The sequence below is a fragment of the Hetaerina americana genome, unplaced genomic scaffold, assembly GCF_022747635.1.
Source record: "Hetaerina americana unplaced genomic scaffold, ioHetAmer1.1.p SCAF_2, whole genome shotgun sequence".
Taxonomy (NCBI): domain Eukaryota; kingdom Metazoa; phylum Arthropoda; class Insecta; order Odonata; family Calopterygidae; genus Hetaerina; species Hetaerina americana.
In genome coordinates this window covers 54,136,699-54,258,594 of record NW_027286763.1, presented here as the reverse complement: position 1 = coordinate 54,258,594, position 121,896 = coordinate 54,136,699, and the positions used below count along the sequence as shown (strand labels likewise).

Below are 121,896 nucleotides of genomic sequence, written 5' to 3'. Positions count from 1 at the left end.
TCTTCTTTATTTATATTCGATAACTATTTCTAAAAAAATGTATGCACATGCATATTTGGGTAGTCATTAGTCGTGGACCATAGGGACCAAGGCTTCCGCGATCGTCATCCTACGAAACCCTTGCAGGGTAAAACCGACAGCGGCAGGACAGAAGACGCAGGAGAAAAAGGCCAAATTAGTTAGAATAGGAACTTGGAATGTTAGGAAAATGTTGAGGACAGGAAAATTAGAGAATATTAAGCGAGAGATGGAAAGAGGAAACATAGATATTTTAGGTTTATACGAGGTGAGATGGAAGGATGGCGGGGATTACTGGAGTGATAGTTGTAGAATAATATAGAGCGGCGGGAACGAGAGTCAACGAGGGGTTGCCATAATATTGAATAAAAAGGAAGAAAGAAATGTAGTCAACATAGAACGAGCAACGGATGGAATATTATTGGTAGAGATAAAAGTAGAACCGACGAACTTGGTCATTGTTCAGGTATGCATATCACGGAGTAACCATAAGTAGGAAGAAGTCGATAGGATATACGATCAGGTGGAGGACATAATCGCGTGTGTTCCTGAAGGGAAACATTTGATAGTGATGGGGGATTGGAATGCGACGGTGGGCGAAGGAATATATGGTGATGAGGTAGGGGACTACAGTTTAGGCTGGAGGAATAACCGCGGGGAGAAAGCAAACGAGTTCTGTAGGAGAGAGGGTTTAGTCATCACTAACCCTTGGTTTACACACCACAAAAGGTGTAGGTATACATGGAAAATGCCAGGTGACGCTGGAAGGTATCAGTTAGATTATATTCTGGTTAGGCACAGGTTTAGGAACAGTGTGATCAATTCGCACAACTTTCCGGGAGCGGATGCGGACTCTGACCACAAATTTGTTGGAATGAAGTGTAGCATCCGTTTCACAAAGATAAGACAGGGGCGGCGGGTTAGGAAATGATATGTAGAAGTATTAAATAGATTGGAAAAGAAGGAGTATCAGCAGGCTGTAGAGAATATCATGGATGAAGGTAAAGAGCTGAGTACAATCGGGAAAAAATTGGAAAACATATAAAAAGTGATACCGAAAGCCGCAAATGATACTATAGGAATCTTTAATGGGAAAAGAACAAGGAATGGATCACGGATGGGATGACTAGAAAGATGGATGAGAGAAGAAAATGGATGAATGTAAGCAAGGAGCTAGACACAAGGAAGTACAAAGAGTTGAATAATAAATTGAGACGTGCACCAAATAAAGCAAATCAAGAATGGTGAAAGACGCAGTGCGAGGGTATGAAAAGTTCACAGAGGAAGGCTGAAATTGTTGCGCTATACAGCAAGGTTAAATCACTATGGAAAAGTAAAGAGGGAAGATCTGTGCTAACAGTCAGAGATAAGTCGAGTAAGGTAATAGTTGACACAGAAAAGATCCAATAGAGATGGGAGGAATATATAGAAGAACTGCATGGTAAAGAACTTAGGCCAACGAGGTTAAACATAGAAAGAGAACATAACGTAGAGGAAGATAGCGTAGGTCCAAGTTAGTCGACGATGAAATAGAAAGGGCATTAAGGGAGATGAAATCAAATAAGGCCGTGGGGGTTGAACATTCCTGCGGAATTACTAAATAAAAGGTTTCGGAAAATATGATAGGAAGGGACTATTGAGTGATTCGTAGCGTCTATTAGAAAGGAATCTGGCCGGAAGACTTTGTGAGATCAGTGTTATTTCCTGTTTCGAAAAAAATATAGGCTACATCATGTGAGGACTACAAAACAATAAGTTTGATTTCCCATGCAACTAAGGTGGTTCTTAGGATCATCAACAAAAGGATGGAGAGCAAGGCAAATGATTACTTAGGGAATTATCAGATTGGGTGTAGGAAGGGGAGAGGCACGCGCGATACCATTGCAGTAATGAGATCACTAATCGAGAGGACTATAAAATACAATCAGGACGTATTCATCTGTTTCGTAGATTTTGAAAAGGCGATTGATACCGTGAACTGGGAGAAATTATTGAGTATATTGAGGATGTATGGTGGGCGAGGACAGGGAATTGTTGGGAGAAATCATGAGGTGGCAGGAAAAATGGCTGAAGGGCATATTGATTAGCAGTGGGATGTCGAAGAATATAGTAGGTGGAGAATGTTAGGCAAACGAGGAAGGGGCAGGAATAGGATAGGGATGCTGGCGGGAATGAAGGGAGTAAGGAAGTACACAGATATGAAGAGGGACTTGTTGGGTAGTATGTTGGGTTGTGTTTAGTTAGGAGAAGCAAGATATTCATTTGGTAGCTGTGTCCATCCAAAACCTACCTTCACCGGTAGGTTGCTTACTTACTTAAAAAAATTGTAATTGTATGTTGCCATTGAATACTCCTATGGTAAAATACCCTTAGAATAATTTTCTAGTTTGAAATCATGGCAGCTCTTTACTCTATGATGACATTTCTCTGTGACACTCCGCTGCTCAGGCATCCTGGATGTTTTTATGTGGTCACGTTAACATATAGCCTATTTGTCATCTCGGTAATGCATAGAGTTTTTTCGGAGAAATTCGAAGTCATTCATTGCTTAAATGACCATTCAGATGCATTCAAGCATTCACTTAACGTAGAAGTGGGAAATGACAACAAACAAATGATTTTTATTGCAATAGGGAAAAATTTCAAATTCAGGTTTTTCACCTAAGTTAACATCCCTCGAGTTTTGACCATTATCTCGCTGATGCCTGGTCGTTTTTGTTTACATATGATTATGATTTTGAAATTGGATGAAATACTTAAAAAAATTTCAACCTGACCAGATCGTGATTTTTTAGTACCTTTATTTAAATTAGAATAATTGAGTAGATGTTAATCGAAATCAACCCACCAGAAGTGGGCATCACTGTGAATCATTTTCTAATTTCTCGGCTCTAACTTCAATACTTTTAATAACTTGAAATTGAGAAACTTTCAGTACAATACTTTTCTGAAACATTAATTTGAAATATTTGTATTTCTTCCTTTAACTTATTGCTGAGGGAGTAATTTGAAATTGAGGGATTTTAAAACATCCGCGGGAAATCGCTACCCGCGGGGCAGCCCTGACCATTGTGGAGTTTACTTTCAACCATTGATTCCCAGGGATATATAATCAAGGAATTCATGTAAGTATAGAGATTTTCTCAGGGCCAGCTAGTTACGCGTTGCTTGCTCGCGACTCTCTCGAAGGAAAACACGGGTTGTTGTTTCCTAAAATTTAATTGCAGTGAAACTCATTGATCCTTTATATTTCGATTACCATTTGAGTGAAACCATCTCAAAGTGGAATGTTTTATATCCCCATGAATCTTACGTGTTGATCTTTAATTACTTATTTTGCTACATTTTATTTCTTTAATTGTTAAATCAAAGGGAAATGTGTAGTAGAAAATTCGATACGCTGACGATCTATGACTTGATGCAGCATTTTAAAATGTGAGACTAAAAATTTTGGTATAAAATTGTGTTTGGACAGTTATTTGTCTCTCGTAATTCGTATCTCTGAATAATTTAGTCGATGAATTTGAATGCAGAGAAATTAATCTCGGGAATCTTAAAAAAAAGAATTTTTCAATGCGTTTATGAAGATATTCAGTGATAAAATTTTTTCTGTACTCTTATATTGTGAATTAAAATGAAGTTCTAATGTTTTCATTTCAAATTAAGTAATGGAATTCATAAAATTCATTAATTTTTTTGACGCGGCCTTGAAGTGGAAGAGCTTGTAAATCCACGACATCCGAAATAATACCTTTCTGGTGACGCTTAGCCTGCCACGGTTTGCTGTCTGCGTGACCCTGTCGTGTTATACACTCTGAGGTACCTATGCTATTGAGGTTTTGTGCAACGGCAACGGACCAACTCTAATCATTAGCTAAGGAGAAGGAGTATTATTAGGAGTCATTATCTAACAAGGCCAAAGCTTCCATTCAGATAAATATGACGTTACAATCGCCCACGGTCAGATGAGGTTTTCCTTCCTCTTAAATTGTCTCTCTGCTGCCCGTGAAAAGAAGGTTCGGCGTTGGGGCAAAAGTTCCCAGCTCCTTTTTTTTGCGACTCCTTGAGAAGGCGCTGAATGAAGTGTTGGAGGCTTAGAAAGTTATCAAAATTAATTGAAAAGAGGAAACTTAGAAAATTAAAATTTTTTCTTTGTAAATTACATTTCCGCTGACACTTTCCAGAAATGATTGCTGCTGAACGAATACATTTTTATTGAAATATGTTCAAAGTTAGTTGGATAATCTCTCGTGATTTTAATACTTGTGGTAACCTACTAGATAGACATAATAGTATTTTTGTCTCATGTGCATGAATTTTAAATATATCCATTATAATATTTATTCATTTCTTGATGCTTAAGTTGCCCTTGGGAACGGGCGTGTAATTATTTATAGAAACGGTAGGGAATTTGATTAAAATATTTTGGAAGGCTCTGCCATAGAGTGAGTTAACATGTCTTAATGTACTACTAATATCTCTTGATGATTAAAAGTAAAGGGCTGAATAAGATAAGAGGAGCGTAATAATAATTTCATCCTGATGGTCCGTAGCATTTTCAGAAGCAATAGTATTTTTGATACCTAGATTTATTGGCGGTAATTAGAGTTGAGATCGGGGATCTTGTTGACCTGAGAGCCTGAATAAAGGAAAGGAGGGAAGGATGGAGAGAGATATTAAAAATGAATGACCCCTTATCAAATAACGGCGCCAAAGGGTTCAAACATACCGGAGGAATGTGCAATCAACTTAGGAGTGCCTTCCCTAAGATAGCTAAGGGGGAGCGTTATGAGGGTGAAAATGCTAACTCCTGTCATGGGACACATAAATGGCGTTAGGCGGCAGAATACTGTGTTAGGCAGTGTTTGTAATGCTGTAATAATTGTGAGCTTAATTGATATTTAAAAAATGATTAATACAATGTTTAAATTAACGAAAGTAACATTTTTATTCAAGTCGAATACCTGGAAAGTAGGTAATCTGAAGCTGGAGAGCATAGGTTGTGACAAATATTGGCATTCCATAAGAAATTTTGGTAAGTACATACAGATCCACGGCAAATTCCGTGATTGTCAGTTGAAATTAACATTTTGAACCTTTTGTAATTAAAATGCTATTTTACTTGTGACTCATCAGTGTGCATTAGAATTTTTTTTACATACGCCTCGCGAAAAATTCGACGTTTCAGGAGCGGTGGTGAAGGCGTGTTTATTAGGCTGGCAGACCAGAATTTATTTTACAATTTCTTCTCGGGCATGAATAAGTTAGTCACTTCTTTAAAAAGCATTGTAATATTTTTTTGACATTGCTGGAACAATATTTGGAGAGTATTCAAAGGAGCACCTGAGCAACTGGCTTAAAAGTTAAAAAGAAGTCCTTTTCGTTGTGGGGAGTAAAAGGAAGAAATACACTCGGCACTTCATATAGAGAGATTTTTCAGATCACTTCCAACGGTATGCTATCGCCTGCACATTCGGACCTTCGGTGAATCAGGAACCTTCAGCCGTAGAATCCACCGCCAAAGCCTTTATAGAGGCCGTATCCTCCGAAGCCGTAAGGATGGCCATAACTTGGATAGCCATATCCATAACCTGGGAAGCCATATCCTCCGTATCCTCCGTAGTTTGGGAATAAATATCCTCCCAGGAAGCTCCTCTTGGTCCGACTATATTCTCTGTGCTCTTCGTCCGGTGCGGGCATGGCCAAAGTGGAGGCCGCTAGGACGATGAGAAGTAGAATCTGTTTGAATGTGAACGGAAAAAAATTGATCAACTAATGAATGTTTTTCTGTCAGCACTCCACACCTTGGTCACACAAGGAGTTTAAAGGGTGCGTGGAAACGATAAAACTAAACTGAAATTTTAGTTGTAAATGTGCATTAATATTTTGTTGACATAGTTGGTTTTATTGAAAAAATAAATATTAACTGAGAAACGCCTTTTGTGAAAATTACCCGTCAAAGTTTAAGTATTACATTACACCATTGGATTTGTTGACCGTAGGTAAGAGGGTGCTAGTTTCATCACTTTGCAAATTTTATTTGAATTGAATTCACTCTTAAGTTGGTTTTGCTATACTATTTTTGTCTTTCGCTTACAATTTTCGTCCTGACGGAACATGCCAATGCCGTGATGTGAATGTTGCATGCCGTAGTACCATCAGTATTTTCGGTCTTGAAGAGTTTTTAATATTTGGACGAGATACTAGTTATTAGCTAGCCTCTGTAGTACGACCCGCTGAGAATATGGATTTACTTCAAACATTTAGTCATATTACTATATATTTCTGAGAAATGAGCTATGGTTTCTATAAGATATTAATCAAGTAGATTCTATTAATCTTTGCGAGTTAATAAGGCGTAAATTATATTTATTTTACTGGAAGTATTGCTAATTTTATTCTGCGCCACAATCTACTCTGCTTCTAGGTTAATGCACCGGAGTAAAGTGTTTTTCGATTCAATAAGATTAATGTAATAATTTGAACGTTTTCTTTCCTTTTCAAAATATGGAATCTTTCATGCCCATAATTTTACAATGAGTTGAAACCAAACTACGACTACAACCTTCTGGGTGCCTCCTGTAGAGAGTTATGGGAATATATTTTGAACGGTTATGAGTACAGGATAATTTTAGAATTTTTTCATCGCAGTTTCCCATACTTTCTTTTTGACCCCAGCGCTTATCGAGTGAAGTAACGTACATACTTATGTGCAAGCCACCTTTCGATTGAAATAGCCTTATATGCTACGAAATGGCAAGATAAAAAATTGAGTCTACTTTTAATCGGAATGAAATGTTGGTATTCCAACGTTAAAATTTATCTCCAGTGTATACTTCATACTTATCACTCGCCCTTTCCTTAATTTTATTCCTTATATCCCGACTATGGACGGTGGGGAAGCCTTTCATTGAATATTTGTGCAGAACGTTTTAATTTTTTAAATTATTGTTGATTTTATTTTTATCATATTGGGGAAATAAAATTGAGTATAAATTATCACACATACACTTGTTACAATTTCTCCGAAAATCGATTGATTGTTTGACTTCATCGTAATATTTCTGTGCAGAAGTACTTGTAGGTTACCGTAAGCATGTAAAAAAACACCGTATTCATGAATGAGGATCGCCGTAAAAATATTTGCTCTTATGTAATTATAGATAAACTGCACTTTGGCTATTATACAGCTAAACGTTTCAGGCATAAAACGGGCCTAATGGTTTCCGAACATGAATTCCCTAAGCGTCTGTACGTCCCTCGACTCCATATAAAACACGATGTGTAGTCGAAGTTGTTTGGTTTACTCACCGTGGATTTCATCCTGCTGTCGATATCACTCTTCCTACTCTTCCGTATCTTCTCTCGTCTCGTATTCGAGTGAAGGAGCCGTTGCTTGTGGCCTCTTCCTCCACCTGCAGACGTACTTATACGCTTCGAGAACAATAGGGTAATAGGCCGGACATCCCTTGGGGTAGTTAGGACGGGGGGTGGGGTTTCCAGGTGGAGGACACATTTCCTGCACGAAAGATTACGAAATCTCTTCGTCCATTTTGTCCCGGCTAAGGGTCAAATGTTTTCTCGCACATCTCGCAAAAAAAGGGAAAAAATGACTTGAAGGACAGCGATCAATGACGATGATAATACCATGCGACAATAATGCCCTCATTCGTAGCTGTTTTGAAGAAATAAGAGTTCGCACTTCCATGTTAGATTTATCTAATAAATGGCTTAATTATTCTTGGATAAATATTTATGCAGAAGTCGGAATTTACAGTTAGCTCTGCTTCCTGTTTACAATCATCTTCGAATTATACGGCTAATTCCCCACAGCGCTTGATACTTTAATACTCATAATTATGGTAGACTTCTTTCAGTGTGATTTGCGGAAGAGATAACAAATGAGTCATCTTGAATATCTTATTACGTATTGTTTGCAGAAAAATGTCTTAAGTTTTAGCCTGGTACTTCCCGCTCAAGTTAGCAAAATGGGCATCTATTTGCTCTAGAAATTGGTTTTAAACATAATAAGTCAATAGCATCTAGAATGATTGCTCAAAATGTGCGAATTTTTGCGGGGGAAAAGATGAGTGGAAGAGAGTCCACCGCTGGATTACGGTGGAAAGGAAAGGTGTCAAGGAGTCCACAGCTTAACGTCCCTTCAGGCGGACGACGTACTCATTTAAAGTGCTCTCCACAAAGCGTCTCAAGTATGGATTGGGATACCCCTGAAAAAAATTTGCCGTCTCCAGGATTTGAACCCAAGCCCTGTGAGTGAGAACGTACACACCTTAGCCACCACACCATCTCGATGCTCCGGTACGAAGATGCTATGATACATATGATTGCTTAAGGAGCATGTAGTTAGGAGATTAAACTAATAGATAAACGAAGGATTAGAAATCGTATTTTCATTTTCACGGGATTTCACAGCCAAATTGGAAGAAATGTCCAAATTCGAAATGTTATTGCTGCAGTCAACAACTGTTGCCCTACATATTTGAGTCCAATATTTGACAGAGAACTTCATGTTATTGAATCATCAAACGGGGTTCAAACGGAGCTAAGTGCTTGCGAAGATGTATTTATCGTACTCAGGAGTGTTCGATTATCGGAAACTTGACTTTTTGAAAATTGTAGGAAATTTAGGCAATCTAAATCATTAAAGGCACTCTATATTTTAATATTTGTTGGATATTCACAGTGTAATCTGCTGGCTTCAAGGAGCTCTCATTTAGGGCCTGTTGAAGTAAGTTTTTGTACTCATGGCTGACCAAGTAAATCAAATAGGCACAAGTGTGAATACGGTTTAGGTTTCCTTTGGCGTGAACATAGGCTTGGGCCTTCTTGTGTGCGTGTCTGATATTGATCTTGAGAGATAATCCTTACAGCTAATTATCTGAAATTGAAGGCGGTACATCTCTGGATGTAACCAACCATGACTGGAAGATAAAACCTCCATTCTTAATCCCAAAAGCCACTGTCCCATTAAGGATTCCGTTTTCATTGGCTACCTTTAGCATGGTTCATTGCATCCTTTGGACAGAGAAAAATCAGCCAAGGTGCTGCTTTCTGCTAAAAATACTTAATATATACTTGATTATTGAAAAGTTTTATTTTTTGGCTCTATAAAGCTTTGATACGTATCGTTTTGAGCCATAAAATTTGCATTCTTCGTAACATCACGTAATCAAGAGACACGCAATCCCATTCCTCAGGTGGAATTCGCCCTTGTAACCTTAAGGATGAACGTCAAGAAATGTATGCAAGAGGGTTATTTGATAGAGGTATCCATGGGTCATGTAATTCAGTGTACTAATATTAATAAACTCGAGTTCGTATTAATAAACTTCGAGCTCGGTAAATAAGCGGTAAGATTCGGTAAATGTTTTTTTAGGATATTTTATTCTCAGAAATTCGTGCACTGGCTAACCACAGACGTTATCTTTTTATTATATTGTGTACTAGACTGAATGAGGAGTAATATTCCAGCGATGTCACCTACTAATTAAGACAAGTGTTAAGGTCAACGTGGTGTACACTGATAATTGAACAATAGCATACCAACTTCAAATTAGAAATAATTTGTAAGACTCTTTTGTAGAGTTTGTTTAGCTTTTCAAGACTAACATTTTGTGAATGCCGGCTCTTGGCTTTGTTTGATTTTAAGCAGCAGGAATATTTCTCCATGCCTAGTAATTCAATTTTATCGTGGCAGAATTTTTCTGTGGTGGAAGAGAGATGGTTTAACGGTGTCAGGAGTTTTTTTTACTTTATTTATCTGGGCCTTGTCTCACGTATGTTTGTGGTAATCGAAACTTTTGCGCGGTTTTTTAAAAAAAGTTTAAATTTTATTAAGTCAGATTCTGGTGGTTTGACCTTGACAGAAAAGAGGTTATTCTAAGATTACGCATTTTCTTTGGTAGTATGGGGAGTTCTTCGTTAAAGATTATCACCTTGATACGAAATCTTATGTCAATTCATTCATCTTCCGCCTCTCTTAGTAATTTCGATCTTGCCAATCCGGCTAATTTACAATTCATTGGTATAAAATATTTTCATTTTATTCCCACTTAATACCTGGAACGGAGCAGGTTGCACACAAACAGGACGAACATGAGATCAGTGGGGAAGCAGTAGGCAGAGGATTGTAAGCAAAAAATGTTTCTTGGCGGCTATTGAACCTTGGACCTTAGGTTTTCAGAATCGATACCCAGGCCACCAAGTCCTGGTCTGGAGTCATATACGATCCAGAAAATCGAAGGCTATCCAGTGTCATCTTATGCCACCTGCCCCACTAACCTTGTGTTCATCCCGTTAATGATTGCCTTTTCCTTTCCTTATATTCCTATCTAAATTCAAGGAATGCGTTTCCTCGTCGAGCGATATTCATGGATGAATATATGTATTTTATATAAATATATATATATATATATATATATATATATATATATATGTATGTGTATATTAAAATACTATTCAAATCATGCTCTGTATGCAGAACTGATACTTATCTTAATCAATACAGCTTCTTCACACCTAATTAATTTCATATTGTTCAAAGTCAAAACTTAGAATCAAAACGCTCTATGACAAAGGCAGCTCATGACTTAAGCGGCCTGAAAGAAAAGTCTCCGTTGTTAAGAAGCATGATAGTTCAGGATTTCCACGAATTTGCATGGAATATATATGCATTGTGTGCTGTGAAACTTTTTTTGACTTTTGTTTTTCCTCCTGCTTGAAGTCCGGCGCTTGTGCCCTTCAACGTTACTTCTAGTTCCTTCATCGCTTATTTCCATTCATTTTTATTTACCATTGACATAAACCAAGTATATCCCTCGACAATGTAATAGTTGAAATATTTGATTCTGGGGAATAATAGAGGATTATATCATAAGTACGTAATTACCCTGGAACCATTTCAATTATTATATATAAAAACCTGACAATTTTAATGTGGGTTAGTGCATGCCACATCCGATCGTTAATCGATGCTCCACAAATCCCCTTTAGATTTGCTTTACTGGGAATGTTCAATTTCCTTTCTTAGTCAAGTGTCTCTTTGATGTATTTTATTTGGAGAACATCCGTAACTTCATTGTATCGCATATTTTATTATTCTAAGGGAACAGGTACTTTTAGTATGCTATGCTCGAGTCCATTATGTCCTGGTCTGTTTCTCTGAACAAGAATTTATTTGTCTTTTTGTACTTAGCACATTTGTATTCCTTATTTTCCGCCTGTGGTTTTACTTTATAACTATATTTTTTGCTGTCGAAATGCTATTTACCTCTATTTCATTGAAATAAGGAGAACTCGATGGCAAAGTGGCTGGCCCAGTCACTCAGTAAGTGAAAGCTTCACGGTTAATCGATGTAGGTGAACTTATTTTGTTGGCAGGCTTTTAGAGCTCAACAATTATTTTCACGAATGGAGTCAGTGACCTCATTCTTTTTAATGAGACTTACGTTTAGCCGAAAATGGGAAATGGTCATTGTATGCAATAGAGTCCATTCTGGATAAAAGGATATATGTTGAACTCGACCGTCGAAGTCCCTTTCAGTTACCTGGAACTGCTGATTACCCGCCATGTACGAACTCGTTTTGCTTTTCCACAGAGTTCATTTTCTTTTTGTCAGAAAAGTTGAAAAAAAGTTGAAGTGGAAAGTGTATGAGTTTTTTCCAATCATAAACGTGTTCACGACGCTTAGAGATTTTTCCTGAACGCAGCTTATTACGCTCTTAAATTCTCAAAGTCGCAAAAGGATGCATGTTATCTGGTGACCATAGCTAGTGATGCCTGGAATTCCACGTTACTGTTAATACTAACTTTACCTTTCCTAATTGCAGGAAACTGCGGGAGATGGCGCGGCAGTAACTTTTAACGGAGTCATCCATTACATGAGCATTACAATGAAACAATTTCAGGGTGTAAAAATAATTTACCTTGGCAAGGATCCCGGTCAAAGCGAATGATTTTTACATTCTGGAGTCGTTACTTCCTTTCTTATTCAAGCGGACTTTTACGATACTTACTTCCATTGAATTGTTATTTGAATTTTTCACGCGTGATAGGCCAACACCTTTCAACTCGATGATCAGTTAAGAGTTTTCTTAGTACTATCAGCCTCTCGGGGTGCAAAATTCTTATCGTCAAGGTAGGTGAACCAGTTCCACTCCGTTCCGTTTGCTGCGCGCCAAAAACTCCTAGCACATTCGTGCATCTTTAAAAGAGCTGAGGCTGCACACGTATCGGAGTATACGTACTCGTACGAAGTGTCATCCGGATTTTAACTCGGGACCTAACGGCATGTAGCTGAACGCCTTACTCTACCACGTCACTGCATGCATCAGTAAAAAATGGTCTAAAAATAATAGAAGGTACCCAAATAAAATTGTCTACATGATTTTGCCGTGGGAAATTACCTGCTCACGGCATCAGGATTGTTCGTTCTCCATCAATGGGTGCATATCTGTTACAGTCCACAATGTCCACATTTTTCATTGGACTCTAACTCATTTTAAAAAAATGTGTCATACCATTAATGCTAATTTAGTTAACGAAGATGTTCTGTTGGCTTTTCAGTTGCTTTTTAATCCTAATTTAGCATTTGTAATAATTATCTCATTTATTACATTTTATATTATCTTGTATGAATGCTTGAATGGATTAAAAATTAGAGAAAAAATTGTAAGTTGCTTTAAAAATCTATTATTTATTAAACTTATGTTACAAAATATATGTTGTTTCATGGGTCTCTTTTAGTTGTTCTAACCATTGATATATGCCAAGTATGAACGGGTGGCTAGTTTTCTTCCTCGTGATATCGGTATGTTCCCGCAACTTGCGTGAGCTGGAGGTGGTCTTCTTTTAAAGTGTAAGGAGGAATTTATCCCGCTGAGTTTTATAGGATGTAACATTTAGAATGCTAGACCGTATTAGTCAATGGCATTAATGGGCAAGCAAGAAATGGAAAATTTTTGGAGAGAGATGGAGACAGGGAGGCACATCGAGTCTTCCTCAGACTTCTTTAAACAATATACAAGGGATAAGGAAGCCTTTATGCATCAACGTTTCCTTATCCCTTGAATGGCATACGTGTTAGAAGTACTTCATACACGGCCTTGAAATAGAGATTGGAGTACCAGCGCTACGTCCACTTCCTTAGGTTTATAGGTTTGTGTCATCGGGATGAAGGCAAATCCACTTTCACTGTACATCCACATTTGATACAGATTTGCATCAGGGTTAGAGAGTGAGATGAATTCTATAAAGTCCATACAAATATTATTTTGTGTAAAAATCTAGTTTAAGCGTGCCGATAGGGTTGCGTAAGCTTTTAAATGGGAGATGAATAATCCACGAATTCCCAAGGAAGGGTCCAGTGTATATTAATCAAAAACTTCACTTTTCAACGAGCATGTTTCATACCCGATGGTTAACTTGGTTTAATTTTATTTAAGTTAAGTGTAGTATATAATATTGTAATAATCATCCATTCCATTGATCATTTATTTGTTTGTGACAGAACAATTTCTGTGAGAAGAAAAGGCGCTCTTAAAAATCAAGGGTGTTTGACAAATCTACGTTGCTGGGTCGAAAGCCTTTCATGAAATGATTTCAGATACCCGTTTTGATTTTATTATTTTTTTCCGCGCGGAGAGACCTTTCCCCCTCCTGAGCTCGCATAATAAACTCTCGAGTAATCCGTATTAGCTTCGTTGCACCAGAGTTGCGCGGCGGTCTGCCGTCTTACATATTCATTCTCCTCCTCCTTGCTTCCACCTGGTAGCTCCAGAGCGGTGAACCCGCGACTCGTTTCGCCCACTCAGCCACTCTCGGCGGCTCCAGCACACCACGCCCGTCCTTCCCTGCTCCTCTCCCCCTTCCGCTCCTCCGCCCACGCCGCTCCTCCCGAGTTGGATTCCCACTCACACCATCTGGAGGGGTGGAGGGCGCTGGGGGTGGATGGCTGGGAAACGAATGAGTCAGTGAACGCGGACCCTTAACCTCTTACCCGGACGGTGAAGTCCTCCTTCGGAGCTCTCCTGTCCAGTTGTGTAACCGTTGACTCGGGTCCGACATCGACGCGGAGACCACATGTTTAAGAGCACGACCGCATAGCGATGACCCAGTTCTGCCCGGGGATTTGGTCGATACATCTCGAGAGAGTTTAGCTCGTTCCGTTGACGGGACATAATCGTCTGCTCTGAGGCGTGTTGATAGGCAATTTTTCTACCTGGAGTTTGGCCTCCACTGATCGTCAGATTTTTATATTCGTGTATTATTGTATTCGTTTCCGCAGCCTCTCTCCCGCCCCAGTGAAATTACCTGCATTTCTAACTGCGAATTAGGCGTTGAGTGCTCCCATTGTTTTAGAAAAACAGCGTTAAACAAGATACTATTACTAATTCAAATGACAGAAATGAAAATTTCGTAAGATTTTTCGTCTCTATTTGAAACTAGTTCGAATATAACTTTGGGGTCAATGTTTCTTTTGGAGGACTTTGAGCTTTCGGTTTTTCAAGGATTTCTTTTTTGTTGGGAAATGCGAGACGATGGTCATTGACATATGAACTGTGGTACGTGATTGACTGCAAATTGGAGCAGTTTTATCAGTAGAATCTTGAATCAGGACCCCGTAATAATTATGTGCGCCAATACTCAACTAGATGGGTCAAATATCATTTGCGCTCTATTAAAAACTAAAATTCTAAGAAACTTAATATTCTATATTTTATTCATACCACATAAATTATATACCATGCATAAATTTAAATCATATTTAAACCTGCATTTAAAGTTAATTCGGAAAAATATTTACTATGACTAAATATAATTTTAGGAAATGCGGGTTCAAGCAAGCATATATTTGACTTATTGATGGCTTGTTTTTCCAGTAATTTGACAAGAATGTGCCTTTTTTCAATTATAGATTTTACATTTTCCGAAATCAAATATTTATATCTTTGCGTTATTATTTCTAGCCATCATAAATAAGGTGGCTAGGATACTCGAATCGAAATATTTCATCGGTTAAAATAACAGCTATCTCCCCGGGCTTTCATGCTTTCACTACCTACTTCGTCATAAATGGTTCCGATGCAAGGTTTGACGTATTGCTTGGCACTTGGTTACGTTTTATATCTTTGTACATTTAGTTCCCTAATAGCTGCACATTATGCATTTGCACAAAATATTTTTATATTTTATAAACGTCATAGAATAAAAGAAAAGCTTGTATTTAATGTATCATCGCGTTTTAATGTTTATATCTTTAAAGAGCCGTCATGTAATACTAATAGCAGCACTCGGTGGTATCAGGCAAGGCTATGTGGGAATTCATCTTAAATGAAAGAAGAATACTAAGCATTTTCCTCAACCTTTTTATTCGGTACTACCCGTTTCTACGCCTTTACGTCACGTACCTTTATATCAGCGTAGGAAAATTTCGATAGTTGGATTAAACTCGCCGGTTAATGTGCAGCAATGGAAAATTCTTTGTACTTTGGCATAAAGGGAATCTCAATTTTTACAATGGTTTAACGATGAGGGTTGATTTGACATAGTTATGGCTTAGCTTACTGAGGAATTGACCTGCTTTCAAACCGGAGTGTTTGACATATTATTGGTCCAATAATTTGCCAAACACTATCGGTAGGACAATGCTTTGAAGGGTAATTTGCCCTGATAATGGAATGTGAATTTCAGCAACAGTTGTTTTCTTGGCAACGTAATCGAATTCATACTTAATAGTTTAAGTCGAAGTTAACGGTGATTAACCAGGTATTTAGTAAAATATCTGTGTAATTTACAACTTCAACACGGTTTCCACTGTTCAAAATATTAATGTGATCATTACTGTGAATAATACGACCAATTAATAGGGTCTTGATGCAATGAAGTTTTTGGAAATAATGCCGTTGTTAAACTGTTATTTTGGTATCATTAGTTTTTTCAAAAAGTCAAGTCTCGTGACGTTCTGGAATCGATCTTATCCTTTTCTTGAAAGCCCTTTAAGATCTTTGTCCTTGCAGTTATTATTACTATTTCGTTAATTTTCTTTCAGAAAACATCAATGAAAATATTTTAGTAATGATTTTTACATATTTAAAAAATATATGCCATTTGATTGTAAATACCGAAGGCTACCGATTGGGATAACAATTTAACGTCAGAAGATGGCTATTTTTTCCACATTTAAATGAGATGCATGCTGAAGAATACTGAGAGTATAAATATTTAAATACTAAAAATTCACCATTTTAAATTCATTTCAATTAATTAAATTGAGATAACTAAGCTTCTTTGCGGTAAATCGTCCGTCTTAAATCGCCGAGTGAAGAAAAATGTAAATCGTGCATATATTAAACCGATTAAAGTGGAATTACGAAGTATTGTTTTGGTTGCTATGGGTCAACCCCACCAGAAAATGCCGGAAACTGTGTTTTAAACTGAACTATCAGAATAATTAAACAGTTTGTATTTGCATTGTGTATTTCCTCCTATTAATGAAAAATAATGCTTTTTGAATTTTCTTGCCCAGTCCACGTTAAAAGTGGGAAACATAAAGGCCTTAAATTGCTGTTATAGATACATTCATATATACAGAAACGTAATTATAATTTTGTGGGTGGCATCATGACGACGATTGGGACATCGTGTCATATAGTAAATAAATACCCCTCGCACATTGGCGAAGCAAAGAAAATTGGGGATATCGAACCAAATGTGGTGTTTTCACCCAAAAATTCGGTAAAACCCGTTTAGGTGGCTAGAAAAACCTTTCGAGTAACAATGCATACTTCCGTTAGACTGGGAATGAGCCTCAATATATCCATTAAGCCTTGGGATACCTGTCTAAGGGTTCCAAACTTTGAGATTTTTTGAAAGCCTAAATCTCATGTATCAAAAGAATTTGGGTTTTGAATAACCACTCCTTCAAATAATTTCATCGGAAAACTTCGGTGGAATATAGCAGGTTTGGCGTGAACCGGTGCTACGCTAAACGCTATGATCCACAAAATGATTGCCCCTAAACTGGGTCAGGTCCGGAAGTTTCAGATACTCGATCTCTTACCGTACGCCCTTTCTCGCCTATACTCGTACCTACGATTAAATCTGGTTAGCGGAACAACGGTTGCTGGAGTGGGATGGTACGAGGCCCCGAATACAGATATTTTCCGCCCTCACCATTGGCTATTTACTATGTAAAAAAACGAGAAATTCTAATAGCAGGAGAGAATTTCGTGCTATTTCTATCTATGAAGAAAATACCTTTGTGATTTCATTTTTGGATGATTCACCTTATACCGCGACTTATAAATCATTTTTGGTTTTGAATTTTTTTGTTAAGCCAGATGAGCACATACGAAAAAAATAAAGGGCACTTTTGTACTCGTAAAATTCATTTGGGTTTTTCAGGACGGATGCCTATAAATGCGGAGATTCCACATGTCTGATTGATGACTCCATAGGGAAAGTATGAAAAATGTGCAGTTGTCAAGCTATAGCTATTCAAAGCAAGTGGAAAGCCGATGCGACGAGAGATGATTGAGATACAACCATATTCCTGGATGTATCAATTCCTATGGGGTGGAATCTGACATTGATTGAGGGTAGAGTTGAATTTCGGTTGTAGGCTCTTTTATGGTTTCACTCGGACAACGGTTGCAACGATTGTTGGGACAAACGTCGCATTGCTAGACATAAAGAGAGATCACTTCCCGTAAAATACCAGGAAGTCAGAGGTTGTGTCTTAGATTTCATTTAAAATATAACTTGCTATCATTGTTTCGGTATTAAAGAGATCGGAAATTAAAAATCCCATGGTCCATTAATAGTAAAACATAGATGGAAACAAGACGCCAGAAAGCTAGAGTCAACTTTTTTTGGATTTAAACCAAGTGATTGGAATTAAATTACATTAATTTTTTCATTGACAAGGTGAGAGATTCCATTCACTTCATAGAATGTTTTTTAATTTAATAAAAAGTGATTTTCCTATTTTACAGAGAGGGTGCCCATTTTTGCTGTATAAAAGCATTATTTATCACATTTATTGAAATTTTTTCGATGATGTATTGAAGTATTCTGGGAGGTTCATGACTTCGAGGAGGCGAACAAGGTAATAATTCAAGTTAAGCAGACAATTATTCTTTGGCAGTGTAGTGAACACTCACATGCGTTGTGTATTGAATAATTTTGCGTAGACGACGTCGGTTAAACCGCAAATAATATACCTAAATGAATTTTTCTTAGGTATTGGCACCAAGTTCACTCATGGTCATTAATCTTTCCCTACGTCAGGGAAATAGTGACAATGAGTATGTACAACATTGCAAGAGTTCCTCATTAATAAATCAGGACATAAAGTGTCCTCCTTTGTCATGGTTTTTAATTGCCCTTTGTTGTTAATGTGTAATTTGATTTGCGTTGTTATCGCTGAGCACCATGAGGTTACAACTAATTGTAAAATGCTTCTTGAATATCTCTATAATAGGCGAATTGCCGGATTAAATGGCAAAACAATCCTAAGGGTAGATTGGATTGCGGTAATAGAGTCACGGGGCATGCGAGCTCTGTAAAGCCGGTCATGGAAATTCTACGGAGGGATAGACGCAGTTCCCGCAGCTGATCGAACCCGGAAGAGTTCTAGAGAATGCCTCAACCTCACAACGATCATATGACACGACTCTTTCGCTCGGTGATTCGCGACCGAAAGGAAAATAAATAATAATATCGGTGATCTGAAGAGCTCCTTTTACCAGTATGTAAACGCTCAGATATAGTTACCCTTAATTACTTGCTATGCTTGCAACTTCATTCACTCAATAGTACAAGCACGGACTCCCAAGTAATGTATGATTGTATTTACCTCTGAACGAAGTAACTTATTGAAGACGTTTTTAGAAGCTAAGAAGAAGTGACTGAATGCTAAAAAAATAAAGCTTTCTCGAACATCGTGACTAATGCACAGTATAGCTGTACTTGTTGAACATCCGTTGTTCCTGTGACAATTTCTGTTGTAATATTTCATCCAGGAGTGGTAGGCAATGGAGTCAAGCGGTCGACGATTGACCGTAAGGCCTCGGTGTTGCCTAATCTTGGCGGTGCGATTTTCCGGCACTAGAATTGTGTGAGAAAGTGAATGGTGAACGCTTAAGGGATTAGAAAAAGCCACCCAACCCTATGTAAATTCCACACTTGCCTTGAGGCTTAATTTGATGTTAGCTTTAACCTCATCTACACGTATGAAAACTAGTCTTCGGGTTGTTTACTGTGGATGAATAGATTTCGTCTAGTGGTTATACTAATGACGTCTGCCGTACGCTTATTGATTTTTGTTAAAAGCTGCTTACATTCCCCAAGTAAAGTTTGGGGAATATGAAGGTATACGTAAGCTAATCATGAGGTACACAAAATTAAGTGCAGAAACTTTAAAATAGCAGTACTTTCTGTCGGAGAAGTTTAGATTTTTATATGGTTTAACTTAGAGCGTCGAGGTGTGTTACCATTAATTTTGAAGAATGGAAAATATGCTTATGTCATTTTAACATCTGGGAAATGTTTTACGATTTCTCTCAGTTTGGCGAAAATCGAAGTATATTATCCCATTTTATTCTATTGAAAAGTGTGTGAGGCATTTTGAGTGGAAGCATGGAGTAACGAAGTGGCCACAATTGCCAATGCTTCTCGTAGACTTAGAGATCACATTAAAATGTTAGGCTACAGTTATATTTATTTTTAAAATTTAAAATGTATCGTTTGTTATAATTGAGGAAAAAACGTTACTTTCGCAATTAAAATCAATTTCTTGGAATCGATTGACGAGGACTCGCATTCTTTCAGGCGAGAGCTATCAACTTTTCTAACCGCTCCTATAAGCTCTTTGAAGATTCTTCAAAATTACTGATCTTTTGTTCTCGCAAATCTGGTAAGTTTTCGGCAAAATAGTAAATCGAACATGAGAACTACAATGTATTTGTTTATGCTAATGAAGGGAAATTTCCCGATATTTTTTTTCCCAACCTTGAACGCCTTAAGTAATAGTTTATAGTAGAAATACAGTTCTGCAATCCGAATGCGCAGAGAATAATCATAAAATCATAAATTCTCCTCAAAATGGAACACATTATTCTCAATTGCGATGGGAATAAAGTGTGATGGCATGTAAATAATATATCGTCTAGCTTTTTGGAGGTGGTCATTTGCGCGCATTGACTCAGACCCTATGGTAGCTGGACATTCTTTTTGGGTCATTATTGCGACAAATATTGTGGCTATTGAAAGAAATGCCTATGGAGATGGTCGAGACGAAGAGAGAACGGGGAAAAGGAAGAAGAGACTATTTGCTGGGAGACATGCGACTCAGATGTTGGGGATTAGTGGTCGGGGGTTGCTGTTTGCGGAAGTGACGTTTACCCTTGCCGTCATGCTCTTCTTTCGATCAGTTTTCTCTTCTCATATATAAGATGCCCGTTGACCGAAGACGATTACTTCAATTGCATTGAAGACGACAAGCCAGCACACATCACCTGAATTCTATCCTGTATCATCGAACGCGTGGTGTAATCTGCTTCAAACATGAAGATAGTGGTAAGTAAATTACCATTTAAAACTGTAACTGAATCAATAATGGTAAAAGTTAATAGTTAAATGTTACATTAATATATTGTTGGTTAATAAGTGAACAAATAAGCTTTTTACAATATATGGTGAATGTCTTGCCTCAACGTTTCATTCTTTTATGCGATAAGAAACACTAGAGTTTAACGTTCGTGAGTTGGAAGTTTGGCTGAAAATGGAGTAGGTAGCATCTCTTTAATCGTCCACTTATCTTTTTCTCTGCATCTGCGTCTCGTAATAATGCAAATGATGCAATCTCGAATGAGACTGGCTCCGGGAACTACAGACAGACAATCTACTTGGATTTCAAATCGATGGGAATTAATAGAATGAGTTTAACAACATTGATGACTTATCATTTGCGTAGCATAATAACATGGACTCTATAATTTAATTTGTGATTTATTTGAAAACATCTGTAATGATTGCTAGTAGTAGAGTGATAAAACTTCTGTTTACTCCACTGAAGCGAACAAATCATGATATGTTAGTGCTAAATAAAATTGTCATGAGTTGTTAGCGGGGCGTTTAAATCTTCGATGGCTGAAGTAAAAGTGTAATAATTTGGAAGTTTAAGTCACAGGGACACCAGTAACTTTCATCCGTCTGCCATTTGGCTCTGAAGAGATGATAGTGTCATATTGATGAGAAACATTGTCGGATTTTCAATAATACTATTCTGCTACTTGAAGGTACGCATAATATTAATAATTAATTTAAAACTAGTGCTCCTCTGGTGTAGACCTTTTTTAAATTCTCAAATGGAATCTATTTATTGCGATCAAATTTCTAATTTATGAATTATTTAGTTCTAAGCTCATTAAAATACTTTAATGTATGCATATCACTTGCGTTCCACGTAACAGTTGCAAAGAAGGTAGTACAAAAAAGTGCGTGTTCTGTAAACCAATTAACCATATCCCGTATATCAACTTAAATATTAAGTATTGAATAGCTTCGTATTTTTAAAAGTATTTTTCACGTTCACGTACATTTTTAGAGTTACCAATTGTTTTTTTGTGGACATTTCTGTTGACTTTTGGATAGCCAGCCGCCAGTCAAATCATCAGGACTCCTTAGGCCTGAACCGTCAGAATTTACTCAACATCTAGTCGAGAGTCGATAAGTGAGTTGGAATGCCGACGCGCATCCTACGTAGCCAAGCTGGCCAACTTTATAAAATGTTATTCTCTTAATTTTCTCTCCGCGATCGGTTGGTTGATGTGTACAATTATGCTACTCTTATAACCATTGAAATAAAACAGAAACAAATGTTCCCATAGTGATAGTGTTTGGTTAAGTAATATCAGCCCTGTATTGGGTTACATTCTATGTTTCATTCTTTTACCATGAAAAAATTGTTTTACCTTCAATACGATTTTACAGGCGTGCATGGTCTCTTGCATGGCCATTTGCTCAGCGGCTGCGGGAGACAGTTCGAGCGAGAAGCATAAGAAGAGGGAGATCTTAGCCCTTGGCCATGGACTTGGCTACTCCTTCGGGCATTTTCCAAAAGGATTTGGATTAAACGGCGTGGGTCACTTCGGTGCCGACCTGGGCTTCCCACATGGTCTCGGTATCGGATTTGCCCCTCCGCTGGTACCCAACATTATTACGGCCCCGGTCGCCAGGACGGTGGCACCCATCCACGCCGCACCTATCCTCACCGCACCCATCCATGCCCCAGCCTTGTCGCTGGCTGCACCCATCACGGCCCACCTGCCTTCGGAACCCATTAAGGGCCTCATAGCTGCCCCAATAACATCTGTGGTTCCGACGCCTTTCGGTTTCCCATATCCCACGGCTGTGGTGGCCCACAACATCCCTGCGACAGTCCACATAGCACAGCCTATCACTGCTCACATCGCTCCTATTCTACCCGCTCCCGTCACCACTCTCAAGATAATACACGTACCAAGACTTGGTCACAACCATGGAAAACCCAGCCATCACTGAAGATGTCGAATGATGACTACGTGTATTTTGCTAAGGACGTAGGTTCGCACAATTACAAGTGTCAGTGTAATTGTGAGAGGAACATCTCGTAGAATATCTACGAGATAACCAACGAATTTCTTGCTGCGTGGTCTTAGTGAATTTTTGTTAATAAATTAAATTGAAACCTATCTAATGCTTCTTTTGATTTATGTCAATTATTTTTATTATCTATATGAGAAATATTCTTATGCCATTAAGAGCTAAATATTCTTCCAAGAAACTGCGGGAGAAGCCGCGACAGTAACTTTTTGACTGATTCATCCGCAAATACTATGCGTTACAATGCAACGATTGCAGAGTGTAAAAATCGTCCAAGTCGAAGTCAAGGCGAGTGATTTTTAAACTCTGCAATTGTTGCATTTTAATAAATACTCTTCATTGCGGTTATTCAGCATCTTCACATTTATTTTCTTTATTTGTTTTATGTCAGTAACCTGAATTGCCATTTATTCTACAAAATGTTGAATTCTAACGCCGGCGTATCCGATCGCCGACTTTATACACGTACATTGGATCGCCGACATTATATATGGGCCCAGTCAACTTATCTTGATTGCCTACTGATCCTTGTGTAGTATTGTATTTGTGCGCCGAATGGGTTTCTTTAATTGTGATACATGTATAAGGACAAGACCGCCGTTTACTCATTCCGATCGTTACAATAAAATGAAAAACTTTAGTTATGAAATGGATTCTGAATCTGTAAAGGTTTAAGAACGAAAAATGTGTCCAAAATAAGGAATGTTTTTATGCTAATCTTGTGCTCTCTTAGAAATTACTCCAATTGATTTACTAGTGCTAGTTTACGCTTAGCCTTTCCGCGCGAAGTGGCCATATATATACGAGGGTCATCCGGAAAGTAGTATCCGTTCGTGCCGCATGAAGTGCTGACGACGCGAGTAGCCGCTGGACGAGGTCAGATAGCTTCAGTGGCTTGTCTGCCTTCTCTGAGCCAAGTTGCGTGACGCTAGCATTGCCTGTGTTGTTTCTGTGATTGTTTACAATGTTTAAAAAAATTGAGAACGCCGCCAGTTGTGAAGTGAGGGCAGTGATTAAATTCCTCAATGCAAGAAACGTTCGCCCATGTGATATTCATCGCCAATTAAAGGAGGTGTATGGAGACAATGTAATGGACGAGTCGTCTGTTCGGCGGTGGTGTCGCAACTTCAACATGGGGAGGGGGAACACACACGACGATGAGCGTTCGGGGAGACCGTCTGTCATTACAGACCAACTAGTGAGCTCAGTTGACGAATTCGTGAGGAACGATCGGCGCGTCACAATTGATGACATCTGTGAGCATTTTCCCAATGTTTCTCGAACAATTGTTCATGAAATTGTTAAACACCATCTGCATTATGCAAAAATTTGTGCAAGATGGGTCCCTCGCGTATCTCAATGAGCTGGCGGCGAAGGACTATGCAGCAGGAATACAGAAACTTGTCACACGTTATGACAAATACCTTAATTTGCTTGGAGATTATGTTGAGAAGTAGTTTAAAGTATCCTCTTTCAAATAAAATTTTTTATGTTTGTTAATATTTACTTTTGTGTCTTTATTTCACGAACGGGTACTACTTTCCGGATGACCCTCGTATATGTGTGTATATATATATATATATATATATATATATATATATATATATATATATATATATATATATATATATATATGTATATATGCTAATCACCTAACGTACCATAATGACAAATAGACAACGCCTCTTCTTCACTGTTAATAGACGTTTTTGTGGTATCGTATCTCAAGTTGGTAGGATAGTTTTTACCTCTCATATGTTAGTTACAAAGTGATAAAAGGTGTCAATTTTCTAATCTGATGTGTATGAATAATGCTCTCCAAAGTTAACGTTTGCTTGGAGATACCGAATAGAAATTCAGCTAAGAGCTGAATCAGTTGTGGTATATTGTTTAAAGCTCAATAGAATAGTTTAATGAATGTAATAAGGGCGGATGAATATAAGATAAAAATGCTTTTTTAAGTAACTACACTGTTAATCTTGGAAATAAACATTTTTATCCAGTGCAAATATTAATGCGCGACTATTAGTCTAATGTACGATATTACTCGTTAGTTGGGGAAAATATAAATCATTTGTGCTTTTAGAACTAATCAGAAGAACTTTCGATTACTCGCAGACGAATGTTCTTTCGCACACATCACGTTCGTAATCTGTGATTTATAACAACGTAGCAACTAGCGCGCAACATATATCGAAATCCCACGAAAATGGTCAAATGTTTCACCTTCACTGAACACGCACGTACGGATATGAGCTTGTCTACGGCCATTTCCAGGAATCCCTGTTTGGCAAAGCTGGTTATGGGCCATCAACGAGTCTCGTCTCGTCTCACTCTATATGGTAAAAATCTTAAAATTTGACCATATTGAATTCTCCTCCCTTTATGACTCGAGGTGGCGCTGGCTCGCCTTTCCCTTTTTTATTTATGGTGATGCCATCGTTTTTGTTTTTGGGAAATTTATTAATATAGGAGATCAAAGAATCGGTGAGTTGGTTTGTTGCAAATCTAGTGGAATATGCGTACTCGAATTTTAATGACATTACTCCTTTATCTTCGAGATTCACATGCTCAGGCGGTGGAAGCCTTAAGGGCTTTTTCATTTATATTAACTGAAATTGAAAAGTTGCTTGCTCTTTGCTGTACAATCGGCAAATAAATTCTGTAGTCATAGTTTTATATACGCTTGTAATAATTAGTAGTACTATTTCAATTTCAATTATATTCAAAATGACAGCAAACATAAAAAATCTGGACATTCTCTATACACAACAAGGAAACGGGCCCCACTATGGCTGTTATAATGGTGTTGGCCCCTTAGTATGTACAAAGGCGATGGAATAGGAGTGTGAGATGTCTCTCGTGAAGGGGGCGGTCGGGAATTAAACGGGCTTAATGCATACTCCTAAATACCTCTCCCTCGGTGGCTGTAAATACTTGCCCGCCAATCCGGAGGTCAAGAGCTTGAATCCCACTAAGTGGGTTTATTCCTGGGCGCAGGCGTTGGAGGTCTTTCTTGGCGTGTTAAATTTCGTTGGCTGAGAGATACAGGTGAAATATTGAAAAAATAAATGTATAAAAAAAGTAATAAGTTTTTATGTTTTCTCCACTCTCGGTGTCTGCATGGTTGCCTCGTATCCGTAAATTTTAAAATGGATCCTACAGTAAAATTTACATTCATTGGGTTAGCGATTGCCTGAAATTTCTGCTGTGCTACTCTGATTTAAAATTTAATAAAGAATGGTAAAACGTTAAGTTTTTTAAAGCTTGAATTGACTCTTCGTTCGCGGCAGGAATTGTGGGGAAAGTGGCAAAGGAATACAACGGTTGACGAAAATTAACCGCAGAAATACGTTATGTTAAGAGATTATGCACGTGGAGCCACTATAGCTTGACATCCTATTATCTTAAAAAAACTTAAGCATAATGAATGTCCTGGCTTCTCCCTTTCTCCTAGTGACTTCCTTTTACGCTGACCATTACCCTGTCTCCCTCAGGGGTATCGCAAAATATAGGATTTGCCCATGATGATGTACTCGGACCGGTCCTCGATGTATTGTGGGAAGGAAAACAGCCATTTTCATATAGGTTTTGGAGTTGGCATATTAATGGAATGATGTTTCGTAATATTTGGATATGATTAAATTTGGTAAGCCTTAATAATCAGCCATCACTATTCATGGACGATAGTGCATTTCAATAAACTGACAAATTCGACTAAGAAGATAGAAATTTCACTTAGTAGACCCCTACTGCTTGTCTTCCCTTAACAAAATAATGATGAAAAAAGGAAAGTAGCGAATTATGAAAACTAAAAAATACTTCCAGCTTTATTGGACAAAATTCAGGTATAGTCCACCTTCTAAAAAATTTATTGCTAAAATGAAGGGCCACTAATGTTTGAAATGAATAGCGGGCAAAAATATCTGCATAAATACAGTTCAACGTATCGATAATCGTTGCTAGTCTAGCTATATATTCGGGTTGTCACTATCACATTGGACGAAAAGGCTCAATCTCATATACTGCGGCCAAACTTGGTAGTCTGGTGATTTTCGACTTTCTGATTCTATAAAATAATGACGAAAAAGTTGTGGACGCATGATTTATCTTTCGTTGAGCCCCACTGACATTTGGATCGTACTTAGCATTATGTGAAAACACTATATGTCGGTGTGGTAAAGAAATTGAGTAAAGGACAGAGGAAAATGGTCGGTTCGTGAAAAATTCAAAAGAATGCAAACCATAAATGGTTCACAGGAAATCCAAGATGAGGAGTTTCTGGAAACCCTAATCCTCTATGATAGACTAAAGTTATTTCAAGTTTATCTATCATATGATTTTACTTACCACACCAAGAAAATAATTGAACCGTACGATGCATTTCCACGACAAACTACAGAGGCAAAAAGGATGTCGAACTGTTCAATTCAAGAATTTGTTTTTCTCTTACAAAATTCGTGACCAAAAAGGAAAAAATGTATTAAAATATATTCCTACTCTACGGCATCAAAGCGGAAACTTTAGAATTTGCTTTTTTCTATTTTCCTTTTAAAATTCAAAACGGAAAAAAATACTCATTCAAATATATTTCTACCATTCAGACTTCTTGCCCTTTAATTTCACCATTGGCGTCCTATCACTACTTGCTACACGCTCTGGTGACGGCTTTTCGGGTATCGTTAAAACTAATCAAATAACAGCCATTTTGTGCTTTTACGTAAAGAGAGTTAACCACACGATTAGGTTACATCCACGCGATTGTATGTTTTAATTCATGCAGTGTTAGCACAGAGGTGATAAACCCCCTCCCTATCTTTATGGGGTTTGAATCTCTCCCTATCAACATAGAGTATACCTCCCTACCCTATATACGTACGTACTCTCGTGACACATCGTAATGCATCATTCCTCACCTTAACGCACCGTAAAGGTTGTTTGGAAATGCTGCTCCCATTTTATGCTACGTAATTTATGAAAAGTCCCTCAGGTATGTGGACATTTCATTAAAAGTCAAGGTTCATTTCCTGTAGAATCATTTCTTCATTTTCATCACAGGCCATTAAAAATACGAGAAGTTTTTAAATCTCTATTTATTTGCTTATAACATTCAGATTGAGCTGATGCTTTGTTTATTTTGACTTAAATATAGTCATTTAGATTTATTTGCTGTGCATTTATTATCCTACTGTTGTATCAAACCTTATCGTTTGTCGGCAGACTTTAAATATTGTTGAAGACGCCCCAAGCACGGCGTTTGGGAAAAGAAATTTGTATCCAATTATGTAAAAGCGGTGGATTCAGGCCACTCCACCGGATATGATGGCTAAAAATATTTCACCACCAAATATTTCTTTCACCCTTACTTGAATTGGTTAAACTTTTCAATTCATGATAAAGTTTGACTTGTATGTTGGTTCTCAAATTAAAATCTTTGTAGCTACCTGCCACATCAGCAGCAACTTACATTTTGGGGATTGGGTTTGAGTTATTGTTTTAGCTACAAATAAAATAAAATAGTTTAATCAATCCAAAGGTTTGCTTGATAAATGGGAGCAGAACTCATCTTGTTGCTAAGCACTTAAAAAGTGTGCGAAATACATTCATAAGGTTAGGGGAGGCAGTTTTTTTCCCCCTCCGCCGCCTGTGGTTTCCCAGGAAGATATTTTACACAAAAAGTATAGTTTGGTTATAAGTTAGGAGTGCCCAGAGGCGGGACATGGAATCAGGTCGGGGGCAATCTGGTCAGTAAACCCTGCGCTTAACCTACCGGACCACCGCGCTTTTGAATTTATGAAGTCATGTCATGTCTATGAGTTTATTCGAAGCTAACTTCGTCTTGGGAAAACTTTAGTTTCTTATATCATGTATATTTATGAAAAATGTAAAGTGAATTGTTACGTCAACATAAGGTACATTTTGTTATTACGTGGGATGAGGTGTAAATCTGAACTTCAGTTAGTCATTTGATGAAAATTCATGAAATTTCATCGGAAACCCTTTAATATTTCAAATTTCTGGATTGACTTAAAAGTGCAATTTCTATGAATGAGTCCAAGTATTGTCATTCGCACACCGATATCGAATTACTTTTACCAATCGTCGAATTTTTTTATTGCAGTTGTATTACCTAATCTTCCGTAACTTTCAATGATTTGATTGGAGATAAACTCGCCGCCTTTTATCTTCATTTCTCCGCTGGTTTGTTTCGTAATACAATGCTCTCGAATAGTCGGCGACAGTGGGGACGGCGCTAAATGAAATCGAATTCCTGACTTCTGAGAAGACCTGCTGGGTATCTGCCGAGCAATGCCCCTGAGGTATTCATTTCTTCCTCGCCCATTTTCCACTTTCTATGCCACTCCCTCCAAATGCAACCCCGCATTAGTTAGTATGCAAAGTGCTATCTTAGCGTCATTATAATTTGGAAAATTATGTTCGCCATAGACAATGGGCTATTTTCGGTGGAGTGATAAAAATGATTAGCATACTTTGCAGCCTACGAAAACCAGAGGCGAGACAAAATGGCAATCATAATACAATATTAGTGTACATTTGGAATTTTAGGGTTTGCCTTTTCTATATATTGTCAGATACGCTATTTTTCTTGAACGTGTCGAAGAATAGGTAGAGCTACGCTATTTTATGGAGTTGGAATGATCTGTTCTTTAAATTTCAGCTACAGTTAAATTATTCATGAAGAATAATGTATCATAATATGTAGAAAGCATTAAAAGCCCGTATGTTATTAATATTTACAATATTGGGCCGTGGGAAGATAATCCCGTCAAAGAATTTTGATACATATTTTTAATTAACTATTTAAAATCAACGGGTACTAGAGTCACATTATGTGCAGACATTTTTGTTAAATTATTTAAATTGATTAAGCCGATAATATTGTCAGCCTTTACTATTTACTCGTTGGCTACCTTTTGAAGTCTATTTAAAATAATGGAATCGCTGTTTTCTAGCGGATTTTATCTAACCTGAGATGCTGTAATATTTTTATTTATCACAATTATTTATGTCGTATGAAAGATATATTTTACTAATACAACATAAATAGTGATACTTTTCGAAAAAATCTTAACCACTCATTCGATGGAATGCACTCGTATACATTAATAACTTGTTTTAAATATCACGCTCTTGATAAATATTTAGTACAGTACCAGCCGTGCATGAATTTAACTCTCGATTATCTTCATCTTATTTTTGAATATGGCCTTGGACTTTTCAATAATTGAATGACAAACAGATTTAAAAATAAAAGAATTTTATTCAAATTATTTTTTAATGACAGAAGTGATTTATTATAAATAAATAACATTCATGTTGTACAGGAAAAATTGGTCACTTGGTAACATATCTGGACTATCGCGTTTATCGTTAGAGCGATAAAAGAGTCTTCGAGGGGTTCGTTCTGCTACGACGTCGATGTTCTGAAAGTAGAAGAATGAAATCTTTAATATCAGGATCTAATTTCCTGTAACGTGGATATGCAACAAGTTATACTGAAAAGAATATGAAAGTAATTTGAATTTCTAATCGTACCTTTCCCTCGTTTACACCTTGTCTCTTTGAGATGAAGTATGAAGTGTTTGGAAGAAATTTAGTGGATGTACTTGGCGCCGTAGCCGTATGCTCCGTAGCCGAGTCCGTGTCCGTAGGAGAGACCGCTTCCGTAGGCGAGACCGTGTCCGTATGAGAGACTGCTTCCGTAGCCAAGACCATGTCCGTAGCCTAATCCGTAGGCGGGGGCGGCGTAGGCAGCCACGGCGGGGGCAGCGACCTTAGCGATGGCGGGGGCGGCATAGGAGGTGTAGGCGGGGGCGGCGTAAGCCACGGGGGCGGCAACCTTAGCGATGGCGGGGGCGGCGTAGGAGGTGTAGGCGGGGGCGGCGTAGGCGTGGGAAGCATAGGCCACGGGTGCGGCGACCTTAGCGATGGCGGGGGCAGCATAGGAGGTGTAGGCGGGTGCGGCGTAGGCCACGGGGGCGGCGACCTTAGCGATGGCGGGAGCAGCATAGGAGGTGTAGGCGGGTGCGGCGTAGGCCACGGGGGCGGCTACCTTAGCGATGGCGGGGGCAGCGTAGGAGGTGTAGGCGGGTGCGGCGTAGGCCACAGGGGCGGCGACCTTAGCGATGGCGGGGGCGGCGTAGGAGGTGTATGCGGGGGCGGCGTAGGCGTGGGAAGCATAGGCCACGGGTGCGGCGACCTTAGCGATGGCGGGGGCAGCATAGGAGGTGTAGGCGGGTGCGGCGTAGGCCACGGGGGCGGCGACCTTAGCGATGGCGGGAGCAGCATAGGAGGTGTAGGCGGGTGCGGCAGCATAGGTGGCTACGGGAGCGGCATGTGCGATAGTGGGAGCGGCATAGGCGGCGAAGGCGGGTGCAGCGACATGAGCACCGTAACCGAGTCCAAGACCAAGTCCGCGCTTCTCCTGCTTCTTGTCTTCGACCTCCTTCTTCTCTTCGGCGTAGGCGCAGACGGCCAGAGCGAGGAGGAGAATAGCCTGTAGGCAAACAAGAGATAGAAGTCATTAGAGTAATAGAAAATGGAAACACATTTTCAGCTATGCAAATCAAGTAAAACCCTTAAAAAACAACAAGTTTTGGCGAATTACCACATCCATTCCAATGGCTTACGTAAGATAATCATTAAAGCTGAAATAATTGAATGAGAAGTGGTGTACGTCTTCGGGTCAAAATATTTTGCAAGATTTTCCATCTGTTGAATTTTCACTTTTAAAATTTTAACTCTGGCTGAAATACCCTAAATTTGTTTGTCAAGGTAATGACATGCCGTACAAATTTGCAACTCAGGTGATGGATGTTCCACTGACCTATATTCTGTCCGCACGCAATACTACACCTTGCGAAGGTGACGAAATTTCCGGTAGCTTATAATGAGCTTCCTTGGATCCTGAGAACCCTAAACTTATCTAATTTTTTGTTACGACTTCCTCAAAATAGTAATTATGTACTCACTCCATGGTTTGTCTGGAAAAACTTCCACTTTCCTAAAGCACATTTCATAATGAAATTTTTGTTTTCCCTCGCAAGAAACATTAATATTACCGGAAAGAAATTCGTCGAATATTACATCGGTGGAATGACTGTAATGCTGACAGTACATGTATAGAACCAGCCAATCAAGTTATTCCTGTCCTTCGTAATGAAAAGAGCCTGGCGAGCCCTCAAATCCCGTTAAATCCAATCTGACTCGCAAAATAGCATCTTCTCGTCCGGTTCGATTTATCTAGTTTGTCCTCCCTGAAATACCGTTTTCGGAAAGATATTTTTGTTCGGGAAATTTCTTCTGTGGGCTTTCAAAAAAATTTTGTAATAAGTGTTTTCTATGCATTATCTCTTCTCATTTGAGTTTTGTTTAAACTCCTATGATAATTGAATCACAGTAGTCTCTCGAAATGACATTAATTCTCTCAGAAGTTTTTAAATTTTAAAATAAGCAATTAAAATGGTAATTTCGTTACAAGCTCCTACAAACTGAACACAATATCGAGATACATATATGATTTCCAATCGCTGTGAAAACATTCAATCTAATATTAGATATGAATTTTGAAATTTTACTTTTACGAGTATGAAATCTTTGTCCATGTGGATTATATTGGCCTAAATTTTAACGTACTTACAGATTCAGCTCCTTGACAATAATTTCAAACATCGATTTCGTCATTTCGTGGATAGCTAGTGGTGCAACATAAAAACCTACCCATGAGACTATGTTAGGACGCGGTGCATTGCTTCAAAATTCATAGTTTAGCCTATAAATGTTACTATTGTTCTGATTTTAAAAATGGATCCCGAGGATCGTTCAGCGAGTAAAGTACTACCATTTACTGCTGAGTCGCTAGTGGCAACTATATGAAAATCCTACGCGTAATTAGTCGTGACTCCATGTAGTGCCAAGACTACGCAAAGGCCAACGGTGTAGGTATATAAAATCCTCAAGCCTTGCCGTCTTTAAAGGTATACCCTGGCCACTTAAAATGAATATCTCCTGTGGCACTTCACGTCGCCGTTATCCCATAGGTCGTCCAGGATTAGAATTTTTACTCACCAGGACCTTCATGATGAGGTTGTTTTTAAGAAGCTCTTTGTATGCTTAGCGAGAACGAACTGATTTCTACAGCATCCACCGGGGGGTTTTTATACTAAAGTCTGCCAGTATGGGAGAGATACCCAACCCTCTCTCGTGTGAGTAAAAACGAAGGGAGAAGGAGAGAGAGAGAGGTGGAGGGGGGAGGTAGAGAGAAAGAAATACATAGGAGACCTTTCCCTCACACTTCCAGGCCATGGGCACACCCATATCGACCCCAGTGGGCCTCCTCCCCACCCGCCCCCCAATTCCCCGCTTGCCAACGCCACCCTAGTCCGCAACATCTTGACCCACCCCCTTTTACGCTACTCCCTCCCCCCTTCACCCATATCTCTCCGAGAATTGCCTCAAATCCCCTTCCTCAATCAACTCTCTCCCCCAACCCCACACTCTTCCCTACGTTTTCCTCCTCCTTCACCTTGCCATCCCCACACTACGGCTCCAAAACTAGAGCAAAAAGGTCCCACCGCCTCAGATGCACGGGCACACGTGTTCCCTCGAGCACCAGGCCTTTCTGGGCACTCTCCCTTCACCTCACCTTCCTTCCTACACCTTCCCACCGATGCCGCTCAATCCTATTATCTATCCCCCTCCCCCCTCCGTTATTTTCTCCGGCGTTCCGAAAAAGCTCCACCCTCCCGTCTCTTTCTCTTCTCTCCCAATCTCACCCGTGGCTCTATCCATTCCTCTCCTCTTCTCTCCCAGATCCTTCGGACTTACACCTCGCGTCTTGGTGGAGATAAAAAAAGGAGCAGGAAAAAAACATTAAAAGAGATTCGCTTTCCCCATCCCGTAAGCACAACGCCAACCTCGAAATATCTGAATCATGATCGTCTAACGGTCGTCACTTTCGCCCACCGTCCGTCCTCGCTCCTCACTTTCCCCCTTTCCCTCTTTCGCCTCTCTTTCCTCCTCCCTTCCCCCTCCGCCCCAACGCTACTCTCATTCTCATTTCCTCAAAGAAGCGTCCACTCATTCACTCCCTTGCTTCACTCATTGTGAAAACTGTTCAGGATTTTAGCGCACAACTGTACCGGAAAGGCTACCAAACTTGTTTTGAGGAAAGCTTTTCCGGTTACCGTGTAAGTTCTTTTACAATATCGGAATCTGAAGGGTGATCAATCAACCTAGGGAGCTTTATATTCACGTGTATCCTGAGAAGACGTTGATAATGTTTGATGAGGTCAATCATATGAATCTTAAATTTACCCTGGAACGCCACAGACACTCGAGTTCGCTTTTTTCGACCGAGACCTATATGGGTGATTTTATGCGAGCGATCGACGGACTGATCCTAGAACCCTACTCTGCTACCAAATCTAAAGCTTTTCAGTTTTTTTATGCCTATGCATTAAGTCTGAACCACAAAATTGCTTGGTTAATGAACCAGTTTGCTAAATTACGTATGGCATCTTAAACGAAATTAAAAATATACACAATGAATTTGTCAACGAAATCAGTTTAATGCAATACTACGTTCTGAGGTGCTTATGAATTCAGTTTCTGTACAAATTACTCAATTACATTCTTTTCGCGATGATTTTCTCTATCAGGAATGGTACGAACAGCGATTGGTAATCCATAACCAAGTGAGCTTATTGCGCTTCGGGGGCTATTTACTACATCCTGTGTTAACTCACCTTTGGTTAAATATTCAATTGTTCCCAGCTCAACTTTGGTTGCATTACGATCATACAATTGAGAGTAAACCTCCATACAATCTTTTATTAAATTCAGACTAAAATATTTATGCTAATATTTCTTGATGCTAAATTCCAGAGTTTAATAAATGTGGGAATAATTATGAAAAGGTATGTCCTTGGAGCTATTTAATGCTCGCTACCATGCGATTCTATATTCATTTATTTGATGACATTCCTTGTAAACAAGCATTAGCCAATTTTTGAATAGTTTTTCTGTTTTGCAAAACGTAATTTTCCACATTCATTAAACCAATACTGTTTGAAAAAATGTACTTATGCATTTTTACAGCAATTTTTATGATTGCACCTGTTAAATTTCGTCATTTTATCTTTCCTTTTCTTCTATTCATATTAAACTATTATCAAAATACTGTAATTAAATCAAAGCATGGTTTTTATAGCAAGGGGGCAAACACCCGAGCTAGTCCTAGAGTGTTGGAGGGTCAATTTCTATCTCGGTGCCAACATTCGTTTTCCCACGAACTTATTGGTTATCAGTGAATGGTACTGTTTACATAGGGCTGTGCAAAGGCATCCGGAGGATTTGAACGCTCTAATCATCGGGTTGGTAGCTGAAAGATCTACCCTCACGAACACCTCGTCATATAAGCATTTAAGGGAATTCAGGCACATTGAAATTAAGGTAATTGTGCGTTATCATGCTCCTCCATGTCCTCTACTAACTGTGCGAGTTATGAGTGAACACAAAGGAACCCCAAAATCCAAAAACCTCACTGGCCTTCCTCCCTTAGTCATTCATGTGCAGCACTCCTTTCCCTTTGTGCCCTTCGCGATCACTTCTTCGATATTCTTCTTTAAGCACACGTGCACTGTTTCCGTTTAAGGACAGTTTTTTTTATGCCTTTTGTATTTCCGCGCAAAGTTAACTCAGTTAGCGTGCCTCTCTCTCTTCTTCTTGACTCAATTCACACTCATACAATGGTGATTGAGGACATTCCAGAGCCGAGCTGCCCGTCATTCTCTGTCCCTCTCGGTGCAACAACTTCTTTAGATTTTCTGCTGACCTTATATTGCTTTCATTTTGAAAATTTGCTCGCCATAGGAAACTGTTACGCAAACTAGGTTCTTTCAATGGCTAGTGCATCAAACAACCTTTCCGATGGGTTGCCTTATTCAGTTTCTGGCCTTTCTTTCAAGAATAAAATTGTAAAGGGAGTTCCCTGTAAATATTAAATAAATGGAGACTAATTTTTCCTGTAGAATATAATAATTTTGACTAGTGCATGAAAAAACCTTTCCAATTAGTTGCCTTATTTGGTTTATGGCCTTTCTTTCAGGGATAAAATTGTATAGGGAGTTCCCTGTAAATATTAAATAGATGGTTTTAATTTTCCCAGTAGAAAGTTATAATTTTCATTTTGATTTATTCGATATATTTCATCTCGGAAAACTCTTTTAATGATTATCGTTGGTTAGTTAACAGGTTTCGATGATTATGGTGTGTTGATGGATAGGATATACCTACACCGGAACAGCTACTTTAAACTCCGTGGCAGTAGATTTGATATTCCGGCTTGTATTTTTCTGTCATGTTTGATGCTAGGGAAACTGATTAGTAAATTGAAATACGTTTCGCGGAGAAAATTTCAGTGCGCTCACATTTTCTATGCAACGTAGCGGGTTGTGAAGAAATAGGGCAAGTGCTGTAAAATGAAAGTGAAATGCACTAAATATGAGTACTTACTTAACGGATGCAAGTGGTTTAAGTCCGCGGGAAGTACTCTGTCTTTATGATTTTTATTCATCACTATCATTAACAACTCTCTTTCTCGCTAGCGATGATTTGATGAACTCGCTTCAATAGCATTTGTAGAGTAAGATTAGAAATTTGTTTCGCATCACGACATCTGAGTTAATAAGTAATGACATGTGTTTGTTCATTCAAAAAATTAATTTATAAAAAAATTAAATTTAATAGATTCATAAAAAATATTAAACTTGACCAATTAATATGGACAATACAAAAGCATTCGCTGCATTTTAAATTAGAAATAAAAATAATGCGTTTAAGAGAAAATCTTATGAATTAAATTTTCAAAATAATGTGTGCATTTGTTGCTAGTTCCAAATACTAAGGTTAACTGCTCATTGGGAAATTACTTTAAAAATCAAGAAAAGTATCAGAGAAATATTTCGTAGTTTCACAATACGTGAGGTGAAATATTTCCCTACAGTAGTTTGCCGGTTTAGTCCAGTAGGAATCGGAGTATAGAATGCGAATTTGTGAACTTCAATTATGAACTTTGAGGAATGCATTTTTCAACCGTTTACAACGGATCATGTAGCAGTTTGGAGAATTTCTAATACACCCATTATCGGTTTATGATACGCGTATCGTGGTTTTTACCATCCAGAAGTGTAAAATAAAATACCAATCTGAAAAATGAAATAAATTACCAATCCATTTTTTGAAGTTTTATAGTGCATGGATGTGATTTTCTAGCACAAAAGCATGTGAAAATGTCAATTTACATCGATTTTTCTTTCTTCAATACCCTGAATTGGAAATCGACGAAATTTTTCAGTGCTCATGGTCATTACCTTTATCATCATTATACCCCTTCGTCGCCCTTCTTCCCCTACTCTCTCTATCTTTCTGCCCTTGTCTTACTTTCCGTGAGACAAGATCTCTTTCTTCGTCACCATTCTTCGCCATTTTGCTTCTTTCCTCCACACTGGGCGTGCGTCTTGGGCAACGTCGTAATCGTTCATTTTCCAATTACGATCTCGCTACAGATGGCGTGGAGCAATTCAAAGGAGACTGTACGCGGAAGAGACCCAGGACGGCTGGTATTGGGAAATATTTAAGGTGTGTGTGTGTGTGCATGCGTTTTTGTGTCTACGATGGATGGATTTTCGATGCATCGAGGTATTGCCAATCCCAGATCGACATGATGGGGATGAGTCATTTCCCCCTCCCTTTAATATTTCCCTTCTCTCCTGCGACAAAGAAACAATGATCATCTTCCCCTCCCGCCCGCTCAATTACGAACGCCCCACTCCGCCTCGCATAAATATTTTACCCTCTGCGAGAGAGGATTTCATCACGGCCGCGGGCGATTGGTCGGGCCTTAAAAACGGCGGCGGCATTTTGAATCCCTAATGCACTGACGTCGCCACGGTCAGGCCGGGTCTTTTTCCGTTCCATGGGTCGTTTTCCGCACCCAGGGACAATTTTCGTCACTCTCGACCGAAGCGGGCTGACTGTTTCGCGGCTAGCGCCATCCCGCTCGCCGTGGTCGTGACCGAGGGCAACGTAGAGATCGAGAGTGGGGAAAGGTACCGCACGTGCCCCCGCGACTCAGTAGAGAGAGGGACGCATAAGGCTCGCATGTTCAGCGGGATTCCTCGAATTCTTTCCTTTGTGACACCTTCCGTCGTCCGCTCATCGAAAAATGAGGACTTCGTTTTTACGTGCTCTCCTCAATGTGCCAATTGTCACTCACGGGCTTGAATTTTTAAGGCTCTCCCGAGTTTCACCAGGTATATGTTTTCCCGCCGAGTGAGCCTTGCCTCGCGATATTCCTTTCCTGGCGCGCGCCTCATTCAACTGGCGAATCTACGTTTCGCATGCGTATGTGCGAGCGCCTTATCTTGCGGGTGTCTGGAGGCTACATAAAGTCGTGTGCGAAAGCCTCTGGAGGCATTTCGCAGGTTGTACTTGGCTCGTCCGATTCAAGCCTCACCATATTCATCGACGGGTTCGCGTTTCCCTATGAAGGATTTATGCACGGCCTTGAACTTGTCGCAGAGCGTTTTGATATGAAAACGTGGTGTTGGCAAAGGCTGAAAGTCTCCTGAATTACTTTCTCCTTCACGTCCATCGTATTTTTTTCGAAAATTATCGTTTAAGGTATTTATGAGGCTTGTTCCGAGAGAAATTGCACACAAGACGTTGAAGCATGCTTAACACCTCCGTTTCAATGCCTCATGCAAATGTATCGGTTTGCTCCAATGGGACCGGTATCGACCATAATGTATCGATAAACTTGAATGTAGGTGTGTGTGACAGTAAAAATATAAATACTGGCGAGCCAGATGCAGCTTCTCAAGGTAATGAAAGTGCTCGGATGCACCAGCCTGCCTTTAATTGAGTTAGTCTGAGGAAGTGGTGTTTTTGTTCGTATTTCGTAAAACGTACAGTTGCAAACGGTCTCATTTATTTTTATACAGTCTACCTTGAAATTGTTGGATATTTTCTCTCCCAGTGCATTTAAGTTCGTTCTTAAAAACAGTGGGGTGATTAGAATTAGAATTATTCATTTTGAATGAACCTTTAAGATGGTCTGTAAAGGTTGCAAGAAGTCAGAAGAAATAAAAAATTGTCAGAAATGGTGTTCTGCTCAATATATGCTTGCGCTCCTTTTAGTTAATTTAAGGGAGGGATTTTCTGTGGTTGACGTAAGTGTAGTTGTTCAGCGGGAATTTCTATTTTACCCATTGTAGTGCATTGCCAAGGATACACGGAGAAAACATCGAGAGAATTGGATATTAACATTCAATCAATCAGGGAAAATTTATTAATATGTGCTCTTGCGTATTACTTTAACTTATATCGTTTATTTTTCTCTTGTGATCAGTGTTAAATGCATTTGTAGAATATCGTGTATATAAATCTTGTCCTCACAATCATTTGATTTTTCTTGAAAAGTGATCAATGTATAGCGTTCAATTAGAAGTAGGAACCTAATCAGGTCATCTACGATATTCCATGAATTTGGCTACATTTGCCAATTCTCTGAGTAGTTTATCAGTAGATAAATTTGATAACTGTTGCTGTGCTCATTCATTTTTTTAAGAGAATAATGCTAGGCATACTTCTTTCAACTTCTTTCAACTTCTTTAATGTTTTGGTATTAATGACTTGCCTTTAATTATTGATTATCCAGAAACTCGATTAACCAATTTTCTAGGCCTTCTTCTGATTTACAGGTAGATAGATGGGAATCGTGCATAGTAAATTTCCGGAATGGTCAAACATTTTGACTCGAAGGATTTCGATTTACTTCAATAATAACACATCTAAGTTTTCTATTTCATGTTACTCATATTTATTTATATAACTAAGAGTTCTTTTAATATCAACTCTAGTGCTGGGAATGATCGTTGATCAGAAAAGTCTTATCTGGCCATCAACTTTCGTGTTACTTGATTACTCAAAAGCCATCGATATATAAGGTGGTATCGAATCTTCAGCTTTCAGTTGAACAGGCAATCAAATTCTCCCCATCGATGAATAACGTATGAAGACATTGCTAAATTCGGAAATAATTCTGTGAGCGAATAGCTGTGGGCATAAGTATCGAATTTCCTTTAAACCACGTGAAAGTTCTCACCAAATTCTTCTATAGCGATTACTATCATGATTTCCCTGTACGTTCATAGTCCAAAAAGTATTTTTATTTTTCAAAGTTCTTAATGATTTTTTTCGCTGCTTTCTCATATTTTTTAATACTTTCACGTTTAGTCTGTTCTTCCGTGAGGAGCACTGCTTTATCAGTCCAACATCCATCACTCAAAGGGAAGTAAAAAGATATCATGACGTTCTTATTTTTTTCGGGACGCCCTCTTGGGTTATATCCTTTAGCAGTTTCAAAACTCCTGGAATCGAAAGTGGATGCCGATGAATCGATTTCGCAGTGCTCTTTGGAACCCCGCTTAAAAAACTTCTCATAATTTTTCGAATGCGGAAACGTTTAATGACTCATATCACCACCATATGTATTTTACTTCATTAAACACCATTCAGCGCTCCACGCACCACTCTGGAAAATTTTACCGATATATTTTATGCAAATATAAATTTGTGTGTCATAGCCATCGACCTTCGCTCGATAAAGCAAATATTTTTCCATGTGTTCTTTAATTACTTGAATGTAGACATTTTGAATTATTATTTTATGAGCAGGTATATTAATTATTCATTAATTGTGTAACCAATAATCTATCGACGCTCAAAATATTTTTCGAATAGAAAGTCTGCACAGACAAATTAGAACTGTGGAAATAATTTCGTGAGATGAGCTGAAAAAATATATTCTCGATATCAGCTACAAAAAATGGCTTCTTACATTTTTAGAGGTACAAATAACTGTAAGTTAAGTTAAAAATTGAAAATCTCTCTTAATTATCATTAATAGTTTTCTTTTTGACACACAGTATGTGCGAACAGTTGGTGTTAAGAAAGGAAGAAATTATTATTGAAAAATTTATGGACTTGTTTAGCACTAATAATCTGAGCCGTTCTTATATATATTTAATATCTTTCTAAAAAACGTCTTACGTTGTGGAAGATACTTAGTCTGCCGAATGGACATAATTAAATCATCTTAAATTCGAACATTTCATCCTGAATTTTGATAACTCTAAAATAAATTGATAATTTTCCATCATCTAGGTATATATATACTTCTATTGCCATGCTAATGTAGATTAATTGAATAGTTTTGGTTTATTTCACTTCAGTTTCGGCTGCCACGTCAACGCTAAGAGAATCAGGTATAAAAAGGCACACGATGGAAGAGAAATGTGGTTCTTTGAGCTGATTCTCTCGGTCAAGGCTGAGTTTTTATTGCTCCTTAGTTCTTGTGCTAAGAATCCAATTTTTTTACATCCTTTTTTACCCTTGCACCGTATAAATTTTGTTCCGGAGTGTAGTCCTAATAAAAGATGATTGACATTTTGCCGTCAATGTCACATGTAAACATTTTCCTTTACTTCCTTTTGCCGATAACTATTCCCGAAGTTATGACGATTCTAGATTTCATATGAACTTTGGGTTAACTAATTTTTCTGAACGGACATGGGTATAGAGGATTGTCAGAAATGCTGCAGCCGTCAATTGCTACGAAGTTAATGCTGCTAATTAATGTGTGGTGTGATTTAACAATTACTATGTAATTTTGTCCACTATTCATGCATTTAGATGAAATTCCGTACATGCCTTTCCCGAAAGTAATTAGCGTCTATATTGAATTGAGAGATATGCATGCTGTTAGGAAGGTCGTATTATAAAAATAAATTCATTTGTAATTTAATGGGAGCAGAGGAAATTAATTATGCTCATTGAGCTACAATGGGCACCTGCTTCATCATGGAAATATAATATTCAATGAACGGAGGTTAAACTGAATTCATATAAACGGTTTATGTTGAACTCATACCTGTATGTTTAAGTTTTAATAAATACCGAGAAGATATTTTTTACTGTGAATTTAAATGAAGGTAAATTCGTACAATATGTGAACTTCAAACCTTATTGGGGCAAATTAGCTGTTAGAAGGACGAAATGATGTTTTCCTGAAACTTTGGAAAAATAAATAAACATCCTTACAATATATAAGATAAAATCAATCTCAGAAATTAGATCACATCCACCTTTCCCGTAGAGATAAATTACATGCATAACAAGAGCGACCACATAATTCGATTAATATTTATTGAACATTAAGTGATGCATTCAATTAATCAAGAGGGTGCTATTTATTGCCTCGCAATTTTCTTGGAACCCTTTTGTTGGAGTTCAGGTTCACACTTCGACCGATGACAAATTGTGACGGTAATTTCCTCTCCTTGATTACAGTAGGGCCCTTTCAGTTGGCGCCGATTTTTTCCTTTTTAAAGAGATGCCTATAGTAGATACATGTATGTAAGATAAAAGGATAAGACTCACGATTGTTTCCATGCTGGTTCGGAACGTTTCTACAAGATTAAAATTTATGTTGTTTTATTTGTAAATGAAACAATAGTTTTAATATAGTTTTTGCCAAGCAAAAATGCGAGTATCATAGGTACCTATTATCCAAAAATAACGCGGTGGATATACAGTTTTCAATCTACACTTGCCTTCCTTGACACTGCAATGGTTTGGCTTTCGATTCAATGCTAAATTTCAAAGTCCCGTTCATGCGGTAATGGTGTTTGTTCATCAATAGGTTACTTTTTTTTAAACCTTTAACTCACTATTCTCACTATGTACTAGTTCTCCCGATAAGATATTCTTATGAATTGCTTTCAAGTTGCGGAATCATACTTTCAATGAAGTAATGAGCTGAAAATTATATGCTTCATCATATTATCACCAAAATCATAATCAAGCCGATGTGCTCGGAGAAGATTAAACCTCTTAAACCCTACCGTATGGAGTTCACACTCAAGCTCGAGAGGCCAGTTCCTTTAAATTACGTGTTATACTCGTGATATAAGTTGGAGCTTCGTTATATTGTCTCTTATTTATTTATATCACCCTTAAATAGTTTCGTACTAAAGAAGAACAGCTGATAATAATCTCATTTGGACATTTAAATGTTTACACTCTAAGTAAGTACTCATAACCGATGCTCCATAACGTCAAACAGTGTGTGGGGAACGAATTAAAAAATCTCTAAACTCATCTTATTATTGTGAAAAATCTAAACTTTGTTATTTATAAAATTTTATGAGTTAAAATTATTTTTTATCGTAATCGTAAGTTGCGATGTGAGTTAGGTGACTGGAACATGCCTACAACGACGTAAATAGATTTCAGCATATCATTAAATCGAACCAGTGCGTGTCACTTTCTCTTGGGAGTGGGCTTAAATGAAAGAAATGTAAAGACTAGACTTGATAAAAAGAGTGTGCATTAGTTGAGGAAAGTGAATGCTGCGTAAAAAATATTTGTCCTTTTATCAATTATATTTATTTCACTTTCTCCATTCATCTTCAGTGTAGCTCTCTCACCCTTTATGCTGCACTTTTGACATTCAAATAATGAGCATCTGAACGACAGTTTAAGGAATAAAAAATAAATGCTCACAGGCCAATTTCCGCCTGAAAAATTTCTTAAGCAATGATGTCGTAGTGTACTTATAACAGTCAATTGTACGAATTTCGATAAGATAACCATGAATAGTTAATGATGAATTAGTGAATAGTTATTTTTTGGTGAATATGCAACGACAAAGAGAATTATTTTTCAATTTGTTAATTTTGGCGCTGTCGTGTTTTGCTTGCGAGAACTACAGTTGCGGTTAACACTTTGATCTGATTAAGAAATGGGAATTGAAAGCGACAATATTTTTTCAGGTAAAGCGTGTACCTGGGAGTAGGTATGCGTATTACTAAAAAACTGTTACTTTTGGTGGTTGTTAAATTGAAAAATTAAAATGGTTAATCTCTCTCAACTATTAACATGATTTTTCAGGTGTAAGATGCAGGTTAAAAAATATTATGGGGTATAGTAAGCTTGTAAAATGTAATATTTGAGTGGGCTAGTGTTTTACAAAACCATCTGATTTTGATGTACCATTTCGTAAATTAAACAAATTGCAAAAATATTTTTCAAAAAACTCGAAATGTAATTAATTTTGAAGTGTAGCACTGACAACTCTAACTTTAATCGAAATATTTGTCTGCTTACTATTTATGCTTGTGCAACAATGGAGTAATCGAGTTTCTCGTATAATGATTTATTAACCATAGGGAAACCTTAAAAGATCAGAGCCTCAGGCTTATCATAACCGCCTTATATCATAGACTGATAGCTATTTCTGAAACTCCACGGCCCAACTAGATGACCTTCAAGTCGAGTGTTGAGTAACTCAGTTTGCCAAGCACTTTGCCGGCGATAGAACATAGAGATTATTGTAGAAAACAAAATTGATATTAAATCTAGGGCAACACTAGACTGGGAATTAATTCCACACTAAAAATGTTTCTAGAGTTTTAGAATTAAATGAAACGGAGAAGTTATGAACTATTGGATGTGAGTTAGTAAGGTGACAATCCTATAGCCAGTAATAATTTTTTGTGAAAATATATACCAATATTCGGTCAACTAGGTGAACATTAAGAATAGCAACTAGGAAGACAACAGTAATGATGCACTGCCCGTGGTAAAGAAATAACTTATCATTATGCAAATAAAATTGAAAATTCACCATAAATAATAGTCAAGAGAAAAAGATGACAAAACTGCAGGATATCTTCCACTCTGAGTACAACTTGTACCACTGATCGAAGTTGGAGAATAATATAGAACAATATCATTTCTCCGGGTGGATCCGGGTCGAAGATTAGGACCATTTTCAGACAAATATATGGTCTACCGAATATTGTTGTTGAATTGGTTGTAAAATACTTTACGGGTGGAGAATGTATGTTGGTTAATATGAACGCTCTGCGAATCTAAGAAGAACTAAAAGAGCACGAGAGGACATGGAGGAACAAGGGGAAGTCCCATTCGCCCCGTGGACATTCATGATCAAAAGGTAACCATGTTATGTAGATAATCAAATTTGGAAAGGATACCGTTATTCACCTTAAGTATTTAGGTAGTCCACCGAGATATAAAATATATATTATAAAATACAGATTATAGCAAAAGATACAGCTGTGAGATTGCAGGAGTATTACAAGGAATTCTAATGCAAAATACCAAATTCCGTATTAAAGTCGAAAATATTAAGTTTGAGCCTTCTTCCGGAGGTGATAAGTTTTCCAAGTTAATGGGGTTGGTAATGCACCAAATATTTTTCGTAGGCATGGTAGAATCAGACAGAATGTATTTGGAAGCGACGTAATACGTTGAAAACGTCAGCTTTAAAACTTTATTCACAGTTTGTTTCCATTCGAGTTACTTGAGGATGTATATTACTGTCAACAGTAGATCGTCAAGTGATAACTGTTTGAGAAAGTCGGAAACGTAGAAGATTCAAAGCGGCCCGAATTTATTTTAGATTCGTTGCTAGGAAAAGTTTTACGCTGGTGCGTTAATTTTTAACTTCAACATACGTACCTTGTCCTCTGTCACCACATTTAAAAAAAAGTTTTTTGAGAGTATAGATCTGGTGTTTTAAATATCGTCTTTGAAATCTTGTAACATTTTCGGGTTCGCATATCGTATTGTGGTGCTCAAAAGGACCTTTAACTTTGTTAAACATTTAAAATAAGTAGGATACCTGTATGTATTCTTGTTTATGAGTGACATCCTAAAACCAATCCAAGAAGTCGATTGCCTCAAGTATTAGTTCTTTAGTAAAATTCCTTGATAAATCTCTTTGGCGTTCTAGTTAGAAAATAAAGCTGCTTATTAATACATTTAAATTTCCTTATACTTAGATGAAATATTTACTGAATTGTAAATCTAAAAAAGTCTGTTTGTTTGTTCCTCGTCCTTTTCCAGTCTCATTGCCAGACTAATAATTGAGTCAAGCATTTGTTGCAGACTAAGACGGGGGAAGCATAAGAAATTTTGACGTATAGGAATATCAAAAGTTAATTCCTGGCCCGGGTTAAAACCAAGAAAACCTGTTTTTCCATTGTGTTGAATATGAAAGCGATAATTTTCTTAGCATGACAATATTTATTTATTCATTAAAATATGAAAGACTTTTGGTGAAGGAATGGGTCTTCCGCTCCAAATGCAACTCATAGGTTACAAGTTTTCTTCTGATAACCCTTATGTAATCCCATTATATTTAGTGTATAGGATCTTGCTATTGGGGATGGGCAAGAATGGAGAAAATAGATTTGATATGTTTGATGGCATGGCGAAGATCGGAACTCGGCGAGGGAAATCCAAAATAATGCCGAAAAAGTGGGTGGAGTGAATATTGGAAAGTGGTAGGATGTTGAAGGCCGTGATAACGGGGAGACTGGTAAACGGCTCTTTGGACCACGTGAAGTCAAGTAGAAGGTACAAAGAAATGAAAAAAATTATGTAAATTAGGACAAATAAAGAGGAAGTTCTCGGGATGCATAGAGATAAAGACATTATAATCTGCCAAAAACCTACATATAATCGATAGACTACGAGAAATAAATGAATTATTTTTCGTATCTCGGTCGGATTCCGAATTTTTTGACTAGTTTCATTCCCGCTATCGAGAGTATTACCCAGTTACGGAAATGGAAATGGGAACTGGAGAAATAAGCACAAGTTACTAGTTAAGAAATCCATTGATTAAATATGAGATGATTCAGAAGTTGGAAAATAAAACGCAAGGTAGGGTGAGGATTATTGCAGAAGTAATGTACTCAGGCGAGATAGCAATTGGGCACTTGAAGGTTGGCAGAAATAAGTGATGTATAAATAGAGAGACATTTAAATTATGTTCATGTTTGACGAAGAAACATACATTTCAAATATGTGCATGCTTTATCGGCTATTTATCCCTCATTCTTTCTGCTTTCCGAAACAACTATAATTTGGTTGATTGTTAAGCCAATGGCGATCAATATTTTATTGCCTCTAGAAATTCAATAAGGCGATTGACGTTTCTTGATCACTTTATGTTTCGTTCTGATGTTGATTTATTTAGGTAGAGCTTCCTTAAAATTTAGACATGTCATTTTATCTGTAATTCATTAATTTAATTGTGATAATTTATCCACTGCTTTCTGAAGAATTGTGTTTATGTTTAGAACAAAAGAAGGAAATATGACTTATCATCAAGAATTTTGCGATAAATGTTGACCAATATCCACTTAATTATATCGACATATTCAGGACGAAAGGTAGTGGCGGAACAAGTCCTAAAATCAGAAATATGTTTTACTTAATGAAGCTTTTTATATTATCGTAAAATTGGGTTAATTTTTTTGCTTTCTCAATTTCTCCTTGGGAAAGGGGCGTCCGTTTTTTCAAGAAATTTGTGTTCATGTAAAATCGCAGGTCTCAAGAATTTGTCATGTCATCGTGGATGTATTTTGTGATCTGCTCTATTTATTATATGTATTTAATTGAAAGTTTGGTGGATAACTTGAAATGTCAGTAATTATCATGACCTCAACACCTTCAAAGAACCTAGGGTAACTTAAACATATGAAACCTGGTTTTCGGAGTCATAATTTAAATTCATAGAAAATGCCCTTATTTTAATAGAAATGGTTGAGGTGAATAAGTTTTTGAAAGTTACTTATCCTCATTGGCAAGGAAATCTGATACCTTATTGGGAAGTCTGCCAGCTGTTATCATTAAAACATGCATTTTGATGGATAGCCAGGATTCGTTTACCTCATAAAATTTGGTGTTCAGTTTTATATTATCCTTCCAATAATAGAGGAATGTAAATTGTGGTAATAAATTAATTACATATTTGGGACCTAATTTGGAATGTGTAGTAGTTTCAATGTACATGTTTAATAATATATTTGGATTAGAAGCTTCATAAATATCGTAAGATTGACGAAATAGATGAGCAGTGTATACTTCAAAGCTCGAGGTTTTACTGCTGTACTTGTCGTCTTTTTCTTTCCCCATGTATGTAAATATGTGACGTTCGAAATGGAACGCTCTTCGGCGACGCACAAATGCATAAAAACAGAGATGTAGATTTTTAAAACATAGAAACACAGGACACTTCTGATGACGGTCGCGCCGTCGAAACGTCAAAACTACTACTCGTGTGTGAGTGTCCGTTCTTTGTGTTTCTATGTTTTAAAAAGCTACATCTGTGTGTGTATATACCTGTATATATATATATACATATATATATGTGTATAGATATATGTATGTATATATATGTATGTATATATATATATATATATATATATATATACATATATATATGTGTATAGATATATGTATGTATATATATGTATGTATGTATATATATATATATATATATACTACCTTGATCAAAAAGTTCCCGGAATAACCACCGTGTGGCGCTCCCATCGTTCCGATTTGAGTTCTGTTTTTTTTGTTAAATTGGTACATCTGTTGTTGATATTCCCTTTAAATCTTAGTGTCATAACTTGACATTTGCAAAAGTTACGTAGCCAAGAGTACATCTATCTCTGTGTGTGTTGGCGATTTTTTACAATTTCAGAAATGGATTTAAATTTGCAACAACGAACTTGTATTAAATTTTGCGTAAAAAACGGATTTAGTGGCGCACGGACGTTGGAAATGTTGGAAAAGTGTTTCGGCAACGATTCTCTAAAAAAAACGGTCGTTTACCAGTGGCACGAGCGGTTCAGAAGTGGTCGTGAGTTAATCGAAGATGATGAACGCAGTGGCAGACCATCGACATCGAAAGTCGGTGAAAAAATTGATAAAGTAAAAGAAATGTTGGTCAATAACCGCAAATTAACCATCAGAGAAATAGCGGAGGACTTGAACATTGCCTATGGATCCGCCCAAGACATTGTGGTTAATGATTTGGGTTTCCGTCGTGTAGCAGCAAAGTTGGTTCCAAAAGACCTCAATTTCATGCAAAAAAGAGACCGTGTTGACGTCGCAAAAGACATGATTTGCGAGGCCGAATCCGATCCCACATTCATCAAAAGGATCATTACTGGAGACGAGACGTGGGTTTATGAGTACGACACGCAATCCAGACATCAGGCAAGTGAATGGCGTTCACCAAATGAGCCGAGACCAAAAAAACCACGTCGTTTTCAGTCAAAAAAGAAGGCAATGCTGACGGTTTTCATGGATTACAACGGTGTAGTGCATCATGAATTTTTGCCAGAAGGCCAGACAGTAAACAAAGAGTATTATTTGGGCGTTATGAGACGTTTGCGTGAAGCAATTCGGCGAAAGAGACCAGAAATGTGGGCAGAAAACTCGTGGATTTTGCACCATGATAACGCACCGTCGCACAGTGCTATCATTATTCGTAATTTTTTGACGAAAAATGCAACAAATACCATCCAACAGCCACCGAATTCACCTGATTTGGCTCCCTGTGACTTCTTTCTGTTCAATCGAGTTAAAAAACCATTACGGGGAACGCGTTTTAGCAACCGAGAGGAAGTAATGGAAAAATCGCAGGAAGCACTGATGGACATACCGAAAACCGACCGTAACTTTTGCAAATGTCAAGTTATGACACTAAGATTTAAAGGGAATATCAACAACAGATGTACCAATTTAACAAAAAAAACAGAACTCAAATCGGAACGATGGGAGCGCCACACGGTGGTTATTCCGGGAACTTTTTGATCAAGGTAGTATATATACATATATATATGTGTATAGATATATGTATGTATATATATGTATGTATGTATATATATATATATATATATATATATATATATATATATATATATATATATATATATATATATATATATATATATATATATATATATATATATATTATGCTCACACGTACATTTTTTGTCAACACTCTTTTAATCTCTCATTTAGGCACTGCCTCCCCAGGCACCCGATTCCTTGCACTTGCCGGATCCCAAAGAAGGGGGTCAAACTGGAGCAGGCGACAATGAGACAAAGGTTGCCTCGTCATGTAAGGTATGTGGCAATTTTAAGAATTATTTGTCTGAAAAAATAGATGTAATTACATCTTTTATGCCGAGTGGCGAAAGCAGGTAGATTAAAACCCATAGAGTCACGCTCGGGGTATCCTCAATTACACAGTGCCAGCAGGCGCTCGAGGACGATACGCTCTTCCACGGGGTATAACATTCTCTGGGATTTCACTCTCACGCTGACTAAATTTCAATTCCATTTTCTTGGAGACAAACTTATTAATCATAGCTGCTGTGGCGTAAACTCAATCATTCACTTCTCTCTCATTCGACTGACCTCGAATAAGAAAAAGGACGATGATTCGTGCGTTCCACGAATTAAATAATGGAGTTTTAACTGCCTTATAAGGAAAATCCGTGGACCCGTTCTCTCTGCCGTCCCCGTAGCATTCTTTGTCTGTGGGTAGTTTTGCCATCCACATTTATATTTTGTCTTTAAAGAGGCAAATGTCTGCTCAAAACCGCATTCTTCTGAGTTTTTTCTTAATCCAATGCAACTGTACTCTTTCAATAACGTGATTTTGTGACCGCAGAGTGAATCGGTAAATACGAGATTCATGGTTACTTAATAACTATATGAAGGAACGCGAAGCGAGCCACGACTGACGAATAGCCTTAAAGGCGTTTTCACTTCTATTCCTAATATTTTTACAGTCGTGTTATTGATATTTAATTTCTTATGAGGGTGGTGCCAATTATAATTTGCAGACAGTGACTTAAATCTTCAGAAGATGGGTGAGGGTTATAAAAAAACGTGTCATACCATTTTCTTTTCTGCCTTCTAGATTTATTTTCATAGCATCATGACATCGACCCATCAGCGTCACGTTATCGTAATTATGAAATTATGTGATGCCAGTCTTATCTAATTTTACTCTGTGATCGCTTCTGAATAGCACCTTTCAAACTGTGGATGGGGAAGCGTTCATAAAATATTTCAGTTCGCTGGGAAAAACTTTATTTTTAAAAATTAAACTGGTTTTCCTTGATTGCGTATAATTATTTATATTTAGTGATATCTTTACTTTAGTAAACAAGTAGGAGGTTTGGTTGATAGGTGAGGGCAGAGGGATTAGCTATACGCAATGTACGTAGTAACGCTACTAGAGGTGATATTCGGTAGAAAGAATGCAAGTTTATTCCTTCTGACTTTCTTCACTGAATTCTTCCAAATTTTCACGGCAAGGTGAAGCATTTTAGACAAACCATTTTGAGTGAAGTTATTTCCAAAGAGTTGAATTTCAAACATTGGCTTCAAAAAAAATAAATAACTTAATTGCTAACCTGAGCATTTCTTACTTTGCACCTTCGGGATTTTGCGGTTAAGCTACATATATTCGATTTAAAATATTTTATAGCTTAAGTAAAAACGTACTAAAAAGATATATGGATTTAAATTGAGCTTTGGTAGTTTCATGCAATGGTCATGGTGTCCTTTACTACGTGAATTTCGCTATTCCGTGGTCGATGACTTCTTGACCACACTCATTATTTGAAAATTAACTTAGTGTCCGCTCTTAGTGGTATCTAGTTCTCTCAAAGAAACTTTTGATACAGTAATTTTAGCGGAGCCACCCGCTGATGTTTCCACAAATGTTCATAATGTAAATATCATTCGCTTTGATTGGGATTTTGACCAAGTCGAATTTTACCCTTTGGAATTCTCGCATTTTCCCATGCTCTCTTAAAATGCACATTTATCCCATAGAGGTGTACATGAAAGCGATTTAAAGATTTTAGGCGTTTCACCACGCCCACCAGCTAACGAGAACCCTTGATTAATTCTCAAAGGGAATTTAGTTCTCTAAAAATATTTGCTCTGTTGTTTGTGTGGCCGTTCCGCTTCTTTCAACAAAGGTGTTGTATCACCGGCTGCGAGAGGGCATTGGGGTAATAGCAGTGTTGAAAGACCTAGGCGTTGGGATTAAATCAGGTCGCAGCATTAGCGTTGAAACTTCGCTCCTTGATAATGATGATAACATTTGAATTTCAGCGATTCGAGCTTGGTTTATCTCCAGAAACACGCTCACTCCATGCAAGGGAGAGCAGAGACTCAGGGATAATTGGCTGATACAGGGTTCGTCCGGAAAATAAGTGTACTGAGCTCAGGAAAAAAAAATGATTACACTTTTACATATCTTAAGCTAATATTCCTCAAAATAGGACCCTTGTGAGTCGATACACTTGTTCCAGCGGCGTTCCCATTCCTGGAACGCTCCCGCGAAGGCATCATCGGGAACCTCTCGAAGACTCGTCGTCGACCTCTTCTCTGCCCTCCACGAACATCTTGTGCCACCGAAAGATCATGTTTCTGGACATGGCTGACTCCCCGTAAGCCTGGTTAATCATACCGACAGTTTCGGTAGACGATTTCCCAAGCTTTACCGCAAATTTGATGGAATAACGCTGCTCCAAAAACTTCGGCATCGCGTTCCGTGACGTGGGTCGAGCGTGGAGGTTCGCGTTAACAGAGCTCCTCACTACACCACAGCTCAGAGCCGACTGCCTTTTTCAGCGTCGCTTGCCAACATACCCCCCTCCAATCGCAGCCCGTCAGAGCGGTGCTGGGCGCGCCTGGAGCGGCGCGCCCAGCCCAGGAGTCAGTACACTTATTTTCCGGACGAACCCTGTACTTAAGTCGAGGGATCGAGTTTGAATGGGGAATTTTATAAAATGCCTCTCAAAGACAACGACTTGAGAGTCAATAAAATTTTTGTCAGAAGCAAATCTTTCCCTCCAGTAAGAGCTCCTTCGGGGAAACTTTCATATTTTCTCACGGTGAGAAATTTCACACCAATTCAATTAAGGCGTGAGCCAGCTCCCTATGGACAAGACATGTTCATGAGCAATATTTGTGAAGAATAAACATCTATTACGCTCAAGTAGTTGGTTGTGTGAGATCTCAGGCTCCCGGACTCTTTGGCACCGTAAACGCTATTCAGGAAAGGTTACCGGACAACACAACATTCACGCTCGAAGTGAGATTGGAGTGTGCGACCTTCGGGTCAGCATTTAAACGTGTTTCCCTGCTGATTAATCGGGTCAGAACACTCACTCTCGTAGTAATGCTGACGCATACACCAAGCAACTACTCAAACAGATGCAAGTTTTGCCATCAAAATCAAACTCTTCCTCTTGAAAACGGGTGTGGTTGGTATTTTAGAGATAAGGTGTGATGTAGCTTTTTTTGCGATCCCACGATGTGTTGTGAAGGTGAGAAATCTATGTTTGTGTTTTATTTTAAACAGGATGTGCTGGCAGAACGCTTGCACTCCATGATTTCTGCCGAGTGCTAATATTATAAAAGTTTTAAACTTCTTTCACTGTCAGGTATCTTGAATAGATATCCTCCAAGTTATAAAATACCCCGGTACCATATCTTGAACAATTCGGATATTTCCTCGTTATGATCTCGGAATCTTCCACAATGTGTATGTAAACAATTATTCTAGACCTTCGATAATGATTACATTCTTCAAGTAACCTTCATTTCGTCTTTCTAAACCAGCATCTCTGACAAAATTCATGTGCCGAAATTTGGTCACGAAGGTAGTTCAGAAATTTACTCTAAGTTTCTGAAATAATAATGAAAATACCTTCGGACGCGACTCAACGGACTTATTAACTCTAACCTCACCTTAACCTAGTAAACAATCCATTTTCATAAATACATTAACCTTTCTTTCATCAACCAATTAAATCTCTTCTGTGATACCATCCACACCATGCCCTAAACCCTCTTCATGCCATTCTGTTCCTTCCTGCATATATATCACTTTATACCTTGACCTGGGCACCTTAATCATCCATTTTCGAATAGAAAAATCTTTGAAGGAGAAAAAGCTTCGAGACAGTCAACCCTGCTCCTATTTTTATATCCTATTCTAATTACAATGTTGAGGGGAAATGAGGTGATGAAGACAGTAATAGAAGGGAAAGTTCTGCGTAAGCAAGGAAGTAAAGGGATAGTTATTTTTTTATTAAATTAAGGGAGGTAGAAAGTATGCAGAGTTAAAAAGAACAAGTTATTTTAATATGTAGTTTGGGGTCAAAGAATATTTTGTATCATGTTAGTTAGAGCTTGGGAGTACCGAAGTGTGTAGTCCAGGATCAAAGAAAAACTTACCCTTATCTAGTAGACTACTACTAATAATATTTGAAATAACTTTATTCCTGCCAAATTATTCGCCGTAGATATTCCTATGATGTTAATAATACGTTCTGACCCCATACTGTTTTTATCGCTCGTTTGTGGCCTCATCAAAATTGTTCCAAGTGATTATCGAATGTTTATCATTACAGTGTAGAATAAATTGCATAGGCAACTTGTCTAACTTTTGTCGTGTCATAGTAAATATTATACATGGATGGATTACTTCGGTGGCTTTTGCCTGGACCTCCTAAACCGAAAGCAAGGGTTTATCCGAGGAAGTCTATCAAACTAATATCATGATTAATACCTGATGATGTGGATCGTTTCGTTGGGATACTGGTTCTTCGTCACACATACTTCTACAAATGGCATTACCCATTTCTCAGAATGGCATTTAACCACCGACCCGTACCTGCGCCAATCACCCACTTTTCTTAAAAAACGTTTAAATGACCTCACTTTCCGGCCACCTGCGGACATAAATCCACGAAAGAAAAATTTTAAAATTATTAGATCCAAGGTCACTTTCTCAGGTTTTCTTAACAGGTGGACTGCTTCAGCCATCGGAAATTTTATCCATTCCCCATCCTCTATTTTTATATAGATAAAACGTAACTATAAGATATTAATGGCACATTTAAACGGATAACTTATGTGTATTCTGATTTTTATTCATGTATATATGTATATATATATATATATAGAGAGAGAGAGAGATATATATACATACATATGCATACATATATATATATATATATAGTACATGTATATATATACATATATATATATATATATATATATATATATATATATATGTATATACACATATATACATTCATGTAAACAATTTTATTTATATAAATTGTGATGGAAAAGAAACTTAAGTAAAGAGCGGATATTGAACAGTATTTTGATTTTTTGGAAGCCAAAAAGTATGTTCTCAGCTCCACTTTGGTGAAATAATTTTTAATAATTTGCGATACAGATGAACCCGTGACGTGGTGTATAAATTAGAAGAAAATTTACGCACAACGGCCCGCGTAATAACTATTGCAAATCTATGTTTTAAACGCGCATTCAGAATGTTTACCTTAATTATAAATTTAAATAAAAATTAATTTTAAATCTAGATAAAATTAAAGGAGTTAAAAAACTGCCTGGAGCTATGCGCATGTATGTATGAGCCCCAACAGATTGGTACAATTTTACGAGCCTTGGGAATATTTCGGGGCCACACATACGGACCTACGAAGAGTGCCGCAAGTTAAAAACCCCTGACTTTCAGGAAGGAGGCTGATGGAGAGCTGGATTGAAAACGCGAGCTAGCTAGGGAGGGAGGGAATGAGAGAGGTAGAGGTTAGGAGAGCGAATCGGTTGCGCAACACACGAGCGGATGAATAATCTCACCACCACGAGCCAGTGGAACAAGTCTTCCGCCTACTCTCTCGAAGAATGATTCGCGCCCCCCTTGTTTCATCAAACTCCTGCCCACCCCCCTCCCCACACACTCTTCCGCCCATCAAACCCGTCTCTTGATATCCCCCCCCCCGCACTCCTGTCTCCCTCCTCACATCGCCCAGCCGCCACACCCTCAGGGGGGCGGGGGGCGGCGCTAGCCCCCGTGGACTTCCCCCTCCGGCGAGAGCACCCCCCCTTTTGTCGGTCGTCCGAAGAAAAGACCCGTCCAAACCTCCTTCAAACTCCTCTCCCTCTCTCTCGCTCTCTTTCAGTCCGCTTACTGCAGCGCGAGGAGGCAGACCCGTGCAAAAGACACTCTCGCACAGAAGAAACACACGCGCGGCGGCTTACCACCTGAAAACCACTTTCTCCGCTGAAATGGCAGACGTTGAGTGTCCGCGCCGCTCCATTGGGGTTGTGTGCGGAGGGGGGGGGAGGGCAGATTTTCAAATGCGGTGGGGTAGGGCGGGGTTGGCGGAGGACGGACGCGGTGAGGCCGTGGGAGGAGGGCGGAGGGGGATGGGGAATAGCGGCGGCGTGGGGGAGGGGGGTGAGGCGTGTTTTCCACGTAACGACCACGCGTGTCCTCGCTTCGGGCTGCCTTGAGAGGTGTATCCGCCTGCTAGGAGGGTCGATGGTCACGCCTCACTCTTCCCCGTGTGTCTCTCTCTACCTCCCCCTCCCGTTCCGTCCGCTCCTCGATCACCCCCGCTTTTCAATCCAACCTCCCACCCCTTCGTCTCTCGCGCTCTCTGCCTTCACCCCGAGTGAACCCAATTCACGCCCACGTAATGGCTCCAGCGGTCGCGATAGCATGATCGTGTGCCATTTCGTCCGCTGAAGCTATTACCGGGTAATGCTTTAAAAAAAAAGACGTGCGACCGAATGGACGGGCCAAGTGAGATTTTCCGCGGGACGGCGTGAGAAAGGGTGGTCCTTTGTAGCACTCGAAGAACCCTTGTCTTTTAAAATGCCGGCTCCTCATCGCGGTTATTCAATTTGTGGTTTCGTTTAGATCTCAAAATCTATTATCTCATCCTCTCAGTGGTTAGCGTAATTTTTTTAGGATGCCTGGTCAATAAATTGGGCTGGTTTATTGGGAGGAGGACATTTTGTGGCGGTTTTGCCCACAGTTTTATGGAAGTCATCACTGGGATTTAACAAAATACCATTTTGGCGGCGGACTTTGAAGTCGTCGATGGTCATAATTTCTTAGCATAAAAGAATAGGAAAACTATTTCTCCAAGAGGCCACGGTTTACCGGCTTCCGTTGTGGTCTGTGAGACGAAAACCCTAGCTCGGTTCTTATTAGGTTCGTGATTATATTTGTTACTTCGTATGAAATCTTCTTGATACATCACGATGGAAGATCACGAATTTTTCGGAAATGGCCGTTAGCTTTTTGATCTACGACATCTTTTGGTTTGATACCTATTCTTCACTCTGAATTTCACACTTCATTTTCTACACTTGATCTTCCACTGCCCCATATACTATCTATGAGAATGATAGTGGTAACGGAGACCGTTTTACTGGAGCGCTTAGCACCGAATATCAACTGACGCGAGCTTTATCTGGGCCTGAACCATCCTGATATCAACGTTTCTTAGCTTGTATTAATACGTATAGCGCCTTTTCACCTTTTAAATATTTCGAAAATGATTAACGACCAAGTGTTCCTTTTCTCTACCCAATTTTTAATGTAATTCTACAAGGGATTACTTGGGAAGTACTTTTGAAATATACAGGAGCATGATGACGATTTAATGGGTAGAATAATTAACGAAGTGGTTTTTAAGAACAAACGAATACAAATAAGTTGGACAAATAAGTGCAGTGGAAACTCTGGAAAGAAGTCGTATCACATTATTAGACACATTGGACTGATGACGACAGTCGCAGAATTGGTGAATGGAGATAAATAAAAGGATAACATCCTGTATGAGATATGTAGACGAAAAAGTATGTTACAGTGGTCAAAGAAAAAAAATTATAACTTCAACTGGTTAACCGAAAGAAGAATATAGTGGAGAGCAGCGTCTATTCAATTTAATCATTAATGACCAGTGGCAATAATATGTTCTATTTTAATATAATTTCGCCCGTTTTCAAATGATACACGGTGATAATTTGACCATCCTTGTTCATTGTGTACGTGTGAATGAATACCAATAAAACGGCAGCTATCATGTGCTTCAAACATTTCTGAACATATTTTCATTTCCCAATAATCCGGTGTTTTCATATTATTAATTTAAGTCATAATTGCTGAAAAGATTAATTTTTTGTTTTGCCGACCCTCTTACCTACTCCATAGATTTTTATTTGAAACGCTAAGTGTGATAGAAATCATCAACCACTATATAACATCATTGGGATTTGAACATGTGATTTTCCGGTTATCCGGCAAGCGGGTCTCTTGCCAGGTAAACCCGCCCCCCCCCCACATAAATGGGTGTAAGTGATTTCAACTGTCGAGATCCTCAGAACAATAGCTTGTTACAAAATTTCAATGTTGGCCCATATTTTCAGAAATATAATTTTTCTTGTGCATACAGCGTAGGCAGTCTTAGATTTTGCGAGCATGATTCACGCCCACTATTTTTAATTTTCTTTTCCTTGCTTTTTTATTCGCCTTTTTCCTTAGAGAAAGAAAATATGGGAGGTTAAAGTGTTAATGCGAAAACTTTTTATGCTGTCTAGCCCTCTCAACCACGAGAGGTAATAAATATGGTGGATTATTACCGTCTGGGTCAAAAATATATTTTCAGTTTCACGTGAATCCCCGTCCTCTCTGAAGGTCTCGTTTAGCACGCATTATATTTAGGAGATGAGCTGCGTTGTTATTCACACTGGAGATCGTAAGGTATGATATCATTGCTGGTAAGACCTTTTAGTGCTGGGAAACTTAGTGATATTATAAATCAGTGGTGGGGCTAGCAGTACCACAAAAAGGACCAATGCAGAAAGTGGTACCTGCGATAAAAGAAGTGCGAAAAATGTTTGATAACTTGGAAATTGACCCCCACTTGAACGTTTGCAAGTAACAATGATTACACGTGGTGTTTCATGACGTTGAAATTAAAGTGCTCTTTTGCCTAATATTTCAAGTTAATAGGGCATATCCTTTTTCCTAATAGAAACTGTAAGAAAATGGCACTGTTAGAAAACCTTGAGGAAGTCAAGAGTATATTTAAGATACGATTTCAATGTACAAAGTAACACCGAAAAATTATAGTCACGGACTATATCATTGTACGCTATCGTAAAATATTTTGTAATATTATTTTATTTTAGAAATCAGAAGTGTATTTTATTTATCACTGTATATTATTATTGCAATTTAAAAAACAGAATTAACAGTCTCTGTTTTATCATCAATAAAAAATACCAGTGATTATTATATTCACGGAGTCATTACCCAGTTTAACATCATTGCAGCATGAATAAACATTTTATTGCGAAAATCAATTATAGTACAATCTGTTTGACGGCAAAATTTCTAAATTCAAGAAGTATAAATAACTGTAAAATACGTGAATTATACTATACTATATATTCTAATTTAGTTTTCGTCATCAATGAAAAGGTTGATCAGTGTTGTACATAAAAATATTGCTTCCTCCTTATACTAAGTTTGATCCTCTTTTCTAACCCTCGTTTCCCCATGAACTGGTGTTATTCCCTTAAACGAAACATTTTACCTGACTTTTACGTGGTAATGGATGTGTAATTATGGAGACGATAAAATATAGCACCTACTCCTGTACCACTATATTTTTCTCCAAATTTGGAATAAAATGAAAAATTTACGCTATTATAATTTAAAGTAACTGTAGAAAACGCACTTGACTTAATTTATTGGAGGATAGCCCCGCTTAATTAAATAAAATATTATATCTGAAAAGGAGAAATATCTCCAATCGTAGTAGTTCTTGAATTTAACCCTGAAATACCACTATTCCGAGTGAAAACAAGATGCGCTAATTTACGATACGGGAGAAATATTAGAATGTTCAAGGCCGGCACGCTGCCGGTCCTGCTTATCGCCGGTTGAATCGGAGGTGTTTCCCTCCGAAATACGGAATCAAGTCGGATTTAGCAATGTGTCTGGTAGGAAAGGGACCATAGCAAGGATCAAAGGAAAAGTATGCGCGCAAGAATGAATGCCGTAGCGGGAAAAGTCCTAGGAAGGACAAGTCTTTCAGGGCGGGGGAGTATGGTGTTGAGATATCGAAGGAAATAGTATGGAAGGTTGGTGAAGGAAGTAGCAGTTGGTGTATACTGTATCCCACGATGCATCGAGTGTTGCTCTCGTTCCTTCTTGTGGGCAATAAGAATGTCAATACATTACACAATGGGCTGTGAGGAAACAATCTATTACTGCCTCCACACTCGTAAACGCCCAGGCCAAGGAGAATCCTACTTCTCGTTCTCCGAAGGAGAATTTCGCCCCGACCCACTCTGTGTCGAGGGAGCAAAAGGTACTGATATACATCCGTAATACCCCACCTTTAATATACATCACTGCAGTCACGACTTACGATGGCAGATATCTTAGCCGCAGAGCAACGGTTATGCGGCTCGTGAGAGAATTCTCAATACTTTCTCGTAGGGAAGAAACCCCATGCTGCAGTCGATTCGTAATTGTTTTTTGTATCATAGGTAAAATAAAAGTAAATACTAAAAAAAATAAACCCCAGTGCGAGTGTGGGACGAAGTGAAGTAACCATTCCACTTTTTTCCAGATCACTGCTTACGCATGGTTTCCTTCGTATCTCATTTTCAACGTAGTTGCGGGACTCGAAAGTTTTCGATTAAAGTCAAAGGCCTTAGAGAATTAAATTTGCTGGAACATGCCTGAGTGCTTACGATAAAATTGGAATTAAGATTTTCTTTCTGGGTTTGGCTAATTAGAGGATCAGGCTATTTTTTTTACATTCATAATTGGATATAAATTTACTGATCATTTAACTTATTGGTCCCATTCAGAATAGTAATTGATATAATTACAGTTTGATTTGATGACATGGTTTTGTAAGTGAATAAAAAACAACTGAACTTAAATATCTTTGTTGTGGGACAATAATATTTTTCATTCACAAAATTCAAAATTGATTGTTTTCCTGCATTATAGATTAACTAGTGATGAGTTATTGTTTCCAATAAATCAATAACTCATATATTTAATTTGAAAATGTTACCTTACGCAATACGAAAAGTTGGCATGCGCTTGTGATTCCTGGTTACCTGTGGAATTTCCGTAATTGGAGTTTAAAAATTATCAGTTAATCACCGACTACCCTCCCTTTTCCTGTATTTTTATTTATTTGTATTCCTGGTCCTACGTATCATATTTTTGAGAGAAATATTTGTAAATATAAATATTTTATGAAGGTGTGACTGGTTCATTGATATAAAAGACTAAATAACTTGAAATATTTTATTTAATACAAAAATTAACAAAATACGCTATAATTACCTGTACTAATAACCACCTTTTGGAAATGTTCGGCATAAATTGACTTATAATGACTTATGGTTGCAATAGAGGAAAGTCTATGCCCAAATGATACGACTCCACTAGTGGTGTTCTACAGGAACATCTTGGAAGTTAATAAAATAAAATGAAAATGAAATTAATTATATGATGCAATAAAGGATTGCATATTCTTTTATCTTATTGAATATGTTTGATTTCTTAATTGCATTCTTTACAAATAATTATCCAATTGCAAGTAATTAATACTGTTGGCAAGATTTTATAATAGTCTTTTCAGAACATATCACGGATCACTTTAATGATAAGAATTTTAATGGAATTACCTACAGCAACGGTTTTCCTTTTCTTTATTTCATTTAATGTACTTCATATCCGTTGAGAAAAAAATTGCTAGTTATTTAGTAAAAATTATTATTTATTATCAAATAGCTAGTTATATTTAAGTTGATTTTTTTTACCCTGAAATTTTCCAATCCAACTGAAATTTGACATTTCACCCTTGAAATCTTTGGTCATTCATCTTAGCAATTACCCTGAATTTGCAACTCTATTTTAAAAATAACTCATATATATATATATATCTATAAGAAATTATAAAATTTAAAGTTCACCTAAGCTTTTCGCTATTAAGAATCATTCTTGAGCGTCTTTGGAACCCGAAATGACGTCCCTGCCAGCCAGTTGTGCTGCCAGCAATATGTCTGATAAATCAGAGTTTGATCGAAGTAAGTTTCAAAATTCCTGGCACGGTGAATTATTCATGTCTTCATGTCGCAATTTCTCAATGACATACGTACTCAAGAGTGTACTCCTTCCCTCCTCTTGTGTTACCCGAATTCCCGTTGCTTCCTGACCCACGAACCTCTGTGGCATTCATCCTTCATTTTGATCGTCACGGTCGATGTTTTTTTGACGTGGGATTTCTTTCCTGTTATTTCACTTCCGTGCACTTTTAGACCCTCACTAAACAGATTTATTCTTTTTCTGTTTTTTTTGCGAAACAATGGGTATCTATGTTTTCGGAGGAGGTGAACATTCTTTGATAGCCTTTTATTTTGCGCCAACTTGTCACTTCCTTTTTAACTCCAAATATTGTGTTATCACGCGAACAAATATCATCTCCATCGCTTCATGTGGACGGAGCCTCTTAAATTGAGAAATAATTTCCTTGGGAATGGTAGATAATGTGCTTATTCTCTTTAAATAAATCTTTCCAGAGAACTGCCTATCCTTTAGAAACTATTTCTAACTAGAGCATTCTATAGCCTCTCACGTTCCGCTTAATCATTACTGATTCGAGTCTTGTATTTTAGTTTGTGAAAAATTCTCTTAGCCTTACAGGTGCGGGTTATAACCATAACTTGCTAATTTAGAATGCCTGCGTTCTATTTAAGGTTTATTTTTTTTAACAGGTCGGTATGTTTCTACTGGACTGATATAATTTGTTGAATTTGAAATGCCGAATGGTGTTTTAATCTTTTTACAGTTCTCGCTAATATTTCTTAAGTTGTTGCATTTTTATTAAAAACGGTTAAACATAAGTGAAGAGCATGATATCCGACATAATATTAATTTTACGTCCAATGTTGTATGTTATAAATAAAGAGTTTGGATTTTTGGGTACATCTGCTATTATTTTCCTGAGCTTCATTGATTATTTCGTTCACTCTAATGAAACAAGTCTAAGTATCGTAGTGTTTTACACCTTCCTGTCAAGGGGTGACTTATCCATAATGAGGTTTTCCATTAACACAAGGAATTCAACGGACGGAATCATTAATGGGAATTAATACTCTCGTATATAGTGGTATTGTTCTTCCTGGAGTACATCATATTTAATTGCCGGCATTTATCGTTTTCGTGGATCAGTATTAATTAAAAATATTTTGTTTTAAAATAGAAGAACTTATAGGATAGATTTTAGACGTTTTTCATTGAGTATTTCTAATCATAATGGACGATTGGGATTGGCTAATTATTGGCCAATTATTATATTCATACTTTTTTCAAGTGTCTTAGAAAGAGAATATAAATATAGTGAGGGAGTAATCACCAATAGACTATCAATGGAGGATTAATAAATGTCAACTCTCCAAGTTGTCCTGTAGCCTTTAAACGTTTTCATTCCCTCGTTGTTTATTGCGCTGACTTCTTCCATTACTTGATTCTTGTGATTCATCCTTGACTTTCCTCTCTAATTCTACCCTCCTATAATCACTTGAATTTTGCCCTTAAGTAAGGTTTGGTGCTTTATGATATGTTGAATTGGTATTTCTCATGACTCTAAGGGTCCTTCATGGATGTCTCTGTTTAAATCTTCGAAGTACTCCTTAATTTGTCTACCTGACGATTGATTTAATTTTCATCATTGTTCGGTAGCACCACATTTTGATTATCTATACATTTACGTTGGCCAGAGTTAAAAATTAATAGGGTTATAAAATATTTTTATCTCATCTGTTCAGATATCGCAGTCGACTAGTGCTTGAACTCTCTGCTGATTGAAGCACGGTGTTTCCTAGGCATATATCTAATTACTTTGGTTTACTGGATACGCTTAAAGCAAAGGCGTTTTTCGATTACATATTCATGGATTAATACAATTTACAGTTTCGAAAACCACGTTAATGATTTATTATTTTAAAAGATTACACCTTTATTATTCCATTTAAAATCAGTACCGGAAATCAACCCAATTAACGTTCCGATTGTCTTTTTTGTGAAATGTTTGCAGTTTCTGCAATCAATGCTCTTTGTAACAGCTACCAATTTTGTAACAGGTGTTACAAAGTAGCTACAGACCGAGAAAGTGTAAAGATTGGCGAATAAAGGGAAAGCCATTTTAAAATGGTGACCTAAACACGCAACTGTTCTAGCGCTTCCTACTACTGCTTTAATTACGAATTATGATTGGGAAAGAGATTTTTTCTCTCAATTGTTTTGACAAATCCGTTTATCTTAGCAAGTTACTATGTTCTCGGTGTTCAATATAAATAACAGACAATTAGTCAAGGTTAGAGTCGCACGATTAATAATTTTCCAGGAGGTTAAACGAAATGCAACCTTAGAGGAATGAGGGGTGATCCACCTATTTACGCTCAAACCCCGATAATATGGGTTTTAATGGATCGGACCACATTTCGTTAATTTCATTTTATTCTCGAAGTAAATGCATCTATGTGAACGAGGCTTGTTTAAGTAAAGGCCCGGTTGATACGAAATATTTAGAACTATGTTCTTTAAACTTCATTCACAGCGTATCAATAAAAATGTGGCACTCTTTGTGTTCCTTGCTATCAGTTATACAAATTCCATCAATTGTGTTAACATGTTGCTCGTGTTAGAAATATTGACAAAATTATTTCATTTGAATTGAAAGAATATGGCATCTGAGGGGTTCCAATTTGTGGAGAACCTAAATGTTCTTATTAGGGGTTAGGTTGAAGAAGGGACTATGTAGTCTCAGTCTCGCCCCAATGAAGACATTAATTTATTATTCTTCCAAACGGATGTTTTTTTTGTTGAAGGTGTTGGATGTGTTTCAAAGTAATTTTTGGGATACAGACTGTGGTAATTATAAGATTTCATTACATGCGGAGATAATTTAAAAGGAAATACGTTGATAAACATTGGCCTTTAACACTGCGCTGGTTTCCTTGCGGTCCAGGGTAGACTTTGGCGAACACTGACCCACCTAATAGTGGCACTTTTACGAAAGCTATGTTTGCCGCAGCCTGGATGGTAACTGGGATATTTATTGCCATTTTAGTTGGATTTACTTTTATAATAAAAATAATGTGTTCTACCGCAGGTTAATAAATTAACGTTAACGATTTCGTTGTCTACTTTTAATTGTATCTGTTTAAATATTTGCGTGTATCATGATGACGGAATTCAAATAGGAATATTTGGTTCATTTGTTTGATCATATCAAGTTGGCTGCCTTGTAAGCCAAAAACCGAAACAAAGTGAAACGAAATGCGCTTTGATTTCAATTAACGCGGTGAAATGTCGTCGCCCATTAAAGAATTCTAGAGGGCAGTTAAGTCTTGATCTGCCACATAACTGTTAGCAGGCGTGTTAGGTGATTTATTTGCAGTACTTGAGCTTTCTTTGAATTTCATCATTTCTATCGTCAACGATATCGTTTCTCCAATCTAGAATGGTGCTGAAACCGCAGCGTTTTTCTAGGTATGGGAACTGTGCTTATTTTCCGGCGTGTAATTGTCAAGCTATCGAATATTTTCAATGAAGAATTTGAACCATTTCAGAGAATGTGATTCGAAAAGTTGGCCGAGCGGGAGTAGGGGTTACTCGTATTGAAGTTATGATGTATGGCTGGTATGTTGTTATTTTAATCTGGATGTGGAGGCTTCAAAATTTGAAAACGGAGTGATAGATAACGCAGGTCATTTTAATTATTTCGTGGAGATGTACCGGCTTTATTACCTTAAATAGGTGAGTTAACAGCCTTTGATAGATTGTTGTGTTACTCAGAGAAGGGATATATTTGCAGTACCTATTTTTAGCTGATATGAAGGCAAATAATCTAGTTGGTATTCTTTTTTCTCTATACAGGTTAGTTATCTTATAAATATGTAAAAAAGGTTACTGAATAGTAACTAGTTTGGGTAAAAGTCATGACAAATGTTGATGGGAAAAGAATGAATTGCTAATTAATTGATGATATTATGGGGTTTAATGTGTTCCTAGTTTTATGCCCTCTATTTAAAAATGTGCACATCCCAATTCCTTGGTTTTCATAATTTCATAATAACGGTCAAATCTCAAATTCAAGCTACAGGCCTGTAAATAGCAAATATAAATTATCTACTGTAAATATAATGAAAATGCCTTGTCACAATGGGAGCAAGTACCTCTTACCTTTTGGCCATTTCGGAAGAATCCTCAATTGACATTAAAATCACGAACTTTCCAGGTCACTTTATATTTTCAAAGGATTTTCTGGTATTTCGCAGTTTACAACCAAGATGCAAAATTGTAAGTCACAAATTAATACGCATCTCCTGTTCATAGACTTCTCCTCTCCGTTGCTAATTATGGTGTTCTTTAACCCCCTACTATACATCATGATAAGGTGACTCGTGGGGACTTTTGTGTAAATACCGATACATGTCTTCACGTCTCCCTCCACCCGGTTGATGGCATACATGTCTCTGGGATCGAGGTGATGTAAATAAAGTAGTCATTTCACTCAGTTTTACATTAGGTAACTGGAGTGGCGTATGATTTGTGGTAATCTTCCTCTCCCGGACTCTCCGCTGGCCATTTTACTTATTTTCTCGCGTGTTGTCCCTGTTGTGGTTCAACATCCCATCACTTTTCCCCGATTATTCCACGCACTCACGCGGTGTACTCCACTGACATTAGGATAGCAATTGGCTTTTACGTAAGTGCAGTATAGTCAATGGCTTATGCGAAGGGACGTTCGTTGAAATCTCTTTTTAGATTTTCAATAGGTTGTGAAGATAATATTTTTTTAGTAGATCCATTTTATTTGACAATATTTGCTCATTAATACTTGCAAATTAGACCAATGAAAGTCGACGGACGTGACTTAAAAACTGATTTTGGCCAATAGCTGGCTCTTGAGAACGGCAGTTGGTTTCCCTTGTTTGGAAAACAAAATAAATATCGAAAAATTGCTGTTTTAAATATTATACAAGGAATCGTGAATCTCCTTGACGAGTTTAAAATATCTATATCTCCCTTGATTTCTATTCTGGTCCAATAAGGTTGGAAGTTTGTTGGCTGAAATTTTCAAATTTGCGTGATATTTTTCCTCTCGTCGTTCTAGTTCCTCCGTTTCCCGCTATGAAAGCCGCTGTTCGTTAGCGTTACCGCCAGGTATTCGGTCGAGGCGCGCTCCCGGGATTGAATCGAAACCTCGACAAGAGATTTGACTCAAATAAAAGGTAGATTTTAGTACAGGCGTGGATAAAAGTATTCCATAATATAAGCTCAGAAAATAATTCTACCTATTTCTAATTTTAGCTGTCTTCCATTATTGATAACTGCATTACTTCTAAACCGCCTTTTTTGAACCGCTTTTCTTACTGGCTTACAATGACCACTGTAAGGCCTGGAGAAAGCTTGATGTTCACTTTATTGTTGCGATAAATTATTCCTGTGCCTTGTGCCTTATCCCGAACTTCTTTCGGCATCAGTCCTTTGTTAAATAGGTACTAACTTGGAAATTATCATACTTGTAAATTAAAGCTAATATTATTATGACATTCTACTGTTTAAAGTAGGTTTTGGATGAACACAGACTCTACAACAGTATATTGATTCATTTATTTGCTTATCTTGACAAACCAAACTGACAGCCGATACTGCAACTAACTCTTCTTCAATTGCGCATACTTCCTTATACCCTTCATACCGTCCAGCATGACTGTCCTAGTCCTACCACTTTCTTGCTTACCTAATGTTCTCTCGTCAACATCCCATCGCCAATAAAAACGCCCTGTATTTGTCTTTCCTGCCTTCTTTGCATTTTTCCCAAAAATCTCTCCAACAGTACCTATCACTACTTAGTTTGTTTTCCTCTCTGTTCATTTCATCGTTTTCATCCTCCTCCTCCTCACCGCATTTTTAAAAGCCTCAAATCCACGCCTGGCACCTTGCTTCGACAACCATGTGTCCTTGCCATGTAAAACTGCGCTCCATATCGTAGTCTTTAACAAGCCTTTTCTTAATATCCTTAAGAAACGTCTCTTTCATCAATTCTCTTTTTTGGTGAAAACGTCTTTGTCTAACGTAATTCTTCTTATGTCTCTACTACATTGACTATTTTTAAGTAAATTGTTACACGTGCTCCAGTTTATGAACTCCTACTGTAATAATTAAATTACATTTTATCTTTCTCGAAAACTGCATATCTTTCTTTTTCCGTCCATGCTTTTCAAACGCATTGACACGCCTAATAAATTACACATATGAAATGGATTATTATGGCAAATGCTAATGCAATTTGCGTAATAAATATTATGTTCTCGACTTTGATCATGTAATATGAGAATAGTAGAGTTAAATACTAACCTTACTCATATATACTCAGATGACGAGGATAATACGAGGGTCATCCGGAAAGTAGTACCCGTTCGTGCCGCATGAAGTGCTGACGACGCGAGTAGCCGCTGGACGAGGTCAGATAGCTTCAGTGGCTTGTCTGCCTTCTCTGAGCCAAGTTGCGTGACGCTAGCATTGCCTGTGTTGTTTCTGTGATTGTTTACAATGTTTAAAAAAATTGAGAACGCCGCCAGTTGTGAAGTGAGGGCAGTGATTAAATTCCTCAATGCAAGAAACGTTCGCCCATGTGATATTCATCGCCAATTAAAGGAGGTGTATGGAGACAATGTAATGGACGAGTCGTCTGTTCGGCGGTGGTGTCGCAACTTCAACATGGGGAGGGGGAACACACACGACGATGAGCGTTCGGAGAGACCGTCTGTCATTACAGACCAACTGGTGAGCTCAGTTGACGAATTCGTGAGGAACGATCGGCGCGTCACAATTGATGACATCTGTGAGCATTTTCCCAATGTTTCTCGAACAATTGTTCATGAAATTGTTAAACACCATCTGCATTATGCAAAACTTTGTGCAAGATGGGTCCCTCGCGTATCTCAATGAGCTGGCGGCGAAGGACTATGCAGCAGGAATACAGAAACTTGTCACACGTTATGACAAATGCCTTAATTTGCTTGGAGATTATGTTGAGAAGTAGTTTAAAGTATCCTCTTTCAAATAAAATTTTTTATGTTTGTTAATATTTACTTTTGTGTCTTTATTTCACGAACGGGTACTACTTTCCGGATGACCCTCGTAGATAGCTGAATGCATTTCTGCTACTCTTCAAACGTTTCTGAAGGGAGGCTGCATTTACGAATAAGAAATCAGGAATTATAACTGCAGTACTCACTGTCACTCCAGTCACTAGTTCTCTTAAAGAGTATTAAGAATGTCTACTGAATAACTCTGAAAGTAAGTCTTTCTCATTGGGTTTGCTGAAGGAGTCAGCTTTTTTTTTCAGTTTTATGTTTTCCCGAATCCAAGTGCACAGCAGCAAGCTGGTGAACTCACCTTCAGCTTTGCACTCGGAGCGGAGTTTCTAGTCACCATAAAGAAATCATCTAATTTTCTAGTTTAAGCTCCATTTCATCTCTCCATATCTCGTATCTTTTCGCTCAGAGCTTGCATTGCCTCTGAAGTCCTTAAAATGAGTAGAAATCACGCATGATCGCATTCTTAACAACTTTCACGTGATGAAGGTCGGTATAAGCTGTAAGTTCATAAAAAATGAGGATAAAGTGGAAACGATCGTAAATGGTCGTTTTTTGAGATAATCAGCGTTTGAGACCTTGTTTTTGAATGTTAAATGCGTCACTGCCTTTTTTATTATGTATTTTAAAATAACTTATTTTTGTTATTTGAATCCACTTGATTATTGCCCTCGTAAAAATTAAATATCATAATTCAAGCTGATTCACTTTTTTGTGTTACTTGGGTTAGCCCTGTTATTTCCTCACTAATTCAGGGTGTAGAAATAGACTGGAACCTTTGCTTTGGATATTGGTATCCATTATAGTAGGACAGAATATATTTTTCTAATGATCATTTATTGGCTTACATACATAACCAATTGTAAATGACTCAATAACACAGTAATAATTACACTCACACATATAATGTTCACAACATGCTACACCACAGCGTGCTATTTTTAATGGCATTTAATAAAAAGAGATACGTGAAGGAGATGAGCACAAGTATTCCCAGTGAATTCTCTCGTTCTCTAAAGGGTGGAAGAATATCAAAGGCAGGATTCTCGCGCGCCGCGTCCACTGGCTGGCTGACGCGGGCCCGGCATCCTTTCGCCGGTCGCCCTGGTGACGGGGGAGCGAACTCAGCGCACGTACTTGGGGCCGTATCCCAGGCCGTAGCCGTAGCCACCGTAGCCGCCGTAGCCGATGGCGGAGGGCGCGGCGTATTGGAGGGCGTGCGGGGTGTAGGCCGCGGGCGCGGCGTAGGCCGCCAGTTTAGCGACCGCCGGTGCAGCGGCGTAGGGGTAGGCAGGGCCGGCGGCGTAGGGGAAGGCGGGGGCGGCGGCGTAAGTGACCGCTGCGGGTGCGGGGTAGGTGTAGGCGGGAGCCGTAGCGTAGGTAATGGCGGGCGCAGCGGCGTACTGCAAGGCTGGTGCAGCATACGCGAACTTAGAGACGGCTGCGGGTGCGGTTGTGTAGGCGATAGCGGGCGTGGCGACGGACAGTTTGCTGTAGGGGAACGGGGCGTTGGCATATGGGGCGGCGGCGTAGGGAGCGACGGCGGCGGGTGCGGTGTATCCTCCATAACCGAAACCGATGGCGCCCCTCTTCTCGTGGTTCTCCTTGTGGATGGGTTCCTCGACTCCCTGGGCAACGGTGGCCAGGGCCAGGACGATGCAAGCCTGGAGGGAAAAAGCATCATGAAATAAAAGCCGCAGCACCCAAACGATGCTTGATAGGTGAGGGTGAACTTATATCGTACGATACCCTTATAAATGGAATACGCACTTAGTGGAATACACACTTCTGAGCATGGGGCCAAGTCGCAGCCGAAATGTCCGAGCAGACCTCAGGTGAAGCTGAGTATGCCAAGAGTCGTATGCAAAAGGTTTATGCAAAGGTTTCCTTGATCTGAATCCGGGCCCTTTGGTCAGTAGCCCAATGCCCTAATTACAAAGCAGCTATTCTGTCATCACATATTTATCTGATGTGCTTTCTACGCATTCCAGATACTTCTTTTTTATAACCTGTGCATTTAATTTACTTCTAACAACATTGCTAGTTCTGGATGCAAGATTTTCCATTACCCTTCCCAAGAATTTTCAGGTAAATTAAATCGCTTTTTAGTTAATTACTGAGACGAATTCTTGGTTGTAAAAATAAATGGAATGGTTATTCAATTTAAGCAAATCATGTGGAAAAAATCACCTTTTTTTTGGCTACCAATGCTATTTCTATGTGATCATATGTGTGTGATCTTACGTAAACATTTTATTTGCAAAATAAAAGGATGTATGTTATACTATGTATATTGTTTGATGAGGAGCAAGCTAGGCGATAAAGTAGGATTTTTTATAGTTCAGGGTAACAATTAATGGAAGCAATTCTATTTACTGATTCCTATTCAAGTTCATAATTACTCATTACTTAACTACAGTACTAGTAATAGTCACGCTTTCATTAGATATACCTGCCCACTTTCATGTGTATATCCTTAGTTTTACAAAGCCATTGTCCAATTTAAAGGTGGATTTAACTTAATTTTCATGAAACATCTGAGGTACAAAATTGTTTCCTAAAGCCTTTAGGTAATTACCTATTCGTATTTTTGGGATCATAACATTTGTATACGTCGTTTTTACAAACTAAATACAGATGTTGGCATACTGAACGTTTTGAATATAAACTATAATACCAGCCTTACATTGTGAAGCGAAGCAAGTAAATGGCCCTTTGCCTCTGTGCTGACTTCTTAGATGCGCTTAAGTCCAAAGTAATGATGCGACGAAAAGCTAAATGGAATAAAAACTATCCACCATATCCATATCTACCCACCGAAAGTCTGATGAAATACTCATCTTTAACGTACCAAATTTTCTACTTGGTGAAGAGGAAAAGAATATAAAGGTCGTTGTTTTATCCTTGCTGACGGGACTCGGTACGAATAACGATTCTTTGAAAAGATTTGAATCTCTATTGGATTTCCTTGAGAAAGCTGAAACGAAACATCGAAGGAACGAGACTGGAGATACGAATTATACGGGTGCACCAATATGCTTTTTCAGTTTATTAATTTCCCCGAAAGCATTAATATGATGTATTAATCAGCACTCGATAACTCTCAATGCTCTCTTTTCAAACGATATTTATGGAGATCTGCGACATTTTAGGTAGATGGTGTTCTTTCACTTCAATTGGGAATTCCTCAATAATAGTGTCACATTTCCAAGTCTTGATTCATAGGCAATTTGTATTCTGTAATTTCAAATGTTGAAGTAGCCTGCAACAAAAATTGATATCCGGGATAAACGATTAGTGCTAATAATACCTTCGTATTTTACTTCACCGTTGTTTCGTCCTTGGCGTTCACATGGACTGTGAACCTGAAAATTATCCGTGACATTTCAACTAAAGCTATTAGAAAGAAGGCTTATTCTTTTGATCCCATTACGAACCGTAGGATGGCGAACGCTTTCATTGGTGTAATGCTGCGATGTCTCAGTCCAAGTGGGTGTAGTAAAATATAAATCAGACTATGAGTCACTACTAAAGTCGCGCTCCATAGCCCGTTCTCATTTTCCATGGAGTCTGGGTAAGTGCTCGCCAAAATGCGATATTTATTCAAAACGTAACATTTCTCATTGGGTGTGATAAACTTATATCATTCTTAACTTTAGCCTTTACCTGAAGTTGAAAAGCGTTTCGCCAGTATTTTCTAATCTGTCACAGAGTGTTGTCGACTGCCATTTCAGCGCTCGATACCATCTTGTACAGAAACAGTTCAGTTTGGTACTAGGTTATGAAAACAAACACATGAAGGCGGGTTAAAGGCATATTGGTAAATCCCGTTAATAAGCCAGCAAGAAGTAGATTATTTTAATTTGAACTGAAAATAGGATCCATGGGTGATTTATATGTGCATTACCGATTCCAAAACCAAAAACTTGACTTTTTAGTCAAACCTGTGAATGTGTCTCACCGAAGGTTCTCATGTAAGTCTAAGTAAGTTGGCTAGAACACGATTGAATTCATTTCTGACAAGTCTGCTTGCCTCTTGATTTCTTCTGATATGTCTCTGGTGGAATTTCTAACTCACCAAATTAAAAATTAACTATTGCCAACAATTTCTTGTGGTTTGGAGTGATATTTTTTCAGTACCTATAGATCTTTGTCACTTCCTAGCTCTGTTCCACTTTCCCCCATTTGAGACGAACACGATCGATGAACGAGTTCCTTTCCCATGCCAAGTTACTCAATTTCCGTGCAAAATTCATCGTTTGCTATATTGCAGCTCAGTTCTTGTCTTGGATCCGATACGATTTCCGTTTAGTTATGCCGAGTCATGCTATGTCACTAGAAAATGGCTTTCTGTTCATGGAACATCCATTGTGCCCCTTGCTTAGTTTCTCTACTCGTTCAAAAATTTGAAATATAAGTAACATATCAAATCACCGATAGAAAATTCTCGATTCTAAAGAAAAATTCCATAAAATATGTATGCTGAATAGTTTGAATTTTGTACATGCTGATAAGCTATTCTCTCAGAGTAGACATTAAACACAGTTCCCCAACATTATTTTACTGATGCTTAAATTTACCTTTTTCTGGAAATTTTCCTGTTTTATGTGCAATCAAAAATGCAAACGAGAAAAATTGTTTTTAAAGCTTGAAGGGAAGAATAATTCAGGTCTCGATCGTCTGAGGAGGCTTTGTCAAATAATATCCACCAAAATAAAATGAACAATCGTTAAACCCTAGAATATCTAGCCTCTCGATTTTTATATTGAGTTAATAAATACAAAATGTGATTTCTTATGAATTTAAAAAATGTAGTTTTCCTTTGTATATTTCTTATGAAGAAGCTGTAAAAGCTAGACTTTTTCCCGGTATCACTTGCAGAAATCTTGGATAAAATGGCAAAGAAGGAATAAAACTCGATAGAGAACTAAGCGATCGCGCTGAGAAAAAATAATTACCGAGCATTTAAAATTACCGAGTAAGCTGGTAATTGAGGGAAAATGTCGTTTTTTTTACTCACCAGTACTTTCATGATGAATCCTTATGAGTTCTCTGAGCAAACCGTGTGAGGACTGATGTCTCCGTGGAGTCCCCGCAGGGTTTTATATCCTTTGGCACTTTGGCCCACCTCACACCTCTTTCCTTGCCCCGAGGCCATCGCTTCTGCATACAAACCCACTCCCCCGCCGCCCCCCTCCTTTCTCAAACATCCAAAAAATCTTAAGACCCCCCAAAAACGAAAAGGGGTTGACGTGGTGGCGTTTTACCACTTCCCCTCGCTCACGACACGCCGTGACGCCCACGCCTCCTCCTTCCTGCCCTTACTCCTCTTTTCTCCCTTCCCTTTGTTTCCGCCCCTCTCACTTCCACGCCCTTCGAGTGTGAACCTCAAAATGCCATATTGCCCATCTAGGTCTCTTCCCGTCCCAAATCTAAGATCTTCTCGGGTGTCAAACGCAAATCCTTGTCCCTCACCCTTCCGGCCCGATCACCTCGGCGATCCCGTGTTCTTCTCACCCTCCTGCCCCGCACCTCGTCCCGTAAGATTTTTTCATTTCGAGTGCAGAGGACAACGTCTGGGTGAAAAGGGTTAAGCAGCTTATCGCAGTCGATCATTATCCTTTATTCCAGCCCTTGAATGGAATGCATGAATTCGACGAAGAAATCGTGGTATAAAATCAAAATCGTACGCGATTATTTGATAATTTCATGGAGCTCATGTTACACGGATCTGCATATTGTTCTAGTACGGAAAGAAAGTACATGGAGGCATCCTAAGCAGTGGGGTGCGATAATAGTGTTCAGCCGTGTGTGCCTCTATTTCCTACTTGTTCATTGTGCTTGGCATTTGGAAATGTACATTTTTCTCTCGGATTTTACGTTGCTGGATAGCATTAAAGTTTTTACTTCCGTTTTTTTCTCACTGGCATATGTTTTCTTTAAATTCTAATCGCAGAAAATATATATTCCAGGACCACGTGTGAAAAGATTATTTTTTGTGAAAAGTTGTTATTTCAATATGGAGCGAATGGGGAGTTATACTTGAAATAAATTGGATAAGTCTTATTTTGGGAAAACGCTTAAATTGTTAGTTGATCATTCGAAAATAATTATTTATATCTATAACTATCTGAGTTAAAAGTAAGAATATTACGTTGCTGTGAAGTAAAAATCCTAAAAAAAGTTGTGACCGCAGTTTGTGTCAATTTTTGCTGAAGTAACTGCATATACAGTATAACCAATAAAATAAGTAATAATCAAATAAAACGGAAACAAGTTGCTTAAATTTTATCTCTGGAATGTCGAAAATCATCTAAAGTTAACACTAAAATGGGAATCTCCATATTTGTAAATTTCGGCTATGTCTTGTAAATTACATCATCTAAGCTACTCCGTTAACATTCTATGTATGTAGTATGCGTCGATATTCCGTTGGACCCACTCTTTGTTACTATGTTCCATTTTGCATGTACGTACCGCATTACAATATTAACTTATAATGTGCTGTCATTGGCTTATTATTATGAGAAAAGACGCGGATTTGGACATTTTTTGTAGCTCGTAAGTTTTGGGCACGCAAAATACTTAGTAGAGCACTGATGAGTGATTAAAATCATTGGCACTATAAGAATATATGATTAATTATCATGAGTGATGAAAATTAGTTATCGTGAATCAACTTAAGTGTGATTAATTATTATGTTAAATTTGCCGTTGATTTTGATCTATATTTATAAATCAATAACACAAGTTTCTGTGAGAAAAAAGAAGGATTTACATAGTTAAAATTACAATTAATCACGTTGTCTAATGATGGTGAAATATCAACCCAATTTTACTTTGATACTCCTGGAAACTTATATTGAACCAAATGATTTATCTTATCATTGAAAGTTTTCTCTGGTATTTATTAGTGTATGCTTTTATTTTTGACTTTTCCTTGAACATATTTACACAATCGAAGATTTTTTTGCTCTTTTTAGGTACTCTTACTTTAAGTTGGAGATATTTGGACTTAGTATTTGTCCATTTACTTCATTTCTTATAATTTTACTCAAATATATATTTTTAGAAAGATGAACTCAAAAGAGTTTATAGCTCGCATTGGAGTTTCAGGAACAAGAAAACTATACCTGTTGAAAATATGTATGTATGACAGTTTGAATCAATTCACCGCTTCTGAAAAAACATGTAACTTGTGAGTTTCATGACACTGTTATAGTCAAATATATATAACTCAATCATCTCCCTGAGATCAACGTGACGACCCAGACTGTTCATTAGGGAAGCAAAACAAAAAATGCTTCAATAACGTGGAATTCCTTCTAAAAGTTTCACTTTTTTGTCCTGTGAGCAGTGGCTTCGTTCTATATTGTTTTTACCTGTATATTGTGGGAGCTGACTTATTAGATACCCTAGTTGAAGGAGATGATAAAGAAATCCATCTCATTATTCCCATAATCAGCTACAATATGACCTAACCCAAGCGTAATTATTCTGTTTTGCATTAGAGGAGTTGGACCTATATTATAAGGTGCAAGGCATTTGGAACAATAGCATCGAATATTAAATTATTAATGGAAATTTGGGTGTAAATACCCAAAAATTCTGAAATGTGAACTTGTGAACTGTGAACTCGGCGCTCTCGTTCACGTCCTCTCCGGTGTTTTGAAAGGTGAATATGGTTCAAGCTATCCCCTATTTTTCCCTTTAAAGCGTCTAGGAAACAGACAACGTACTCATAACTTGATATTCCTCATATTGCTTCCATGTAGGGGATTTAATAGGTCTGGTTTTCTTTGATGGCCTTATCGGGAAGTAAGATTAATATGAAACGGCGAAAAATCTGAATAAGAAAGAAATTTAGTGTTGAATAGACTTAGCAACCACGGATTCCTTTCCTACATCCATCACTTCCTAACTTAGTAACAGCAAGGATCAGAAATATTTTTTTTAATTGTCGTCGGGATTTGGAGTCCTTACTTGTCCACCCGTATTACTTTGAAAAAGGAAATACATCTTTCTTTTCTTGGAAGCCTGAATAACTTATTTGAATCGATCATTTTAATGAAGGTTATAAAATAAAACATTGAAAAAGAATTTGATGAGGTCCATGACTCAGTTTAATTTGAGAAACATCGAAGAAGTACAAGGGAAACTACACATTCAAAATTCACTGAGCCCAGGACGAACATACCATCCAATTTAAAATGGTCTTCGTGATAGGACTACCCCCTATGGAATTGTATTTCAAGAAATTTTTACCTTACTTCCAGTTGTAAAGCTATTTTTTTCATGACCAATAGTAATGCTATTAAATTTTGTGTATAGTTTTACATTTTCTTTTACTTCAAATTCACTGACTATCAAAATAAATCTCCGCGATACCTGCATTCATTGAATAATGAATCTCAGTTCAACCTTTGGTAGAGCATTTTTTCTTTCAATTGGAACAAGAGCATCATTATATCTGTCAGCATTTTAACCTTGAATATTGGACCAACCTAAAATACGTTTAGATATCGATGTTGGTTGAGGAAGGACTACACCAGTTAACTTATTAGAAGCTTTAAGAAATTTGATTTGATGGAGGAAACATTTCACCCTATGGGAACTTCTTTATTACATTTTGCCAGCAAATTGGCGTTTATCGAAACGAGGAAAAATATAGCTAATGCCCTCACACTATATCTGTGAGTAAGATTAAGGGGGAGAGGTAAATGAAAGATTGGGCATTTCTGTGGACAGAAAATTCAAACTTTATAAAAGTATGTTAAGGCACATTGAGGGAAATAAAAAAGAGAATATAATATAAATTAATTGCTCGGGGTCATTCCTTGCCCTGTGAATTACAAAAAGCCTGAATATTACATCATAGTACGCATGCACCCCTTAAATAAAATTCGGCTCTTTGGATAAATTAATCCAATATTAAGGAACTACAAATCAAACTTTTAAGCACAAAAATCTATCAAATTAAAAAATAATATACATTTTTCGAAAGGTAAATAAAACGTTGGCATTCGTTCTCTGAGAGTAAGATAAACAAATGAGCTAATAGTATTTAAATAATAGCATCACAGCGCGAAGTGGTGGCTCGGTGATAGTAGACGGTATCACCAAGCAGGTATATCAATAGACACTGCATTGCCTCGAAAATTTGGGTCCCCAAACGGGAAAAAATACTTTTGAATTTACAGAAGAAAAGATAATGACTGTTGTAAGTATGTATTCCGAGTCTTATGTGATCTTCTCTGAGTCCTATCGAGTGAAAGGGTGCCAAAAAGAGAAATCGCATCCGAGTTGAATCGGACGTCTTCTCGAGCGAAATGAACGGAAACCCGGCTAGTAAGACGGGGCCTGAATATTGAGTAGTTCACATTAAATTCCATGCAGCGTAAATTCATTGAGGGCAACCCATTGTTTTCAGTATTTCATCGATTGTGGTAGGAACCTTTTAGGACTAGAAATACATATGTGTTTCACACTAAATGGACTCCGTTACGTACATAGCTTGCTACTGAAAGTAACGCAGTGCAATTGAACGCCAATGTCCGAGTCGCTCCGTAGTATAATGCATTGATAATGTTTTGAGAATTTGAACCAGAACGATTTTTAATTTTTACCTATCAGCATTCAGTAATGGTCCTTATGATTAAAAGCAGCATTTCACCTTAGAAGAGTTACCGGATATTTGCTCAAAAGGTGAAATGAGAAACTGATATGCACAATTGGAATGAAAAATATAATGAAATTGTATAAATGCACGTAAATATCTATGTTTATTTATTTTTAAACATAAATATTATCAGCTTGGACTTATTCAGTGCGAAGGAAAAGAGCCTAAAATATATTTTCTCGGTACTCTCCAACTTCTGCCGTTGACTGCGATGGAACTTGATTTAATTGTAAGCGGCCGAGACGCTAAAATTGATTCGAAAACGTCCAGTTCCTTCTGCAATTTGTTAGTTTTTTATCGAAATTCACCTGGGAATGAAGTTCCTTAGAAAGCCGAGAGGGAACCCGTGACAAGTGAAGCAAAAAAAGAATGGATTCGTTGCGTAACTGCCGTATGCCCGACAAAAAGATTTCGGCGGCGGGCTGTGCAATATTCGATCTCTAAAACCATTCCTTCATTCGAGTCACGCCTCGGCCATTCTTCACGAGCCCCGCGAATGGCTTTTATCCATCTGCGGCGTCCGCCTACCGCGCGTAAGTGGGCGCCGCGCTCGAGGAGGCTCCCTCCCCTCGTCCGGCGGCCACGTTCCATCCCTCTGCCCTTTTTCCCTCCCTAATGCTCCGGAATATCCCTCGCGACTTGTGCGCGTCCCACCTACCCATTTCCCCCTTCTCCCCCACTAATTCTCCCTCGGATAGTCTCAGACGATGTCGCGGACGCCAAAGCCAAGCACGCGATCCGTCGATGGCAGTGATTCTCACCCGAATTCAGGGGCCACCGCATCTCCCGTCAACCGATCCCCTCCATTTGACCCTCGCCCATCGGCCCCAAAACCACCCCTGGTACAGTTTGTCCCTCACCTGCATCCTTTGTCGGTTGATTTCCCTCTGCCTTTTGTTTCATTTCGCAAAATTCCCCGTTTCCCAGGAAAAGAAATCCCTCAAGGTTACTAACTCTCTGTGACTTTTCAAGGTCCTGGGGGTTTCGTAATTTCGATCGCCGATCACACGCTGCATGCCTCATCGGTTTTAGAAATCTATGAATGGTGTCGGTTCGTGTTTCAGGCATCCTCAAGCTTTTATTTTAACAAGTCACTTTTCCAATTATATGACTGGTTGGAATAATCCCGGTATTCGTACTGTTATACACGCAAGAACCATATGGAGAAGTAAAACTGTATTGACGGTGGAAAATCGGTTGGAAATCTTTTTACCTGCTGAGGCAAACCTGTTTGCTTTCAAGGACTTGTTTTGTTCTGAGGACAATCCTTGTGTGGCTGAATGTCCCAGAGGTGTTCCAAGAGAATGGACGAATTTATTTGGTCTTGATTCCATAAAAGCAAACGAGAGATGTATTAATCACAGTGGCTCTCCTCAAAGATTGGCTCTCACGAACTAAAATTTTAATGGGACTGATACAATTAAAAATTTATCTCAGTCGTACCGAAAAATTGCGTCGGACAAAAAGTCGTTTTTAATGTCAGAGCAGCATCTTAATTTCTAAGCCACCACTTTAAGGATGATGGGGTAAAAAATAAGTATTATGATTGTTTTTATTGTATCAGAATTTAAATCTTGACCTTGGAAGGGTTGACGTGATGTTTTTAATGAAAGACATTTATTGGTTTTGTGTGTAATTAGATAATTAAAATTATGCTTACCCTGAAAAAATAAGCTTCATTTGGGTAGTAAAATTCAGAAACCTTTTTCAAATAGATTGAGGAGTCTGACTCAGTAAGATTTTTAGTATTTATATGAAAAATAGTGGAAACGATTATTTTATTGGCCAATGGGTTAGTAAAAATCTTTTGTTTCTCCCTTATACTCATAGGTTTGTCACTAATGATAAATTTGCGGCTCTTTTTATAGAATAATCCTTTCGATTAACGAAATCTAATTGCCAAAGATACTATTTGTTTATCCCTAATTTGCATCCACTACTGTGCTATATAAACTTCCAATATCTTTCGGAGAGGAAACCTTAAAGTATTTTTGGAAATTTGTAAATGATGTTTGTAAAATGGAATTGCTGGAAAATGATTTCAATTTTCGAATGAGTGAAGCTTTTGAACTATGCAAATGTTTGAAATTCCAAACTATCTAAATTTCTAGCTTGGATATTCTTTTTTACAGATCGCTATTTGCATTAGCGAAGGATTGAAAATATGTGAACATATACTTTTAAGCACCTGGAATACTCAAATTTTTAAATTTCATTTTATATGCAATGAAACATGATATTCTATTCGATTAGGCACCTGTGCTCATAATGAAAATTGTGATTCACCTGCTCAGTTTTGTCGCCATTGCGTACGGGAAAGAAATGGCCTTGCTTCCATTTATCTGCTTCTCATGCTTGGACACTGCAGTCTGCCTTTCTCTGGCATAGCGGCCGCCTGCCTTAAATAACGCTCGTATAAATCATTGTGTCAAGATCTTAGTGAACTGAATAATTCAATTACTCCAGCACAAAAATCTATCAAAAATACAATTATTATACAGCCGGTTATGCGTATCTAAGAAATGTCATATTTTAATTTTGAAAACAATTTTCGACTAATCAACGTTCTGTCAAAGTCACTAAAATCGAATAATGCCGGTTGTTTTGTTTCAATACATAACTTTGAAACTTGTATTAAGCAATTATTAAAATGAGTATTTATGCATATCAAGAAGAATAAGTTTTGAGATCAAAATAGAAAAAGTAACGTTCTTATCAGATACCTATAACAAAATGTGTGCTAGTTAAACTATGGAAATAATGACTGCAATGCATCTTTCTTTGCAAGTGTATTGTAAATAATTAATTTAATTTTCAATGCTGAAAGGATTCAAAGCATAACAAACAAAACAAACTATTTGTACGGGTGTAAATGTGTAAAGTGTATCGGTGTGCATGTGTAGCGTATGGCTGTAAATACTTTGGGGACAGCATAATTGTTCCATGTAAATACGCAACTTATTTGACTCGTGAAATCTGGTTTAACGTTCGGTTTTAGTATCCGTGGTCTGTCATATTTTATTTTGCCAATTAAATTTTATCTTCCATCATCGCCGACGAAAAGTTAAGAGGATTATATGCATGGCCTACCTTGTAGTTTACCGATTCCCTACACTGATTTTCGTCGTAATTGTTGAGCATATTTTTTTACTCACTCTCCCCAAAAAAAACAATGCACGCCATCAAATGTATTTGTACGCGAGTGACGGCTTAATATCTCCCTGTACGGTAAGAAGCGGAAGCCGTCTGCGTGACTCGAGGCGCTCACTGCTTTTTTTTTGTGCCGCACGCCACCTGGCTGTCCAAAACGCGTGACCCACGCACATCCTTGAGAATCGGGCGAGGCCCAAACCCCCATCTCATCTCCGATCCAGAGATCTATCTGTCCGCCCCCGATAGAAGTCCTCATCACCGTTACTCCCGCGCTTGGGCGATAGCATCTCGCTTTCTCACTCGTAACCTTCTGTGGCCGCGGCGGCGTCTCGCCTCCAGTTTTCATTAGCACTAATCCTCATGAGATATGCTTCCTTCCTCTTTTTTTTTGGAACTGTTTAATTCGTCGTCCCGACCTTTGTAGGTGCGAAAAAAACCATGTGGGTCGTTTGTTAGAACTAGCAATATTTTCACTGGATATGACGCGAGAGAATGTGGCCGGGGGTAGTTAATAGGGGTTTTGTAGTATTGGTCGTGAGAGTTTTGCATGTATCTTAACTTCTGCATGAACGCTGGGGAATTTATTCTGATCCTCTTGAATGCCTTGAGATCATTCTATCTGTATGATTTTTTATAATATTTTGAACAAAATTTTAAGTGAGCGTATTTATTTATTCATGCTTCAACCACTGATTGCTCCCTCCAGCACATCTCTAGGGGTCATCAGAACGCACAAACCCTGCCACCACACAGTCCATGTGAGTGTGACTGTATAAGGAAAATTCATTAGAGAGAAATAATATTACCATATTAGCTAGTAGTCTCCCTCGCCCCCCCCCCCCAACGCACTACACCAAGAGACATAATTGTCACGAGTAAAGGTAACTAACTAAAATAATGCCTAGTTTATAAAAATTCTTTCGATTAACAGAGGCTATCATCAATTTATACTGAGAACTATTATTGGCTTCACATAGTGAAACACTGGTATTTTTGTGAGGCTATGCCTACACATGGCTAACATTTTACTATTGTTACTTCGATTAAAATGAGTTTAACGGAAGCAACGATGGAGAACGCGTGTATTTCAAGCCGTGATTAGGATTTGAATCTTTGGCCTGGATTTGTATCCGTGATTTTCAGCGGATTTTTATTTTTGTTCGTACGCTATATACAATAACTCATTGTCGAAAAATATGTCCTTGGGATTGTAAAATGAAAACGGAAAGAAACGAAAATAAACTTTTTGAGGTCATCAGATCATATTTTGACCATATTTCCTGAAGATGCTTCTAAGCATGAGAATCTCGTATGTTTGTGCGCATGCATGTGATTTTTATTTGGTGGGCTAATTTACTAAACAACTATGAATCTGATAATAGCGAAAGTTGATATTTTACAATTTGGCTACAAATGAAGAATCGATTAGATTTGTATCAACACCAAAAGAATGGCATAAATGTTTCAATAATTTACATTTTACTACTTTACCGAATGTAGTAGATGGAAACCCAAATACCATGATAATTTATTTGATTATATTTAAAATGTGTACATTTTGATTTACTTTGATCATCCCAATTGTTATTCTTTCCTATCGTTAATTCCAGAAATTTTTGGATTGATTTGAATTTCAATGAAACGCGTACTTTGGCCATAGATTAAATGATGCGTGTAGATAGCAGTTTTGTGAGGTACTCGGATGTCGTCAGTAAGAGATTCATGCACAACAGTCCATGTCGGATGGTAATCTAAACTGTTGGCCCCTCGTTTGCTTATATGAAGAGCAGGACATGGTCTTATCTCCTTAATCCTTCTCCGCCATATTTGGCTGTTCCTAATAGTTTGAGTTAACTATTCGAGAATCCAAACAGGGAAGACGACAAATATCAGAAAATTTCGGAAGCAGAACGCCCAGGCTGGAAGGTTTGAGAGTTGATAATGATTGTGTGAATACGTTGAGATTTCGTAGACATCATTCGGTTTCTTATTTAATTTTTGTCGGTAAGCTTCATTGTCGTACTATTTATAGTTTCACAATTAATATTTTTAGGGATTAATTAAATTTTTGTGTAGTTAAACTTAGTTTTTTTTTCATTTCGCAAGTTGTTGAATAACAGTAGGGTATTCTTATCAAGTGTGTTAATTGTTTTCTGGATTCATTTTTATATTATTTTTAGATTTCTATTTAATTTAATCTACAGCCTTTTACATTTCGTCATTTGAGATTTTAGGGGTAATTATTAAAATATTAATTGACGTTTGTTTTCTATTTGTTCTAGCATGGAGGTTGGTTGCGAGTCTGTTATTTTAGTTTTTGCTCAACTATTGCATTCGCGTTTTGCTATCATAATTTCTTGTGGCGGGTGTTGTTTATTTCGCTCTTTTTCTCATACATGGTATTATTACCTTAGATTTAGAATCTCAATTTAATTTGAACCTTCGTCATCGAAATTGGAGCAGTTACCAGAAACATTCTCGCCACGCAAGAGGCGAGAATTAAAATGGGAAATTGAAGCATACTTTTTCCCCTATTGGTGTTCCTCTTTGAACTAAAACACTTTTGATTTAGATAAATAACGTCTGTGCTAATTACAATTTTCTGCATGGGTATTTTTAACGGTGTCTTACTGCTTCAGAATGCTACTGTTATTGTTAGAAATGGCCTACTTATTCTACATCCACACAATACGCCGCAAATCGCCGTAAGGGCGTGTGGCGGGGGATGTTAGATCACCACCCGTACAAGGGAACAAAACCACGTGCAAAATCAAATAATAAAGGTAGAACTGTGATGGACCCCGCGAATAACTTGGCAAACCCGTTGAAGACTGGTTAAATAACACGTGGTCATCTGTGAATCTCGGCCAACTTCGATTCTGACTTCCAGCCCCTTCCACTCTTCTCTTCCCATTTCCCCAGCCTATTGCTACATGAAAAAGCATGAGTGAAAACCATATCCCTGTCTCACTCCTCCTTGTGATACCACCTATTCGGATGCTCCTTTTGCTATGCTAAAACATTAAATTCAAGTGAATCCTCCTCACCCGACCAAATAACAGCCCGCATATTTAAGGAACTAGTGTCGGAAATAGCGCCGTATCTAGAAATCATATTTAAGAAGTCCCTAATAGGTTAAAAAGTTCCCGATGACTGTAAGAAACTAATGTAACACCTGTGTTTAAAGGTGGCGATAGAGAGAAACTTAGCAATTGCAAGCCTAGCTTCCTCACATCCATACCATGCAAGGTCAAAGGACATGTAATTGTTTGTTCAATCATAAGTCATTCCATAATCAGGATTTATCGCTGAAAAATCAGCACGGTTTCCGAAATGATGGATGCTACGATGTACGCATTGTGTTTTTTGTCCACAATATGTTGGGACGCGGTTTTACAAAGTACGGAGGGCGGTTATCTATAATGTTAGATCTAATGCAGTCGAATTCAATTAAGGTTTCCCCATGGAAAAGTCATAGGTTGTTTTTTATTCTTTCTTTACCTTAAGGACATTGACGCCGTGGTTAGAGTAAGATAAGCTTGTGTGTAGATGGCGCAATGGTTTGTGGAGATATCCTTAGTCCTGTAAATAAAGTGGCATTAGCAAATGACCATAATGCACCACGTGAAATTTATAATCAAGCATAAAAAATGTGTATTGATGAATGTTTGGGATGGGAATATTCTCTCCCGAATGCCTAGTGCATCAAAAATACTGAAATAGAAAGTCTAGACTTGATTGAATACTAAAACGGCACCCTTACTCTCGACCCCGCTGGGTGAAACATATACGGGGAATATGTTGACCAGCTAGCAAAAAATTACGACTCATTTGAAGAGTATTTGATAAAGATGATGTAATGGTTAAAGAGCGGTGCAATATTTAGTTAGCTATACCCAATTTAGAATATGCTGCTAGTGTATGGGATCGTCATGGAATTGAATTGATTGCAGAATGAGATATTATAAAGCTTAGAGGGGATTGATTAGTATAACGCTGTTATGATGAGCTAAGTATCGTATCTACGAGGGTAGTTCTCGGAATCACCATCAGATGTCCGCGCTAGCGTAACGAGTTTCCCGTGAAGTAATAGGTAATCCTTTTTTGTGTTAACAGTAGATTCTTTGATGAAGCATGTCGAGAATCACTTACGGAGCAGTTTAAGGTGCATATAAAAAATCTTGAATAAATTGGGAGGTCTCTTTAGGAATTATGTTGGAAATGTGTTAATAGCCTCAAGGTACTACGCTATGAGAGATCGTGACAGTACGATTAGAGGGATTAAGTGCAGAACCAACAAATTTACGTAAGTTTTCATTTTTCTCGCGGAGAATAAGACTACTGAAAGCGACCGCGCTTGGGGAAAAATTGTTTCATTTTTTCAATATTAGTTGTCTCGTAAAGTGTAATTATTTTATCTAACTCGTTCGCAGAATGTGCCTCATTTTGACATATGTTGTCGAAGGTTATGCTGAACTTATCCAAATAATTGAATTACTATCACTGGAATACGCTCAGTCAGCTATACTCTGTGGTGTCTCTTTCACTCTCGATGTCTTGGACGTTTTGAGAAATGACGTCAGCGTCGACATCTTCGCTTTCGGTGATTTGAGTCTCCAAATTCGTGCAAGGGAGACCTGAATGATATAATCCTTCTGAAAAATCCCAGAAAAAATATTTTCTGTGATCAACTAGCAACAAGGGATTGATTAAAATTATATTTGAACTTCCTATCGAACTGCCTTAAAGAGAACATTTTGTATGCAAAACGTTAGCAATAAGGTTTTCGGAAAATAGCGAATATTTTGAGAAAGATTTTGTTTCAAAAACTATTTTTACAGGTATGATACATTAACTAATTACGTTCTTCACAGATTTTTAAATGGAGATGATGTTCGATGGCATAAAAGAGGTCCATGTTTAGTGATAACGTCCTAATCTTTTGTATTCTCGGCCAAAATCTATTTTAATTTCACGGTTTCGATAGAAATATGTGTGGCTCGCCATTGTTCAGGTCCGAGATAACATAGAGATTTCATGATGGATATTACAGCATGAGAACCGGAACGCAATTAGCGGTTATCTAGTAGTTGGATAAGAAAATTCAACTTCATTATTGTGCGCGTGGTTAAGTTGTAGTCCAGATACTTGGGCGGATGGGTCGAGGTGATAAGTGAGCTGCCCTTCGTCCTGCAACTATCACCGGAATGGTATTATATCTACATGACCTTGAAAGAATGGCGGGGCACATTTTTCCTTGTCTCCCAAGTTGTTTTCGAGACCTGTTTCTTGGCGTCCTTACTCCTACATCGTGTCTCGTTAAAACTTACGCCTAGTACCGGAGGGGGAGAGTTGCCTGGGTCGGTATACAGCCCGCACCACGGGTGTGCTGTGCCGGTCCGTTATAAAGCATCGATCGGATAAAGACTGCCTGACACGTGGACGAAGTGCGCCTTTCCGGGGATGCCGTAAGCGAGTAGCCTTGTAGGTGTCTGTCTTATTTTTTAGAAGAGTGCGAAGTTATCTAGACTTATCGGATTCCCCATCATAAATAAAATGAAAAGGGAAAAATTACAGAACATTTATATGCGGGGATGAGTGAAAGATAAATTATTCCTACCTTAATGTTCATAAGAATCATCTATATGTATGCATTATAAATACGTAAAATGTACAGTTCTCGTTCGTTAACTCATCCCTTCGGATTAGGGCCTGGATAAAAATCGCCCGTTTGGCGTGTCCATGCGGCAAAACGTTTTAATTCGGTCCGCCGTGTTGAGGACGATGCCCACGTCGATTTTAATGCAAAATTCCTTTTCCTAACTGTAGTAAATAAAAAGGGGGACCTCATACCAGGGTCCAAACAGGGGAAAGAATTCTTCAGTCCGGCTCGAGATATACAAAAGCCCGCCAATGTCTACGGTAAACTGCGCTTGGATTATGCTGTAGACCTTCAAAAACTTAGGAAGAAAACCATTGCATATCTTGCAACTGTTTCATATCTTGTCAAAATCACATTAAGATTTGCAATTTGTTGAATATGCATAAATGATACGATTTAACGGAATGGCTGCGGGAAGATTATTATGAGATTGTGTGTTTTAAAATAAATGTGAAGTTTCTCGAAAGGGTTTATATGAGGAGAGAACCAAAAATATGGGGTAAGAAATTGTAGTTCCCACCCAAACATGATTGAGATACCACGTGTGACACTAAAATTTTTCAAAGGCGGAGGATTAATCTTTGGAACAGAGTTAAGCAATATTTAAACAACACCTGTGGAATTTATGTCGAAAGAAAACTTAGATTTGAGATGCTATTCAAATTTAAGATCAATTTGGGACGTATTAAACTTTTTATCATGATAATTAAAGTCTTTTTACCCTCTTATTTTGAATGAGAAAACGAGTCAGATAAATAATGTGAGCAGAAAAAATTATTGGAACATTTAAGATCAAAACTAAAGCATTAATCAGCATAAGAAATTATAAAGAAGTATAGCTAACTCATTAAGTTATGCAAACTTAATTTTCAATCTAGCATCTACAACTAGGTATAAGGTTATTAATACTGAGGGTTGAAGCATCCGAGAATTTAAGCCGTATTCCTTCCTCTTGTCTGAAAAACAAGAGGGTTGTTTGCTCCTATGAAGTGAAAGCATATACTCGTATGCTTGAAATAACCATTTGAAGAATAAAAAATCCATATCCTACCTCTCGTCTGAAATTCAGACCAGAGAATCCTTTGCCTTTAAATATTAAGCTTTAGACACACTCATGAATTACGGTACATTCAGCTTCACAATTGATTTCTGTGAATATATGAATCCGAACGCTTTTGAAAATTTGAACAAGAAAGCACTGCTTGACAACGACTTAGTCGTCCAACGGCTGCATCGGCTTGGGTATACAGATCACGGCCACTTAGATCTCACTGTCAAAATGCGTAAGACTCGCCAGACGATGTCTGACCTCGCTTTCATTTGTTTTGATTTTAACGCAAAAAAATTACGCAGCAAAATGAAAATTTCAACCTATCTGGACTCCAAGGAAAATGTGTCGACTCCCTAAAGTATTACCTCAGGCATTTAATTGTGCATAGGTATATTGAATCTTGCAGTCTTTTATCGAGGAAAGATTTTACGTAGAAAAGAGTTGCAGTGTAAGTAGATATTGCCAAGAGTAAAGAAATGAAGGCTCAAGTTAGTTATTGTGATTAAGTTCAAAGCTCATATGCCTCGGAAGAAATGCGGCATACTTCTGCTAATTGTTCCGGCATTGATAATGTTTTCTTCGCATTACAACTAAGATTATAATCTACGTACCTAATCTTTAGAAAATTTACTATATTTCCTTATTTTTACTCAAATCAAAATAGAATAACTTACGGCAAAGCAAATATGGTGCATGTCTTCAGATTGTGAGCTACCTTCCAATTAATGCGAAAATGTTCATTCTACCTATCATGAGAGTGTGGTTTCGGAATAGCCTGGCATTTTTTCAGCTCTAACTAAATTAAAGAGGGTGCTTGAATGGGCATGGTTCGACAATTAAACAATTTTTGTGAAGGCAATGTTCACGTAGACGTGTACTACGAAATGAATGCTCAGACGAGGGTTGCTCTTTATATTTTGAGCCTTGCCTACACGAAGTCCTTTAGGCGCCATCTAACGTTTCCATCTGAATGTTTGACCCTTTTAACGCTAGCTTTTTTCAGAAAACTTTGTCATTTGATCATAACTTGTGTCGTTCACAGTGACTCGAAAATTTTGTCTCTGCGAAAAATGGATTTAACTCTTGAACACTTTCGTGCGATGATTTTTTACGACTTTCGACATGGATTATCAAGACAAGAGTGCATCGATCAACTTACTTCCACTTTTGGCAATGAAGCCCCATCCTTTGCCACTGTGAAACGCAGATATAACGTATTCCATCATGGCCGCCGTTCGCTCAGCGACGAAAGTCGTGAAGGTCGTCCAAAATCAGTTGTTGTGCCAGAAAACTGATGCTCTGCAAGAACTAGTAAAGGACGATCGTCACGTGACTTATCGTAAGATTGAGGCATAATCCTTGGGATTGGTATGACGAGCATCAATAAGTTATTGCATGACCATTTAGCTGTGTAAACATTTGTTCGCGTTGGATCCCGCATAATGTGACAAAAGCTCAAAAAGGTGCTCGTGTCAATTGGTGCAAAGAAATGCTCAAGAAATACAACCGCGGGACATCAAAAGCTGTGTATAACATCTACACCAGTGACGAATCATGGATCAGTGCGTATGAACCCGAAACAAAACAGCAAATCACTGTATTGGTCTTCCAAGACGAGCCAAATCCGACAAAAGTGATTCGTGCACGAAGCACATCGAAGCAAATGATCGCCTGTTTCTTCGGAATAATTGGACATGAGGCAACCGTACCGTTAGAGTAACGTAGAACCGTGAATTTTGAATGGTACAGGAGTATTTGTTTGCCAGAAGTGCTTGGTGATACACGGAAAAAGAAGCGGCAACGTTGGATCATTCTTCATCATGACAATGCCAGATCTCACAGATCAGCTGAAACAACTACCTATTTGACTGACCGAAACGTCGAATGGATGGGTCATCCTCCGTGCAGCCCTTATTTAGCACCAAATGACTTCTTTATATTCCCGTTTATCAAGAAAAAATTGCGTGGCCGACGTTTTTCGGCACCTGAAGAAGCCGTTGATGCATTAAAAATCCATGTTTTGGAGGTAATTCAATCGCAGTGGAAAAAATGTAACAAAAATTGGTTCGAGTGCATGCAAAAGTGCATTGATTATCTTGGAGAATACTTCAAAAAACAATAAAGCCATTTTCAGCAGTAAATTACTGTCGTTTCATTATTAGGCTCAAAATATAAATAGCAACCCTCGTATAATCGCGAACACGGGTTGGGGTAAATGCTCTCTCAGCAGAGTAGCATGTACTGAAAGTATATATCTGGAGCCGGAGAGCGTAAGACTCAGGCTTAAAAATACTTGAGTTAAAAAAAAGGAGGGTTATTGGTATAAAGCTCATTTATTGTGTGCATTTGTATTTTTCTGGAAAGACAAATAATTAGCACGAAGGAGTAAGCATGACGACTTGCTCGTGGATGAAATTAGAACTAAAAAAGTTAATGCGCATCGTAATTTAGTACGAATATGTGCCTTCTATTTTCTACTTCTTCAGCCTAATCAATGTGTTTTACTATTTGGAAAAAACTGCGAAGGTAGGAGTAATATTTTTACTTATGATATGCCAAACTTAATGGGTATGTCGAAAATTATTGGATACATTTTGAGTCATCAACACATGTTTTAATAATGGCATTACCGTACAACACATATGTTTTTCCTCAATTACCATGATTGGTCAGTACATGTATGCACTCGTATGTCACTTGTACGTCACGCACACCTTTAAATCAATGTGATATGAATTTTCTTTGCAAGCGATTTTCTGTTTTTTTTTTACCAGGGGATCATAATTTAAAGCATTAATATTTGTTTTTTTTAAAATTATAGTTAATCCAAAGATGCCATTTTTTCTCATTTCAAGATTACTATCACTTCACGTGTAAGAATATCAATAATTAGGATTGAATGCTCAATGCAGGTGCTAAGTTTTAGAGCGTTTCGTAAGATGTTCCTTTAAACAAACCTAAAGCAGAATCAAGTACAATTTTAAATTCTTCTCGTAGTACAAAGTTTGCATGATTTTAATAATATTTTAATTGAAGTAATTTGAGAAATAATGGCACGGTAGGAACGGCTTTGTCGTCAACATTTATATAGATTTTACGATGCACGATAGCGGCGGGCTATATATTTTCGAATTGCGACCAAAAGCTATTTCATTTGGAATCCGGCGAGTAGGAATAAGTAGAAAATAAGGTGATAGTTAGGATATCAATGGAATAAGGTTTGAATAAAAGATTTTGAATTAAGAGTTGCTGATTTTTTTATTTTACCTCCACAACAACGTTAGAAATTGTAGATTTACACATTTTTCAATTGCTTTTTTTTGTGAATTTTAATCCCTGTCACCCGAGCAGGAAATACACGGGCGCAGGTTGAGTTACAAGACGGAGAAAGGAGTCCACAGGATGTCATTGGCCCCTCTTATCGATGATCCCGCTAGGTCCAGTCGGCGGTGTTATGCCCCTAGCCCCTATTTAGGAGAGAATCCGCTTCACTTGATGAGCTTTCCGGCGAATCCGTATCCCAGACCGGCGTAGCCGTAGTTGTATGGGTATCCGGCGTAGGCTCCGACGGAGTAAGGGTATCCGGAGTAGGGGTAGGCGGAGTAGGGGTAAGCTCCGAAGGTGGAGTAAGGGAGGACGGTGGAGGCGGGCACGGTCTTAGTGGCAACAGCGTCCTTCTCCTCGGTCTTGGCGGGGACAACGGCGGTGTAGGCGAGCTGGGATCCGTAGTAGGGAGTGGCGTATGGGTAGGCACCGTATCCCTTCACGGCGGCGTAGGGGTAGGCACCATATCCTCCGAAGTAGGGGTATGATCCATAGCTGTAGGGGTAAGCTCCATAGCCAAGACCGAAAGTGGCCCTCTTATCCTTCTGCTGACTATCATCGGCGAAAGCGCACACGGCAAGAGCCAAGACAATGCATGCCTGTGGAAAGAGAATTGCAGTTAAGAGGTGCACTTTTGTTTAAACTGTTGTTTCGAATGCTATTTCGTTGGTGGCAAGGTGATTGGCCAAATGTTTTCTCACTGAAAATGCTTACATTACCCGAAATATATTAAACGTTATTTGTCTGGCAGATATATAGTCTGCGTTGTATTAAACTTATAACATTCTATTAAATAAAACGTAAATACATTTAAGAATATATTCACCAAAGATATTTTTGAGTTTGGAAATTTTGACTTTGGCCAATTTTACAAGGGATGTGCTGGACGAGATAGTTCTACCAAGATTTTTAAATTCGCCTTTAAATCGTATCTCTCAATCTTTTGAGTTATTTTATTTGAATTTCTGGGGATGTAGTTGCCGCTATTGTTTACAAATATGTTGCATTAAGAAATCTGTCAATCCATTTGCATGTCATTGGACTAATTTATCTAGTATCGGATGGATGACCGTGGATTTATCTTGCTATAACGGATCGCGTACTTGGTCTACGAGTTAAATCCTTAGATTCATGAATCCATATTTCTATCTACCCATCCCAGTGAAATAGAACAATCCATTTCCGAAATCGCTCTAATATATTTTCACGTGATGCTTGGTTAGTTAAAAATTGAAATTTGAAAACTCGAGTATTTGTTTACTGTACTGTTAAAATGAAACGATGTAAAGGGGTGATTTTGGAAAATCGCCTCCGACTCTCAATCCCAGCACATTTCAGAAATAACGGTCCCTGTGCAGGGTAAAAAAAATCTTTTTTGCCATTTTTCAAATAATATTTTGCTAATCCGGTTGAACATGATACTGGCCCGATAGAAACAAAATTATGTGGTTCTATAACTTTCAAAAGTGCTTTTGTAACAATAAAAATATATCGATTACATCCGTTGGAGCATTATATATATTCGTGAAAAAATCTTGCCGTAGTTAGCAAATATCCTTTTAATGCCTTGACAACGAAATCCCTGACTGTCACTTAGAACTTAGTAATTTCAGTGAATTTCTTTGGTCGTCTATTGATAAAATTAAAAAAAATCAATATTTTAATTCATTTGGGTAGCTATCTTAAATGTATATTTAAAGAAACGGATTGAAAAATTGGATCATATGATTTTGGGTCACAAATTTGCCCTGCTATTCCCTTTTACTTTGGAGTAAACTCCATGCTAGACTGCTAAGTTCTAGAGGCGTGCAAACGGCTTTAAATACCGAGGAGAAGTAGAGGATTCAAAACTAGTAACTTATCAGAAACGGATTGAAAAATTGGATCAAATGATTTTGCGTTACAAATTTGCCATACTATTCCCTTTTACTTTGGAGTAAACTCCATGCTAGACTGCTAAGTTCTAGAGGCGTGCAAACGGCTTTAAATACCGAGGAGAAGTAGAGGATTCAAAACTAGTAACTTATCAGAAACGGATTGAAAAATTGGATCAAATGATTTTGCGTCACAAATTTGCCATACTGTTCCCTTTTACTTTGGAGTTAACTCCATGCTAGACTGCTAAGTTCTAGAGGCGTGCAAACGGCTTAAAAGACTGAGGAGAAGTAGAGGATTCAAAGCTAGTAACTTACCAGAACCTTCATGGTGAGTTTGGTGAAGTTTTGTCTTCTGCTGCTGTAGTGTCAGAGAGGATAGTTCCTGTTGGACTGAAGATGCTTGGTTCTGCGGTGGGTTATATACCAACGCAAAATAGTGGGCGACCTCAGAGGATCCGGTTCATCCTCAAACCCCAGACTCCTCCCTCTTTCTTCCGCACACCCTCAGCTCCACTCCCACGGCCCCCTTAAACCTTGCATTTACCGAAAATTCTCATTTCTCCCGCTCTTCCTCCCTGTCGCACCCGTCGCCCCTCCCGCTCTCCTTCCCCCTCCTCCTCCACCGTGGGGACCTCGCCCAACTTTATAATTCCGAACCATTATTTCGTCCTTGGAATATCCTAGTCCAAGTGTTACTACGCGGAGGAAAGCTCTAAAGACTCTCTTCTCTGACTTCCCTCACACCCGAATCCGACCCTCTGAAACCCATCTCCACGTGGCATTTCCCTTCCATCTTCCCCTCTGATCACATTCGACGAGTGTCTTCTACAAGTTTTCTTGCGACCAGATAAGAAATATTATTTCATCCTCAGACAATTCACTTATTTTCTCTCTATCGTCATGTCGACTACCCCTTTACGTGAAACTACCCCGCGTAATTTATTATTTCGCAGGTTCACTCACCTGCTTTTATGAAGGATTACAAAGGGTTAATCAGTATCGAAAAAACTGCGCGAAAGGTTGCAAAATTAATTTTGTTGAGTCGCCCTTTAGTATTCACAAATATACTGGAAATTTCAGAAAATTTTTCTACTCGAGCGAAAATTATTCTACCTAGATTCGAACCCCGATTTCTCCATTTCACTCGGATTTCCGTCCGAATGGTTTAGCCAGTCAAGCTACAGTGGTGTTCTCTGGCACTGTGAATTTCAAAGAAAATATTTAACACTTTTACTATTTCTTATAACTAAGTTAAGTTATCTAAATGGCCATGGCAGCATGTTCCTTAGTACGAAAAGTTTGGCTTGAACCTCGTGAATTGTGGTGCAGTGCGTAGACTATGATTACTTCGTAACATTATATGAATATTTATTTGCCATAACATCGCGTTACTTTACTGCCCTCTGAAGTGCAAAATATGAGAGGACACCTTTGGTAGCTTAAGGTGGTTCGGTTGTATTTCGCCAACAGATAGATTCGAATATGTATACAGTTTTAAGTAGTCTTTGAGGTTCTTACTAATTTTTAAAACATGATGTAAAACTTATTTTAGACCAATTTTTGAAACAACAAGTGTGGATGTTTTTTCCCACGTTTTAATTAATATTACTTGAAAAAGGCGGGTTGATGCTGTAATGTAAAATCTATTGCGATTCTTATATAATTGCGAGAGTCATAACAGCATGTATTTCTGCGTAATTACTTCATAATTTTCTGCCAGTTCTCCTCCACTATTATAAGAGATTTTTAAAAAAATTTTGATTTTCGATGTCTATCTCGATGAAAAGCTGCCGGTTTTCATCGAGATAGACATCGAAAAAGGGTAGGACCCTTTTTAATCGTTTTTCAATAGAGTTCACGCAGGGCTACAAATAGCGGAATGTTATCTAAATGGCATATAATGGAAATCTCGATGCATCCAAACTTGCAAAAGCACTCGGTCGGAAATTTAAGTATTCAGGTTCAAATAGCGGTCTAGGGGAATTACTTTTCATTCAACTCTGATTCGAAATGTTAGTTGAGAGCTGGAAATTTCACTAGATATTTTTCTGTAGTATGACAATATTTGGACAAGATAGATGGGCAAAGGAAAAATAGCTAGAGAGCTTGAAAAATTTCGTACCGGAAACATATTGAAAATCAAGTGTGACCTAGTGACAAATTACGAAAACAGAAGAATCGATGAGCATGGCGAAAATTTTTGAACGAAAGTCGGGAACGTATTACTTAGACATAACGTGAAAAACTTATTTTTGAGGAACACAAATTGAAAAGTAGATTAACTTTTCAATTTTTGTTTACGTCCGTTCAATTTATGGTTTGACCAATAGGGGCAGCAATTTAAGAAATTGATCACGTTACACTACTACTTACAGGAAGAAGTAGTGGATTTTGGTTTTAGAACCTTTCAGGGAATAAGGGAAGGAAATGTTGCACCAAACATATTTCCTAAGTTAATACTCGATAGCAAACATGATATTCATATCCTTAGTAATTAGTACCTGTAGCATTCTGAGAATCGTGGGCATTAACAGAGAATGAATTAGAAAAAGAGCTGCCCCATTCGGGTCAAGAGCTAAGTCAAGTGGATTTGATTTTGAGTTTCTCCAAAGAGTATTAATTGTTTATAGAGAAGCTCGCATATTTGCAATATTTGACTACATTTTGAAACATTATCGCATATGATATCGATCATCTCTTCATTTCGAAGTAAATGTTTGCTTTTATTCTGAATCATGGCCAATCACATAAATGATTTGTTTCCAGCTAATTGTGAAAGTTTTACCTTGGGGGCATAATTTCCATTGCGTTCAAATAATACAAATAAATTTGTAAACTTGAACAATAAATCAGTGGTATTCACCAAATCATAGGTTCAGAGCTATTTCTTAAACCTTATTATATGAATACGTTTAATTTTTATAGTTAAATGGAAACTTTGTTTTTGGAAACCGTGTTTAATGGAAATCTGTAATATCGAAAATTACGTGAAGTTCAGTTATCCCAATGAAATGCACGGTAAAAATTTTGCTTCGCCAGTATATGATGTAAATCAATGTCGGATATTTTTCATTGAGCATCAGAATTCAAACTGAAGAATATTCCAGAAGAGTAGTTGAAATTCAGTACTACGGGCCTTTAACTTAAGGAAATGGTATGTAGCGGAAAACGTTGTAGTCTGGATGAACTGGGAAAAATTATTTGAAATTTAATTTCAAATTTTTAATGAAAGCTTAAGGTCGTTATTTTACCAAATATCTATATCAAGCAGCATTATTTACCCCATTTAATGCAATAAGAGTTTAAAATGCTTAAAAAAATATGTCTAAGAAGTCTCACGCTAAAGTACATCGTTTCATAAGGATTTTACCTGTCAAGTAAGAAAGGTCAGCATTCGACCTTTCCTGTTCCACCACTCCCGTGTTTTTTGTTGGAGTAGGTATTGAATTTCCAAAACAAGCTATTGGGAGTGGCTTGAGATAACTTTGCAGTGGCGGCTTCAGGGTTGTTTTTTTCTAAAATTAATTTTGTGTATCCCGGAATTGGAATATAAAAATTGTTCGCCTTAATTTATCTCTCACAGATCGTATTTTTATATGTAATTGTGGTTTTTCTGGCTGATATTCAAGTTTTGACCATTACCAAAATAACCATGTTGTCATTAATTATTAAGATGGAGAACATGATTGATAAGTGTTTATTCATTCTTCCGAATCATTGGAGAATACAAATCTATTTCTGGAAAAAAGTCACAAATGAAGGAGTTAATAATTTTCTAGCCTAATTTAAAAAAACATATTTCTGAGAAACAGTTTTATCGAGGCTTGAATTTTTTTAATTGCAATTTTGGATTCATCGTATATATTTTCCTTTATCTCGGGTTTGTCGCATTTTTTTCCATTTTAATCCTTCTTTCTTCTGTCATAGCTTTCATTGTATTAGTTTCTTCAATTTATAATTCTTGATTAAGTTCCGATAAGCCCTTGCACATTTCTCTTATTCTTTACAATCTTTTTTCGAATTTTTAATAGTCCCTAATTCTTAATATTCAACATGTACTCCATTTTTCTGCCTTCTGATCGTTGCTTAGTTAAATTTAATAAAAAAATTAATTCACTGACTCTATAGCGCCCACTTCTAGTGTTATGTCTGAATGCCTTTCATTCGAAATACGTTATCTTGACTTTTCATCTAGCGCTCCTTCTGTGATTTTGCCAGATGGAGCGAATTTGGTAATATGATAAATCTATAGCGTGCTTCATTTCTAAATTTAGGGTTCATGATTAGAAAAGCGGTTAAGCGAGACTCAATGTTTATCCATTAATGCGAAATATAGTCTGATGATTTTCTGCTGGTCCTTGAATACGAACGCAAGCGATAAACTGGCATTACATCCCGTCGAAACGCTTGGCAGAGTAATTTTAAGTATATGAACAACTGATGAAAATAACCGGATCCGTGATGCATCCTTCAATCGATCGGTTGACTGTGAGCCTTTCTGGGAATCTGAAATATTACGCAAATTTAAAAAAAATCACGGAAATTTAAGGCATCCGGGATCCAAAACTGATTCACAGCCAAAGTGTCAGATTTTCCTTCGTCATCCGCATTTATTATTATGTGCTTTCCATTTCTGTCGGTTTTGCTTGTTTCCCCAATCACTAGATCAGGATACTAAGATTCCAAAGTCATTTCCCTCGATTAAACCTCCCGTCAAATTAATGTTTGCGTTAGTTTGGGTCACTCCGTTCATTTTTATGACGGGATGAAGTTTTTTTTTAATTAACCCCGTCCCGCTCCTTTTTTTAATCCTTCCCGTCCCGGGAGACGGTGTTTTTCCAATCTCCTATTTTCTATCTCTTCCAGTTATCTTCACTTCACCGTTTATCCTCCCATATCTCACTCCCTTTCCTCTCATCCATCCTCCCCACCTACACCATTCCTCCCACGCTCTCGACATCCCTTCCAACATTCTCCTCTCTTTCTCGCTATCCCTCGCAGTCCGACGAAAAACTAGTTTTCCCTCCTCTTTCTTTTGTTTGTCGATGATAATTTTGCGTGCTTCTCAGCCTCTGATTCATTGCCTGGTTACAGTCCACACGGTGTCTCCTCTGCCCGAGGTCACCGTTTGAGTTACGCTTGCTTTGCGCTCCCTGAAGCACGACTCCCTTGTCGCGTTCACTTTGCCCATCAAGGCATGGTCGAAAAAAAATCTCGCTTTCCTTTGACCGTTCGGTGGTCTCATTTCCCCGAAAAATCTGTAACCTTGACAAAGTATTCGGTTCATGTTTTTGCCTTAACCGTCGTCGGAAATGTATTTATATCGTGGAAAATTTCTCTGATTTCAGTCATTGAACGACTTGCCGTATCTATGTCTGTGACTTTAAGGATTGTGAAATAAGTTGTTTTGGATTTTATCTTCTATCAGTTTCAACTGAATCAAAAAGGTTCTCATGGTATCGTGCCATGTCTTTAAAATTTCTTTGTCAAAATCAGATAAGTTGCTTAATTTTTATCCTGTCGCAGAGCACAGAACCAAGCTAATTCCAAGACTTGCTTTTCATATGCGTATCATTTGGCGAGCGAAAGTTGTAATATTTCGTTTATTGCTGTTTCTTAAGAATGAGTTTGATTGAACATTCTGGAAACCGTTAGCTTTTTCATGACTTATGCGCGTTGTCTTTTGAGAGGTTTCTTGGTAGGAAAAGTTAAGGATGATATGGAGCTATGGACTGTATGCATGCAAGGGTTGTAGCCTCCTTTTTCCCCACTTGTATCTTATTCATTTCTGACGATTGGCGATTTTGTTTTGCCAGAGGTTCGTCATGATAATTGTGCTTGGCTCATGTGGTAAAAATCAAAGTATTTCTAAATTATATTTGCCATTAATAATGGATATTGCTTAATTTTAGCTTCTATCAATTATTAATCATTAGGTACATTAAAGATTTACCGTTACCTGGAGAGTGCACCAAGCGGCGACTGAAATATGATTAGTCATCGGGCGGGTTCGGTTTATTCCTTGACATGGCATCGTTCCAAGCATTGGCAATGTGCACCGGCCAATTGTAAGAAGTCGTCAAAAACGTGGAGGTCGTTCACTTCATGGTAAAGCCGATCACGAAATTCAAGGCCGTAGCGGGATCCGACCTCGTGACCTTCAAAGTGGCAGGATGGTAACTGCAGACTACCTTTCGTCTTAACGGACGTAGGCTTTAGACGACGGAGTGACTCGCTGAGCAATTTAGACATCATATGTGGAGAATTTATTCGCTGAGATTTGGGCGTGGCACCCAAGAGCGCCACGTGAATATGAAAAATCGTACTTGATTGGATTAATAAAAAACCTGGGTGTTATAACTATTTTTTGAGCTATTACCATTGCGCATTTTAAATGAACTCGAGTAATCAGTTTCTATTATGAAAAAATTAAGGAAGAGAGAATCTAAACGGTAGCGGCGTAGTTCGGAATCAGGAGATAGAGTGCATAACGGGGAAATTTTGATGCTGAAGGGATGAGGTTATTAGGAAGGGAATAGTATTCAGTAATTATTTTTTGACTCATTTCCTTTTTCTACCCCTTTTTTTAGCTTCAAAAGTTTTTATCTGTTCGTCTTAATAATAATTTTTTCAATGTAGATTACCATGCACGGCCTAGATTTCGCTTTTCTACGAAATCGACATTTCGGCTTTACTGTTATTTAAACATCTGATGATATAAAACATAGATGATGTCCATTAAATTTTTAAATAGATAAACTAAGTTATTGTATTTTAAATATAATATTCAAACAAGTTACGGTTGAAAGTACGTATTAATGTCATCCTTTTTTATTTCTTTTTTTGCTTGAGTATGCAAACCTGTGCCACCGATTGTTCTTCGAGTTTCATTGCCATTATTGTGTCTCTTTCATCAACTGATACTATTTCACCTCATTATTCATACGCCAAATACATCATCCGCTGTACTTATTTCTTACACATTCATGATGAACACATTCGGTCAGCGTCACCACCATAGGTCGTTGTCATGAAATTAGGTGGAATGTTAAAAGATAATAGTAATTGTAATACAATTAGTTAACTGGTACAAATTGTCTAATAAGTGCCTAATTTTGTTTAGATTAAGTGCAGCTAATGTGTCTCGGCTTATCCCTCAATGGTAACACTACTTTTAATAGAAATATTTAGTAAATATCTATCTGGTCATGCTGTACTAGTTAACTAGTTTTTTATCCGCTTCATGAAAAGAACATTTCTCTCCACAAAAGTGGGCGTAGAAGTAATGCTGTTGGGTAAGGTAATGTTATTGATCGCGTAGTGGCAGAAATGAGTGAAAATATCTTTCAAGTTTCCTTGAGTATATTTAGTTATAATAAGGTAATTGAGACGCCTAAGTTATAGAATTCTTATCAACAAAGGAAGTTTGTTTCGATATTTAATTTGGTGAATATTTTCCACGGAGCGAATCGTCCAGAGGGATTAATGCTCGTTTGATTCAGGCAAATGACAATGATTGCTTCACAATCCTGATAATTTGTATATCCATTTCTGTCCAGCTATTATCTTATTGTTGACTCCAAGTAGTTTGTATAATCTGATAACTAGTTGTGATTTTTGATAGTTGTATGAACAGATTTCACGTAATTTTTCAGTTCCGCGATTTTGTTAGGTTTTTCAAATAATTTAGTGAAGGAATAAAAAGTTTTTACCTTTAAAATTTGTACTTACTCTCTCATTATCTTCGTAGTGTCATGAAATATCTGCCATGAAATATATTTTCCGTAAAATATCTATCAATCTCACCCAATAAACAAATGTTGAAATCGATGGTGGAAAATTCATATAAGTAATGCACATTGATCAAAAGCTGATAATTTTCAACGAAAATTTTTCGTCATTTATATTACACTCTAATAAATTATTTAACCAATGCCGATCTTTTATCATGACGTTTCTGCGTATTTTTTAAAAAAGGTATAAGGTCAGCCAGTGCCCGCCATTTATGTACTGCCGATTGCTGAATTTAAATCTAGATTTGGTACATTTGGCAGAGTCATAAATAAAGAGTATTTTTCTCACAATACGTGCAAAGAAATGCGGCATTCTGAAACATTTTTTAAAGCGGCACAACTCTCAGGTCTGACGTTTTTTGCCCGTCATTTTGGTTTTGCCCATTTAGATGGCCAGACGCCACCTTAGTATTACCTTAGTAGCACCTCTGTTTACTACTTTATTTCGGAGTTAAATTTTCAAAACTTATTATTTAAAACGTATAACAACATTTTATCATATTTATCAGCGCGTTCTCTATGGAGTATTTAAAAACGCTCCCAAATTTTTCCTCGATCGATGACTATTTCACAACTCAAGAAAATCTGATTCATGATTATAATATAATATACTCAATATGATGAATTGTTCGCCTACTTTACTCTGCAATTTTATAGTTTATGTATTCCCAAATGCATTCAATTGGTTCATTCTGGCTCGGCTTGAGTGATCGCTAAATATTTTGTATTAATGGTGATATTGAACTTATAATGTAAAAGACATATTGTATAAGCAAGGTTAAAGGAATAAAAACTTGAAGTGATCGGTGGAGTACGAAGTTTCGTGATTTACGTGCTAATATGTTTATTAAGTACCTAAATATAACACGTCCAATAGCTATTTAAGAAAAAGGTCAATTAATCGCCTATTTACTGAAATTTGCATGATTTAAATTTTATTCAGATGCATCTGTGACCATTTTTCCTTTCCTTTTGACCGTTATTGAGGTTAACTAACTTGTAATACATCGAGTAAAATATGCACACTTGTTTGTCTATATGATATCGGTTTTCCATACCATTTGAAATTGTACAAGGCTTTGCAGTTTCATCAAACTGTTCGTTCACAAGACAATTAATTCGTGTATAGGTAAGTGTTATTTAATCAGAATGTGCCTTCTGGAAAGCTTTTAATCACATTTTTTAACGTTTTGGGAGGACTTCTAATTTCTTGCTGTTTTGAGATGCTGACTTTCCGTGACAATAGTAGCCTGCTAATTACGTGTATTTCGAAGGGTGGGTGGGTCCGTTGTGGCCATCAAAAAGTGGCTTCTGCTTCCTTTACCCTTCTTGCTTCCATATCACACTCATTATTCATATTAATTGGTTAAAAATAAATAAAACATACAGTAAATAAATGCACTGTTATAAGCTGTGGAATGATAACATTTGAAGGTCATTTTTACCTTAATGTGAATGTATCATCAACTCTTGAATATGCTAGTAGGGTACTTACTCCTCTCAAAACGCAGGGCATTTAAACATACCGCAGATCATACACTGTGATAGGTTCATTTTACAACTCCTGTGAAGAATTTCATCAAACACGATTATATTCCGGAATAAAAAGAGAAAGCCGTCGATTTGAGGTGGTTGAAAATTCCAGAAAAGCGAAACCTTGCCGGCAATTAATTTAGTTAGCCCGAGTGGAACTTATAGGAAGACCTAATTAATCTGGATTTTTTGCCATGCTCTTAACTCTGGAATTTGACTTCGAATTTAATCCCTTTTCAAGGCTAAAAATTTCGTCACTGTGTTCCAACCCTCCGGGACACTATCTAATTCATCTCTTGAGAGTCTTGTTCTGAGGTTAGTGAAATTTATGGTCTCAATATGGAGAATTTACCCCTCAAAGAGACGGTCATGGCAATTAATAACATTGGGTTGTGGGTTACGAAATGAAGGCATTCAAACTTGACTGAACTTAACTTACATATATAATCTCTACCTACAGAGTTCATATATTTCTGCAAAAATTCGAATCCATGAACAATTGCTTAATTTTTATAAAATCCATGTGATTAGGTGATAAAATATTTATTTGAATCACCCACGGAAATACTCCTAAACTTTCAAGGTGCTAAGAACCGCAGTCATCGGCACATCCATGACGCCACTGTTACCTAATTCTACTTTTACTTTCAAGGAATATGTACTTTTGGTTCTCAAATGATTACTCTTACTTCCCCTTCCCTTCCAGATGGCTGCTTGTGGTTTCAATGCTAAATTTTACTCGTTTCCATGAAAAAACTTAGCATAACTGCAGTTTACTATTTACCCTATACATTTTTTCATTGCATAAATTTTATGTTAAATTCGCATTGCACAATTTAAATGGTCAATTTGTATCTGATCTAATAAGTTTCGATCAATTTCACTTCCATCAGTACACGTAATTCGATGCCAGTTCCTCCGCGGGTATCAGCCACACCACTAATCTATAGTCGCCGTCGTCAAGTATCAATTTGCGTTTTATTGAAGTGAACAAGTTTAATATTTCATACATGCATGAGTTTGATATGCTTTAATGCTTTAGCGTTATCAGTGAGTCTATCTTGTTGTTCGAATAGTTTGTCTCTCGTAATTTCTACACATTCTCCCTACGTATATGCTCTGCTTTATATTCATCTGGCTCTCATGGTTTTCCTTGAAATGCAATGCATCATATCTATTAAGTGGAGTAGAATCATTCATGCTTATGCAGTCGTACTTTTTCGCTTCTCTGGAAAACTTGGCATTCCTAATCCAACTTCAGCAATTATTTCATGGGTTTGTTTTATTTATTAATTTATTTCTAAAGCTGTAAATTCTTTTCCCGTCTTAAATAAATGAATTCGTATATGTTCTCGACATTTTATACATTTTTCTTGATGAACTCCTTAATCATATACTGTATTTTTACGCATTCTAACTACAAATATCCGCATCTTAATTTTTTATTGCTGCTGTTTTTTCCCAATGGTTATTTTCAAAATAACCATTGGAAAAAAAATTCCCTTAGCATTACAAAATTAGAGTAAATCCCGTCAGAATGGTTGGAATAAGCAGTATAAAAGACTTATCACTCGTTTTTGTCTCCAGCTTTGAGCCATTTTAATTCAGAAAAATCAGTTTTCAATTTTTCAGGAACAGATCCTGTAGTGTATAATCCAATCAATAAATTAAATGCTATCTCAGGAATGATACTTGAGAACGATAGAAAAGTAGCCTAAAATTTAATGACTAATATGTTTTAATATTTTATTTTTATTGTTTGCTTACACTTTACACGCATTGAGTTTACTGAATTTATCCCATCAAATTATTTTTTTCTACAAATACTAATTTTTTTTCCCTTATCATAGGATTATTATTTGTTACTATAGGTAATCCACTCGTTAAGGTTAGTTTTGGATGGACACAACCTATACAATGACACAACAATAAATTTATATGCCTCTCCTGACTGAACTCAACCTTACATCCTTCACTGCGTAAGCCCCTATTCAATTCCTCATACTGCCTAACTCCCTTCATTTCGACAGAGTTGCTAATTGGAACATGCTTATGAAGCATATGTAGCATAAAATATCAAGTACATGTACTGATGTCAGTCCTAATTTTTCTATTATTCCTCGAGTGTTCCATAAAAACATAATTCCTTTTAAACGGAAAGGAAGTTTCTGGTGAAGACAAGAGCGCCATCATGAGAGAAAAGATTGTTGGAAAGCCGCTAGGTGTGAAATAAAATTTTCAAGTCAAGGGGGGAACGTAACAAAAGAAATCGGAACAAACATAAAGACCAAATCCCCTGTTGAATAATTCGTCCCACTTCGCTTTCGGTTACGTTTAGGCGAGGAAGAAGTGAACATTAATTTCAGCAGAAGACTGGGAGATTGTAGTATGCAATTCGGAAACGAAACTTATATCAGTAGATGAATGGCTTATGTTTGGAGGAAATGTTTTTTTCGAACCTCGGAGACTGGAGAGAAATAATGGTTAACTAATTCAGGATTTAATGGAGAGCAGATCGGAAATGAGTGGAATACTAAGTCGAAAAGAATAGCCCTTGGAATGTTCCAATTTTGATGGGATGCGCGTTTGGAGAGGTGAGGAAGAGACAAGGAAAAGAATATACCTACCCTCATTTGATGTTGCGTTGAGGAAGTTAAGATGCTTCAGAATATATCTATTTTTTAATGCTTTGATGATGAGTGATTATTTCTTAAAGCGCTTGGGATGATGGTTTAAGTGGCTGCTCATTTGGTATCATAAATCGGTATAATCACTGTTTTATTAGTGTAAAAAAATAACTGGAACCTTTGATAGCACTAAATATTTGGAATATTATAGTCCAATGTTATTTTCCAGGTTATTATTTCAGCGGGGCAATAGTTCCGATTTTGTGAAAGTAGTCGAAAAAGATCCTTCCCTTCACCCATTTCCCTCAATTACATCGTTGACATCAATCATAAAATAAGAACCTACATTAGAATGTTCGTCCATGATGTCTTTTTACCGAGTTGAAAGACGGACATTGAGGGTCTTTTAGGACGGATGGAGGCGGAGAAATAAAATGGAATGAGCAGCCCTTTCTAGTAATCTCAACAGTATTATTCCTTTTTGTCTGGGAGACTCTAACCAAATCTAGAGGAGAGCGCGGTTCTGTATTTTTTGCTTAAGACATCTGTTCAATCTTAAACCTACGAACTTGGAGTGATAGACATCAGCATAAAATACCTGTGAGCCACAGTAACCTCAGACCTGACGTGGGGGAAGCCAGTTCGAAGTATCTGCGGGGCTGTATTAAATAAATTTCACTAGACTTCACCTACTGGATTTAATACATATCGTACGATTACTCGGAGAAAAATCCTATTTAATCACTTTGGTGAGCGACACCCCAATGAGAATCAAAGGGATATTGTGGAAAGCCCAGTAAATTCTCTTCCTCTCTCTATTGAACATTTTCCAAATTTCCTAATTTTGCAATCTTCCCTCCATCTCCATTACCCAATTGTATTTCTTCGTTATCTCTAGGAGGACATCTCGATATAATACCCCTCTTATTTCAAATTTCAATGGGAAAAATTGCCATGACAAATATGGTCGCCAGAGGTATAATTTTCCTCGAAAGCCTTATATTGAGTGTGCAACCGACCTAAAGCCATGAATACCACGACTTTTTCCTCAAAGGTGAATTCTTTTCGGAATAAATGTTTTCCTGTTCTCAGTGAGCTAAGTAAAAGCAAAGTCAAGATCATGGTGTGCGGTGAAGGATTAGAAGCGGGCGAAATGGAAAATCAAGATCCATCAGAATTGAAAGTTTTTGTCTATGCAAGAGAGAATCCCTGGAAATAGAAAAGTCAAGAAGGGCACAAAAGAATAGTATCACCCAAGAAACTCTCCTATAAGAATAAAAATGTACTCCGCGCACAATAAGCCTCCCTTGAAAATTGGAAAATACCTCTTTAAGTTATTCATTTGGGGTTCATTTCTAAATGCATAATATATGCATGCATAATGCATAATACGTAGTTATATCAGCAGCAGAGAAAAAAGATTTGACGCATTTAAATGTTGTGCTATAGGGTAATAATGTGGATGGAATGGACGTCGAATAACTGATAAAATAAGATTGAAGAAGAGGAAAAAGAAGGCTATGGAGAACAATGGGTAAAATAAAGAGACGAATAAATTGGCACGATGTAAGACATTACTCATACTGAGAAAAGTTGTGTTAAGTACAAGGAACAAAATAAGCGAAAAGAAATCCCGATGAAGATTTTTAACTATGTAGGTTAAGTTGTGAAGCGGGTAGTAGTAGTTTTTAGGGGAGGCGACCGACAGCTAAGGTCATTTGCGCCATAGGGGATGGACAGGAAAGGATGAAGGGTGGAGAGAAACCCGGCGTCGGCATTAGCCTACTCTTTACGAAAGGCGCCAAGGGGTCCGCAGCTTAACGTCCCATCCGACGGACGCCGTACTCACTCAAAGTGCCCTCCACAAAGCACCTCAAGTAGGGATCGAGATACCTCTGAAAATTATTCAACACCGCCGGGATTTGAACCCGCGCCCTCAGGGTGGGAAGCCAATTGTGAAGCGGATAACGTGAGTTAAGAGGGTGATGAAACAGGAAGACATGACGAGAATACGGAGTCAGGGATCGTGGGTAAAGAACTGAATCAAACATAACTCAGAATTGATGACCAATAGTGATGACAACATATTTTGGATCTGATTTTGAACGCTTAAAAAATATTACAAAGTACTGATTGTATAATTCTTATCATTGAACACTCACTTAGGGTGGGATACGGAATTGGAAAAAAGCACTTACGTATGTATCTTCCGGAAAAAAATGAACACGAGCATAGGGAGTGGTCGTTAGTGGTGAGAAATTATTATTAGAATCCTTAGTCAGTTATTTCTTTCATCCTTCGCGCAGGCTGTCAGACGCAAGGAGCTCGTTATACAGGTTCCGATGAAGCATGACAACAGTGATGTCTTTAAAAAATGACCCGGGGTGAAAGAATGGGTGTGAGGATTTCTAAGCCGACGGCTCAAGAGTGAAGCTGTATCCGCATTTATTTTACTTCCCATAATCACTTTCACTTGGACACAATTTCCATATTAATTTTGCGCGAGTGTGCACCCCTAAACCTATTCCCTTCCTCAACTCTCTTCCTCCCCTTCTTGCGACTCTGCTCCCCTCCACGTTGCTAAATTCTTAGAGACGCTCGTCCATTTCCCTTTGCTTCATTTCTCCGCGGAACCATATGTCGCAGTCGCTGATCCAGTTTCTCCTTCCCATTCCCTCCTACATCCTTCCACTCTTCCCCTTGAACCGTTTCCGACCAGCTTTTCCCTCCATGTGGGAACGCGCGCCTTTGCTTAGTCCGGCAGAGACGTTCCACCGGTGTGGAAGCTGAGAATGGAGAGGGAAAAAATTTGCGCGACGAAGGCACCGAGAAAATTTGCTTTCAGAAGTTGAAAACAAGCAAGCCGGAGTGAAGTCTTAGATACCCACCGCTTCTTTTGCTTGGAATTTTTTTCTTATCCTCCCTGCTCTGAATTTTTGTCGTTTATCCTCGCCGGTACTTTTGAGTAGCTTCACGAAGAATTGGAACGCTTTGGAGGGGCGGAGAATGAATCCCGAGCGGTTTGAGAAAATATAAAGGCAATGGCACGGAGAGCCTTTAATTGCGAAGATGGAATTTACGACTAATTGCTTGCACTCGTGGGGTTTTCTGCGCGCTAATACCTGTTCTGCCTTGAGATCAGATCATTACCTATATTTCTCCTTAAAAGTACAAGCGGTCGCCTGTGGAGATGAATTGGTGAAGTGTGCTTTGAATTTTTAATGGATAGCGGAATTCATACATCATTCCGATTAACTTTCCTACTTTCATTTGTAAGCCCAAGCGTCTAGTACATATGCTTATTTTTTAAAGATTGATGTATTATTAGTAGATATTATCATGGAAGTGCTGATTGAAAAATCCATGGTTACATATCTCGCAATGATATTTCGTTATTTTAATTTGTGTTGATTGCAAACTGAAGTATATTTTTCATACTTCAGGCTCAATATGTTTCAGGGATTAACTCGACGGTGATGACCGTGAAACTGAATAATCAAGGTGTATTAGAAAATTTTGAAGTATTGGATCAACTTCCTTCTTAAGTCACAGGTCCAATGCATTTCGTTCTCGAATTCTTTACGTAGGAGTCACTCTTAAGGCACCAACTCTCCATATGCTCTTCATAACGATTGTGTAATAAAAACAAACTTTCTTTTATGTTTCAAACGCAATAGCCTTTGTCATTCGATGTTACGCAAGACCAAGAAACGCGAGGGCAACAGGATTTTCCCCCCGTAGATGCTCTAAAGAGATCATACGTAGAGTTATCCTCCCCTGGTTAACTTGGGAGTTCTAAGGAGTCAACGTTAAATGGAAGGATAGCTCTCGAAGTTATCTCGGCCCTCAATAGACTATTACTTTGAAAGTTGGTTTAACAGAACTAAGTTTTTGTTTTACTAAAATAATCGTGTATTGATAATTAAATTATAATGGATCATATCCCATACTTTGCGTGCATGGGGAAGATAGGTGAGAGACTTGAAGAACTTCAACTGGCACACGTGGACCTGCCAAGCAAAAGGAATGACTAATTGTAAAAAAATGTAAATAATTGTAAATGAATCGAGAAACTTCCATTTTTAATATTGAACATTATCGGCTGCCTCATTCCCTTCGAAGCTAAGGATTTGGAAATATGAAAAGTTTAGTTTATTCAAAATAGGCGTACACAAATATTTCTGAAATTCATTCAAATCATCATTTAAATTCAGCGTAAATCTATCCATTCAATTACTTCACGGCATTTATTGACACAATGAAACCTAGGTTTCATTTGATTTCTCTCACTTTATACCCATTAAAGGCTACTGGAAAGTAATTTCACACTGAAAACAACTGCTCCTTCCAATGAATACAATTTGAATGGCAGCCTGACAAATTTCTCAGTATCGTAGAATTCGGCTCGCTGTAATTACTCGGTCATTACTTGCCAGAGTACTTGAGAGAATCTGAATAATTAATACATAATCTGCATTTGATCTAATTTTATTTTTTCTCCTTTCAAATTGCTTGTCTATTGGATTTTGAGGCACGAGTTCACGTTGGAAGAAAATATTTACTTGTGGTGCAGCACTGCCGAAGTCATTTGTATGGAGCATCCCTAAGTCTTACATCCTTATATAATATACCTTCTCTTCGAATCCGTCCTAAAGTAAACTTATTTACTAATTATGTCGGCTCTAGGTAATTTAATCTTTGAAAAAATCGGAAACATTAGTAAGTGTTAATTTTCATATTAACATTTTTTCCCATTAGTTTTGTCATGAATCTTGTAATGTCAACTACCTAATTGGGCAACCCAGCGCTTTCCATATTACGATTTTTCGAAAAAGGAACTAACTATAACATCGCGAATGTTGTTTCCTGTGGCCAACAGGTCAAACATGCATAATCCTCAGCTTTCTCTTTTAGAAGGAATTGTGGGAATAGATATTTTATACTAAGAATGAGAACGATCTGAATATTACGAGTTCAGGAAGTCCAAACTTTACATAATATGGTTTTCAAAGTGAACCATAAAACCTTGCTCTTTTCTACTTTTCCTTTTATTATACCTAATTTGAAGTCACCGAGGGATGCGATGAAATATGTACCGTTTTGGAATCCTTAAACTGTTTTTTTTCGTTGGTGATCCAGTATCGCTGCTGTTTGTACTCACTGGTTGGTATTCATTGCAATTGCAGTTAAATCCTTAACTTTGTTTTAACAGCATTCCTTTTTTCATTGCTATCCATGGAAGTTAGCCAAGTAGCAGCAGTTTTAGGGAAGACGACCTTATATTTATGTTATTTGCGTCACTAGGGATTTTCAGGAAAGGATGAAGGGTGGAGAGAAACCCGGCGTCGGCATTAGCCTACTCTTAACGAAAGACGCCAAGAGGTCCGCAGCTTAACGCCCCATCCGACGGACGGTGTACTCAGTGCTCTCCACAAAGAACACCTCAAGTAGCGATCGGGGTATTCCTGAAAAATATCCGGGATTCGAACCCGGGTCCATCCCAATCCCCACGTAACTCCAAGAAAATATAATACGAGGGTCATCCGGAAAGTAGTACCCGTTCGTGCCGCATGAAGTGCTGACGACGCGAGTAGCCGCTGGACGAGGTCAGATAGCTTCAGTGGATTGTCTGCCTTCTCTGAGCCAAGTTGCGTGACGCTAGCATTGCCTGTGTTGTTTCTGTGATTGTTTACAATGTTTAAAAAAATTGAGAACGCCGCCAGTTGTGAAGTGAGGGCAGTGATTAAATTCCTCAATGCAAGAAACGTTCGCCCATGTGATATTCATCGCCAATTAAAGGAGGTGTATGGAGACAATGTAATGGACGAGTCGTCTGTTCGGCGGTGGTGTCGCAACTTCAACATGGGGAGGGGGAACACACACGACGATGAGCGTTCGGGGAGACCGTCTGTCATTACAGACCAACTGGTGAGCTCAGTTGACGAATTCGTGAGGAACGATCGGCGCGTCACAATTGATGACATCTGTGAGCATTTTCCCAATGTTTCTCGAACAATTGTTCATGAAATTGTTAAACACCATCTGCATTATGCAAAACTTTGTGCAAGATGGGTCCCTCGCGTATCTCAATGAGCTGGCGGCGAAGGACTATGCAGCAGGAATACAGAAACTTGTCACACGTTATGACAAATGCCTTAATTTGCTTGGAGATTATGTTGAGAAGTAGTTTAAAGTATCCTCTTTCAAATAAAATTTTTTATGTTTGTTAATATTTACTTTTGTGTCTTTATTTCACGAACGGGTACTACTTTCCGGATGACCCTCGTAATTACCAAATGAATTGTAACAAAGCAATTTCTCTTTTGGCTATTTTTCATCACTGTCTTAAGCACACAAAAGCTTAAACATGACTTACCATTATTTATCATTTAAATGCAGAGTTAAGAGACACGGAAAATATTTAATGAATATTAAATAACTCATTTGGTGTGCTGAACTGATTTTCATGCTTAAAAATCATGAAGTGGTTTGATTTACCTCAGGATAGAATTCTGTCAATGTATGAATTATTAAAGGCTTTCATGATGCATGCTTGATGCATTTAGTTATTGAATTTTTGTAAATAAGCCACAGAATAGCTTCTAAGCCAATTAGTTGGATTTGCTCATGGGAAGAATCAATTCGCTCAACATTAAATCAAATCAAGAACACTGACCAAGAAGACTGGGGCTGATGCTTAAGGGAATCTAAATCGATGTTGATGGGAATATTTTACTATGATAAACAATGTCAAGAGATTTGAGTCAATATCTTGTAAGTTCGAAATAGATAAAAAAAATCGGAGGAGATGGATTTCAGGCGAGAAATTATGAGCCATTAGCTACTTTAGGAAAGGTTTATTTATTAAAATATGTACTTTTTACATTGGCAAAACCTTAGCGCTCGACTGTTTCCGTGCTGAGATGGATGTAGATGGTGCACCCTTTTTGCGGTGACGGTGGGCACTGCTGGCTCCTTTGGTGTGTTTGGGCGAGCTCTCCTTATGGATGCGCGAATTTCATTTAGCCCTTCTTTTCTTTTCTCAATTTCGTCTTCAGTGGTAAGCGAATCCATGTCCGTAGCTGAGTCCGTGTCCGTAAGCGAGACCGCCTCCATAGGCGAGACCGTTTCCGTAGGTGAGACCGTGGCCAAGACCGTAGCCCAAGCCGACCCTGGCGACGGCGGGTGCGGCGGCGTAGGCCACGGGGTGTGCGGCGGCGGCGTAAGAGACAGCGGGTGCGGCGTAGGAGACGGGATGGGCGGCGTAGGAGACGGCGGGGGCGGCATAGGAGACGGGATGGGCGGCATAGGAGACGGTGGGGGCGGCGACGGCGACCTTAGCGACTGCTGGGGCGGCGTAGGCGATGGGAGCTGCGTGGGTGGTGGCGTAGCTCACTTTGGAGACGGAGGCGACGGCGGGTGCGGCGGCGTAGGCCACGGGGTGGGCGGCGTAGGAGACAGCGGGTGCGGCGTAGGAGACGGCGGGGGCGGCGACGGCGACCTTAGCGACAGCAGGGGCGGCGTAGGAGACGGCGGGGGCGGCGTAGGAGACGGCGGGAGCGGCGTAGGCCACGGGGGCAGCTGCAGCGATGCCGTGTCCATAGCCCAGGCCGTAACCTCCGTATCCTCCGTATCCTCCGTATCCGCCATAGGCTCCGTAGCCTAAGCCATAGCCCAAACCCCTCTTCTCCTGCTTCTTCTCATCTGCGTAGGCGCAGACGGCCAGAGCAAGGATAAAGAAAGCCTGCAGCAAAGAAAAAAGATGTGATATGTTAGTTGGATGCTGGATGTTTGAATCCCGCGATCGTCTTTCTTTGTTAGAGAACAGAAACCCTTCGGTATGAAGAACTAGGTCTGAAATCCCTTAATGGAGCTAAAGTTATACCCATATTATACATTATGTAGCAATTAAATACTGATGAGTCACTCATGATGCCGTGAAATGAATGCTATCTAATTTTTGTAATTTTTAAATTGTTATTAATGAGAATTTAGTCTAATCCCATCGATATCTTCAGGAGATAAGTGGGTGAACAATCATGATAATCTATGCAGTTTCCGTCTGGTTTAAATAGCCGCCTATAAGGAAGTAAAATTCTAGTTTTTTAAGTTGCAGGTAATATTAGAGACTAAGTCAGTATCAGAACGATCAGAACCATATAATGATTGAGTCCTCCAACTGTTCTTTTTCTCAGAGAGAATCATATACAGTTTGAAGAGTTTTGATTAATATTTTTCCATCTAACAAATGAGAAGGCTTAAAACGGACAAATGATCAGCCATTAAACGTACAATTCTGTCTTTATAAGCCCCGCTTGTTTGTGAGGAATATTCGGATTATTACTTATTTGGTACTAACATTTACTAAAGTAGAAGTCTCTCGCTCTTAACGACTAGTAAGCTCTAGTAAAAATTCTAGTAACTTATGTTTTTATTTTGTATTGGTAGTAACTCCTCAATTTATGACTGTAAATCATCATCAGCGTTAAACTCCTATTCCTTTGTGAAGTTTTTCGTCTATTAACACTCCAACCGGCACTATATTCACAGATCTTTCGATTGAAGAACAATAAGAATTCAATGTTTTTAATGGTATGATGTTAACGTAAGAACATCGTGAGTGCCTTGATACGTTAATCTCCCTAAATTGTTTCGCTTAGAACTTGGATCGAATTTGCTAACTAAATTTACTCTGAATTGTGGAAATTAAATTGATCTCTTGCTGATATTTCGTCGATGCAAATACTGCAACAAAATACATATAAAATAGTGACGCTAAAATGTTTATCTAATGATTCGGTAATTTTCTCTAATAAGAAATCGTTATTTCTATTTATTTATTTCAAATATGTCTGCCTTCTCTTTTTAATTGCTATTTTTGAAGCGCAATTATCCCTTCCGGAGTACTAAGATTGAATAGTGGAGTATGATTAATAGCCACCAGTAATCAGTGAGAGTTTGAGATGCTACACCAAAGTTTTATCCTCTCTGATAATCTTTCAAAGCGTATGACGTTGTTTGGGGCGAGTACCGTTTGCAGTGCTAGCGATGCCTCAATAAAAAGAAAGCGAATTTTATTGAAGGGTTATTCTTTTTGAAGGGTCTTTTAAAAATGTCTGGAAAGTTGTTCCACCTGATTTCGTGCAGTTATGTCCGGGTCCTTGCATGTGCAATCTCCCTACCACAGGTTTCGCCTTGCTTCTAAACGAGATAGGACTTCAATTATACCTTGCTGCTTTTTGACTATAAATAGAGTTTTTAGAAGAAAAGGTGCCATGGAGGTTGCTAGCTGATGATATGAATTAGGAGTGACACCTAATAATATCAAGTATATGTATCTGCTAGCATTTGGACCTAGACAAATTTTTTTGGATAGTCAAAAAAACTATCCAAATAATTCTTCGTTGGGTTTAGAGTTCTCTTGGTGAGATATGTCTGGTTTATTTTTTGTCGATAAAGACTTTTTCCTTCGCGTCGCAATTTCAAAAGTTATTTTTAGATTTTGTAGGGCAAATGAGGTAGATATTTTTCGTTCTTTGGCGTAGCAAAATTCCCTTTAGCCGACGGTGGTGTTAGAAAAATTCTGCAAAATCCATCGAGAAATCCTTGGAGCGCAAATCCCAGACAGTGACCCGAACAGACCGAACTCGAACGTCCCACGGCCTAAAACGTTTGCTCAAAAGGGAAAGCTTAAATCTGACGATCCTTTTGAGAATCTTCCACTCGGGTCCGAAATATCCACCTCCGCCATGAGGCCAACACGATGCAGATGTGAAGCTAGATCAAGAAGAAAAACACCGTAAGATCCTGGACACTCACCAAGACCTTCATGGTGTTGCTATGTGTTGCTGAAGCTGACGTTGGTTGATGAAGAGTCGGTTGCGAGTGATACTTCTCCATCTAAGACGGTCACCTTATATACTCCACAAGTCCCTTTCTCTCTCACTTCGGGATGATGGCTGTTCGATTCGGGTGAGAAAAAGTGGGGGAGAGGAGTTCAATACTGCCCTCTTGGAGGGTGGATGTCCAGGGGGAGGCGTGGAGGAGATATGAGAGGCGGTAGGGAGGGAGTTGAGTGGTGGAGAGAGTCGGGAGAGACGAATTAGGAGCACAAGTGGGAAGGGTTAGGCTAGGTGTCACAGGATAGGAGGAGATGGGAAGCTGGGTTGTGTCCATTTTCGATTGCGTCTCAGCATGGGCGGGGGCTTCCATATTGAGTTCATTGGAGACAAAAGAGAAAGAGGTGAAAAGGTAGTGACCGGAGGTGCGGAACGCGCCAGCGCTGGAGAGCCGGCGTTTACAATCAGAACGGTGCAAGATTATTCTCACGCCATAGTAGTTTGAGTGCGTAAAGTGTCCTGATGACAATGGATATGCAATAATGCTTATGATTCGCTTTGAATTTAGAGATTGTGCTTGTAGGAATTTATGCAATGTTTTCGGCTGTTGTTGAAGATTTGTAAATTATTTTGCATGATTATGAACAGACCCAAAGGCGACGGGAAGAAAAGGAATCAAATCATAATTTATACCATAGCATAGCCCTTCTTTGCATTGAAAGAAACCTACTGCGTAACTTATGGAAATCACATTTTAAAGTTAAAAAAATCCTAGATTAATCGTTTTTCGCAATTGAAACTTGTAGTTCCTTGTATCGTGGATTTTTTTATAGATTTTTATCAGAAAGAAATTAAGCTAAAAAAAGACTTAGCGCTTCTTATACTTCCTGATTTAGTGTCCATACGCAGTAAAGGGAAAGACCGTTAAGTGTAGACCCTAGATGGTAGGTCTAAATGGTCGATGGATTTATAAATTTAAACATTTTCAATTTTGCAGATAATGTTGACCGTTTCTTTCTTTTTGTCAATTAGTAGTCCAAGTCTATGAAAAAGGTATTTTGGCAACCAAGATTATTGATTGACTGGGAATCTATTGGTTCTATGATGTATTTTTATTGCTGATCGCACGTTTACTTTGCGATGAGAATAGGAGGAAAGACGGGATAATGAGATCACATCAGATGCAGAAAAAACAGGAAAAGTAGGAATGAGAAAGAGTCCTTTTAAGTTTAATTACTCTTATCCAAAATTGTTGAAAAATAAACGCAAAAGTTTCTTCTCGCCGTCAAGAAAGGATGAAACTAAAAATTTGATGCCAAGAATTTTGTCTATAAAAAAAATAGTCGATGATATTTAATTGAATTTAACCTTATTTAACTTTTAAAAATGATTGTGGAACCTGTTATTTTCTCGTAGTTATTTGTAAGTGAATAAAATTAACTAGGATATAAATTCTCATTTCTTGATTTACACTTATTTTTTTCACTGCTGGTGTCTATCTCGTGAAAACGCCTAGTGAAGTTACAATATTTCCATATCACCTTCCCTTTCTCGGGACTTGTTACAGAATAGTGCTCTATAAACTTCCTGAGAACTGACCTTTCCATTGGACTGTTTATGTAATCCAGTTATTCACGACGTGAATAAAAATATCATTTCCCTTAGTGCGAGTTCGGAATGAGATCGAAAATGAAAATCAGTGCTAAATAATATTTAGAAAAAAAATGTCATGTGCTAAGTTACGTTCCAGATGATCAATTTCAAGGATTATTCATTACTCCCTTTGGGAGCATATCGCACATAGAAAAATCGCGAGGATAAAATCTCGCGGAAAAAGAATTCAGCTTCGCTCTCAGAACCTTTCCATATATCCACTTATATTCCCTATTTGGCCTTTTTTTACGCGCTACAGATTTGCTAGTTTTTTATTTCTTAGACAAAAAACATTTTTTTGTTGCCCTCTCTCTTAGGTATCGTCCCCATTCTTGAGATCGGCTGTCAGTGAGTGTGCGGCTGTTTTCCCAACTACCTGATCGGGAAGTTGTAGGGAAAGCGAGGTCATTCGGTAATCAAACTGCTTCGCACGAGAGCTACAAAGGTGATCCATCCTCGCGTGGGACGGAGGGAGGTCTTACATCGATTATACGTAAGGCAGTATCGTAAGCTGCTGTAGAATGTTATCTTCCTTCTGTCTTATTGAAGGAAAAGGGAAACTGTACATGGTTCTGCTCGAGCCGTTTATTAACAGAAGATCTATCATTTCAGAAAAGCCAAAGAACATAAACGTGACTGCATTACGAAAAATAAAAAAACCTCTTTAAATTCTCATAAATATCGTCATTACGGGTGCTCAGTCCCACAAATTGCCTATTTAATAAGAAAATATTCCATTAGCTGTTATCTCATATGTTTCCCTAATAACTTGAATCAATGTTAATGACGTCCATAATGATTCAGTTTTTTTGTGCGTGGCCAGATAAGTGAGTTCATTCTAGAACCTCAATTGTGTTTTCGTTACATAATAATAACATCTTAGTTAATGAAATGATAATTTGCCATTTAAGGACAAAAAATTTCACTGATCGATTTTATTTCTTGATGCGAAATGTGTCTTACAATTCAGCGTTCTTGTCTTATTCGTTAATCAGAATAAGTAGTATATGAGCATTTTTAGCTATACAAGTTTTGTAATTTTCCACTATAATCAATAAATCTCCAAATGATGAATGAATTCAATCTAGATAGAAGGGGATCATATAACCTACATGACATTGTAATTCCAGAAACAGTAATATTATGTGTTGCCGGCGGTTTTGCTGCTTGAAATGCTTGATTGGCTTAAAAAAAACGTTCAATTTTACAGTTGGGTCGAGGTCAGTGATGATTTCGCACTTCGAAGAGAGCAACGTCGTAGAAAATTAAGGAGTTTCATATTTTGTCTTTTATTTACTCGCTCTTATTTTGATCTTTCATTGCGCAGCGAAGTTTCGCAGTGTGGAAAAAAATGCACGCAAGTCTCTGGACGCGATCGTTACATCAAATGGCATTCTTCCATTCGAAATTGTATTTTTATAGCTGATATAACTCTGAATGTTTCTCCAAGTGGAAGAATTCAAATAGACGCAACTAATGCGCAAACAGTGTAGCATGGGTTGGTTTACCACCGCAGCAATCAACGGAAAGGTTGATTGGTTATAGTAGAGCTCATCTCATAACTAACCCCAGCGACGTGTGAAATTCAAACATCATGGTAGGCGGTCCAGTTCCTTTCTCTCCACGTCCTGCGGTTTCCCAGGAAGATCTAGTGTCCGAAAAAATCACACAGCTTGAATGAAGCTGAGGCTTTCCAGAGGCGTCACCAGGATTTGAACCCAAGCCCTACAAGCTCCAGTCGAATGCTCAGCTCACTCTACTACGATGAACGATGAATCCGTTGCGTGATTAATATTGATCAGTTGCATAATGGAGTTCTATAAGGAAGTATTTATATAGTCATATGATAATAACTTCATCGTTAATGATGTTTAAGATAACACTGAAATATGAGGAAAGCTTAAACAAGGTTGTTTGCTGCATGGCTCTAGGTAATGTTGCTTCCTTAATGACATTACCCAGGAGGGTGTGCAGGTATAAATGGTAAATGATAGGGTAGTTTTCTATAGAAACAGATGGGTGATGAACATTAAGCCGTTTCTATCTCTTGATTTTCTCAGAAAAAGATAAAGAACTAATTTACTGTCGTATATTTTTATAGTTTTATATTGCAGATGGTAGTCAAACATAGATTCCGCTGTAAATAACTGTTAGAACTTTGGAAGCGAACGTACTCGCTCAGATGTTTTTCCATTAATCACAACGAAAATGATTTTTTTTCCTAACGATTCCCAAACTTAAATTAACGTAAGACTTAACTTCTGGTTGTATATTTGATTTTTCTATTATCTTTCGTAAATTCATCACCTTCCTAATAGTTATTTCTCCCAAAATTGTACAATAATTCATTATAAATTGCTTCTCAAGTATTGAGGAAATTATGCAACCTGAGACACTTGAGTAATGATTGCTATATTTCTTTTGCGTCTTTGAATCACTCACGATGAGCGATTGTAGTTTCAAACATTTAGATTAAAATTAAACAGTATCAATTGTTCTAGGATCGTATTTAATGCTACTTACAGGTATGGTGCATAAATTGTACTACGCCTAAAGATGATTGACAATTATGAGCCAAAGTGGTCAATACGATGATGGTGTTTTTAGGTGAGAATAAAGCAAAACCATAAACACAGTAATCAACCCGAAGGTCGGTTTGGTTTGGTTATATATATATATATATATATATATATATATATATATATATATATATATATATATATATATATATATATATATTTGTTCGTCCTTTATTTGTGTTCCTATCCTTTTTCCTTTTTTTCTGTTTCTATATAAATGAGTATTTGTTCGCCGTTTGGCGGGATTTCGTGTTTGAATGTATGTATATATATAGTATATATGTATATATATGTGTTTATATATAATATATATATATATATATATATATATATATATATATATATATATATATATATATATATATATATATATATGTAGATGTGTCAGCCACGGGTTTTGGGGAAGTTCCTGGAGTCAGAAAATGAAATATTTTGAATTGAGATTGCAAGGCGCAACTCATCTGTCAGCAGCCGAACGATGCACACAGTAGGCCACCATGCCTACCAGCCTCTTAACAATCAAATCATTTGCATCCTGAAGCTACTTCCGTGATGAGTTATCGTTGTGCTCAAAGACTCATTCAATCAGTATTTATCCTCTCAATTTGTTTTCTTACGTATTTTTTGTTGAGAGACGAAAACATTTTTGCATCGTCCTTTTTTCCAATTCATCGTGGGAATGTGAACGGTGATGTGAAAATCTTACTTAATTAATAACTTTGGGAGAAGTCACAGTACTGATGCAAGAGAGACGGACTTTTTATTGTGAAAATTAATTTCGATGATGGACGTTTCCGCACGAGCCAAAAAGCGGAACATGATGTAGGGTTGCATAAACTCAGGGACTGGTTGAACTCGGCTGTTTTAAAGGTCCCACTCACAACCGGTTATGGAGAAAGAACGAACCCTCAAGTGTGACCTACTCGGAAATTTAGCTGGAGCAACACATTTTACGCATTATGCGTATCAGGAACTCTAAAAATATTGGGATGTGTTCAAATAGTGAGGCAAGATATAGAATTATAAAAAGTTCTGCCAAGGGAGCACCGAACTTGGATATCCTATGGAAGAATTGTTTTAACCTATATTGATTATGATGCATACAACGATTGGTGGGGAAATTACTTCAGCCAATCCATGCAGCCTAGTTGCAAAAGATCATAAAATACTATCGATGCAAATGATTAATCCGCATTTTGCGGGGGTCCGTGAATCTAGAATTTAATTTCGGAGGAACCTTTGTCATTTTTTTCGTAGTTATTACTACTTTTCACGAGTTTTTTCAGCTTATGTCATGTCACAATGAATTGAATATTCGCCGTGGTATCAAACTAAGATTGTCTTTCACAGTCTTCTTTTCAGGTATAATTTCAAATTGGAAATGAACGACGAAATATGTACAAAAATATTTGTACGGAAATTTTTGCACGTCGGTTAAGAATAAAAAACGGTATAAATATAAGCATTGAGTATTTATCGCGGAATAGGGAAAATATTAGCTTAAATTTATTGTTAATAAAACCACCACAATTTCCGAAAACATATTACGTAATCAAAATTACGTTATTTTTTACTTATACTTGCGTTTACAAGGTGCTTTGCGTTAATCCTTTTATACTGTATATTCATTCATAGAGAAGCAATTAATAACGCGACATCTAATCCACTCCAGAGTGAATTCAAACCAGTGAACATTGAGTTAGTGGATAAGAGCTCTCACAGGAGCCGATAAGACCATAGAAGATGTCAAGTTTTCTTGGGGTTTAAATCACATACAAGGTGATTTCCGCGTAGACATAAAATTCATTAGGAATTTCGTGGTTTTCCATTTGAATCGATTTATTGCTAAAATCTTTACAACCAATTCCCATCTGATATGCCACCCATTGTTTCATTGTAATTCTATAAATTCTAATAATCCTTTAAAAATTTTCACTATCTTCTAAAGTTACTTTTTGAAGAATTATTATTAGGTATTGCTCCAAGTGAATTATGGTTTGTTTGCAGTCTTGAATGAAAGTTCGATGAAATAGGCAACCGTTCGATCCTATTCGTTTCCGGAAAATATTTACATTGGTGCTTTTATAATCCACCTGCAACTTTATACCACTATAAGGATTGCATAGATTTTATATATATAAAAAATTTCAGAAAATTTTGAAATTGATTTTTTTATTAAGTGCCTCTCAGCTCCCGAATTATAGCCTTCCGCCCGAACACTTTCTTCGCTAATACTCTGTTCTTCAGAGAATATAACAATGAAATAATAATATAATGATAGTTAAAGTGATATTCTATCTCTAAAATTTCTGCCTATAATTATTTATACGATTTTCATATTGATTTTATGCATTCTATTTTCTATTACTTGAAATTGGTGGGCTAACGTTTTAAATTAATAAGT

The 121,896-nt window shown here is 37.9% G+C and overlaps 4 protein-coding genes and 1 long non-coding RNA gene across 5 annotated transcripts; 1 reads left to right on the top strand and 4 right to left on the bottom strand.

Moving 5' to 3' along the window:
- Positions 1–4,941: 4,941 nt before the first annotated feature.
- LOC139687885 (uncharacterized) lies at positions 4,942–7,410 on the bottom strand. The gene is made up of 2 exons (XR_011700678.1): positions 7,330–7,410; positions 4,942–5,757 (listed from the first exon to the last, which is right to left on the bottom strand). It is a non-coding gene; the product is annotated as an uncharacterized lncRNA (long non-coding RNA).
- Positions 7,411–22,051: 14,641 nt separating this feature from the next.
- Positions 22,052–22,603, top strand: LOC139688103 (calphotin-like). The gene has a single exon (XM_071585529.1). It carries the CDS (start codon positions 22,052–22,054, stop codon positions 22,601–22,603), a length of 552 nt encoding a protein of 183 aa, XP_071441630.1.
- Positions 22,604–30,299: 7,696 nt separating this feature from the next.
- Positions 30,300–73,880, bottom strand: LOC139688102 (vitelline membrane-like protein). Its single transcript, XM_071585528.1, has 4 exons — positions 73,785–73,880; positions 69,878–70,386; positions 30,960–31,104; positions 30,300–30,905 (listed from the first exon to the last, which is right to left on the bottom strand). The coding sequence occupies exons 1-4, from the start codon at positions 73,878–73,880 to the stop codon at positions 30,300–30,302; spliced, it is 1,356 nt and encodes a 451-aa protein (XP_071441629.1).
- A 17,641-nt stretch (positions 73,881–91,521) lies between these two features.
- On the bottom strand, positions 91,522–93,850 carry LOC139687809 (shematrin-like protein 1). The gene is made up of 2 exons (XM_071585121.1): positions 93,784–93,850; positions 91,522–92,190 (listed from the first exon to the last, which is right to left on the bottom strand). The coding sequence occupies exons 1-2, from the start codon at positions 93,793–93,795 to the stop codon at positions 91,756–91,758; spliced, it is 447 nt and encodes a 148-aa protein (XP_071441222.1). The 5' UTR covers positions 93,796–93,850; the 3' UTR covers positions 91,522–91,755.
- An 18,625-nt stretch (positions 93,851–112,475) lies between these two features.
- LOC139688101 (cuticle protein 16.5-like) lies at positions 112,476–115,321 on the bottom strand. Its single transcript, XM_071585527.1, has 2 exons — positions 115,241–115,321; positions 112,476–113,165 (listed from the first exon to the last, which is right to left on the bottom strand). Exons 1-2 carry the CDS (start codon positions 115,319–115,321, stop codon positions 112,476–112,478), a joined length of 771 nt encoding a protein of 256 aa, XP_071441628.1.
- Positions 115,322–121,896: the final 6,575 nt, after the last annotated feature.

Bases quoted from the DNA above. Each gene is read 5' to 3' on its own strand.
- LOC139688103 (XM_071585529.1), top strand. From the start codon at position 22,052: ATGGCCATTTGCTCAGCGGCTGCGGGAGACAGTTCGAGCGAGAAGCAT.
- LOC139688102 (XM_071585528.1), bottom strand. From the start codon at position 73,880: ATGGCCTCGGGGCAAGGAAAGAGGTGTGAGGTGGGCCAAAGTGCCAAA. The intron at 70,387-73,784 runs GTTTGCTCAGAG...TTTTCCCTCCAG, and splicing joins GAGACATCAGTCCTCACACG to GCTTGCATCGTCCTGGCCCT. The intron at 30,906-30,959 runs GTGGCCTACGCC...GCCATCGCTAAG, and splicing joins TCGCTAAGGTCGCCGCCCCC to GTCGCCGCACCCGTGGCCTA.
- LOC139688101 (XM_071585527.1), bottom strand. From the start codon at position 115,321: ATGGAGAAGTATCACTCGCAACCGACTCTTCATCAACCAACGTCAGCT. The intron at 113,166-115,240 runs GTGAGTGTCCAG...TCTTTGCTGCAG, and splicing joins GCAACACCATGAAGGTCTTG to GCTTTCTTTATCCTTGCTCT.